General features: G+C 46.3%; 1 long non-coding RNA gene and 1 pseudogene across 3 annotated transcripts; one reads left to right on the forward strand and one right to left on the reverse strand.

Moving 5' to 3' along the window:
- The first annotated feature begins 50,451 nt into the window (after window positions 1-50,451).
- Window positions 50,452-85,153, forward strand: LOC115032940 (uncharacterized). 3 transcript variants are annotated; one of them, XR_003838592.1, is made up of 4 exons: window positions 50,452-50,779; window positions 59,854-60,229; window positions 80,984-81,043; window positions 84,836-85,153. It is a non-coding gene; the product is annotated as an uncharacterized LOC115032940 (long non-coding RNA). The 3 variants fall into 3 exon arrangements; XR_003838593.1 differs by having other exon boundaries at window positions 50,452-50,721; XR_003838594.1 differs by lacking the exon at window positions 50,452-50,779 and adding an exon at window positions 57,921-58,266.
- Window positions 63,404-63,775, reverse strand: LOC110308493 (10 kDa heat shock protein, mitochondrial pseudogene; annotated as a pseudogene).
- Window positions 85,154-144,179: the final 59,026 nt, after the last annotated feature.

Genomic DNA, 144,179 nt, shown 5'->3' on the forward strand with positions numbered 1-144,179 from the left:
ACAGAACAAGGGTCTCTAGAAATTCTGTGAGGTTAAAACCAAACCAAACCAAAACCAAACCATTTTCTGTGAAAGCCCCGCTGCTATCTCGCACTTGGAAGGTCTTGGTAAGATCTGAGGCAACTGCTCATCCTTTCTACACAGCGAAGGCATCTTATGCCACCCGGAGAGATGCCAGAAACCATCTGAAAGACGAGCTCTGGGCCCAGGCTGGGGGTGGACTGTGGAATAGAGTCAGGTGACTCAGACACCGCTGGTTTTTTGATTGATTTTATTATGGATTCATAAATCAAACAAGATGTGAACTTTAAACTGATTGCAACACTCCGAGTTATCAGTGTGTTCTTGGATTATTCAATTTCTGGGCTGATCTTATCTCCTGTTTCCCAAGACGTGTCGGAAAAGTTCTGTGCCCATGGCTTCACGGGCCTTTCTTTTCTCCTGCCAGGGTTCCATGTTCCCAGAGCCCGTGCAGATGGGGAAAGTTTTATATAGTACAAATTAGCACCTTTGGGGCCTCTCCCTTGCCTATAGCACATTCTTCATGGTTTGGAAGAAAACTCCATCCCATCATGTTGCACTTGGTCTTTGGACATATTTTAATTGCCACAAGTCATCTATCTCAAGGCTCCAGCTTTATTTTTATGTGTTGCTTATCTGCTTATTCATCTAGGATTTCATCTGATCCCATAAGTCAGTCTTAAAACTTCACTGTCATCCTCAGTGTCGACAGGGCTATTTTTCATTTCAAAAGCCCCAGAAGCATCAACCTAGCTAAGCACCTGGCTCTAGTTTTCCTTTTTTTTTTTTTTTTTTCATCTCAGGCACCCCGATATCACTCAGGATGGGTGGAAGATGAAGGCTGAACTGAAAACATTTACTGATGAGCCAAGGATGCTGAGGGACCTGGGACCAGAATCAATGCAGCTGTCACCACCCTGAGGCTTGAAGGACTGGCAGGATTGTCAGAGTCTGATAAGAAATGAGCTATGTTAGGGGGAACCTCCCACAGGATGGTGGCTTATGGGAATGGAGCAGCAACACCTGTAGACTGGGGGAGGGTGGAAGGAGCTGGTGGAATGGGTGCCTTCTTGGCTTTCCTGTCTTTTGATTTCCTGATGGTACCTCTGGTTGACCAGCATGGGTGGTCCATTTCAGAGTCTCCAAGAGTTCTGGTCCAGGGAGGAGCTGAGAGTGGATGAGGGGTTGAGACCTAGTTAAGGCACACACAGCATCTCCTCATCAGCTTCTTCACTTTAGCTGTGGGATTTCTCAGGCGATTGCCGTTCTATGAATAGTTCTTTGTTGCCTTTTAGGGGTGACTGTATGCCAATTCTATTTTTATTTTTATATGTAATTATTATGTATAATATTATACATATTATATTTGTACACACACATATATGTACCTCATATATTTTTTAAAATTTATTTTATATATATGAGTGCTCTACCTGCATGGACACCTGTGTGCCAGAAGAGGGCATCAGATCCCATTACAGATGGTTGTGAGCTATCAAATGGTTGCTGGGAATTGAACTCAGGACCTGTGAAAGAGCAGCCAGTGCTCTTCACTGCTGAGCCATTTCTCCATTCCCGCGTATATTCTTATTTTGAAGAAATTATTCTTATTGATCAGTCTGTACAGGGCAGATACATATGGTATTATTCAGATTACTATTGCTGTGACAACACTCCTGAGAAAATAAAATTAGAAGCAAGAGAGGTTTATTTTGACCCAAAATCCCAGAGGTTTCAAACCATAGGCATTTGACTCCACTGCATCGGGTCTGTAGTGAGTCAGGGCTTTAGAGTGGGGAAGCATTAGAACACGTGACAGAGAAAGGCTGTTTCCCTGTAGCAACCAGGAAGTTAGGTGTGTGTGTGTGTGGGCATTGGGCTGGAGGAGAAAGAGAGAGAGAGAGAGAGAGAGAGAGAGAGAGAGAGAGAGAGAGAGAGAGAGAGAGAGAGAGAGAGAGAGAAAGCAGAGAGAGCAGAGAAAGGAAGAGAGGCAAGAGGGAGGGAGAGAGAAGGAAAGGAGAAAGAAAAGAGAAGGGAGTACAGTCAAACAACTCCTTTAGGGTCTGTCCCATGACCTAACCTCCTCCCACTGGACCCTGCCTTTTAAAGGCCCTGCCATCTCTCAGTGGTGTTACAGGCTTGGGACCAAGCCCTTATCATGAGAGCCTTTAGGGAGCATATAAGCTGCAAACCATAAAGAATATCTTAAAAGACTTTTGTGCCCATATAGAGAACATACAAGAAAGGGCAATTCTCAGACCCTGCTCCTGCTTCCCTGAGGTGACTCTGGGGTGGGGGGCCTGGTCTGCAGCAGTATGTCTGTGGACTCAGTTTGGGGTGCCCTGGGATAGATGCTGTGGATAAGGAAGCTGATGCTTCTCTCAGGCCAGTGTTGCTGTGGAAACCAGCTGTGCACAGGTACAGCCTTACTCACACGTCCCCCTGCTGCACCAGTGTTTGTTTCTTCTCTGCTCCAGGCTCCTCTGCTCTACAGGAAGGGTGAGCTGGGAAGCCTGCCGAGCCATTCCAGGCGTGTGCAAACCTGGAGATGCTGAGGGGTTGATGAACAGCCCTGCGGCCTCCATGAACCAAGGTAAGAGTCAGTAAAGGAGAGAGCAAGCCGAGCATTCAGACGTCTCTACTTCCTGACCATGGCTAGAGTGTGACCAACTGTCTCAGGCTCTGGCCACCACGACTTCCCTTAACCACTGAGTTGTCTCCCCAGCCCTACCACGACTTCCCTGTGGTGACGATGCTGTCCCCTTTCCGCTTCTTTAACGGCTACTTGTCTCAGCAATTGTGCAAGTAACAAATGCATGTCTGAAAAGCAGAAAGAAAAAACTGGGGTTCCCGACAGAGATGGCTAATGACGTAAGCCCATCGCAGACTCCCTTGCGCCTTCTCTATGCCACTTAGGCTGAAAGTGATGACCCAGAAGGACAAGGAAGAAAAGGAGATCCATAGATCCTTTTACTTTCTTACCATTGACGTGGGAAGGGCTGTGGAATGTATGTGTGCCAATGGACAAGAGCATTTGCTTCTCTTACGGATCCAGGTTCTGTTTCAAGCATCAACATGGCAGCTCACAGCCATGGAACTCCAGTTTCAGGTGATCTGGTGCCTTCCTCTGACCTCCAAGGTACCCACATACATATACATACACTAACACACGTGTGCATGCACACACACACACACACACACACACACACTAAATAAGAATAAATCTTAAAAACCAGCAAAAAGTGTGTCTCAGGTTGTGATCAACCATATAGGAAACAGCAGGATACATAATTTTATGTTTGTATCTTTAAATATGTGAGCTACAACTACCTAGCATATTATTATGGTGATTACATGCACCAGTTGAATGTTCTTATGTTTAGATTTAAATTGCCATCATACAATATAGGGATTATTGGGAAGATTGTAATAGACCTGTGCTGGCTAATTTTATTTGTTTGTTTGTTTGGTTGGTTGGTTTTTCGAGACAGGGTTTCTCTGTGTAGCCCTGGCTGTACTTGAACTCATTCTGTAGACCAGGCTGGCCTCAAACTCAGAAATCCTCCTGCCTCTGACTCCCAAGTGCTGGGATTAAAGGCATGTGCCACCACTGCCCGGGGTTGTTTGTTTGTTTGTTTCTTTTTATTGTTAATTTTATGTCTTGATACAAGCTAGAGCCATTAGAGAGAAGGGAACCTCAACTGAGAAAAATGCTTCCATAATATTGGTCTGTGGACAAACCTATAGGGCTTTTTCTTAATTAGTGACTGATGTGGGTGGTGCTACCCCTGGGCTGGTGATCCTGGGTTCCATAAGAAAGCAGGTTGAGCAAGCCATAAGGAGCAAGTGTGTGTGCAGCACTCCTCTGTGGCCTCTGCATCACTCCTGCCTCCAGGTCCCTGCCCTGCGTGAGTTCCTGCCCTCACTGCTTTTGATGACGAACTTTTACATGGAACTGTGAGTGAAATAGACCCTTTCCTCCCCAAGCTGCTTTTGGTCATGGTGTTTCATCGCAGCAATAAAAACCCTAACTAGGATAACACTCAGACACGAAAAATCCAAGTTTAAAAAGAAATGAAAATACCAGATGTGTTGGTACGTGCCCTTAATCCCAGCACGGAGGAGGCTGAAGCAGAGGTTATGGATCTCTTTGAGTTCGATGACAGCCTGGTTCAAGTAGCAAGTTCTAGGATATCCAGGCCTACACAGAGAGACCTTATCTCAAGAGAAGGAAGGAAGGAAGGAAGGAAGGAAGGAAGGAAGGAAGGAAGGAAGGAAGGAAGGAAAGGAGGAAGGGAGAGAGAGGGAAAAGGAGAGGGAGAGGGAGAGAGGAAGAGAGGGAGGGAGGGAGGGAGGGAGGGAGGGAGGGAAGGAAGGAAGGAAGGAAGGAAGGAAGGAAGGAAGGAAGGAAGGAAGGAAGGAAGGAAAGAAAAATGACCCAGTGGGAAAGGCTCTTACACAGTCATGACAGTCTGGGGTTGACCCATGGAACCGTGTAAACACAGGAAGAGTGCTGACCCCCAGTTGTGTGCTGTGGCTTACGATGTCCTACCACCCCCATAGTAATAAATACACAAACTTAGAAATTAAAATATAAAGTAATGCACTGAGCATCCTCTGTGAGGTAAGCGTTGTGTGCACGTTGTACGCACACAACTGTATACAGCTAGCTGATAGAAAGTGCTGGAATGCATAAGCAATACCATGACCCAAGCTCCTTATCTTTCCGCTTGAAATGCACCAGTCTTTGGAAACACAAAGATAAATCGACTGTCCCTGCCAAGGACTTTACAGATTGGTGGAGGAGTTGTACCCTCCAGAAGAAAGCGTGTTGAGAACCCAGGCTGGAATTCACACGAACCACCTCTCCGCCACAGCCTGATGGCACTGGGGTAACCTTCTGACCAGCGGTCTTCTGTGGTGGTTCTTGGCGCAAAGCAGGATCTTGATGAGCAGAGCCACGGAGCAGGGAGTACGTGGGAGGAGGTGGCTTCTGATCCAAAAGTTTGATCCCTAGATTTTCACACGCTTCATTGCTCAGTTAATCTCCAGATGTGTAAATGCGATTGTGAACCAAGGGAACCACAAGAGGCCTAGGTGACACACCTCTCCTGGTGGAGCTAGTCACTCCAAGGTCACTGTAGTAAGGAGACACCAAAGCCTGCCTTTGCCTTACATGTTATTTTTATTCACAGAGGTAGTGTTTAGTTTGCCATTACATAGTTTGTAGCTTAAAACTGGAAATGCTTCTATATGTTCCTACTGTAGACGTGCTATAGTCACTCCCCTACACTGCATAAAGCCATCGAATCCACGCTCCCTGCTCTGCTGTCTCTGTGTACTTCATATGTATTTTTTCTCTCTTTTAAAAAGCAATTTTAAAATTTATGTACATGCATGTGTGTCTGTGCACATGAGTGTAAACGCCACTGGCAGCCAGAGATTACATCAGCTCCCTAAAGTTACAGGTAACTGTGAGCTACTTGATGTGGGTGCTGGGGACCAAATCGTCACCCCCTGGAAGACCAGCAGTATATGCTCCTAATGACCAAGCCAGCTTTCCATCAATGGGCTTTATATTTCTTTGCTACAAGAACCTGGGCAGCTCTCCCTTCATCTGACAAGTTTATCCACTTCTCTTGCCTTGTTTTGTGTCTCTTCCACTTGGTGCAACTGTTTCTAGTGCGTTCATTAGTTAGTTTATCTTGTGGGCCACTTGCCATTTCTGTGTCTTCCTGGGGACCTAGCACAGTGCTTATTACATGCAAGGAGCACAATAAATAGACTCCATTGAGAGAATGAGTCAATGCTATCTGTTACAGTTTGGCTAGAGTTTGCAGAGCTGATAGCATGTCCCTAGGACTTCCTGTGTTAGTTGGACCTGGAGAAATAGCTCAGCAGTTAAGAGGACTGTCTGTTTTTTTCCAAAGGACCCAGATTTGATTCTCAGCGCCCACATGGATGCTCATTTATAAGTCAAGTTCTAAAGGATCCAATGTCTTCTTTTGGCCTCTGCAGGCATTAGATGCACATGTGGTATATGGATATGCAGACAAAACACCCACAGGCATAAAGTGAAATAATTTTTAAAAGAGTGGATGTGTTGTAAGCTTGGTCCCCAGTGTGGTGATGCTGAGAGGTGACATGGAAGCTTTGAGAGCTTGGTTCAGCCCAGAACAAGGGACTCGGGTCTCTGAAGGTGCTGCTGGAGCAAGAGGTTCACGTGGTTCACAAGGGACCCTGGTTAGTCCCTCACCATGGTGTCCCCTCCCTTGTACCTCCTGTTTCACTGAGACCTTTCTGTCTCACACACTCTGTGCTACAATGTCAAGCACCATGATGCTGTGCAGGCAGGCCCTCCATATACCCAGTACTGTGCAGTTTGGACCATCTCCCCACAAAACCATGAGCTCCATACAAGTCTTTTCTTGACAAGTTTTCTGGTCTCAGGCATTTACTGTAGCAATGGGAAGCCTAATATAACATCCAGGAGACCCCAAGCTTCTTCAGGACCCCACCTCCTTGCCGTATCTCTCACTCTTTTTCTGATATAAATTAACACAGACACACACACACTCACATACACACACACTTACACACAGACACACACACTCACATACACACACACTCATACACAGACACACACACACAGACCCCCACACACACTCACACACACACAGACACACACACTCACATACACACAGATACACACACACACTCACACACAGACCCACACACATACACACACACTCACATACACTCTCATATACACACTCACACACACATATACTCTCATATATACACTCACACACACAGTCTCACACACAGTCTCTCTCTCTCTCTCTCTCTCTCTCTCTCTCTCTCTCTCTCTCTCTCACACACACACACACACACACACACACACACACACACACACAGAGACACACAGTCACACACACACACCACTAACTTTTTCCATGCTTAGCAGAAACTGAGATTTACTTGGGACGCTTCCACGCTTGCTGAAACAGTTCACCAAATGCATTTTTAAAAAGTGATTGATGGTATAGTCCACTGCCCTTCCCCCCCCCCTCCATTTCAGTGCCATTCTCCCCCCACCCCCCATTTCAGCGAGGTGCTGCTTTCTTCCTGGCTGCCCGTGCTTTTTCAGCACACCTGTAGAGCAAGTGACAGCCTAGGCTTCTGCATGGAGATAGGAAAGCTCTTATTTGTTATGAAGCTAAAATTAAACGGCAAGCTTTTACATGTCTCTTTGAGGTGGCAGCTGAGGCCCATCTTTGTCATCTCAGAACTTTTCACAGCCCGGGTTCAGCCACAGTAAGTGGATTACCATGGGGACAGATATCAGGGTTTTTTGGCATTGAAAATGAATGAACTCACATGGGGAAACTGAAAGTCAACACTTTTCCTTGCCCTTTGAGCTTAAAGTCTTTTCATTACAAATAAACAAACAAACAAACAAACACACAAACAAACAAACCAGACTCTCCTCCCCCTCTTTGCAGTGTAGCCAGGGTGTCTGAATTGAAATGAGAAACACACCACACAGGAAGGTGTTTTTCTCCTTGTTGGGGCCTGAGTTGCTACTTTCATCAAGGCCTGTGTGTGGTGTTAAACCTTACAGCCAGTGAGGCTCTGCAGCCTCCTGTCCCCCACACCACTGCCCACATGGCTTGGATGCTGGTCTATCCTTTTGTTATGTGGCGGTGACGCTCATTGCCATCTTTTAAAGGCAGATCTAAAGCACGTATTTATTATTTATTAAACTATGTAGTCTAGGCTGGGATTGAAGTCTCCATCCCCCTGCCTCCACCTCCCCAGTGCTTGGATTACAGGAACGAGATGCTGCCGTTGGTCTTCTTTAATAGGACATCCTGTACACAGTAAAAGATTCAGGATGGAGTCCCAGGAACCTCTGCTGTTTACACCATGTCCTTCCTAGTGCAACCTGAGTCTATTGTCAACAACCCCCATGCATGATGCTTCATAGAATCTATAAAAAAACAGAGTCAGGGAAGCCAGGACTCTTCGATGCATACTTTTGCAGAGGTGGCTGTGGGGGTCAGAAATAGCTTGAGAAGCAGTGTATCCGTGAGCTTTGGGCTCCATCCGTGGATCAACTGGCCCCGGTCTCTTATGGAGAAGAGGTTTGTTTGCTCACAGTTGGAAAGTTTCAAAATCTGAATGGCACAGTTCGGGCTCTGGAGAAAATGCCAGGTCGGTGACAGAGGGCAAGTTCAGGAACGTGCATTAAGACAAGTATATGATGACACAGCCGGGCGGGAGAGGAGCAGTGGAGAGCGAGCTGGCAAGTGAGAGCAAAGCACTCACTGACTCCACCAAAGGTTCTGGCACCTACCAACAGCACCACACTCCGACTCCAGCCATCACTGGCAGGAGATTCTTGGAGAAAATATAAACCATACTAGGCTGTAGGTTTACAACATCAAGGGCTCAGGGACAATGTACAGTGGGTGAGGCACTTGCTGTGCAGGTGCAAGGACCTGAGTTTGGATCCCCGGAAGTGCCACAAAGCTGTGCACATCTGTAATTCCCATGCTCTTGTTGCAGGCTGGGATGCAGATACAAGAGACCCTCTTCGAAGCTTGTGGGCCAGCTAGGCTGGCTTGTGCAGCACTGAACAAGAGGCTCCATTTCCAGCAAGATGAAAGTTGGAGACCAACATGTCTGAGGTTGCCTCTTCTGGCCTCCATACACGAGCTGAGACACAATGTGTCCCCCCACGCCCCCCCGACTCACTCATAAGGTGATACACACAGAAAAGATGAAAAATAAATAATAGGGATGATGGAGGAAGAGGGGGCCAGAAAGAATGGAAGAATCAGGATCAAAATTGTGTCTTCTGGACACAGCTAGACTGCTGCTGTCATGGACTCACTGCAGCTGTCCTTGCCTGCCACACAAGATCAAGCCAGCCAACATTCCAGGATTGAGGGGGAGGGTTTCTCGAGCTCCCCCCACCCCTCTGAGGATCTATGGGCAGTTAATAGCTTTAAGGGGAGGGACGAGTCATTTTTCTTGAAAGTTGTGTCCGCTGTCAGGTCAAGAGTGTTCCACACCCAGGAGCATATGGGGAGCACAAATTGGATCTTATTATTGTTATTATTGTTAATAAAACAGAAACCCCAACATTAACACAAACCACAGTCAGCAGTTAAGAGCACTCACTGCTCTTGGGGAGCACCTGGGTTTCAGTCTCAGCACCCGCATGGCAGTTCCCATAGGTCTGTGAATCTAGTCCCAGGGAACCCAAAGCCCCTCCATGACCTCTATGGGCACTAGGCATACCCATGATGCACACATGTACATGCAGGCAAATCACTATACATATAAAATAAATAAATAAATAAATCTAAAACAAAAATATGGGACATGAAATTTGGGGGATACGTAGGTGTGGTAGATCTAAGAGGAGTTTGGGGGTGAATATGACCAAAATACTTTGTATGAAGTTATCAAAAAACAAAAAACAAACCTAACAGCCAAATGGAGTTGGTGTGTGGCTTTAATCTCGGCCTAGGGAGGCAGAGTCAGGTGAGTCTCTGTGAGTTCGAGGACAGCCTAATATACAGAGTGGGTTTTAGGATAGCCAGGGCTACCCAAAGAAATCCTGCCTCGAACTGCCCCTCTCCCAACCCCTAAAAGTTCTAATAAAACATTTTTAAAATTAATAAGTAAAGTAAAAATTGTTGTCTCAAAAACTGAAGCTATGATGACTCTCAAGCCAAGCGCTGGATGAACTACATGCATAAAAGATGCTAGTGATGTGGAATAAAAGCTGTATGTGTGTGTGTGTCTATGTGTGTATGTGTCTGTGTGTGTGTGTCTGTGAGTCTGTGTGTATGTCTGTGTGTGAATCTGTGTGTGTGTGTGTCTGTGTGTGTCTGTGTGTCTATGTGTGTGTCTGTTTGTGTATATCTGTGTGTGAGTCTGTGTGTGAGTCTGTGTGTGTGTCTGTGTGTGTGTCTGTGTGTGTGTCTGTGTGTGTGACTGTGTGTGAGTCTGTGTGTGTGTCTGTGTGTGTGTCTGTGTGTGTGTCTGTGTGTGTGACTGTGTGTGAGTCTGTGTGTGTGTCTGTGTGTGTGTCTGTGTGTGTGTCTGTGTGTGTGTCTGTATGTATGTGAGTATATGAGTGTGTTGTGTGACTGTGTGTATGTGTGTAAGTGTGTATGTAAGAGTGTGTTTGAGTGTGTGAGTATGTGTGTGTGAGTGTGTGTGTGTTTTTTAAATGATCACAGTGTTTTAAACATTTGTTGGCATGATTTTTTTTTTTTTTTGTACAAGGTCTCTCTATGTAGCCCTGGCTGGCCTGGAACTTGCTATGTAGAAGAGGCTGACTTCAGACTCAGAGATCCACCTGCCTCTGTCTCTTTAAGTTATGGGATTAAAGGTGTGTGTCACCACATCAGGCCTTTTTTTTTAAATTTTGCTCTTATAAAACATTTTTATACTTATTTGTTTATTTACAAATTAGAACTCTGGGGCCCCTGTTCTTAGCAGGGATAAATAAAATTCTCCTGGGACCTCGGTTAGTTGGTCATAAAGAGGGGGCCTGGCCCCACATCTCTTTTGCTTCCTGTGTTGTCCTATGATTCTTCTGCAGTGCCACTTGCCATACTATGATGTCACAACAGGTTGAATCTGATGGGGGTCGGTCACAGTCCCCTAGCCCCTGGTTCTGGCCTTGCTCTCTGTCCCCTTCATTGTTATAGTGTGGGGATCCTCTGCCAAATGCTCCCATTGCCCTGAACTCTTACCATGTCTCTTATTTCACAATGAACTAGAACCAGGGGCCCAAAAAAGCCTTTTCTTCTGTTTTAGTTAGGGTTTTACTGCTATGAAGAGACACCATAACCAAAGAAAGTCTTATAAAGGACAACATTTAATTGGGGCTGGCTTACAGGTTCAGAGGTTCAGTCCATTATCATCAAGGTGGAAGCATGGCAGCATCCAGGCAGGCATGGTGCAGGAGGAGCTGAGAGTTCTACATCTTCACCTGGAGGCTACTAGTGGAAGACTGACTTCCAGACAGCTAGGATGAGGGTCTTAAAGCCCACACCCACAGTGACACACCTACTCCAACAAGACAGCACCTCTTAATAGTGCCCCTCCCTGGGCCAAGCATATACAAACCATCTCACCTCCCTTCATTTATTTCTGTCAGGTATTTTGCCAGAGTGATGCAGAAATAACGTATGCTGGAAGACTTCCACCAGAGTTCAGACACTTGCCCAATGTTCTTGAACTTTTAAGACTGTGAACAAAGTAAACTCCCCCCCCCCTTTTAAAAATATCTTGTCATAAGTGTTTTGTTATAGCAACAAAAATGTGCTAGTACGGGGGTGGGGGCGGCAGGTGAAGTTAAGGATGATGGGACATTGTCAGCACTGTCAGAGCAAAAAGACCTGGCTGAGGAGGTTGAAGAGATGGCTCAGCAGTTAAGAGCACTGGCTGCTCTTCCAGAGGTCCTGAGTTCAATTCCCAGCAACCACATGGTGGCTCACAACCATCTGTAACGGGATCTGATGTCCTCTTCTGGTGTGTCTGAAAACAGCTACAGTAGTGTATTCATATAAATAAATCTTAAAAAAAAGACCCCCACTGAGTGAAAGATACTCTGGTCACTAAGCACAGGTATTATATACCAGAGAAGATCTGGCACCAGCCTCTAATGCTGTTGTATGTATCTATATGCTGTACGTATCCGTATGTCATACATATCAAATGTATCCCATCAGATGAAACAAGCCCTTTGTGGTCTAGACAAACTCTTGGTTATAAATGTCATTGCTACCTGGCAGGTAAAGGCAGTAGTCTGATCTGGATACTAGATACTGAAAACAATTAGAAGAGTTGGTCTTTAGCTTCAATATCAGGGCCCTGGCTAACTCAGGCTCTTAGTGAGTTAGGTTAGCATGAACTGACTCTCCAGCACCAGCACCCGTTAGGTGGCAGAGTTTCCATAAGCCTAAGCACATCTGTTCAGGATTCCGAGCTGGGTCTACTAGCTTACTTTCCCTATGACTCGGTGTGCAAAAAAGCCCATGTGATCAGATAGTCCACCAGAGTTGTCTCTCCCCAGGAGCACGCTTGAAGGGTTCTCTGCAATCTCGGCTTCCACAGCTTCCCCAGACAGCAATCCTGTACTAAGTCAGAGCTGAGTGTCTGACCTCTCTGTCTGTTCTCTTTGGGATAGTTCCAGTTAGATTCATTGACCTGAAGGTTTTCTGTGTCTAAGTTCATTTCTCTAGAGCTACACAGAATGAACGGATTTTATTCACACGGGAACCTTTTGAATATGACCATTGCTGTTTACACACAAGCTGGGAGAATTCCTTATATGGGGTTATTCTTTAATCTTTAACCACTTCAGGGTCGTAGTAATTTTTATTTTCTCAGATGTTAACTGCCTCAGTCTGCTAACCTAGGTCTAATCTTGAAAGCATCTAGCCTCCCTACAATCTAATCCACCTCTGAGACTTAACCACTGAAAAAGCTCACCCCTTCCTAGCTCTTTCTGAACTCTGGCTGGCTGATCAGCTCTGCTGTTCTGCTCAAAACTCCTCTCTAAGCTGACTGATTCAAACTGGCTTCTTTCAGCGTTTGACTGAATTGTTCTGCTTGGGTTCACACTAACTACCTAACTAACGTTTGCCTATCTGACTCCTCATTCTCCGGCTCATTCTATCCTCACTTGTGTCTAGCTTGTTCTCTCTTTGCAACCTGTCTCTGAACAACTATCCTAGTAAAACTGCCTCCTTTCCCTTGTTGCTCTCTCTTAAGTAGCCTCTCTTTTCTCTCTGTCCTCATGATACTTTGACATATCCTATTCTGCCAAATCTTTCTCTGACTCATCACTTTGTCTGCCACTCAATTAGATGTTACTTTCAAACATGGTGTTTCTGTCTACAAACTAACTTTACCTTCATTGTTTGGGATTAAAGGTGTACACTAAGGGGTGTATCCATAGTCCAGCCAGAGGGATTAAAGGTATGTGCTGAGGCTGAGCCACACCACAACTAGAAATAGTTTTTCCAGTATACAACACAGTCTGAGGGTTCACAGTGGGCTCAAATGTCCTACAACATTTCAGGACTGCTCTTTGAACAGAAGAGTTTGGTCAGGCGGTGTTTTTATTATAAGCAGAGGAACTGTCTGCCTCAGATGAGAGAGGGATGCTTTCATCTTTGTGGCTACTGCCAGAGCTGCAAAGGTTCTGAGATTTTACTTCCTCAGAGGATCAACAATTCAGTCTGCGGTGCTAAATCTTGAGTGTGCTGGCTAGAGATATACAGCAGTGCCCCAGGCTAGACAGAAAAGACACTTTAAAGTGCCCACAGTAACAACCAGAAGGCTGCCGCTTTTAAATGGTGGTTCCTCAGGACCATGTGACACCTCTACACTCAGAGGGTGAGGACATGAAGGAGCTCCAGTCCTTTATTATGGACTGCCACGAAACCTGTACCCTTCGCCTAGGGGTGACATTGCTGTTATTAAACAGGGCAGCAAGCAAATCAGGCCTATGCTCTAGAGTAGTGGTTCTCAACATTCCTGATGCTGCAGTTCTAGAATACAGTTCCTCAGGTTGGGGTGACCCTCCCCTCCCAACCATAACATTATTTTGTTGCTACTTCAGTAACTAGTTTTGCTACTGTTATGAGTTGTAATGTAAATGTCTGATATGCAGGACATCTGATACGTGACCACTGTGAAAGGGTCACTCAACTCCCAAAGTGGTCGTGACCCCATGAGTTGAGAACCACTGCTCTTTTGGGCAAATATCCTTAAAGACAGTGGTTAGCCAACCCCTCTGCTCAAAAGATGTACTGAAGCATTTGAGGCTATGAAGCTCTGGTTCCCTTCCAGCTTTTCTTCTAGTCTCCATGTCACTGGAACCAGGCTGTATTTCACTCAGTCTTTTATACACCCCAAGCTCATGGCACAAGACATCCAAGTGAGGAGGAAGAGAGGGAGGGCAGTGGCGGTATCGGACCATTATTTCCCTACTTCACTTACGTCTTCCTCTACTTCATCTTTTCATTCGCACCTATGAAATGGTTTCCACTCCAAAGGATACAGATTTTCAAATCCTACTCAAGTTCGAATTGCATGAAAAGTATGCTGTGTGGCATGCAGAAGGTAGAAGTTCCAGGTGCCAAATGACAAACTTATTAAAAGTCAGGGAAAATGCTTGTCACAGTGGCACACATGGTGGTCCCAGTTACTTGGAAGGCAGAGGCAAGAGGAATTCCTGTTCCTAGGAATTCAGCGCCAGCCTGGGCAATGCATCTCATCTCACTCCTGCCAGCCATCCTGCTTCTCCCTCGGGTAGCCAGACCCCTTGGACAGGAGCTGGGCAGTAGTGAGGGAAGCTTCCCTGTGTGCTGGCAGAATCATGGTTGGCTGTGAGTGCACAGGCAAAGAACACACACACACACACACACACACACACACACACGAGAGCAACTTTGGAAAACTGGTTCAATTTGTTGGTGGGAACAAAGACCTTTTAATATTTAAACCTTTGAGGGGGCGACTATATATCATTGGCTGGAGACAAGGTGCTGGGGATGTCTCATTTGCATGAGGAAGAATTCCAGGTATTCATGACCTCTTAGGAGGAAAGGTAGTTTAACCTGGCTCCTGGGTACATGATCTCCTCTGGTGAGGAGAAGGTTAGGGACACAGGGCTATGTGCACTGGGACATGCAGGCCCAGGGCAGGGCATCCTACTCCTGCGGATCTCAGGACGAGATTTCCAGGGTTTGGACATGTGTAGATCACACTCTTGTTCCAGGCCCACAGCTCTCCAGTCCCCATGCACTCCCAAACCCAAAGTAAGAAATCATGACTTTTTGAATGAGAAGCGTATATAGGCTCAGTGGTAAAGGCCATGTGATCCATCCCAGCACTGGTGTTAATTATTACTACCACTGGAGTAAAAGAGAGGAAGAACCAGAAATTGGTGTTAAGAGGAGAACACAGCAATCCCAGGGAGGCCACTCTCCATATTAAGGAAATGCTAAATGGACCTTGGGTGACCTGAGCATTATACATCTAAAAGCAGCCCACTCAAGGAAATCTTTTGGTGGTTTTTGAAGGAGTGGTCCCTAGACTGACATCATTATTATCAGGGAACTCATTACGTATGCACATCTTGGGAGCCTGATCAGGATGTGTAGACTCGAGCCTCAGCAGCTGGGCCACCGAAGCAGTAATGGGTCCTCCAAAAAGGTTTCTGAGGTGCACTGAAATTTGATGAACCCAGGCCGGTGCACCTCAAAACTGAGCATCCCTGGAAAGGATGTGGAGCTGCACAGACAGAGTGATCAGGAACGAGTGAGGTACAGCCCAAGACTGCATTGTTTACAGGTTTCTGAGTCAAGTCCATGCTGCAACTTCTCTGGACACTTTGAGTAATTTCCTAGGGTGGGGGCTGAGTGAGCTTTCAATGAGAAGGGCTTTGTAAGGAAGGTATTAAAGAAACACAGCACACAGCACAGTGGCATCCTTTCATTGTCTCTGGTATCGTGAAGGACATGAGTGAGAAGGGTGTGATGACTCTGGCTGGCTTGTGGCCTGGTCATCTGAATGTGCTAGCTCAGATGTCCTTGCATGCCTATAACATGGTTGTTGAAAACCCCACATGCCAGCCGTGGCTCCTGATGCTTTGTGGTACATTCCTCTTCCTGGATGGAGAAGCTGAGGCTGGTCCACAGAGCTATTTGTGTCCCAAGGTCACAGAGACCTCAGATGGATTGGGCTGGCAAAGGTCTCTTGAAGCCTGGCCAGAGCTCTTTCCTCAAGGGAGGGTGGGGGGCAAAGCCGTCTTCCTCAACAGTGGGGAGTGACGGAGCTTGTAAGATTAGCACCACTGTGCCTCCCTTGTAAAAACAGGACCTGCTCAATCTCCAGGCCCAGCAGTGAATAATAGGAATCTTTATCATCCTTTCCAACAGAAAGCATTTATTTAAAACCCTTGGCTAACTCACGAGGTGAGCTGGCCTGTTACCCGCCATCACATGGCATGGAAACTGGCAATTAAATTTAGCAACCCACCTCGGTAAATTCAGACTAGGATGTTTATAGGCCAGGCCAACCCAGGAGCAGCTAGGGGCTTTGTTCCTAAATCAAAAGGTCTTCAGAAAAAAAAAATAAAAAGTGAAACGAGGCTCAAGAAAGTTATGCTGAGTTACACGAACATCTGTCCCCATCAGTAATGTGGCATCCTCAGACCGTGGAGGGCCAAGAATGCCCCTTCTGTAACACAGCCCAGGAGATGGCTGTTGGCCTGTGTGGTGCCACTGCTCAGGAATGGAGAGGCAATGGCTCCAAGGACAAGCTGTTTGTTTACTGACTCTGGGGACCACAACCAGAGGGACTGCGTGAACTAAAGAGTCATTTTCCTTATCTGGGGGAAAAAAAAAGTTGCAATCGCTACTTTCATCCGTAGCCTTGTGGGGGAGCGGATGGTAAAGGACCATCTGGCCAGTAAGCAGGACTTTGGGCATTTGAGGAGTCAAGATGCTAGGTTATAGGAGGCGGTTAGAACGATGGCCAGATGTGCAGGGAAGTTTCTGTCTGGCTCCCGGGGAGCTTTTCTGTTACATACACCTATGAAAAAGGACATCTTGTGATACCTCTGGAGTGAAAACTAAGCAAAAGTACGATTTGCGTGCGTTTTCAGAATCTGCCTGCACAGGTTGAGCTGCCCCAGCAAGAGAGGGGTTTCTAGTCATAGCCAAACCCAGCCCAAGTTCCTGTCCTACACGTGCATTTGTGTGGCTGGCGGGGAATAGAACAAGCTTTGCTTGTCTTCCCCAGCTCTGGGTGTGCCTGGGAAATGGTCTCTGTGCCATTGCAGTAAGGACTGAGGCGTTCTGCTGTGGGTGGGGAGGATGGGATGCTCGGGAGCCCCAACACAAGTTCCATTTTCTGCTAGGAGGCCACTGTGGACACTCAGGTAAATACATCCAGTGTCCATGTCGCATCTCCCTCTGCCTTGTATATCAGCGCCTCCCAGAAAAGGAAACACTGCCCGCCCAAAGCATCAGCCCCAAGAGAGGAAAGGGCTGAGAATGGGTGCTCTTCTGGCTTGGGAGAGAAGGGGAGTGGCTTTGCTCACTTAGAACCTTCAACCTCTTGGATTTCCAGGGGTAGGGGATGATAGGGGAAGGGTACCACTGCTTTTCTGGAATGGTGAACCTCAGCTGGCAAGGCTGGGCCCCTCACGCAGCATCATTCCAGGGAGTTACCATCTCCCCTGCACACCATGGGTCCCTTCTTTATTTTTGACTGCCTTTCCATCATTTCTTGTTTTTAAGCCTTTTCTAGACACAACAGCAATATCAGTAGGGACATCCCTCAACTGCACCATGCACTGTGGCTTTTGAGTCCAGTGCCACCTTGAGCCTCTGTGCTGACCCTTGTCTGTTTTCCTGCACTATGAGACAGGAATAATGGTCCTTTGCTTCCTCATTCTTGATGAGATAACAAGGTCAGAGTAGCCTGGAGGGACAGGCAGGCATAACTGTGCCTCCTGTGGCTGTTTTCTATGACATCACTTGCATCGGCCTCATCCAGTAAGGCAGGTTGTATGGAGGGCTTACGATCGGCTCAACCAGACAAGGTCAGATGCTTCCTCTGGACTTACAGTAAGAACAGTTTCATTTTTAATCTATGGTCCAGCTGGGCCCTGCTGACCTACGTAACCTCTGACTTCTGACCCTGGGAGCCCAGCTTTTGGCCCTTATCTGTTGTATCGAACTTTCTTCCTAGATTAAAACCTTCTATCTTGGAAGGAAACTTCTGAAGACAGGATGTTTACAGGGAGGTGAAATACTACAGGGAATATAGGGATACAGGAAGCAAGCAACTCAAAATAGCCTCAGGAAGTCCCTGAAACTGATGGAGATTCAGCAGGCCCCTCCCTCCCCAGTAGTAAGTAAAGGTAATGACTGATGAGAGTCACTCTCAGACAAGCCAATCTGCAAAGAGCCACCAAGCAGCTTGGGAGAAGCAGAGACCAGCTGAGCTGCCTGGAAGAGACTTAGACCAACCGAGTCATCTGGAAAGGACACTCTCTAGCCTTCTGAGCTGCCAGTCGGCTGTGCAGTGTGCATCTAGATCTCCAGCTTTTGTGAGATGCCACCTATGCTAGGGGTGGGCTTTCATGTCATAGCTGTCGTTGGGTCATTTCCGCTCCAGTAAGTAAACCCTCAACTATGTTTCTATAAATAACCCCAATAAAACTCATGGGTTCCCTAGGTTGGACTTAGATGGTCTCCATACTTTGATCCATTGTCCGGTCTCCATCTAGGGCGGGTAGATGTTTGTTTGTGTCTTGGCAGACAACGTCCACCATACAACAGTCTCTCACACAATTGTCTAGTGGGCCCATACTTGCAGAGCAAGGTATCTCCACGTAGGTGATCAGCCTAATAAAGGGAACCAGAGGTGCAAACTACTTTGGAAGTTCACAGGTAGAAGATAACCAGACACATGTAAGCCTCCTGGACTAATCGGAACACCAGGCTTAAATTCCGGGAGCCCTGTGTCTGTGGGTCTGTCACGTAAAGCAAAAATACCAGACAGATGTAAAAATAACAGAAACACTCCCCCGAGCTGGGACCATTATCAGATTTGGGGGGTTATCACTGTACCCAAGTTAGGTCTGGCCACTTATTCTCAAGAAGCCTAAGCCAATTAAAAGCACCACATTAACAGTGCAAAGCAGAAGAATGATATCTATTCAATATGGCCACAGTGGGAAGAAGGGAGAAGAGATGCAGCGAGTCCCTTCCCTAAGTCTGTCTTCAGAGACCTGGAGGGAGCTCAAAGCATACATAGAGGGCCAAGGATGGGCTGGTCAAGGTGTGGTCCTGCCCACTACTGACCTGTCTCTGGGCTTCAGTCTCGTTCTATAAGGTGGTCTCACAAGTTGTTAGAACCGTGTGGAATCTCTTTCTCAGACCATCTCCCCCTTTATTTTGCCTATTGTGAGAAACCTGGGGTAATTCCCACATCATTAGGGCCCGTTGTTCCAGTAGTCTGATACTGAGATTGAGAGACAGGGTTGGAATATCTTTTTAGAACATCTTCATTTTTAGCCAGGACAGTTACAGGGCCACCACTGCACTTGCACACATCGGACTTTGGGCCTTTTTGCCTACATACCTGAGGGACTCTGGATAGCTGATATTTGCCTATTGCAAAATGTGTTCCCCAGTGTTCATTGCCTCCGACTTTTGGCTGGTTTAGCCTCTATAGAGCCAGTGAGGATGGATGAACAGAGGAGCCGAGGCAAAAGGGAAGCCGGATGTCTCTTCCATGCTCCTCTGTGGTTGAACGGACTGCTTTGAATCTGGAGATGAATGAAGTTCCTTTACCTGGCCTGAGGACAAGCATCGGAAACTCTACCTCTACTGGGCTATTCCACTCCCACTAGGTCTTTGGTTCTTCTAATGTGTTGGCCACTGACCCTGTGATCCATCCCTTCCCTGAGCAACACTGGGCTTGTCTTTTTAACTGTTCTGTGGGTACACATAGGGAAGCCGAAGCCCACAGGAGCCCTGGGGCGTGCGTGAGCAGTGAACAGGTTTTGTTGTCGGATTGGAACTTTACAGATGCTTGAGGCTCCGCCTCTCTCTTGGGCAGGTGCTCTTGGCACTGGAAGATCATCTTGGGCCACATTTTATTGGAAAGGAGGGAACCTCAAATAAACTGTGGGAACCACAAAATCAGTCTAAATTAGCTGAGCAAGAAGGGCAATAAAAGCACTTCTTTTGACTTTAATGGGAAAAAAAGTGAAGGAAAAAAAAAAAAAAAGCCCAAATGGTAAAACCCGAGGGTGAAGATTTGCCTCTCAATCATTGTGTGGGATCCTCATGAGGGACACAAGGGGTCTAGCTCAAACACTTTATTATGACTCCTTACGAGTCATGGAGAAGGCTGGCACTTGTGACAGTATGGGCTCATGGTCCACTTGGTCAGCCCTCCTGGTACCAGCAGCCGGATTTGATTCTGGGACTCTTGGGCTCTGCATCTGTTCCCAGAGCTTACCAGTCCTCACTGACAGCAGCTCAGATTCACTGACCATTCACTCGACCTTGCCCACAGTCCCGCAAACCTAAAAGGCTCTGCCCTAGAGCCATTTGCTTTTGCCTACTTCTTCGACCATGGACAGGTTGTATCTCTTTGTATCCCTGCTTTTAATTCCTTTGTGTGAGCATTGTGCCTAAGCTCTGCCCCACAGTTACCTGGCAACAGCCAGGTGTGCCTGACTCACTATAAAAGGGGCTGCTTGCCCCCTCCTTGCTCTCTTGCTCTCTTGCTAATGCCTTCCCTTCTCCCCTCCTCTCTTCATGTGATCATGGCCGGCCTCTACTCCTCTACTTCTCTATTCTCTCCCTCTCTCTGCCTTTCTCTTCCTCTTGACTCCTCTCCCCATGCCCTGAATAAACTCTATTCTGTATGATACTGTAGTTGTCTTCATTGTGTGGCTGGGCCCATGCTGAGGCATTCCTTCCCTCCCCTCCACCACTCACCACAGCACCATAGAACATACCCCCCTCCCTTATTTCTTTATAAACACATCACTTTGGGTATATACCCAAAAGTGGAATTAATGGGTTATGTGCTACTTTTTTTCTTATTTCATTTACTTTTGATGTTTTATGTATGTGGATGTTTTGACTACATACGTATCTATGTACCACATGTGTGTCATGCCCTCAGTAGTCATGAGATGGGGTGGGATTGCTTGGAACTGGAGTTAGAGACAGTTTCGAGCCACCAAGTAGGTGCCAGGAATTGAACTCTGGTCTCCTGCAAGAGCAGCAGCTCTTCCCTGCTGAGCCATTCTCTCTGTTGAACTTTTGGAAGACACTCCGTACTGTTTTGCATGGGGTCTGCACCATTTAGATTCCCATTAATGGTACAGAGTTTCGAATTTTCAGGGACTCTTGACACGGATACTCAGATGAATCTTCCTTTCTTCCTTCTGTCGCTCACCACTTTCCTCCCTTTCTCCCTTTCTTTTTCTGCTTTCTGTCTCTCTGTCCCTCTTTGTCTCCCTGTCTTCATCCCCTCCTCTGCCCCTCTCTTTTCACGAGGTCAGTTGCCCCAGGCTAGCCTTCAACTCATAGCCAAGGCTGACCCTGAACTCCTAACCCTCTTGCCTCCAGCTTTCAAGTGTTGGGATCAAGGCCTGTGCCACCAGGCTCAGCTCCTCCCATCGTGATGGGAGTTAAACATTTATTAACCCTTTACTTTATAATCTTACAATGTGTTTAATATGTGGTGGGAGTATTCCATCGTACATGAGAAGTGCGCCAGGCAGCCTCAGTTTCCTTCTGCGTTCATCGCAGTCCCTTCTCTCCTTCTGCAGGCAACAGTGACTCCAGTGCTTCTTCCTAAGGCAGCCCACACACAGATATGTCTATGTGCCCTCTCTTGCATCCAGGAGCAGGCATTTGGAGTTGGTCCTCCGCCCCTCCCTCCTCGCTCTGCCCCTAGCTCCTCGCTCAGGTCTCTCTGCTTTGGGGTCTCCTATGATCTGAAAAGACTCCATGGCGTGTTCTCACTGCAGTAAGCTATTCTGCCATGATGGGCTGAAACTCTGAGACCAAATCCATCTTCCCTCCCAAGTTTCAGTCAGTTATTAATACAGCCAAAAAGAGATAGTTTCAGCGTTCAGATATCTGGATTCAGAATTGCAGGTAAGAAATTAGATCTGTAATATTTAGCCCGCGCCAGGCCCTGGGTGGGCATCCTTTTACACCTTTGTTTATTTAGCTTCAGGATATAAAATATGGGGCTGGAAAGACAGCTCAGTGTCTCTTTTTCCAAAGGACCAGAGTTCAATTCTCAGCACTCACATGGCAGCTCACAATGGTCTGTAACTTCAGTTCCACCCTCACACCAATGAACATAAAATAACGCTAAGTAAACTGTTAAAAATATATAAATATACTCTAGCTGTGCAGAAGTTGGTTAAGTTGCAACTTTTTGTTTCAAAATAAATAAAAAAGTAACAATGTTTAAAATAAATAAAAATACTTTAAAAGTTTTCTTTTTGTTATCAGTTTTTATGTGTCTATGTAAGTATGTATTTGTATGTGTATGTGTATGTGTATGTGTATGTGTATGTGTATGTGTATGTGTATGTGTATGTGTATGTGTGTCTATGTGTTCAAGTACCCTTGGAACCCAAGAAAAGGAGTCAGATTCCCTAGAGCTGGTGTTACAAGCACTCTGAGTCACCTGGCATCGATACTGGGAACAGAGCTAGGGTTCCCTAGAGGAGCCACAAATACTTCTAATCACGGAGCCATCTCTCCAGTCACCTGACAGAAGTCAGCACATGGTAAGGCAGACTAACAAATGTGCTAGTCTGGGTCTCTCTTCCTCTTCTTTAAGAGCCACACATGCCATCCTGGGATCCCTACTCCCACCTGCCCGCACAGCCTCCTGGAGTCCCCACCTCTGCACCGTGAGTGTGTGAAACTGGAGGTTAACTTTCCAGTCTGTGATGCTTGAAGGGCTACATTCAACCCTAGTGTGTCTGAGTCCCACACAATAGAAAGGAAGTGTTTGACTGATGAGTCAATATGAACGGCTAGATGACCCAGACATGACATTTTCTTAAGGACCTGTAGCTGTCCTAGGAGTGGAGAGGCTGCCAACCACGAAGAGCCTTGAAGTCCAAGGCCTTAACACCCCAGGGCGGCTCCACCTACATTGTCCGTGTTAATTGATGGCATGAATTAGCTGGTGGTTTGTTACATTTAATTAGAAAGTAGATGCTAGAAACTGGTCTTTCTGTCTCTCTCTCTCCCTGTCTCTCTCTCTCCCTGTCTCTCTCTCTCCCTGTCTCTCTCTCTCTCTGTGTGTTTCTGTGTGTATATTTCTCTGTGTGCATCTCTATGTTAATATCTCTGTGTGTCTATGTGTGTGCATTTCTCTTGATGTGTCGATCTCTGTGTGTCTCTCTGTAGTGTCTGTGTATCTATCTATGTATATGTGTGTGTGTGTGTGTGTGTTTGTGTGATTATCTCTTTCTCTCTGTGTCTGTGAATGTCTGTATCTCTGTGTGTGGTTATCTGTGTATGTCTCTGTGTATTTATATGTGTGTGTCTATCTGTGTGTGCATGTGTGGTGTATGTGTGTCTATCAGTGTGGTGTGTGTGTCTGTGTGTATATGTATCTATCTGTCTGTCTCTGTGGTGTGTGTATATCTGTGAGTGTCTGATCATTCCTACACCTTGAATGTTGTCCTGTCCAGGGGATAATAATCTTTCTCTAGTGTGCACTGCCCCAAGAGGACACTGTGGCTATGCTAAACTCTAAGCCTAACCAGGCTTCAAGTAGAAAAAGAAGTCTTGAGTCTGTCTCCGTCTCTTCATGTGACAGTGAGGAGAGCTGGCTCTGGCTGACTCTGTGAGTGATCTTTTGGCTTGAGGCCACCTGGACCACCGGTCCAGGGTCTCCTTCAGGTAGCTACTATCTGCTATCTCTAATCATCATGGTTCAGGTTTATCATCCTGTTTTATGTGATGGAAGAGGGAATGTGAGAGTCCTAACAAGAGGATGGGCCTGTGTGGCCCCAAGGAAGAGGATTGTTTGTGACCTGGTATGCCATCAAAGCATGGCTGGCTCATAAAGTCTAAGTCTGAGTGACTCAAGCTTACTGCCTATTATATTTAGATGCCCAGAATGGTACCCTGTCACTCCTGTCCTCACACAGCAGCTGCGTGCTGGCCTTGGGCTACGTCTTTCTCATGTAGTGTCCTGGCTGACTTAGCAGGAGTATGCTGGCTAGAGTACTTTCACAAGGCGTGCCCACCGTGCACTATCTGCAAAGTATCAGCCTGTATTGTCAAAAGATCACACTTTGATGCTGAACTTTGCTCTGAGGTCAGCCTGGTGACTTTGAAACCGTCCCATCCAATACCACTCCAGCTTTGCTGATGGTCAAACCGGTTCCCATCACCCATCACCATCTTTTTTTTTTTTTGGTTTTTTGGTTTTTCAAGACAGGGTTTCTCTGTATAGCCCTGGCTGTCCTGGAACTCACTTTGTAGACCAGGCTGGCCTCGAACTCAGAAATCCGCCTGCCTCTGCCTCCCGAGTGCTGGGATTAAAGGCATGTGCCACCATGCCCGGCTCACCCATCACCATGTTGACCATTCTGGAAGCTTCTCTCTACAAACAGGAATCATAATCCAGGTGGAAGAGAGGGAAGGGCCACAGTTCCAGGAGTTCAGTTTTCTTCCTGTTTCCTGAGTTTGGATGAGTGACCAAAAGCCAGTGGAAGGCATCTGCACTCCTTTTAATGTTATGGAAACCAGGCTAGGCACTGCCACCTCCATAGCACGTGGTGACCTACTGTGGTCAAATATTGCAGACAGAGCTCAGGGCTTGGTCCATCTAGTCCCAAACCAGTGCAGACTCAGCAGAAGCGAGTAGGAGATTAGAACTGGAGTGATCTGGGTTTGCTGGCGGCGGGGTGGGGGTAGGGAGAGGAAAGGGTAAATTTTTGAATTTTCTAAGATGCTGGGTCAGCTCCCAGCCTGTCTGGGATGTAGCCTGCAGAGAAGGCTGGGTGATGAAGGAGGCCATCTGGCTGTCAGGCTAGTATAGACATGGGGTGGCCTTGGGTCTGTCTGCTTGTCAGCCTGGAGGAAAAGGAGGGGGAAGAGGAGGAGGAAGAGGAAGAAGAGGGGAAGGCCAAAGAGCCATTGGCCAATGAGGGCTATGTGTGTAAAAAGGGGCTTTGGGGTTGAATTTGTCTGTCACGAAGGCAGGGCTCCCTTTGGTCTGTGCCATGCAGATCCAAGGTGAGCAGCCAGCCGGCCTCACTCCTCCTGTGGGTGTATTTTAAGCTCTCAGAGCGCTGGTACTCTGTACCCTTGTGGCCTTACTGTCTGCGTGGGAGCCTGGGCTCCTCTTGCTTCCCCACAAGGCAAGGTCACTCCAGGCTGGTGGTTTGTGCAATCCTGAAGTTTGACTGTGGGACAAAAGTCACAAGTCCTCTAGTAGCTCTCATGATACCTGCTCTGAAAAGTCCCTAGCTGGTGGAGGCTGGTGCCATCCTGTCCAATCCTCAGCTGTCAGCTCAGTGTGGGGGACATACACACAGAACTGTCTGTCATCTGGCCAGGCTGTGGCCACAGCTGTGGTACTGGAGGGCTCCTGAAGTAGGAACCTGTACAGAGTGGCACAAAGCACGAAGCATCGGCTCAGACCTCCTGGCAGGAGCCTGTGAGTCTCTGTGCTCACTTGCATAACACTTCCTGTGTGTGTTTCCTCAGTCTCAGCAACGGTCAGGTCAGCAAGTGACCTTTAAAACCACTGAGAAGCCGCCACTTTTGGAGGCCAGGCTGTCACAGAGCCACCCCTTCCTGCCACCCGTCTTCCTGCTAGGGCAGCTGCACACTAAAGGGCGATGAAAGAAAAAACAAAACAAAACAAAACAAAACCAAACAAAACAAAACCTAAAGTTTTAGGCCAAACATGGTGATCCTAACCTGAAATCCTGGTATCAGGGGACAGAGAGGAGGAAGAGGAAGAAGAGGAAGAGGAGGAAGAGGAAGAAGAGGAAGAAGGGGGGAGGAAGAAGAGGAGGGGAGGAAGAGGAGGAGGAGGAGGAGGCGGCATTTGAAGCCAGCCTAGGCCACAGAGGAAGCTGTCTTTAAAAAAGCAGTATTTGTGTGTGTGTGTATATGTGTGTGTGTGTGTTGTGTGTGTATGTGAATGAGCGAATGTATGTTGTATGTATATGTGAGTGTGTATGAGTGAGTGTATGTTGTGTGTGTGTGACACTCTCTATCCATTCATCCATCAGCAGGTACCTAGGCTAGCTACATCTATAGTTCAGCTCCCTTGAATTGTGCATTTGTGTGACTGCACATGTGAAAGTCAGAGGACAACCCCTGGTGTCCTTGAATTGTGCATTTGTGTGATTGCACACATGAAAGTCAGAGGACAACCCCTGGTGTCCTTGAATTGTGCATTTGTGTGATTGTACATGTGAAAGTCAGAGGACAACCCTTGGTGTCCTTGAATTGTGCATTTGTGTGATTGCACACGTGAAAGTCAGAGGACAACCCCTGGTGTCCTTGAATTGTGCATTTGTGTGACTGCACACGTGAAAGTCAGAGGACAACCCCTGGTGCCTGTCATACCTACACCTCAAGAGTTGCTTACCTTGATTCTTTGTTTTTGTTTTAGGTTTTGTTGTCGTTGTTGTTGTGTTTATTTGTTTTGTGTTTTAACACGGGGTCTTGCTATGTAGCTTTGGCTGGCTTGGAACTTGCTGTATGAACCAGGCTGGTCTAGAATTCACAGAGATCTGCCTGCAGATGCTTCCCAAGTGCTGGGATTACAGGCGTAAACCAGTATGCCTGGCTGCTTCCCTTGTGTTTAGATATAAGCTCTCCCCTGGATCCAGGGTCTTCCCTGACTCTACTGATCAGAATGGCCGGCCAGTGAGCTGCAGGCTACACCCCTCTCCTTGTGCAATGCAATGGAATTACAGGTGCATAGAGTAAGACCTGTTTTATTTTTATTTTTAAGGTTTCTTTTCTTTCTTTTCTTCTTTTTTTTTTTACTTATGAGTGTCTCTCTTGTGTCTCTCACGGTGTCCACAGATGCCAGAAGGCAGCCTTGGATCCACTGAAGCCGGAGTTACAGGCGGTAGTGAGGCCCCTGGCGTGGGTTTTGGGAACTGAACTCAGGTTCTCTGAAAGAGCAGCAGGCTCTCTAACCTCAGAGCTCTTTCTTCAGGCCCCATGCTCAGCTTTGATTAGATGTGGGTGCTGGGGATCAAATCTGGGTCGTCATGCTTAGGAGGAAACGGTTTACCGTCTGAACCATCGGCCTAGGCCCATGTGCATTTTATTTTTATTTGCTCATTTTTAATCGTTTAAAATCACATTTATTCATTCATTGCATGTGTGTATATGACTCGTGCATGTGAGAAGGGCAGAGGGAACCTGTAGGGACCAGTTCTCACCTTCTACTATGTGGGTACCAGGGCTGAGAATCAAACTTGTGTTCTCAGGCTTGCCTGCAAAGCCTTTCTACCCACTAAGCTGTATCAAGCACCACTCACTCACTCACTTTTGAATTTCACTTTCCCCTCTCTATTTTAAAATTCATTATATTATTGTTCACTTTAAAATTTTACATACATTTGAGCCTTATTTTTTTTCTATTTCAAGAAAATTATATTTATTTATTTAGAACCTACTGAGCATTTGGATGCCAACTGGACAATTTCAATTTCCACGACTTCTATGCTATTAGTTAAGATTTTATTCTGCATCATTTTAAAATTTTACTTCATTGTAGTGCGTTTATTTGAAAATAATCGTAACTTTTAAAAAATGTATCTTATAGTTCATCCCAGTGGCCATATGCCGCTTTCGGCTCCATGAAGACCTGGTGTACTGGCTATTTTTGTGTCAACTTGACACAGCTGGAGTTATCACAGAGAAAGGAGCTTCAGTTGAGGAAATGCCTCCAAGAGATCCAACTGTAAGGCATTTTCTCAATCAGTGATCAAGGGGGAAAGGCCCCTTGTGGGTGGGACCATTCCTGGGCTGGTAGTCTTGGGTTCTATAAGAGAGTAGGCTGAGCAAGCCAGAGAGGCAAGCCAGTAAAGAACATCCCTCCATGGCCTCTGCATCGGCTCCTGCTTTCTGACCTGCTTGAGTTCCAGTCCTGACTTCCTTTGGTGATGAACAGCAGTATGGAAGTGTAAGCCGAATAAACCCTTTCCTCCCCAACTTGCTTCTTGGTCATGATGTTTGTGCAGGAATAGAAACCCTGACTAAGACACCTGGGATTTCTATTTTCCAGTTTCACATCACTCATCCAGAGAAGCGAAGGCTTTGCAGCACCCACCTCACATGCCTGGCTCTGGTATTTTCTACTTTCTTTTGCAGTGGGAAGCTCTGTCTTCCCGTGCTCTCTATGACTTGGAGAAGATTCCAGTGACAGGGGAAAAGTGCAGTAACAGAAGCATGGCAGAGCAGCTGTGACTACCCAAGGAACCCCTCGAGATTGGCCCTGCTGAATTCCCTCATAGAAGGAGAGTCTGAGGAGGCACCCGAGTCTCTGACCTCAGAGTCCAGTCCTCTCTCCCTCTCCCACTCCCTTTCAGCTGCTTGTAATCTGCACTAACTGCCTACGGTCTGGTTGTAGAGAAGAAAGGTAAACAAGATGTGACTCTATTCATACAGTTACTGGGAAATGGTCACCCATGCTTAGGGGAGACTGTCTAGTGACTGTGGGACTTACAGGTGAACTGGAACTGGCTGTGGCTAGAAGCCCCAGGGCAGCCTGTCTACAAGATGGAGTGTCAGATGATGGTAACATGTACCTACAGACCAATGCACAAAGACGTGGGTAGTGTCATTCTCAAACCGAGGCCTAAAGTCTGAGAATTTGGGGGACTGTGCTGAAAGTTTTAGGATCCAAAGTCACAGAGCCTGGAATCTGCTGTATGAGGCAGCGGATTCAAACCCTAACAGCTGTAAGGGAGAGGCCAGCTCTCCTCTCTCCTGGTGGAGGCAGCCCCAGCAGAGTGAGAGTGTGCGCCCACAGTCTACCCACGTGTACACTCAGTCCCCTGACAGCAGCCTTGTCCCAAATGCTCCTTAATCCACTGAAATGAGTCCCCCAGCAGACAGTGGATCATGCTGACCCCAATTCTAAAGGCATGGTGGGTGTGTCTAGCTTGCAGAAGGCCTTAGAGTGTGTTTTACCCTCGAACGAGCAACTGCTTCTCTCAGTAGCTGGTTCTGGCTCCCAAGAGTGTCTGTCACGAGTCTTCCCATTGCTGAGCAGACCTCCAGCAGTCATTATTGATGAGAATCAGATCCCTGGTGTTCTTTTTTGGTTTTTTGTTTGTTTGTTTGTTTGTTTTTGTTTTTTGTTTTTTTTTAGCTGTTTGGTGTCACTGTAGATACAACATGCCTCCAAACTGGCATTCCATTTAGCCATGGGGCGAGCTACCTGGTTCTCTGTCACTCGGGCCGCAGGGTGCTTCATAAAGCATCACTTGGACCTGCCCTGCTCTGAGCCTGGATGGAAGGCTTAGATACAGCATAGAGTTGTGGTGAGGCGGTGGGGGATGGGCAGTTTGCTTCTGGGTGGACAAAGGGTGGCAGCCGCCATTGAGGGATGGAGCCCAAGCCCAGAGGTTCAAGGAGAGAAGAGGGGAATGCAGAGCTTGAAGACTCCTTGCCAAGGCCTGAAGATGACCTTGCGGGTGTTGACCAAGGCCTAACCCACTGAGTTATGAGACGAGAAGCAGAGACGTAGATGTGCAGAGCCAAGAAGCACCCCAACAGTGCTGGGGAGAGGGGTGTCGGGCTGTTACTGGGGCTCTCTGCACACAGTTGATCTGAATCCTGTGTCTGAGCCATCTCCAGGTGGGAACCTCTCTGAATGACAGGCTGATGGAGTGCAAACCCAGCATCCGATGCCTCTTTTCTCCAAGGGCGCAGTGGAGGGAGGAAGGCTGCACAAAGGCCTGGTGTGCTCAGGACCACTTTCCCAGCTCCTTTACAGAGCTCCATCCCACTCTGAGACAACACACACTTGTGCTGTTTACCCTTGCGGTGGATCTACCACAGGCATCCGGAGACACACAACTTTCACCTCCTTCTTAGTACCAGTAACCTATATTTTTAGCATGCCTTTCTGGAACCAGAGCCTCTTTTCCCAGACTCTCGGAACTAGGTGTGTCCACGGGGTAAAACCGTGGCCGGTGGACTAAAATTGGAAGTATCGTGTTCAGCTTCTGGGAAGCAGTATTAAAGAAAAGGGATTCTTCTACCTTCATGCTGCAGGCTGGACTATGAGTGTGATGGCTGGCACTCGGGAACCAGGATGCACCATGAGGCAGTCGCTCTGTGGTAATGGGGTGTGGTGGTTTAAATAAGGATGGTCCCCCTAAACTTGAACGATTAGTCACCAGAATGACCCTACTTGAAAAGGATTAGGAGGTGTGGCCTTGTTGGAGGAAGTGTGTCATTATGAATGGGCTTTGAAGTTTCGAAAACCCACACCAGGCCCATTCATTCATTCATTCATTCATTCTCTCTCTCTCTCTCTCTCTCTCTCTCTCTCTCTCTCTCCTTTCTGCCTGCAGATCAGGATATAGCTCTTGGCTACTTTCTTCAGTGCCACACGTACCGCTCTGATTCCCACCTAATGATAATGACCTCACCCTCTGAAACTGTAGGCAAGCCCTCGGTTAAATGCTTTCTTTTATAAAAGTTGTCTTGGTCACGGTGTCTCTTCACAGCATTAGAACAGTGACTAAGACATGGGGTCCAATCCCAATCATTGTGAAAATCATGAAGTGTTATTATTTTTCATTTATGTGAGATACAAACTTGTATTTTTGGCCAACTATACTAATTTTGGCTTTTGAAATGTATAGATGAGCCTTTTTCTAAGAAATATCTAATGGATAGCAAACACACACACACACTCATGCATGCATTTGCATGCATGCAAACACATCACCTTCTGACTTCTATATACATGTGTACCCTCATATATAACATATACACACAGACACAGAAATATAAATACATGTTTAAAAAAATCACTACTGCCTGGAGCGATGGGTTAGCAGTTAAGAGTATAGACTGCTCTTGTAAAGGACCAGTGCCCAGCACCCAGGTGGGACATAACTGCACGTAACTGTCTCCAGGGGATCTGATGCCCTCTTCTGGCCTAACTGGGTTCAAGGGCTCACCACACAAATCCTGACTCAGATACACACATTATTAAATATAAAAAGCTTTCAAAAACTAATTACTAAGAAGAACAGCATTGAAATAAAGAGTTAGACTTAAGTCAGGTTGCCTGACTTCGACTTGGCTCCACCATTAGCTGGCTGTGCATCCTTGGACAACTTTCCTAACCTCTCTCTGTCAGTTTTGACATTGATACACCAGGCATGGTAGAGGGAGCAGTGATGTGCTTTTGACTTTTTTTGGTGCCCGCTCCCAAGAATTGCTTAGTTGGGGTTATTATTTCTGTAATGAAACACCACAACCATAAGCAACTTGGGGGAGGAGAGGGTTTATTTGGCTTACACATCTCGAATCACAGTCCACTGAGGAGAACAACGGCAGAAGTACAAATCAAGTAGGAACCTGGAGGCAGGAACGGATGGCTTACTCAGCCTGCTTTCTAATAGAAACCAGGACCACTATCACCCACAATGGGCTGGTCCCTCCCACATCAATCAATCACTAATTAAGAAAATGCTGGGCTGGAGAGAGGGCTCAGCAGTTAAGAACACTGACTGCTTTTCTGAAGGTCCTGAGTTCAAATCCCAGCAACCACATGGTGGTTCACAACCATCTGTAATGCCCTCTTCTGGAGTGTCTGAAGAAAGCTACAGTGTACTTACATGTAATAAATAATAAAATCTTTGAAGAAGAAGAAGAAGAAGAAGAAGAAGAAGAAGAAGAAGAAGAAGAAGAAGAAGAAGAAGAAGAAGAGGAAGAAGAGGAAGAGGAAAAAGAGGAAGAAGAAGAAGAAGAAGAAGAGGAAGAAGAAAAAGAAAAGAAAATGCCCTATAGGCTTGTTGATGGCTTTATCTTATGGAGCCAGTTTCTTAGTTGCGTCTCCCTCTTTTCAGATGACTTTAGCTTGTGTCAAGTTAACATAAGACAACACAGAAATTAAATGAAAGAATATCACTATTTAAAGACAGAATATGGGGCAAGGGTCAAAACAAAGTACTTTGGCACGTGTGTAAGAAGATACCATGGTGAAACTCACCACTCCGTATGCTTACCAATAAATAAATAAATAAATAAATAAATAACAGCAAAAAATATGTGAAGTTCTGGCCAACACATAGTGAACATGTGATACAGGTCAGCTGTCATCATCACTTTAATTTGTCGTCTGTTAGTGTAATGGAATGCCTGAGACTGAGCATCTTAGAAAGAGGTATGAGACACATGATCAACCTGAGGCTTACTTTGGTTCACAGGTTCAGTTTTCAGCTTACAGTTGTTTGGCTCCATTGCCATGCACTTGTGGTGGGAATGTATGTGCCTGTGGTGGGCATGTGTGTGCCTGTGGTGGGCATGTGTGTGCCTGTGGCGGGCATGCATGTGTCTGTGGACCCATTATCATGGTTGTGGGAGAGCAAAGAAAGAGGCAAGGGATGAGGCTGGGGATGCAATAGAGCCTAGCATACTCAAGTTTCAACACTGCAGTCCTCCCGGGAATGCTTTTGATTCTTGCTCTGTGGATAATTCCACCAGGTGTGGTGGTATATGTTTGCAATCCCAGCATGTGGGATGCTGACATACGTTCTGGCTCATTTTCATTGCTGTTTTAGGATACCTTGACTAAAAGGAATGTAGGTGACAAGGGAGTTTAGTTCAGTTTTCAAGTCTGAGTTAAATCCCATCATTGCGGGGAAATCAAGACAGGAACTTCAAACAGCTAGTCATAGCCACTTCTACAGTCAGGACAGAAAGATGAACTCATGCGTGTTCATTTGCTTGCTTGCTTGTGCTCATCTTGATTTCTCCACTCTTACATAGTTGAGGATCCTTTGCCTAGGGAATTATGCCACCCAAAGTGGGTGGGATGGGTCTTCCTAAATCAATTGATTTAATTGAGATAATCCCTCCTAGGCTTACCCATAAACCACCCTAATGCAGACATTGGGTTGTAGACATCCGCCATTGAGATTCTTTTGCCAAGTTACTCTAGCTTGTACCAAGTTGGTAAGTAAAGCTAGCAATCAAAAGGTGGGAGAATTGTGAGTTCCAGGTAGGTCTGTGTTACATTGCATGGCTCTGTCTCAACAAAACAAAAACGTAATTGGAATAGAAGGAGAGGAAGGATCTAGAGCATAGTCCTCTGCAGGAACACACTACCTAAGGTCCTACTTCCATTCTTTAGCCCCTCCTCTAAGAGGCCCCCTCATTTTCTAACAGCACCATAGGCTGGGAACCGAGCCTTCAACATAGGGCCTTTGGGGACATTTAAGATCCAAATGATGACAGGAGAGATATTTCCTCACAGGTAGAGACTGGAAGTCTAGAACTGGAGCTTGTGTTCTGCAGAGGCCCTCGAGACAGTGGCATCTCAATGGGAGAGCTCACAGGAAGCCAGAGAGCTTCGGGGCATGCTCTCTTATAATATCATTCTTATGAGGACTAACTAGGGTCCCTCAGGAATATCATCAGTCCTTCCTGAGAGCATCAGACTCTAATCACTGAATTACTTTTTAAAGGTCCCACTTCATCTTAACATAGGCACACCCAGGGCCAAGCTTGCAGATCAGCTCATGCTGCACAAAGACATGGCGTCTTTCAGAGGATACTGTGTGCGCCTCAGTGTACCCACATAGCCTCAGTACACACTACTGGAAGGCTGTGCTCTGTTGTAGCCCCTTATTTCCTTGCTCCTTGGTGAATGCTGTTAACATCTCAGGAGACAGAAACAGATGAACCGTTAGTGTGCAGTGTGTGCAGATGTGCAAGGCTTTCCTTAAGACATGGCATGGCACTGTGTGGAGGAGGGCCCATCACTGGGATTTACCATGCGTCCTGAAACAGACAGTGCCACTCACTAGCCCTTAGGATGTACAGAGGACACACTGCTGATCACTAAGCTCAGAGAAAGCACACCTTATCCCTGCCTGTAGTGTCTGAGTCTCTTCATAAACTTAAGCCAGGTGTGGTGGAGATGCCAGGAGCTCAGGACAAAATGTGGGATGTGTAGTGACAGTCTATCTCAAAGCCCACCAACCACGCCAAACAGCAAAATAAAACCTTGAGCTCTAATTTGGTTTGTTAATAAGACGAGAGAAGCCAAAAAGGAGGGGAGAGAAGCCAAAAAGGAGGGGGTGTGCTGCTGGAGCTGGTGACTGAGCACCAGCAGGTGTGTTCCCTCATCAATCTGAACATGCCTTTTCGTAGGCCTGGTTCTTTGAGCTGTGGGTGTCACAGAGTGAGTAAGAGTTTGCAAGGAATGAAAAGGTGGGGTGGCTCTTCTGGGAACTCATCCCTGGGGGGTGTCTGTAACCAGTGATGGTAGGGATGCATACCCAGCTGCTCATGGTAGCATCATTGGTAGACAAATGATGTGGTTGTGGAAACATTCTAAGGGTCCATATTAGGAAACCGGATGAGCTGTGGACTTCCTGTGGTAGAATGTTATACGTCAGGGAAAGGAGACAAGATTACTTTCTGTGCATCTATGGAGAATGCTATACAGAACGTATACTGTTAAGCCAAAACTCAAAAGTGTGTGGGGGGGAGAAGGAGGGGAAGATACAACACATATCCATCTTTGCCTGTGCACTAGTTGCGTTTCTTCTTGCTGGAACAAAATACCAGACAAAGTAACTTGAAGAAGGAAAGGTTTTCTTGTATCCTAGTTTCAGAAGGATGTGGGTCCATCAGAGCAGGGGAGGCACAGCAGGACAGCTCCACGTTGTCGCAGGGACAGATCATCATTTGTCCCTGTCACAGGCCAGGAAACAGAGAGACCACGCTGGGATAACTTTCAAAGGCCCATCCTTGGTGATCAAATTCCTCCAGCCAGACCCCACTACCCAAGGGCTCCACAGCCTTTAAAAGAGCAAGGCAAGCTGGGGCCAAATATCCAGAGCATGAACCTGAGGGGACAGCGTAAACAGGAAAAACCTATACTTGCAGGAAGGCTAGAAAGATGATCAGGGAAGGAGGAAAAACCAACCTTCCTGTGCAGGAAGTAGTCGAGAGAGCAGGAAGGAAGTGGAGATCAGCGAAGGCCCATGGTGCTCAATGAGTCCATTATCTCCTGGGGCAGGTTAGGTATAAAATGTCCTCCAAAGGCCTTGGTAAATATTTGGTTCTCAGATTATGGCACTGTTGGCAAGTGGTGGAGCCAGATGATGTTAAGAGGTGAGGTCCAGTGGGAAGAAGTTAGCTCACTGGGGGGGGGGTATGCCCTTCAGTGGTTTGTTAAGACCCTGCCCAGCCCCTGTTTCCTGGACACCTTGACTTGAGCAAGTAAGTGTTCTTTGTCACACAGTCACACCAGGATGTACCACAATGCCACAGACCCACAGGCTGTGAATTGAAACCATGAACCAAAATAAGCCTTTCCTCTTTATACATTGACTAGGCCGGGTGTTTTATCACAGTGTCTGTGGAGACATCTGCCTATGTCAACATCAGGATGGTTTCCTCAACTGCTTGTCTACCTTTGGTTTTTGAGACAGGGTCTTTCGCTGAACCTAAGGTTTGCCATTTCAGCCCCTAGATCCATCTGTCTCTGGCCCTTACTGCTGGGATGGTGCCACCATGGCTTGCTTTCTACGTGAGGGCTAGAGATCTGAACCTGGCTCGTCACACTTGTACAGCAGGCTCTTTACCCACTAAGCCATCTCTCCAGTCTGGTTGTGAATTTTTTGAGACTGGGTATCATTATGCAACCCCAGGTTGGTCTTGAACTACCTCAGACTCTTGAGTGCAGGCATTACTAACACGTGCCACTCCTGGCTTATCTTGGTGTTTTCCACTGCTGAGTATCTGCTGAAAAACAAATTTCTTGAAAGTAGGGACCTGGCACTGAACTAAATTTCTTGAAAGTAGGGACCTGTGTCTTTGGCATGAACTGTGCGCAGACCTAATGCCAGATGGTCTGGACCATTTGAGACTGCTCCACTAGCATCTATGGAGCCATCTTTAAATGGTGGGACCCTTGTGCCTTCTGTGACCTCGTCCTGCTCCATGGCAGCTATTCCACACTCCCCCTTTCTCCACTCTTCTGTCTCAGGACTCCTTCCATTTCTCTTTAAGAAAATGAAGCCAGGGGCTGGAGGGATGGCTCATCGGTTCAGAGCACTGGCTGTTCTTGGCACGCAAATTTTGTCTCTTCTCTGGACATGCCTGTTCTTATGCCTGATTCTAGACTCAGTTCCCAGCACTCACCTGGTGGCTCACAACTGTCTATAACTCCAGTTTGGGGGAATCTGAGGCACTCTAGCTTTTGTATACACCAGTATGCATGTGGTGCACACCCTTATATACAGACAAAACACTCATAGTACATAAAATAAACATAAATAAATCTTTAAAAAGAAAAGAAAGAAACCTGTGGTTGGCTAGGGATGTGGGTCAGAGGCAGAATACCTTCAGACTGTATACCACCCTTGCTAGGCTCCATCTTCAGTGTTGCTAAAGTAAATATAAGAAGTAAATAAAGAAATAGTCTGGCTTGGCGCAAAAGATACATATTAAAATAAAAATATGTAGCACAGGATAAAATTATGAATCATCCATAGAAATCTGTGTTCACACGCACACAGGACCAAGCACAAGCTTGTACTTACCCACCCACACAACAGGCTCTGTGAGCACACAAAGAAAATCTTTCCTACTACGCCAGGGCCACGTGACTGCTCGCTCTAGAACAGCACTGTTCAAGAATGTTGTTAAGCGTGCGTGTTCCCTAAAGACATAAAAAAAAATACAACCCCCCTCCTCATGTATAACTGGACATCTGCAATCTTTTAATATCATAACTTTAAACAGTTATAAGAATGGACATCTTGTCACATGATAAAATGCTGACACTTTAAAGTAAAAATGTTATGCCGCTTTAAAATTTGGACCAAAGGATGTACTGGCTTGGAAGCCATCACACTTTAAATGGCAGGGACAAATCCTGTTGACATTTGGAAGTCTCTCATGTCTCCCTTTTTCTTCTTGGATTCCCATTTCCCTTCCATCTCCCCATTGGTCTTCATCCTGATGGAATATGTATGTTCATTCTTGACAGCCTCATGAATCTTCTGTTCATCTTTATTTGCCGTTGCAAGTTATTCAGTATTTTTTTAAAAATGTGGCTAGGAGGAAACAGAGGGGCCAAAGACACTATAAGAACATGGTCTACAGAATCAACTGGTGGGGATGAATGGAGGCTCTCAGAGATCAGGGAGTCTGTCAGGGTCTGACCAAGGTCCTTTTTCTATATGTTATGGCTAAGTAGCATGGTGTTCTTGGGGGACTCCTAACAGTGGGAGTTGGGTTGTGTCTGACTCTTTTGCCTGTCTTTGGAACCCTTTTTAACTCCTACAGGGTTGCCTCGTCCAGCCTTGATGTGATGATATGTGCCTGGTCTTTTAGATTAAGTTGTTGTTTTTGCCTGTTTGTTTTGTTTTTCAAGACAGGGTGTCTCTATGTCATCCTGACAGTCTGGGAATTCACTCTGTAGACCAGGCTGGCTTCTGCCTCCTTGGTACTGGGATTAAAGGTGTGTGCCACAACCACTGCTGGTATGCCTGGTCTTATTGTACTTGCTATGCCATGTCTGACTGATGTCTCTGGGAGGCCCGCTCTTTTCTGAGGGTATTTGGAGTAGGAGGTGGATGCAGGGAAAAAAGGAAATGGGGGGAGGGGAGGAGAAGAAGGGGGGGGGAAACTGCAATTAAATTAAGATGTAATAGATAAGAGATTAATAAATAAGTTTTGTAGCACAAAATATTTATTATAAATAGTCCCCTTCATTTATGCTTAGCATTAATGCTTAGTAGAAGTGGCAGCCTCCTTCCTCTTGCCCCAATTCTGTTCCTAAGGAACTGTTTGCCCACTTGGCTACATAACTGGGTAGATAAACAGTTCCAGCCCAGATGTTCCCTTGTCGGTAAATCAGCAAGTGCACAAAGAAGGAGCTTCCCCAAGCCAGGTGAGTTGACAGAGCCTCCGTGCATCCTCCAAGGATGCTGCCCCTTTGTGGGTTGTTCCAGCTTTATGTTTCCTCAGCACAGGGCAAAGAAGAACCCAGGAGCATGGGAGAGCCAGGAGGGGGTCTTTTGCAGAGCCAGGGGGAGGCTTTGGTGAACTCCAAGCTTGTTATCCAGCTTCACTAGGAAAGGGTGACTGGGGATGTGACCCTCGAAGTCAGTGCTCCTGATGAGGCCAGATGTGCCCCAGGAAGACTGTCCACAGTATCTTTTTTTTTTTTTTTTTGTAAAGAAGAATGTTTTACCATTACACAAAGTTTGCTTTCTGCATGGCATTGGTGACAACTGGCTGGCAAGTCCGGGAACTTGCTTTGGGGCTGTGTCCTGAAGGGCCATTGACTTGGCTTCATAGGTAAAGATAGTTCCTGGCTGATACATAGTCGCAGCCCAACACACCCACTGTAAATGGAGCGGAGGCAGAAAGATCCTGCAAGTTTCAGGCTAGCCTGGGATCCGTAGTGAGACTGTCTCAAAAATCAGCCAGCCACTAACTCAGCCAGCCAACCAGAGCCGTTCCCTTCTATGTGATCCCTCCCTGTTGCTTTCTACTGCTCACTGATGGCTTCATGGGGTCTTTGGTTCTCCTTGAAGGGCTTTCTTACAGCATGATGGTCTTGGACTTTGATGAGTCTAAGTTCTGTCATTCATACACGTTCATGCCTACCAAAGTCTACTGGTCAACTTGGACTTAAGGACAGAGGAGTTAGACCCCAAGTCTTGATGGTCAGAGAGAGAATTTTCTTTTCTCTTTTCTCTTCTTTTCTTTTCTTTTCTTTTTTTTTCTTTTCTTTTCTTTTCTTTTCTTCTTTTCTTTTCTCTTCTTTTTTTTTTCTTTCCTATTTTTTGAGACACTGTCTCAAGCACTCAGCCTAGGCTCCAAGTTACTACACAGCCAAGGATGACCTTAAACTTATGATTCTCTCATCTCTGCTTCCCAAGTACTCACATTATAGCTGCACACCATCACACTTTGTTTTGCAGTGCTGAGGATTGAACCCAGGACTCCATGCATGGTAGACAAGCACTCTACTAACTGAGCTAAAGTCCCAATCTGAGACAGTGTTCTTGACACTTCAAAAGTGTTTAGCTATAGGAGGAATAGTGCATGGGTGGAGAGAGAGAGAGAGAGAGAGAGAGAGAGAGAGAGAGAGAGAGAGAGAGAGAGAGAGAGAGCTGCTGTCAAAGCCAGAGTACCATGCTTGTCGCTAGGTGAGACATCTAGGAGTCATGTAGCCACGGAAGCCTTGTGTGCATCTTGTGTGCAGGGTGAAGGAGCCACGACACGGAAGACTTTCAGTCAGTCCCTGACTGAAACTTTGTACAACTTCCTCATTATCTGGAGACTGTCTACCTCCGGTGTGGTCTTATGTCTGAGACCAACAAACTCCTGTTCTCTTCAAACTACTCTCCTATTCAATTTACTGTCACATGAAACTCCACCAATCCTAACCGACCAACTTTCTAGCTTTCAGCCTCTCTTGAGTTGCAGCTCCCCTTCCTAGCACATAGGTTCCTACGCTTCCTACCTCCCCAAGTTTTCCATTCTTTCAGGCTTAGAGGGTGTCTTGGTTTTATCTTCTGTTGCTGTAATATCATGGGGGAAAAAAAGCAACTTAGGGGAGAACTTATTTATTTATAAATACTTATTTATAAATACTTTATAAATATATTTATTTATAAATACTTATTTACTTATTTATTCCAGGTTAGAGTCTATCTGAGTGGGGAACTCACAGAGGTGGGAGCTTACAGGTGATTTAATTTGGCTATACCTCGTCCATAATCCGTAACAGAGCGCAATGCCTATGCTCAGATCTCTCCACTCTACGTAACCCAAAATCACCTGCATAGGGAATGGCACCATTCAGAGTGGGCAAGGTTTCCCACTTCAACTGGAGCAATCAAGATAATTCCAACAGACATACTTGCAGGCCAACCTGACCTAAATAATCTTTCACTGAGACTTTCTTCTCAGATGATTCTTGTGTTGACAAGGGACATTTAACACAACAGGGAGGTAGACAGATATCTGACTCTTGGAATAAAGCATCTTAATGCATGCGTGCATGCATGTGTGTGTGTGTGTGTGTGTGTGTGTGTGTTTTCCTGTCCTATTTGGCCAAGAGGAACAAGATGGGCATAAGGGTGCTATCCAGAGACTAGGGAAATTATTCTGGGCCTGAAGCCATGCCTGGTCCATATCAGCTATTGTGGTTTCTGCAGCTAATGCAGGACAGAGTGCAGAGACCACAGTGGTGGGGCTGGAGATGGCCCAGGCATGTTGCAAAGGCCAAATTCACTCTCACACAGATTTGTGGATGAGCTGTTCGTTTGGATGTGGTCAGAAGCAGCCTGCTGCTCCTTGATGTAATGATAAGCTATGCCCTATGGAACCATCTGGAAATCATTTCTAGATTTCTGTGACAGAAAAGATTGATATATGGGGGTTCATTAGAGAAGCAGAACTTATAGAATGAATATATATGCACATATATACACATGTACATATCTATATGTGGAATTTATTAGAATGGCTTGCAGGCCATTGTCCAGCTAGTGCAACAATGGTTGTCTACCAATGAAAGGTTTCAGTGTATCCCAGAATCCTAAAGAAGTCAGCTCTAATGCCAGTGAAGGAATGGATTTGCCAGTGAGAGTGAGAGCAATCAGGTAAAGAGCAAGCTTCCTTCTTCCATGTCCTTTATATAGGCTGCCAGCAGAAGGTGTGGCCCAGATTGAACGTGGCTCTTCCTGCGTCAAAAGATCTGGGTTAAAGGTGTATCATCCAACATCACAAGATTTGAATTAAAAGTGGGTCCTTCCCACTTCAAATGATTTCAGGGGAAAAAAAATAAAACCTTACAGGTGAACTCAGCTGCTTTGGTTTGGGCTAATTCCGGTTGCATTCAAGTTGACAGCCAAGAATAGCTGTCAGGGGTGAGTCTAAGGCCATACCTGCCTTTGCTCATCTGTTTGCACGCATGTGTGGCGGGCTGGAGAGATGGCAATGACCTCTCCCTTCTCCCACCCCTCCAGTTCTGTATCTGGGTGTTATTTACGACATGTCACTTGCAGAAAGTACAGCAGGGCAGTGTGCAGAGACCAAGTGACATCAGATCATCATTCCTAGTCCTTGTGTATTATTAGTCTAGGTTGTTTTAAGTTTGTAGCTGTTTTTCCTTTCTATCATGATATACTGCTAGACATAAGGCAGGACCCTGTCTCTGACCTAGTCTTTTCTTACCCTCACCCACCAACACTCCCCGTCCTACTCCCGTGGAGGGAGGATGTGCTGGTGGCGAATCACCACGAACAGCTCATCCACAAATCTGTGTGGATAAAAACAGCGTTATTTCAAAGTTTCAGCCACTCTGGAGGCCAAGAGACCTTGAGCACTTATCACTCCTGCCTCCTCCAAAGCCAACCCTGGACAGACAGAGGTGGCACAGACGCAGAGACTGCATCATGTCGCCACTCAGTTCTGAGTTCAGAGGCTTCACTGGCTAGAAACTTATCCAGTGTGTCAGAGGTCTTCAACAGCCCATGACTCTTCCGGGTTACTTAAATATGTAGCTGACTGAATGCTGAGACCTTCTGAAGTCTGAATTACTTTGTATCTCTCTGGAGAGCATGTTGGTGAGGTTACATACTGCAGCAAAAGGACCTACAAGGGTGTTGCAGTCTGGTTCTAAGAGAAAAACTTTAGGGCAAGGCTATAGTTTAGTGGTGGAATACTTGCCTAAGAAACCTTGAATTTGATCCCTGGCACGAAGCCCCACCCAAACAGGAAAAAAAAAAAACATATGGGTGTATTTTCCTCCTTTGAGGCTTATGAGGCAAATTTGCATATCTCCCCCATAAATTTGCATCTACCTGACACTTATTTGCATTTATGCTCGGGAGGTTCTACTTCCAAATGAGGCAGTATGAGACCCCTCATATGTACTGCCATTTGTACTGCTCCTCTTGGATGCATGTCATCGGCTTATGTTACTGCTGTACTGTTTCATCAGCTTGTCCTCCGTTTCCCAGAAATGCTGACAAAAGTCACCACGGTTGTGAAACTCAGCCCTGAAGGACATCAAAAAAAGGCTTCTTGTAAACTGGCAGCTAGTGTGTTAGGTGTTGTCTGTCGACATCAGAATCCCTGTGGACCTATCACAGAGCCCTCTGAGACACCACTAGTTACTACATCATGCCTTGAATTTTATTTATGTCAAAGACGATGCTTATAATTTACAGAAAAAGATCGTATCAAAAAGTTGTAATTTTTTTAATAGAAAGGGTTTTCATCTAAGGCACGGGAATGTGCAAGGCAGTTACTCTCCAGTGTGGTGTTAGGGTGATTCATTGGGGCTTAAAAATGATGTTATCAAGCTAATGGTGCAATTATATGGGGATGTGGACAAGTTGGGTCTCCTCCATGAGCCTGGATTTTCTCTAGGAAGAGGGTCATTAAGCCAAATGGTGGTGCTCCTCACCTCAGGCATCTGGAATTACCATTTTAATATTTGCCACATCCTTTTCTCCTCTATATTATTTTCCTTACTTTCCAACAGAAGTAGTGTTTTCTGCCTTCTTGTAACCCTGAGCAAACTCTCTTATAAAGCACATATTTGATGTGATTTTTGCTTACACATCACGAATTGCCATAGTCGTCTTAAATATCTTAGAAATCTTTTATTTTTATTATGTTTGTGTGTGTGCATGTGGTGCACGAGAGTGTGCCCGCATGCGTGTTTGTGTGCACGTGACGACAAAAGGGGGGAGGGGTTAGATTGCTTGGATCTGGAGTAGCCAGCAGCTGTGAGCTTCCTGAACAACAACAAAGGGATCTCCCAGCATGCCTTGAAGCTGGGGAGAACCAGATAATTATGTTTATTTTTAATTTTTATGTGTATTGGTGTTTCACCTGCATGTATATCTATGCAACCATGTTTGTGTTGTGATCATGAAGGCCAGAAAAGAACACTGATCTCCCGGAACTGGGGTTACAGACAGTTGCTAGTCACAGTAGGTGCAAGGAATGGAACTTGAGTCCTTTGGAAGATCAGTCAGTGCTCTTAACCACTGAGCCATCTTTCCAGTCTGATCATTGTTTTTTTTACTTATATTTGTTATAGGACAAACACTCAGCTTTGGTTTGACTCTGTTTCCCAACACTCATTTGACATTTGTTTTTTATGCCATTCTGACAGTGTCAAGAGGGCTCTTTCCATTGTCACAGGAGTGGACTCCTGATAACGAGATTTTCTTCTGTCCTGAATGTGCTTGCCTGTCCTTCAGACTTGGGAAAGGCTGCACGAGGTCTTTGTCATATGTCAGCACCATGCTCTTGCACTGCCCAGACGCCAGGGACAGAAGCCAAAGAAATCTCTGTTCTTTATAAATTACCCAGTCTGTCTACTGCCACTTCAGAGCCAGAAGAGGAGGGCGGCTATCTCCCAGGGATGGCAGGAGGATGGCAGTGTTTTAGGAACTACAGGATGATCACAAGTGTCCTCAACTTGTCTGTGGTTCCCTTTTACACAGAGAGAAATGAACCATGGTGTCAAGCTACCACCCTCTGTGACTTTCTGTCACTTTAAGCTGAACGCAAGGCTAATGGTACCTTGGTGTGCAGATAGGTGCGTGAGTCATTGGCAAGGGGGAAGGGGTCTCTCCATGAGGCCAACGCTGACTGAGTTCTCATGAATTCTATTAGCAGGTGTGTGTTCTTATACTATAAAAGTCGGAAAATGCTGCATGAACAGTGGGTATCCAATCACTAAGATAACCAATCACTGGCCATTTTCCATCCTCTTGCTCGTCTCTGATGAGATTGGAGGGCTTCAGAAGTCTGATAATGTAACAAGTTGTCTGACCTTTTCGTCTGTTCTCTGTCTGTTCAAACGCCAAGAAGTGGATATACCGCAGCCCTGGCTTCCTTGTTATCTAGCTCTGAATTTGTTTTTGCCACTGAGGATTAAACCCTGGTCTTGAATCCCTTTTGCTGCAGGGATAATAAGTAGGAAAGATAGGAAGATAAGCATTCTGACTCTGGGGCTCACACACGCAGTCATTAACCTAGTAGTCAGCTTTTCTTCTTTTTGAAAGGTGGAAGCAGTTGGTGGGGCAGCAGGCATACACGTATTTAGAAATTGCTATCCATTTAGAAATTGCTATTATAAAACAGTGAGTCCACATGTTATGTATTGATTAAAGACAGTGTGAACCCTTCAAATGAGTGAGGCTATTTAATCTTTTCTGTATTTTATTTTATTTTATTTTTTTAATTAGGAGGTTTAATTTGGGGGTCGTTGGCCCCTGGCCCTCAAAGGTGGAGGGAGCAGAAGCGGGTAGCAGGGTTTGGTTGGTAGTGAGTGTGACTTCCAGGAGACAGCTTCAATGAGAAACCTCTACTTTATTGTTCCAGGGGTAGGGTATATAAGGGCTGTAGGGGGTATGGGTGGAGAGGGCTGATTGGCCGTAACACAGTACCTAATCACCATACAGGCAAGAAATCAGATTGGGACTTGTGTGCTGAGTCATGCAACCCTTGCAGAGAGCTCTGCACAAGGTCGTCCTCCAAGCGAGGTCAGGCATCTGTGCTCAGAGACACTCTCCAACCGAGGCCAGGAAGAGAAAGGGAAGCCCCGCTGAGCAAGAATCCTCCATTTTTGTACCGAGCTCCGAGAGCTGTCCCAATGTGGGTTTTACCTTAATAGCAGGGTTCTCTAACAGGCATTCATTAATCTTTTTTCTTTAGCTAATAGCTAGAGATCACAAACAGGGTAACTTTTAGCAAAAGAGGCTTATTTTGGTGCCTTTTCGGGAAGTTGAAGGCCAAGACGTCACATTTGGTGGTGGCCTTCCTGTTGACAGAGTTCTGAGGCAGCACATGCTACTGAGGCAAGAGACTACATGGGTGTCACGTCTTCCTATAAAGTTACAGATGCTGTGTGGGTGCTAGTAATCAAACCAGGATCCTCTGGAAGAGCAACCAGTGCTCGTAAGCACGGATCTGTCTTTTCTGCCCTGAGATAGGCCTTTTAAAGAGATTAAGTTAAAAATAACATCCTTAGGTTCACACCCTAGTCCGCTTCTCCAGAGTTTTGAGAAACACTGACAAAAAACAAGGCAGGGAAGGAAAGAGGGTTTGTTTTTGTTTTTGTTTTTGTTTTTGTTTTTGTTTTTTCTTACTCTTACTAGGTGGAAAAGTCAGAGAAGGAACTCAAGGCAGGAACCTGGAGGTGGGGAATCGAAGCAACGTCCATGGAGGGGTGCTGCTTACTGGCTTACTCTCCATGGCTTGCTTAACTACATTTCATATGTAGCCCTGGACCATCCGCCCAGGGATGTCACTGTCTACAGTGAGCTGAGCCCTCACACATCAATCATTGATCAAGAAAATGACCCTAGAGACTTAACCCACAGGCCAGTCTGATGGAGGCAGTTCCTCAATTGAGAGTTCCTCTTCCCCGATTGTCAAGATGACAACTGCCCGCAGCCATCACAGAGCGTGAATGAATATGACATGCATTCTTGTAAAAATGAGCAGAATGAGATACAGAGGAGACAGAGAAAAGATAGACAGGCCCTAGAGAATGACTACATGCATAGTAAACTTACCGCCAAGATCTTAGACCTCTTTCTGCTTTGAGAACAGAAAGCTCTGGTGTGTCAGCCTCTCAGTCTTTGCCACAGCAGCTCTGTACACTCATACATGACACCAGGGGTCACAGTGCTGTGCAAGAAGATCTATCTGTCATATCTCCAAGTATAGGAATTAGAGCTGATCTGCCCTGACTACTAAGCTCTGAGATCTATCATGGAACACGGGGAGAGAGATGCCAGGCTACCCTTAACCAGCCGCATGGCAGGGGATGCTGAGATGGGCCTGTTTCCTAAAGACTGGCAGTTTGGACTTGAGGGCATTGGAGTAGCCTTGCAGGATTCTGTCTGAGCATTTCTGCTTCTGTGAACAAACACTTCTGCAGGTGGGCAGTCTGTTCAAACTGTACTTATTATTGTGAAAAGTGTGTTGTTGTGGGAATGCATTTCAAAATAATACATTTATTCTCTGATTTACTCTTTTGAAAGTATGAATTGCTAATTTTATGTGTATGGGTGTTTTTGCCTGCGTGGATATCTGTTTGGGACCTTTGGAGGCCAATTGAGGCCATTTTATTCCCTAAGACTGGAGCTATAGAGGTTGTGAGCTGCCATGTAAATGCTGGGAATTGAACTGGGTCAAATGGGTGCATAGCAAGTGCCCTTAACTGCTGAGCCATTTCTCCAGTTTGATTTATCCTCTTTTTGACAGCTATTTTACTTTTAGGGCCTGTGCGTGTACGCGCATGTGTTTGTGTGTGTGTGATGTGTATGTGTGATTGTACGTGTGTGTGTGTGTGTGTGGTGTGTATATGTTGTATATGATATGTGTGTGGTGTGTGTAATGTTGTATATGATATGTGTGTGGTGTGTGTTTGTGTGGTGTGTGTGTATGTGGTATATGTTTGTGTGTGTGTATATGGTGTATGTATTTATGTGTGTGTGTGATGTGTGTGTATGTGGTATGTGTGTGGTGTGTGTTTGTGTGTGTGTGGTATGTGTTTGTGTGTGCATGGGTTTATATGTGTGTGGTATGTGTTTGTGTGTGCATGTGTGTGTATGTGTGGTATGTATATGTTGTGTGGTGTGTGTTTGTGTGTGGTGTGGTGTGGTGTGGTGTGTATGTGTGTGTGTGTGTGTGTGTGTGTGGTGTGTAACCAGACTAGCTGACCTTGAACTCATCCCTCTCAGCCTCCCGAGTGCTGAGCCGACAGGTGTGTGCCATCATCCCTGGTTTATTTTACTTCTTCATCATACTTGCTGTCGGCACTGAATGAATGACTCCAAAGTTACTGTTCTCACAACTCCCAAAGTTAGAGAGCTGAAGCAAGTGACCAGCTCTCCCCACGTGATTTGTCTTGTTGCATCATTCATTCTTCACATCTTCACAACCTTTTCCACAGTAAGAGCCTCTGAGGCCAGCTTAGAGTGCACGACTGAAGAAGTGAATTGAGAAACAATGAGTGAAGGAGACCGCTAGGTTCTGGAACCCCAGGTTGCCCCTGGATGACTTGGGACTGAAAACTTTGCCCTCTGCTCCCACCATGGCTGATTTTAGAGGAGGGGAGGAGCTGCCTAACTTGGAAGGGACTTAGCTTGGTTTTAGAGGAGGCGATGGAAAACAAGCAAGGCTGGGAGCAAAGGTTCGTGTAAATGAGTGTAAGCCAGAAGCAAGGTGGGAGCCACGTGCTCTGTGGGTGATTATCCAGCTCAAGCTCTGGGATGGGGTCAGGAGACATGATACTTAGAAGGAAGGAAGAAACGCACAGACAGGAAGGAGAGAGAGAAAATGGATGAGAACTACTGAAAAGAGCAGCACCTAGGAGCTGGAGTTGATTTGAGAGCAGAGTCTTTGTGCTGAGAGTCCTGGGTCCCAGAAGCTGGCTGCTAAGACAAAGCTAGGGAGGAGGACTGACAGGCTTCTCAAGGAACAGGGCTCAGACGTGCGGCCTCCGTGACCCCTAGCAGAGAAGCTCCAGCAAGTATGGGTCCATCCTCGAGGCTGGCGAGTTTACTGGGTAGGGGCCAAGTTTCAACCAAGCTGGGCGCCCTTGCTCTCTGCAGAGGATGGAGCAAGAAGAGGTATACCCAGAACTGTGCCAGGCAAGCAGTCCCTTCCTTACACCTTAAGGGTCATGGGTTTCCTGCTTCTCTGGCTTTCTCAACGGAGTGGGCTGGTTTAGTGTGGTGTAGAATTTGGGTTTCAAACGTTACTGAACAACTGGGCTGAGTCTGCACAGGATGTTTAGTGACACATTTACTTTGAGAAGTCAAAGTGTCACGAGTTTATGGGACTAGCTTTCAGTGGGTCCTTCGGGGACCAAGGTTACAGGAACATCACTCACCCAATTCAACCCTCAGGCTTTCTTCAATTTCTTTTTTCAAAACCCATTTCTTAGATTTCAAAGAAAGTGTATGTTAATGCTGACAGGCTTTCATGTTAGAAATGGTATATTTTTATGGAATGATTTAAAGAGAAGGAAAGGGCATCACAAATTCATGATTCATAGGAATGTCTATACAGCTTTTTAGGACGAAGCCAGCGACAACAGGTCTTCAGGAAAGCGAACGTTGAAGGAGCAGGCGAGGACTGTGTTCTTTAAGGGAATCTTCCAGCTGTCCTGTGATAGCTAGATTGTTTCCTTCCATCATGACCCACTTCTATGCACATGAGGAATGCTTTACCCAAACTGAGATGCACTGTTATTCTAACAAACTTGCAAGAGTCCAGAGACTTAGCACAAAAATGATGTGGCGATCTGGAGAAATGGCTCAGCAATTAATAGCTCCGTACTGTTCTTGGATAGACCAAGGTTTAGTTCTCAAAACTATGACAGGCAGCTCACAACCGCGTGTAACTCAAGCTCCAGGGGAGCTGATGCCTTCTTCTAGACTTTACAGTCACTGGTACTCATGCTCACAGTTCCACACACAGACACAGACACAGACACAGACACAGGCACAGGCACAGGCACAGGCACAGGCACAGGCACAGGCACAGGCACAGGCACAGGCACAGGCACAGGCACAGGCACAGGCACAGGCACAGGCACAGGCACAGGCACAGGCACAGGCACAGGTACAGACACAGACACAGGCACAGACACAGACACAGGCACAGGCACAGGCACAGGCACAGACACAGACACAGACAGAGGCACAGACACAGGCACAGGCACAGGCACAGGCACAGGCACAGGCACAGGCACAGGCACAGGCACAGACACAGGCACAGGCACAGGCACAGGCACAGGCACAGGCACAGGCACAGGCACAGGCACAGGCACAGGCACAGACACAGGCACAGGCACAGACACAGACACAGGCACAGACACAGACACAGACACAGGCACAGGCACAGACACAGACAGAGGCACAGGCACAGACACAGACACAGACACAGACACAGACACAGGCACAGGCACAGACACAGGCACAGGCACAGGCACAGGCACAGGCACAGGCACAGGCACAGGCACAGGCACAGGCACAGACACAAACTCCACACACAGACACAGATGCAAACAAAACATACATACACACAGACACAGACACAAACTCCACACACAGACACAGATACAAACAAAACATACATACACACACACACACACACACACATACAGAGAGAGAGAGAGAGAGAGAGAGAGAGAGAGAGAGAGAATCTAGTAATAAATCTTCTTTAAAAAAAGAAACTGGAAACTGCTCACTAATAACTTTTTAACATTCACTGTATGTTCAAATGACGATGTTTATGTTATGTTGGGTAAATAAAATATATTTCTAAAATTGATTTCATCTGTTACTTTTTACTTTTAATGTGGCTACCAGCAAATTTAAAATCACAAGCATATGTGACTCATACAGTTAGCCTTCTAACCTGTGGGCATCAAGAGATTCCACCACCTACTGATAAAAAAGATGCAGGGAAACAAAGTTGTCTGTTCGGGACACACCCAGACTTTTTTTGTGTGTCTTTATTCCCTCAACACAACAGGGCAGCAATTGTCTTTACATCACGTTCACTATCAAAAGGCATATTGGGATGATTTGAAGTTTAGAGGAGGCTGTGTATATCTTATATGCAAATACCACTTCGATTTATACTGCAAAACGTGGCCATAAGACTTAGTTCAGAGAAACAATTCCTTTCAGATGTGAAGACTGGCTGTGTTGGCTTTCCATTGGACTAAACTGAATATGGGCATACATTCCCATCAGCTTCTTGTGAAAACTTAAAATACACCAAATTTTTACATATTCAATGCGAACACGGCTACTCGAGCTGAGGACATTTTAAATGGCTTCTCAATTTATAGAGGTTTTTGGTGATGTTGTTATTGTTTGATTGTTTTTCTTGTAGTTTGGTTGGTTTTTTGGAAATGCTAGAATTTCTTTTGTCTCAGCAGGTGCCTATTTTATTTTATTTTATTTTATTTTATTTTATTTTATTTTATGGCTAAGATCTTGCTATGTAGCCCGAGTTGGCCAAAACCTCATAATCCTCCCACCTCAACCCTCCAGGTCCTGGTTGCAAATTTTCCCCACCATGCCAGCCTCTAAAAGTAGAAGTTTAACTGGAACCCATCTGCATGGGAACTGAAGAGGGAGGCTGTAGGGTTGTAGGCCAGATATCTCTAGAGAAGACAGATCCTGTCTTAACTCCCTTCTGCCACTTAAAGGACGAGCAGAGAAAAAGAGAAAAACCTTCTCTAAAGTGCAATGTCCTGAGACTGGTCTCTAAGGTCTGAGAAACCAAGTGCAAATGAATGTATTTTAATCCAGATTTCATTTTCTGAAAATAATGGGCCCCTAAGATCCTAAGGGTCAGGAGCTCATGGAAGTTTAGAAAGGATGCTTAGAAAAGCTGGCCATGGGCCCCAAAGGCTGCTATGTCTCTGCACAGGCTGAACTGGAACTCAAAGGACAGCCTACCTAACCTTTCCAGGAGCCCAAAGTGAGAGAGTCTTTGCTCCCTATGCAAGGGTCAGGCACATAATGACCAGGATTTGGTGCACAGGTTGGAAGGATCCCTAGGCTCTGAGCTAGGGCATCCTCCTACAGGGAAACAGCTCTGTCCCCCGTGGTTCGTTTTGCTAGACAGCAAATTATTTAAGCACATTCAACAGTCCTTGTGATCCGCTGTGACGTCTGCCACAAGGAGACTCTAAAACTGAGGAAGTCAGCAGTTGGGACGGAAACTGCGGGTCAAGCTTTAACTCTGTGTGACATTCTTTCGGGGACTTTCTTCCCAGAAGAGTTTGAGCGAGAATCCTCCCCGGGGCTTCCCTCTGGTAAGGGTGTTAAGTCAAACTGCTGCTCTGCCTCTGCTGTAACTGTGATCATACAAAGGTAACTCACCCTACTTCTTTTGTTGTTTATAACATTTCACAGGGAGAATTCTCAGCCCCTTTTCTCTCTGTTCTGACACCACATTGTAACCCCCAAGCCCTGCTTTATCGTGGATCTTGTTTATTATACTTCAATGATAATGATGATGACGAAAATTTAGGCAAATTAGCCACTACTTTTTAATTAAATTTTTATTAGTTCTTTGAGATTTTTGAGTTTCATACAGTGTGTTTTGATCAGTCATTCCCCTGTTCCACCATCCTTTGCTATCTACTCAGTTTTGTGTCCTTAAAAAAAAAAAAGGACAACCCATAAGGACCAATTTGTGTTGCCCGAGATATTCTTCAAATATGATCTTCCACTGGGGTGTGGCTGACTTACCAAGATCTGTGCTCTTAGAGACAACCATCTCTCCTCCTCCCAGCGGATAACAATTACCAGTGGCTTCATGGCTTGGGGTGGGTTGGATGCCCAGTTCCCCTCTCTGTACTAGGATTTGGTCTGGCTTAGGCTTGCATGGGTTTTGTGTGTACAGTCACAACCAGCACTGTGAGTGCATTTGTGCAGCTGTCTGCTGTGTCTGGAAGACACATGTACACACACACACACACACACACACACACACACACACACACACATATATATGTATATATATATATATATATATATATATATATATATTTCCTTTACGACTAAACATGCTGTACTTTCATATTCTGTGCACTCTAGCTAGGTGTGAGTCATTGTATTAATTATCATCTACTGCAAATAGAAGTTTCTCAGATGAGGGTTGATCTATGGGATAAGTCAATGGGATTCAATTTAGTACTGTGTCCACTTAGCATCATGATTGCAGTAGTTTTCCCTTAGGGCCTATGACCCGTCTAAGCACCATTCTTGGCCTAATAATGGTGTCAGGTAAGGGCTTCATCTTGTAGAGTGGGACTCAAATCCAAACAGGAAGTGGTTGTTTACTCCAGTGGTGTGTGTGCCACTACTCCGCCAGCAGTCATGTCTCGCTAGGCCAATCGTTAATGCAGTTGCCCCTTATCTTGGGCAGAGCAGCACCGAGAGTGTTAGGTTACTGGGTGGGAGAAGAGGAGACATGATAGAGGTTTTTTTGTTCATTTGTTTCGGGAAAGATTTTATACTAAAACGCAGAGACTTTAGATAAATGAAGGTAGTAAGACTGTTACTGTTATGATCTTGAATGCCTCGCGGCTTCAGAAGGATGACACCAGGCCAAACAGTTCTACATGAGGTTTATTGGGAGAAAGAGGGGCAAGGTGGTGGCGGAAAGAGAAGGGGAGAGAGAGAGAGCAATCAGGGGGCCTTTTTTTATATATGAGTGATGACGTAACACAGGTAAAGGTGGGAGGTGAGCCAAGTGGATTCTGGGAATATGGTGGCTGTTGTCTTGGCATCAGGCCTGCAGGCCCTGCTTACGTGATGTCACTGGTTTTGGAGGTCCTGATACCAACAGTTACACTCCTTTATGTTGTGATAGGTTTTTGTTGTTGTTGTTTTTTAAATAATAAGCTGGTAAACAACAGAATTTAAGGCAACGAAGACAAAGAACCAGGGGCAAGGTATCTGAAGATTCGATCGTGGTGATGGCATATTCCTCACAGATGGCTGTTTCTATGTGTTCTTAATGGGGGAGAGACAGACAGGCTCCTCAATTCTATTTATTTATTGTTTATGCATTTTGAGGGGCTTTAAAAGAGAAAATAAACACAAACAGAGCCTCTTGTAGTCCAGGCTGACTTCAACCTTGCTCGATGGCCAAAGATGATCTTTAACTTCTGGTCTTTCAGCCTCTATCTCCTAGTGCTGGGATTACATGTTTACGTCATTATATCCTGTGGGGTGTGTGTGTGTGTGTGTGTCCATCCTTTGAGACAGAATGTAGCCCAGCTGGCATCTAACACTTGATCTTGTTGCCTTCGTTTCCTATGTGCTGGGGTCATAGGTATTTGCTACCATGCCTTTCAGACTCCTGTTTAAAACTTAAAAATGAAATTATGTATGTGTGCACACACACACACACATGCACATACGTTTTGGTAGTCTCGGAGGCTGAATCCAGGGTTACCCTCAAGCTGGACATGTGTGTTACCTGACCCTTTAATTTTTTTCTAAGATTATTATTAGTCTGCAGACGTTGAAGGACCCTGTGATTCTACTGGATCTAGTTATGGCTGCAGGCACCTCCTTTGCCGCTGAATGTTTGGGCGCTCAGCTGTGCTAGGAAGTCCTTGATTCTTCCACTAGCTGTCACTGATAATGGACCAGAAGCAGACCTTGCCAATTCATCCCCTTGAAAATTCTCTTTATAGTTCAGGCAGTAGAGTCAGGTTGTTAGGTCAAGGATCACTCTTAAGTTATATACTTTAAGCGAGTTTTTCAGTCTTCCTACGTCTTATCTGTTTAAATACTCACAATCTAGGGCTGCGTGAGGATTAAAGAGAGATTATTCAACACAACTCCCTTAGCCTGGGGCTGGGCATTCTATAAATCATGGCTAATTTTTTTTTTCTCCTGAAAACCTCTTGTGGTTTTTCTATGGAATAGTATTCCTGAAGGGTGATCCTGGAGGGCTCTGCTTCCCTGGGAGCTGATGAGAAACATGGATCCTCCAGATCTCAGACTTACACAGCTAGACTCTTGGGCTGAAATCCACAAAGGTGTGCTGCAGGCTCTCTAGGCATCCCTGTGCAAGTAAACAGCCCAGGCTTCTGATCCCAGTTCCCTCCCATCCCCGAGATCTGCAGGCACACACCTAGCCCTCTCTTCCTGCTGCCCCACCTCATTCCTGGGACCAGTTTCTCTGAGGTGTGGGAAAAGACTGAGGTAGATTCTGAGCAAGGGCTGTTGACTCAGTACTTCCGGATGGATAGTCCCAGGGTGTGGAGGGTAGCGGGGCCCATCCCTGTCTACAGCACAACCAACAGCAAAAGGAACTGAAAGGAATCTCTGAGTATGCTTAAAGGGAGCCAAAGAGAATGTTCTGCAGGCATCTGGTTAGAGACAAGGGGCAAGCTTGAGTCCCGAATAAAGACGGGACGTCTCATCTCTTGGGATGTCAGTTCAATGGCCAGAGTGCTCCACCAGATTGCCCCTTTCTGTCCCTTAACAGTTCTTCCCATCGGACACCTGAGAGTCTCTGCAAGTCCCAGCTGTAGTCTGGCTTCCTCCAGGGCTCTGCCGGGAAAAGACACCTTCCACATCAATCCTCCTGCAAACATCCACCCTGATCACCACCCATTTTAGTCACAGCTAAAGGAGCTATGTCTTTGCCTTTCGTGGGAGCCATGAGTGCCCTGGGTCAGGACTGTATTCCTCTGTCCATTCACTGTTTACCAAGTACCCACTATAGGTTGCCATTTTGCTTAGGGGCTAGGGACAGAGGCTCACAGGCAGACAGGACAGCAGCCAGCAGCTTCTGCTCCAGGTCCGTGTCACTCTGAGGATGGTCTTACCACTGACTTCTTTACTTTTGTTCTCCCTTCTCCTGATCTGTTTCCTAGAGTTTTCCCCAGAGAGCAGTTAGAGTCACAGCTAGTCTCTGCTCAGATTTCCCTACTGTGTGGCTTGTTTAGAATAGAATCAACATCCCTTTCATGACATGCAAGCCCCTTGCCCCACACTGTGCGCATTCCAAGGGTCCCTGTTGCTCTGATCTATTCTTCTCTTTATCCCACAAATCCATTCCCACTGGAGTCTTCCTTGTGATGCTCATCCTCGCTCCCCAAGAACACCCAGACCCATCTAACTCTTTTCCCACACTCCGTTCACTTTAGTTGTGTTTAGTCTTAGTAGCGTTTATCATTTTCTAAAATTATATATTAATATATAGTATATATAATAAATATAATAAGTAACATATTTATTATATGTATATTTGAGTTGCAAATGCTTTAGTGGACTTGTTTCTAAGCTTTAGGACAGGGACCTGATTGACTCCTTCATTCCTGATCATCTAGACTAGGACTCCCATGTGAAACTCAAGGATTTGTTGAATGATGACTGCACACACTATAGACTCTCGTGAGAGTCTGGTTCCATGATCAAATCTCTCTTCTCTTGCTCCTAAATAAGGATGGACGCTTTTGAAATGTCTGATACTCCACAGATGTGAATCTCAGCCCCAATGATCCCTTAAGATCTCAGTGGCTGAGTTCTAGTGATGTTTGCCAGGTGTCAGGGAAGTCCTTCAATGTATCAGGAAAGAGTTCAGTCATAAATTTCTCTAAGGCAATTTGCTATTGAGTTTAGCCTGAGAATAATAAATATTCACAGGTAATTTTCCTTCAGTTCAGATACTATTTTAAGGGAATTTACAGGATTCACTAAAACCCTCAGAGTACACAGAACAGAGTCATTTTAGGTCTTCAGAAAGTGGTTTCCACAGAGCAGAACTTTGGAAGAAAGCAAGAGTTTGGGTAGGGAAGCTTCTTAGAACAACCTTCATAATTAAAATGAACTAAAATTGTAGTTCAAATACCAAATTTCCCACCCCACCCCTCATTTCTCTAGAGTGTTGAGACAGAATTTCACTGTGGCCTGGGCTGGCATTGATCTGCCTCAGTCTCCACATGTTGGGATTACAGACATTGGCTTAACAGGAGACTTCTCAAAGAGTTCTGGGTTCATAGGCACCCACCCCTCGTCTAACTCTCCTTGAGGGGGTCTGCAGAGAGAAGAAGAGGGGGATCTGCAGAGAGAAGAGGGGCCTCAGCCTGAAAGCAGAGCAGAAAGGGTAATCCCCAAGACTCCCCTGTCTGCTTATGACGTGGATTGGTCTTGCCTTTTTCAGGTCTTCCTCTTCCTCCCTATTATTCTTCTTTACCCGGGCCATAGAAATTTTAAAAACAAACAAACAAACAAACAAATAAACAAACAAAACTCAATTGCTGCTGCTCTGTGGTCTTGTAGGAAAGTAGTGATTTGTATGTGATTTGCACATTTTAAACCTGACAGAAATTCGCTTAAATAACCAGATAGGGGTGTGGTGGTGCACGCCTTTAATCCCAGTACTCAGGAGGCAGAGGCAGGTGGATTTCTGAGTTCAAGGATAGCCTGGTCTACTGAGTGAGTTCCAGGACAGCCAGGGCTACAGAGAGAAACCCTGTCTCGAAAAACAAAAACAACCAAAATAACCAGATATCCCTTGGGCCCATGGAGCTGGGACCTGACGTTTCGTTTCTGGCCTTGGTGTCTGCTCTTAAGAGGACACTTGGGCGAAAGTGGCAGAGGTTAGCCTTTTCACTCTGATGGGGGCCTGCTGGCTCTCTGATGAACCTGCCTGGTTTTTGTAAGAAATAGAGATATGGAACTGAAGGAGATGGAGAGCCGTTGAAACCATGTGCTCCTCTGTGACGACACGAAAGCACACCCAGAAACACTTGCATTTAGTGAGTTGCATTGGAGACCCAACTCTGCCATCAGAAGCTCTGTCAGCTTGGGCTACAATTTGTCTTGGGGTCAGAGGTGAAGAATGCTCTCTTCATCCACCTCTGCCCAGGGGGGAGTGTATATTTCACAAACACTTGGATTCTTAGGCTTTTGACTTAGTGATAGAATCCCAAGGCCCAGGGCAGTTTCTGGGATATAGAAGGTACTTTAAATAAGTGGACTTTTAGTTTTAAACTCCCATTTCTAGTGGAAGAGTAGATGACAGGCTAGAAAAGGTGCCAGTTGAGTTCGAACAGTTTGGGCAGTGGGTTTAATGTCTTTGAAGATCTTTAATTGTCCAAAGCTCTGTTCACAGCAAGTGCTTGAAACACTGTCTTAAATAAACTCAACACTCGGGGACTCAGGCAACTAGATCAAGAGAAGGAGGGGACAACATTTTCTATAAAGGACCACAGCATGTATTTTCAGCTTTGTAGACTATGCAGTTAAGAAACTACCAAGTGTCAGCCCTTGTTGCCTGAAGGTGGCCACAGATGCTACAGAAATCCACAGGCATGGCTCTATGCCAATAAAACTTTATTTATAAAGCTAGATTTTGGGGGTGGGGGGGTCTGGCTCCACAGGGTAATGGGGCACCTTGGTTGTTATTCTTCAGATTTGAGTTTTCTTAGGTCTAAGAGACGAGCTTAGGTGGAATTGAAGAACTCTCTGCCAGCTGTGTATTCTGAAGAAGGAAATACATAACAAGATTTTAAAAGGCAGCGATCCTACACAATTGTGTCCTAAACCGAAGCCACTAAGTTTGTAGTGAGTCACAAGGCAGGCGCAGCCAGCATTTAGACCTATGTAAGACAGCTGGGAGCAGAAGTGGTCCCTACAAACAAGAGCCTTTGGCTTGGTTACTGAGCAGCTGGCAGCAAATGTCACCCTATCTAGTGGCACAAAGCCTCACAATGCTATGCCTATTGCCTTTGGTGAGTTGGGATGGGGTCAGGTGCAGAATACTGGAAGCTAGGGGAAGAGCTGCTCCAATACTCCTGAATCATTTTGTCTGGATGTCATTCATTTTCCTTATGAAGCAGACTAAAGGTTCTTGCTTTCTTGGTGCTGGAGGGAGCAGACTTTTTAGAAGGACTTTGTACCCAGCACAGTCATAATTCCTTCAGTTGCAAGTGGACAAGAAATCCAACTCTAACAAGCAAATCAAAAGAGGGGATTTGCCGGCTGGTGAGCGAGCAGCAGAGGGCTGCCTGGTGTGATTCACATGTGACTTTAGTCAGGTCTAAAATTTTGTAACTCAGACCCTACTATAAAGCAAGCTTTCCGTTTGCAGGATAATTGGAATTATCTCAAGGTGAGGGGTTTCTAAGTTCAACCAAGGGGGAGGGAAAGAGGAGTTGGAGTTGGAGGAGAAGGAGGAGGAAAGGGAGGAGTGAGACTTGGAGGAGGAGGTGGTGTTGGAGGAGAAGGAGGAGGTGTGGGAGGAGGAGGAGGAAGGGGAGGAGTTGGACTTGGAGGAGGAGGTGTTGGAGAAGTAGGAGGGAGGGTCGGAGGAGGAGGGGGAGGAGGGAGAGGAGTTGGACTTGGAGGAGGAGGATGAGGAGTAAGAGGAGGAGTTGGAGAGAAACAGGAAGAGGAGGAGGAAGAAGAAGAGGAGGAGGACAGGGTGGGGAAGAAGCTATTTTGCTGAACATTTCCAGGCAAGGGCTTACTGCATTTCACCACCTTTGAGTGGATCAAGAGCGTGTCCTTGGCCAGAGGCTTATGAGATTCCAATTGGCTTACATCTGGGTCACATGCTCTTTGATTAGGTGTCAGGTCACTTTCCTCAAAGCAGATCAGCTACTCTGGTACTCTGGGTACTCTGTGTCCATTCTGTGAACAGTTAGCCAAGAGAAAGACCCTGGTCAATGCAGAGCTCTCTGCTGCCCATCTCCAATCTCATAAAGGAGCCTGGTGAGAAGAAATGATGAACATTTAAGCGAAGGAACCTTACAGACACTCCCCACTCTGCCTTCGAGGAAACAGATAGAAAGCACCAAACACAAGAGGTCTGATCATCTGATTCAGTAAGTTCAGGAGAGAGGGACCCACTGAGTGAGGTGATCTATTTTTAAGATCTATCCACCATGAATTGGAAGATCAAATGGACCAGAGAATTCTAATGGATTCCTACTGTGGTGTAGGGACAAGGCCACCTGACTGATTCTGCAGCTTGGACTCCATTGCCTACAAGACCTAGGCCAGACCACTACTCCATCTGTCATCTGCAGTCCTCTTTCCAGCGTTGCCGCCACTCTCTTTTCTGCACACACTTTCCGTTGTTCTGTCTGGAAAGCCATTTTTCCTAAAATGCTCCTCCCACTTCTGTCCTGGCTCTTCAGAAGGGCCTCTTCCCCTGTTTGTTGCCACTTAGCCAGGACCGAAGCCTCATTCTCACACCACTCCTGGTCTCCTTGAAGCCTTCACCATCTTTTCTTCTCTGCTTTTCAACCTTACATGAAGGGGCTTCTCTTTGTGCCCAGCATTCCCTCTTAAAAGTACCCACACCTTAGGTGTCAGGGACTGTGCTGTCTGTCCTCCTTGCATCTTGCTTCTCCTCAGCCTCCATCTACTACCCTGACTTACACAGATGTGTGGCTTAGTTCAGTTGCTAGGTGTGTGGATTATTCCCTACCTGATTTCCTCTTCTTGTCCTCCTCTTCCTCCCTCTCCTCTTCCTCTTCCTTCTCATTTTCCTCCACTTTTCCTCCTCCTCTTCCTCCCCTCCCCTCCCCCTTTTCCTTCTTCTTGTCTTCCTCCTCTTCTTCCTCCTTTCTCCTCTTCTTCCCCTCCCCTTTTCTTTCTCCTTGTCTTCTTCCTCCTCTTCCTCCCCTCCCCCTCTTCTCTCTCCTTGTCTCCCTCTTTCTCTTCCTCTTCCTCCTCCTCTTCCTCCCCTCTTCCTCTTTCTCCCCTCCCCCTCCCTCATCTTCTGTTTGCCCTTTTCCTCTGTCCTCTTTCCAAGCTGTCCGTCCTTGTAAAGTTCTCCTGAAGCCCAGCCCTGTTTCCTGACACAACCTTGAAGTGTTACTACTGCAGCCGGGCTGACATTTTAAGAGAGGCTGTTGGAAGACACGATGTTTTAAAGTCCTAATAGGTGGCAGGAGCCGAAGAAATGGCCCAGAGAACAGACTTCAAGGCCTCTCTGTTTCTGAGAGAGCCTTTGTTTCCTGACTTGGCTCCTCCACAGAGGGAGGAGAGAAGCAAACTGCAATAAAAAAAAGAATAGAGTAGGACTTAGGATGGGTGGAGAGTCCTTTTTAAACCAGACAGAAAATAGAAAATGTTACCAGAAAAACAAAGTGTTTGATTATCCAATAGCTACATGAGAAATATACTTTGATAGATAGCAAGGGAAAGTGGGTAATGTGTAACTATGTAGGTAAATGGTTGGACCTTGATATGAGAAAACTAACACCTATCTCAAGAAGTGGGGGGGGGGGGATAAAACTAGGTGAATTAGGGAGAAGGAAGTGCTAATAGCTAGAGGTTTGGAATGATACTGGTCCCCCAACCCCCTCCTTCCCAGGGAGTCAGATGAGCAAAAGCAAAATGAATCAGACCTTCAGATTTTCGCAGCTCAGCTTTCAAAATTTAAAACTATCCATTGCTTCCAGGTCCAGGAGGCTGGTGAGATGGGCATCTCGTCCAGAAACGTTTGGAAACAGCTACAAAACGACGTACTACACTCTTTCCTCAAAATACTAACCCCATTCCTAGAAATCTAGGCCATAGTTTAGAAAATAAACCCAGTGTGGGTATACGGCTGTAGGTTTGTTTGAGGTTGGGGACAAGATGGAAGCCCTATGAAATCCTAGGGGAATCTGCACTGATATCGTGGGCTCAGAAAGAGAAGACCCGAGCTTTGGAAAGAGAAGGGCTTTGGCCAACATTACACTGCATGCTAAAATGACTGGGAAAAAGAAAGAGGACCTGCCTGCCTCACACACGTGGACTATTCTGTCATTTATGGACACAGAGACAGGTGTGGAGGTAAGCCAATTTCTCATTAGCCAGGGGAACAGGATTACAGCGAGGGAGGTGGCCTGCTGTTGACATCCAGGCTCAGAGGACAAATGAGGTGGCCCCAGTTGCTTAGGTGCCTAGCACACATCATGCTTACACTCTGCTGCCCCCTGCACTCCCGCTTGCTCTGTCCTTGAACCTCTAGAGCAGTGGTTCTCAACCTTCCTAAAGCTGCCACCCTTTAATACAGTTCCTCATGTTGTGGTGACCCCAACCATACAATTACTTCCATTGCTACTTCATAACTGTAATTTTGCTACTGTTATGAATCATAATATACATATCTGTTTTCTGATTGTCTTAGGCGACTCCTGTGAAAGGGTCTTTTGACTCCCCAAAGGGGGTCACCACCCAGAGTTTGAGAACCACTGTTCTAGGGTTTCAAAGAGCACTCTTTCTGGTGAGGTCTGCCCTTAGGAGGACAGGATCAGACAGATGTCCACTTTGACCTTAGAAGAGAGCTTGAAGCTACTGGGAGATAGAATTTGTCAGCCTGGTACTTAGAATATGGGCTAGAAGGAGAGCCACAGAGCCCAGTGCCTTCTTGGCCTTGAAGAACCTAAGGGGTCTATCTAACAGTTGCCTCATGGTTCTTGAAATTATCTGACTCGCTCAAAAGCACTCAGATTTTTTTTAAATTAAACATTTAAACAGAAAACTAAAAATTTAGTAGGAAAAACATCCCCAGATAAATTCATCTCAAATGGGAACTATAGGCACTATAGCAAGCACACTGTAGGAGAGGAGAAAAAGAGCTGGTCATGGTTACTGTGCTCTCAAGTCTCATTCTTCCCACCCTGAACTACAGCTGTCCTCTGGAGGCAAAGGGCAAGCCAGGTGAGTGGTCAGATGTACATATTTGCATAAAGTCTGTCTGTCTGTCTGTCTGTCTCCCTGTGTGTGTGTGTATGTGTGGTGTAGTGGTAGGGGTTAAGTTTGTTTGGTTTTACACACTCGATATTTACTCCTCTGAGTCAGCAGTATACCAGATGCTGAAAACGACCTAATGCAGCAGTGGTCTTTGTTCTTGCGGAGATGGACATTAAACAAAACAAAATAAAACATGGCTGTGACTGAAAGTGCTAAGCACGAAACCAAGAAGGAGGAAAGGCCTGGGTCTGCAGTGGTATCTCGGGTGGTCAGGAAGGTCCTGAAAGGGATGGTGTCTGGCTTCCAGTCTGGGGAAATGATGGGACCCGGCTTGGATTGAGGAAGAACATTAGACGGGATAGATCACCTGCGCCATTGCCAATCAACTGAAGAACCGATCAGACACACAAGAATGTCGAGGACATTCTTAAGAACAGGGATTAGTCTGAAAAACAAAAAAGGAAAAATATCCATACCGAGTGATCCTAAGTAGATGCCATTCTAGAAAGAAGGGCAATCGGTGCCACAAGGGATGAGCAGTATGGAGCGATATACAGCTGGTCTCAGGCACACTCTCTGTGCAACCCTACAAAGATGCACCCCTGTGACTACCATTGGACAAGTGTGTACAAACGAAGAGTAAACCCTGGTGTTTACTGTGGACTATGGCTGACTGGGATGTGTCTAGAACAGGCTAACAGTTGTAGCAGGTGTCCCACCCTGGGGAAGACTGCAGGTAGGAAGTACACCTGTGCACACAGGGCAGAAGAAAGCCCATGGGAGCTGTCTGTACTTCTGTTTCACTCTAAAATGACGTTTTTATAAAAGCCATTAACTAAAACAGCAGACAGGCAGGGTGGCACATGCCTAAAAGGCCAAGGCAAGAGGGTTATTGAGTTCAAGGTGGCAGCCTGGGCTGTGTATTGAGAGTGTGTTTCAAATAAATGCATGCATGCATACATACATACATACATACATACATACATACATACATACATCTCTCCTATTGAACTCCCCACTTTCAAGTGTGGGCTGCAAGGGATAACTTCTAGGAAGTACATGGAGAAAGGGATAGAGGAGGAGTTTCATCATGAAGATGCCTTTTCTAGACAACAGCAGCATCAATAGGGCAAGCCAAGTCAGGACTAGAGTGGCACTTGACCTCAGTGGTCTCCGAACTAAGCACCATCGCCCAGATCCCTTGACATGAGGAGACCATCAACCAAGCCTGGCTTCCGAACAGTCTACAAAACCCCTTAATGCTCCTTAAAGCCGTGAAGGTCATCAAAAACAAGGAGCATCGTCTAAGGAGCTGTCACACCAGGGAGGAGGCTACGGATGTCATCGTAATGTGGTACCCAGAAAGAAGAATGAAACAAACAAACAAACAACCCAAAGAAATAAACAAAGGAAAAAAAAAACAAGTAACAAAAAACTAAGGCTGAAACTTGGGAGCTAAATAAAGCATTCATTGAATAAGAACATCAACAGTGGCTCATGGATCACAACTAACAAAACATCCTAGTCTAAGACATCCATAAAAGGAGGAGGAGCTACGTACTCTCCTCGGTTTCCCTATTAATACAAAACTTCTGAGGAGCATCCTACTAATAAAGTGTGCATTCCTCCAGTCTATGCTGCAATAATGAAATCCCCAAGCCTGGGGATTTTTATACTGAAAAGTTTTCTCTTAGCTTGCTGTTTGGGAGATCCAAAACCCGGGACTGGAGATGACAATGCATCTGCCTCTGGAGAGTGAACTTCCTTGCTGTCTCACACCGTGACAGGCACCGTGCAGGAGGGAAGAGGTCAGATGGCAAGACAAAGTGGGAGACCAGAGCCCCCCTTCTTACTAACAACTTACATTCTCGACAGTTAACTATGCTCCCAGAACTACATGAATCCCTTCCCGGGACGAGATTTATAATGTTCTAATTATTTTGTACTAATTGCCATCACTCGAAGATCATACTGGCCAGCACATCCCAGTATCGCTGTGCACAGTTGTACAAGTTGATAGAAGGGATTAATGTAGTCCTGAGAGCATAGTTAACTGTCGATAATGTAAGTTTTTAGTGAGAAGGGGGGCTCCGGTCTCCCGCTAACATATACACAACCTTGGTTAAAAAATCTATCAACTTGTACACTTTATTTTTAGTTGGAGTATCATCAGTTTAATATAAAAGAAGCCATGGGAATTATTTACATGATGAAATAGTTCACAGTGTCAGTGAAATGGGCAGTTCATGTGACACCATTTCAGTGGTGATTTCAGTCCACCTACTTTCCAAAAATATTGCCATCTGTACATAAGAGATAATCCTCGTCGTCTAGAACAACTTTGGTGCCTCCATATTCTGGGAGAACTTGTTCTCCATACTTCATACTAACTGGTTGAATCCCTTCATTTCTCACCCAATCCCACAGCTTCGACTGTTTCTTGAAACGCCTTTCCTTGAGACTTTTCTGGAAGTGTAATGCCACCTTTGGTTACAGTTTTGGCTACATCCCTTTCAACCAATTCTCTGTCAAAGAGCAGGAGAAACTTTCTGAGAGCCTGCCCAGGAGTTTTCAGAAGGTTACCCATTAGCATCATAGAAGGTGTACGTGACCAGCAGTGTGGTGCTGGAGAGACAGCCAAGAGCTACATCTTCATCTGTAACCAGACAGAGCAACTTCAGCAGTTACTAGATTGAAGAATTTGACTTTGATTTTTTTTTTCAAGTGAAATGTCTGTGATGAGATTTTAACCAACATGCATGCCATAACGATTTTAGTACTTGGTCCCTGGATCCTGGGAGTGTGAAATGGTGGGGAGATGAGGGACAGGTCCCATCTTTTGGAAGTTGAGGTATCTCAAAAGTAATGCTGGGAAACAGCTCCTTAGCACTCTAACCTTCTATACCGCACTGCTTTTTTTCTTTCTTCTTTGAGACAAAGTCTCTCTCTATGTGACCTAGACTGGCTTCAGATTACTATTCTCCTGCCTCAGTCTTCTGACCGCTGGGCTTATGGACACCCGTGCCTGGCAATACTGAAGCCAGATTTACTGAGCAGGCTCAGGTGCTGTCTTCTGCAAATAGGAGTGGGCAGTGTGCGTGGTGCAAAGAGCTCCCTGGACATGGGGTGAGTTCCGTCTCTCCTTTGTCATGTGGCTCCTTTGATCCTGGGTGCGTTTGTAAATATATCTTCCCTGGGGAATCTTAAGAGCCTGTCCCTCCAACCCATGCTAGTGGTTAAACTGTGTAGCGCAACAGCATGCAGTCTTCCAGTGTGGCTGGAGCAGTAGGCTTAAAAGATCATCATCTGGGCTGGGAAGGGTCAGGTGGATAGGAAATGCTGAGCTGAAGAATGCCCTGCAGCTCCTCAGTATAAATAAAACCTCTGCTTTAGAGGACCACCTCCTTTGTACAGATCTTTCCTTCCCAGAGCTCAGTATTTCCCATCAGCCCACCTTACCCATCGCATCCCATGCCAACCCAGGTCACGACATTCCACCCATCACTCCCATAATATTTGCGTCATTTTTAAAACTCTCACCTTGGGGCCTTCTTAGCTGTCCAGCTGAGATGTGAGTGAATGAATCACGACTCCAGACTCTGCCAGCTGATCATTCATCCTTACTTTTCTTTCTCACCCTCCCCTTAAGGCTACCCTTATATAATGTTTTGGATCTATGGCCTATTTGATAGCTACACTCTTGACTTTCTTCCCTCTTCCCTCTTCCTGATTCTTTTAAGACATTTTTTCTCTAAGTTCAAGGGGTGGGTGGTTTCGGGAACTGTCATTTTGTGGCGCAGTCTGACACAATGGGTGGAGTCAGGGGTTGGGGTGGGGCTCCAGGAGAAAAGAGAGCTGGCGCCCTCCAGGGTTGTCAGATCTGGGCTGGCAACCAGAAACCCATGAGTCCCTTTCAAAGGCCCTCCTCTCTCCACACCTGTCTTTCCCCAAGTGCTAACATGTCTCCTGTCACAGTGTGAGTTAGGTGAAGTCATGGTTTTTTGTTTTTTGGTTTTTTTTTTTTTTTAATTCCCTCCAGTAATTTCCAGACATTCCAGCCCTCCTCCTGGATGGCTAACTTCCCTTCCCTTAGGATGCTCTTAGATTAAACTAATTCCTACTTTGAAAGGGGATACTAAAAAAGTAAGGAAAACAAAGTGTAAAAGCAAAACAAACCAAAACCAAAACCAACCAACCAACTGAACAAACAAACAAACAAAAATCTGAACGTGGAGCTGGGTGTGGTGGCACACGCCTTTAATCCCAGCATTTGGGAGGCAGAGGCAAGCGGATTTCTGAGTTCGAGGCCAGTCTGGTCTACAAAGTGAGTTCTAGGACAGCCAGGGCTATACAGAGAAACCCTGTCTCGAAAAAAACAATATATATATATATATATATGTATATATATACATATAATAATAAATAAATAAATCTGAACGTAGAGAGCAAGTCCCTGTGGCCATGCGAGCCTTTCTACAGACAGTTAGGGAGAGTTAGAGAATGAGCAAGGACCAAGCCTCCCCATTACGATCCCTTCTTCATTCTTTTACACTCTCCTTCCTTCCTCCCCTCTGTTCCTCTCATTTTCCAGCTGACAGAATTGAACATTTGTTCATTCTGGCAAACTGACTTCTGAGCAAAAGCTCGGAGCAAAGCAATGTGAGATGCCTGGAATCTGGACACGCTTCCATCCAGCCTTTAAATAGGATGAGGGAGAAAGAAGGCTTTCCCTGCTCCTGGCCAGGGTCTGGGGTCTGGGGGGAATCGCTGGTCTCTCCCCTCCTCTGTCTGGCTCCTGGCCGTCTGGAATCCATTGTGTTGGGCCCCGGCACCTGGCAGCTGGCATGAGCCTGCTGTCTGCAGCCGGCACACAAGCCATACAGTTGGGGATTAGATGGAGCATACGCCTAGCCTATAAGATGCTTATGGCCTTTTCCAAGTCCGGGACCGGTCCAGCTCAAGAACAGGGCAATTAGATGAAGTCCCACGCTGGGAGGAAAGCTGTTTCCTAGCGAAGACTCTAATCCCTCCCTCCCTGCAGCCTCTCTTCTGCTCCAGTTTGTCGATTTCCCTCCTTTGCCTTTTATTTTATTGTTTTCTGTTTTTTTTCTTTTTCTTTGCAGTGTATGTTCGGGCATGTTCTTGTGCGTGCACGCACATGTGAAGGACAGACACTGAGGGATTTTCCTCAATCGCTTTTCTACCTTACCATTGGTTCCTTTTCCATGTGTGTGTGTGTGTGCGGCGTGCATGCGTGTGTAGGTATGTTTTTACATGTGCGTGGATGCACATGTACGTGACTGCATGTGCACATGTGTGTATGTGCATTCCAGGTGGAAGCCCGCGATTGAAGTTGGGAGTCATCCTCTAGGGACACTTACTGCACCTTATTCGTTGAGGCAGGCCCTCTCAATCAAACACAGAGCTCATCGATATGGCTAGCAGCTTACCCTGAGGATCCCCAGCTCCTCCTTCAGGGACTAGAATTACAGGTGGGAGGCCACACCAACCCAAATATTTATGGGTTTCTTGCAATGTGAACCATGTTCCTCGTACCATGGAGCCATCTCTCCAGCTTTCCACCTTATTGTATTTATGTATTGAGAGGTGGTCTTGCTTATAGCCATAGCTATATAGGCTCACTCACAATATAGAGCAGTCTGGCTGCAAACTCAGAGATCCACCTGCCTCTGCTTCCTGAGTGCTGGGATTCGAGGTCAGGCCACCATGCTTGCCTTTCACCTTATTTTTTGAGACGAGGTCTCCCATTGAACCTGGAGTTGGGTGGTGTGGATCGGAACTCATGTCCTTGTGTCTGCATCGTAAGCACTTCTTGACTGAGCTAAGTCCCCAGGCCCTGCTCTCATTCCTTCATCTGCTATCTGAACACTCAGTCTCCACTCCTCTCCGGAGCAGTGTGTTCCTTTCCCCCTGACAACGCTCCGCTCTCTACTCATGCCTCTCTCCCCGCTCCTGCAGTCACTTTTCCTTTCTGTGTGGTCACTTTGTGCTACCTGCATTCTTCTTCCCTTGCCTGTCAGCTTAACCGGACTGGAGCTCTCTCTCATGGAGGGAGAAAGCAAGTATCGCAGTTGCAGATCAACACGCACCTTCATATGTGTGGGGGCAGGCAGGGCAGGACTCAAAGAGCCATGGGCACTGCCATTGACTGAGGACAATTCAGACATTATGGTGGTGAGCCCAACCGGTTTCTGTCTAGCTCTGATGTGTTCCTTGCTCTTATATGTTTTAGGGTGGTGGATAAAGTAGCTGTGGGTTTAGGGTGGAAATGTATTCCTGGTTTGATTCAAGCATCTAAAACTAAGGTTCTTCCAGCTTTGACATGCACCCGGGTACCTGCCCAACGCCACCACGGTTTCCAGTGCAGTTTGGGTGGGGCCTGAGAGGATATGCCTGGCAGGTTCCCAGGTGAGGCTGATGTGAATGGCCTGACATTGACCCTGAAGCTAGTCTGAACTCTATCCCAAGTGACAGTTAAACATCTACACCTTGACGCATGTGCAGGGCGGGTGTACATGGACACGCTGAAGTAGCTAAACACTGGCTCATTTCACAAAAGGATTTGCAATTGCCTGTAAAAAACACTGTCTACCAAGGCAAAGTGTTGTGGTGTGAAAGGACTCCAACAAAGGGAACATAAAGATGGGCTTTGACCTAAATCAAAGGACTTCAGTCAGGATAGCTTGCCCTCTTTGCAGAACCATGTGGGCCTCTCTTCCATTTTCTGGCTGACTGCATCTTGTTGGTATTCTGAGTGAAGGACCGCTGAATGTTATTACTTGAATGTGAGAACTGTATTAAAGGGTTGCAGCATTAAGAAGATTGAGAACCACTGTACTAGAAGGGGGAAGGCGTGGATTTTAGCTTGAGCCTGCACTAAGACTTTCTCAGGTAGGTGGGACCAAATGGAACTGTTAGAGAGGTGGCTGAGGAAATGAAGTTCTTAGCTTCTCTTGCCCTGAGATCTCCCAGAGGAGCACAGACCCTAGGAAGAGGCAGATGCAAAAACCAGCCACAGATCAATCTTCAGTGCAGAGCAAAAACATGATGGATGCTGGGAGCTGTAGTTCCACGGGCAGCCAGAAAAGCATTTAGAGGACTATGGATACTTTAAACCCCAATCAAATAAATGGGGGGGGGGGATGGGAAGTAGCAGTGCTTTGCATAAAGCAAGTGTCATTGTGTAAAGCTTGTTTTGGTGTTTATGTTTGAGTGTGTGTGAGAGAGAGACAGAGACAGAGAAAAGACAGACAGATTCTGGATCCTGACTTATAAATGTCAAAAATGCTTAAAAGACCTAGAATGCAAAGAAAAATCAAGCAAATTGAATAATTTGTTGGTTTTGTGAGTTGTAGAGGAAAGAACGAACATTGAGGGTGTCCTGGCTGGTGTCCTGTGTGTCAACTTGACACAAGCTGGAGTTATCACAGAGAAAGGAGCCTCCCTTGAGGGAATGCCTACATGAGATCCAGCTATAAGGCATTTTCTCAATTAGTGATCCCTCAAGGAGTCAGGGCCCAGCCCATTGTGGGTGGAGCCATCCCTAAGCTGGTAGTCCTGGGTTCTATAAGAAAGCAAGCTGAGTAAGCCAGGGAAAGCAATCCAGTAAACAACAGCCCTCCATGGCCTCTGTATTAGCTCCTGCCTCTAAGTTCCTGCCCTGTGTGAGTCCCAGTTCTGACCTCCTTTGGTGATGAACAGCAATGTGGAAGTATAAGCTAAATAAATCCTTTCCTCCCCAACTTGCTGCTGCTGCTGCTTCTTCTTCTTCTTCTTCTTTAAAATTTTTATTTTATTTTATTTTATTTTATTTTATTTTATTTTGAGATAGGGTTTCTCTGTGTGACCCTGGCTGTCCTGGAACTCACTTTGTAGACCAGGCTGGCCTCAAACTCAGAAATCGGCTTGCTTCTGCCTCCCGAGTGCTGGGATTAAAGGCGTGTGCCACCACGCCCGGCTCCCAACTTGCTTCTTGATCATGATGTTTTGTGCAGGAATACAAACCTTGACTAAGACAAACTGGTCCCAGAAATGGAGTATTCATGTGACAGCCTGACCATATTTTGGGGAGGACTGTGGAAAGACTTTGGAACTTTGGGCTAGAAGAGCCATTGGATATTAAGAGCTCTGTGGGATGTTGTGTAGGAGCTTGGAAGATAATGTTGAGAACAGTGAAAACAGTGGAGGGCTGGCTTGTGAAATTTCAGAGGGAAGATTAAAGACTCTTATCATGGCCGTAGCTGTTTTGATTGTGAAGATTCTATAGTTTTGGTTAGCTGGGGCTGAAGAATCAGCTGTGATTAACAAGATACCAGAACTGCTAAAACAAAACCTTTGCATTACTGGGACGATTGATGCTGGTTAGCTGGAGCTAGGAAATTAGCGAAGAGACCAGCATCACTAAGGTGAAATCTTCTGGGAAGTGGAACCCAGAGAAGCTGTGTTCCAGAGTCAGCCACAGTTGTACCTCATGTTGGCAGCCAGACTTGGTAATGTAGAAGAGTTTGGAAACATGAAGGGTTAGCAGCTGATGCTTGACCCTGTGAGAGGCCAGAAGAGGCCATGGGTAAAGGTGTAACCTCAATGGCAGTTGAAGGCCCATGACTGAAGGGGTCATGCAGAGAAGTTGAGGCTTAAGACCATGAAAAGAGCCTATGGGAGGTTATTTGTGAAAGTGCTGTCTAGTTGCAACAGAAGACAGCAGTGTTTTGGAGATACCAGTGCCATGAGATGATCATCAAGAACAGCAGCAGCAGCTGGAGCCTAGAAGACAAGGTGTGTGCTACACAGGGCAGAGCTGGAGAAGTGACCCAAGCTCTTGGAGGAGCCCAAAAGGTCATGAGTGTGTCCCAGACATTGGACGGTAAGAGTCTAATCTTGCTTTTGATTGTGATTGGGCCCTGATATTTTTCCCTCTTGAAGTAGAAGCATTTTAGTGGAGCCCACAGTTAAGAGACTTAGAATTTCAAAAGAGATTGGATATTTTAAAAGGGTTAAAATTTTAATATGTAACAATTTGTAAAGACTGTTGGACTTTTAAAGTTATTTAGATCTTGGGGATGAATAAGAAAGTAAGGGCTAAGGCTTAATAGTGATGTGTTTGTGTGTTAAGTTGAAAGGGGTCAATTGTACTGGCTGGTTTTGTGTGTTAACTTGACACAAGCTGGAGTTATCACAGAGAAAGGAGCCTCCCTTGAGGGAATGCCTACATGAGATCCAGCTATAAGGCATTTTCTCAATTAGTGATCCCTCAAGGGATCAGGGTCCAGCCCGTTGTGGGTGGTGCCATCCCTAGGCTGGTAGTCTTGGGTTCTATAAGAAGCAAGCTGAATAAGGCAGGGAAAGCAACCCAGTAAGCAGCATCCCTCCATGGCCTCTGCATCAGCTCCTGCCTCTAGATTCCTGCCCTGTGTGAGTCCCAGTCCTGACCTCCTTTGGTGATGAACAGCAATGTGGAAGTATAAGCTGAATAAACCCTTTTCCTCCCCAACTTGGTCATGATGTTTTGTGGAGGAATAGAAACCCTGACTTAGACAGTGGATTATTAGCTCAATGGCCTTTTGGAAGCCACATTTTCTACTGTTACCCAGGTCCAGTGGCACTCGTTTAGACCTATCTCATACACTCAAGATACGCCCATTCTCACAGGGCTGCTGGTGGTGAGGGAGTTCTCAAAGATAAAAGAAACAGACTGGGTTCTCTACTCAGAGTTTCAGGTTCCCGTGGGTATTGAGGAAAACAGACAGGAGACAAAGCCAGGTTATGGAGGATGTTCATTACAGAGCAAAAAACCACATTGAAGGGCAAGTTAAGACTTCTTGACAGACAGAAATAACACTGAGTTTCTGATAGCTTGCTTTACGGACAAATTTAATTTAATGGGGGAAGGGGATGGGAAGGTAGGATGCCTGTGTAGCTGTTTCCTCGAAATCTCAACATTCCCTCCTAAGGGAGGATAGAGTCTCTTAAAGCTAAAAGGCCCACAAAACTTACAAGCCTCCTCAAACCCAGTGTTAGAAGATGCACATGGCCTGTCCTCTCCCCGAGGTCGGACAAGCAGTAAACACTTTCTGGGGGTGGGGGTGGGGGTGGGGGAGATTTTCTTCAGTGGCGCTCCCTGCAGGTTGTGCACGGTTCAGCAATGAGGTGTTCTCAGCCCTCACCCATGCTGGGTGGACTATTTAGTGAGGCAGTTCCCTTGAGTCATCTGTCCTTCCATCATAAGCCATTGCCAGGTAATCACAATCGTTCCTTCCTTCACCAAGTTAGACTGGGGTGGAGTTCTTTCTTGGACCTGCCCTGGATGCCCTATCTGAGATGAGGAGACATCTGTTCCCGCCTCTCCAGAGAAAGTCAGGCGGCACAGAGAATTCCACAAGTAGGGCTTACTAAGACTTGCTTCCCTTTCCTGTCCTTAGATGGGTTTCTCAGGGGGCACCAGGCACATAACCGGAACAGGCAATTTTGCTAGACAAACAGCATGGAGAACCGTTCCTATGGAACAAAGGAGAGCTGTGGTGGTCTCGTGGGCCATGGTGGGGTGATATGATACTGCTCCTACTTACATCCGCCTGGAACCACCTTGCAGTTTGCACCCCTTATCCCTCTGTCTATCTAGATACTTGGATAGATACCACAAAATAAAATCGACACCACAAAATAAAATTGACGGGAACAGAAAATAGAAGGAACAAGCAAGCAGCAAGCTGGTTTGGGTGTTTCCTTTCTTTTAGACCCAGCCTAACTCGCCTGGTTCTTTAAAGATATGCTTAGTCAACAGGACAGCTGCCTGCATCTAGCTGCAGAAAACACGAAGCTGAACATCGTGGAATTTTTTTTTAGAGGGGACACTGAACAATCGACTCACAACAACAGGGTCCACTCTCAGATGGATCTGTGTTGCCCTTCAGCCATCAAGTTGCTTTGGGTTTTCCCAGTACCATCATCTGAATGCTCAGAGGTAGCTAGCATTCCAGGGTCAGATCTGGACCATGCAGAAAGCATGCTTTGAGAGTTTACCTCCTGAAGCGTCGCCAGTATCCAGTATCTCTTTTTTTCATGGACTGAGCTGTTCCAAGGTTTTTCATATCAGTTGGAATGTCGTGAATTTCATTTTCATGAAAGATAAATGAAATTGTAAACTGGGTACAAATTTAATCTCCCCCCCCCCCCCCCGATATTGAAATTCCTCATTATCTGCCCTTCCCTGTTCTCCCTCCTATTTCTTTTTCCTTTTCTTTTTTTCTTGTAAGAGGCTGTCTGTGATAGAATAACTGGTTTTTCCCGGAATGGCTAATACATAATAAAAAGAACACCATTCACTAATAACAATTTGTTGATTGTTCCCTGAACCCCTGGGAGGTGTGTGGAGACTGAGATTCCTGTTCGCAGCAAAGGGAGTGTGGCTGTGTGATAGGCCTTATGTCAAGGCCAACTAGGAACTCAAAACGGAGGTATGTTGATTCTATAGAAAGCCAGTCTTCTCTCTGCCCTGCCCCCTCCAACTCAGGTGACTATAGAGTCTACCAGCATGTTAGCTCTGCTTATCCAAATATCCTATGCTAGTGTTTGTCCCTAGGCGTCAGGGAGGCCAGGAAATGGAAATGAGACTGCTGGACACCCAGGAGAGCTGATAACTTATAAAGGAAGGAGATGGGGATTGGGGGATTGGGGATTGTAGGAGGTCTGTGGGGGTAGCCAGTGGGGAAGAAACCATGTGTACTGATTAGGAGCGATTAGGAAAAAGAACTCAGCAAGCACCAAGAGGAATTAAAGAAATCAGGAAACTTCTTAAATTAGAAGTGGGATTAGAGAATGTACCAGGGAAGGGAGATTTGATCTCAGAGTATCCTGTGTGCTAAGAGGCTTTCAGGGTTGCTTGAGAGTGGGTTCAAGACCTGCTGCGTATTAGAGTGGCACCAAATCAGGTTTCCCTGAAAGAGCTGTCTCTTGAAATGGGAGTTAAATAAAGGGTCATTTGGCAGCTAACCTGGAACAGTGGTGGTTGTCACTGGCAACACAGCACATCAAGGTGGAAGCAAGAGTTGGTGTACGTACAGACACCTCCCAGCCCAGAAGCAGAGGAGTGTGAGAAGGGGTGAGGTCCCTCAGGGCCAGTTGGTGTCATGTCCTCTATGACCTAAAGACCTCCTGATGGTACAGTGGTGAAATGTCCCCCACAGGCTCCTGAGTTTGAAAAGTTGGTCTCCAGATGGTGGCCCTCTTTTGAAAATCTGTGGAACTTATGGGAAGTAGGACCCCTGGGGCATGGCACCCTCTTCTGTTTTTCTGTTGCTGTGATAAAACAATCAACAAAAACAACTTGGGGAAGGAAGGGTTTCTTTTAGCTCACATAAAGAAAATCTAAGACAGAAACCCAGAGGTAGGAACCAAAGCTTGCTTTCTTATGAAACTCAGGACTTCAAAGTCAAACAGTAGTCATGGCCCTGGAGCCTGGGTGGGGGAGATCAATGGTCATTTTCTCTCTTTACCCAAAAGGCAGTTCACCACATAGAGCCCTGTGTTGCCTGAAAATAGGTTCATGGGGGGCACACTGGGTTGTTAGTGGCCAAAAGGAGAAGCTGATTCTCTCATCTCATGGGGAGAGGATGGAGTGTAGAATGGTTATTTACTGGGAGGATACAGGAGTTGCAGAACTGAAGGAGACAGACCTCAGGCAAGCTTTGACAACCCAGGCAGAAGGAAGCCAGGTCTCTAGAACTTCACTATAGACGTGATTTAACCTGGGCTCCCTCCCACCCCCAACTCAGATATGTATAAGGAACTAGATCAGGTCTACTTCCCAGTTTGTGGGCCCTGTCCTCATAGGTCTGGGCAAAGCACATCTTGCTTTGCTTCTTTTAATTGATCCTCACATCCCTTTTCTTTCCTCCTCAAAGACAACCACTTTACAGGAATTTGATTTATGCCTTTGATTTAAGTCCATACCCATGGATAGAAAGCATGTGTTTGCATTTCACGTTTATACGCTTCTTTTCAGACTATCAAATGTGTCTAAAGTTCCCTCTGTGGTGGTGTGTGGACACTCAGTTCAGTGGCTATGAGTTACCACAGTGTTTATACCCTTGTATGCAGTTATCAACAGTGGTCTTTAGACCCGTTTCCCTAGAGATGGCCACCTTGCTGTGTCTTCAGTTCTAGCTACACAGGTCACTAAAATAACAAACCTCATGTGCATTCCTATTGTTCTGGGTGGGAATTTTCCTATAATAGGAGTCTTTCACCATCACTCTGAGGATGGGGAGGGAAGAGGAATGAGGGCTACTTATCAGGCATGCTTACCCACAGCCCTTCTGTAGATTCTAATGCATTAGACAGAAGTGAGTCCTGGGGTTGGGTAGGTTTAATGTGATGCTTCTTATGATCAAGTGTATGTGGGGGAAGAATTACCTTTCAGTGTCCATACCAGAATCAGAAGCCAGGTTAAGGGTACAGATAGATGGCCTTGGTGACATTAAACACCAAAGCTTACTTTCTGAAAGGGTAGTTTACTTATCTCTTCTCTCTCTCTCTCTCTCTCTCTCTCTCTCTCTCTCTCTCTCTCTCTCTCTCTCTCTCTCTCTCTCTGCCTTGTGGTCCTTTGGTTAGAACCTGAGGGCATCTCACCTTCTAGGCAAGTGCTGCATCACCAAGTCCGTCCTTGGCTCCCCATATTCTCTATCCACTCTTTGTTTTTTAAGTCCAATGTCAAATTGGTTTTCACTTATGGCTATCAGCTCTTTAGAGCTGAGTTCTCCTTCCTTCTTTCTTAGGTAAAGGCTGACAGTTATTTTTAAGTTCTTGTTTCCATTTTATTACGTGACTCCATCCACCAGCACCCATTCTGTTTGTTTTCCTCTGTTTTTATTCCCCACTCTGTGTTCATGATCTCTCAGGACAGCAGTTCTCAGCCTGTGGGACATGTCCCCTTTGGGGGGAGGTCGACAGATCCTTTTACAAGGATTACATATCTGATATCCTGAATATCAGATATTTATATTATGATTCATAACAGTAGCAAAATTTAAAGTAGCAACAATTCAAAAATTTATGAAGTAGCAACAGAAATAAGTTGGGGTCACCAACTACAACATGAACTATATAAAGAGTCACAGCATTAGGAAAATTGGAAACCACTGCCGTAGGCTATCAAGTACCTAGACTATGTCATGAGTCTCAGCAAAGGTCCAGTCTCTCAATCCTCAGACTGTGCCATTCTCAGAACTGAGAGACAAAGTAGGCATGGAATTTGGGGGAGAGTAGAAATGACTAGATGAAGTTGGGGGACCCACCAGGACAAGGAGAACCTCAGATGTCTTGCCTGGGAGGTCCATTTTTTATCTTCCTGAGTTAGGGCAGCCTGATGCTTGAAATGGGGTTCAGGGGTCTTGAAAGACTGATACACAGAGACAGGGAAGTTTATCTATCCTCTGCACTCTTGGGGTCCTGAGAGGGGTTGGGCAGTCAGGCTCTTTCTTTGGGCTTCATTTCCCAGACAGAGGTAGTCTGTGCACATGAGAGCTCTAAAAGTCTGGTGGAGAGCAGAGCGCATGAAGAAGACATTCTCCTTCCTGAGCCCTCCCTCTGGACTCCCTCCTCCTCCCACTCCACTTCTCTTCCTCTAACTGTACAGATTTTTGTATTGTGGTTTGATGCTTGGATCAATGGACGCATTTCACAGTCATCAAGTCAGGGTGAGGGGCAGATTCATCACCTCAAGCTTGTATCATTTCTTTTCAGAGAGGCTTTCGAGATCTTCCCTGCCAGCTACTTTGCACCACACTATGAATTACTGTTGATCATCCTCATTTCCAGCCCATTCCTGCCTTTGGTGTTGCCTCCATATGCAGTCGTCCTCCGAGTTTCCCCACTGATTCCTCAGAGTTCCTACCTGTTTCTTAGCACTTTTAGGCTGACTAAGGGATGGAAGGCAGAGGGCACATAATCTGGCTTCAACCTCCATGATTATTTTTTATACTTACAGGATTAGTCCTTATTTTAAGAGAGAGATTCTTATTTGCTGAGCCAGGGTCACATGACCACCCCTTCACCTTGGTTAGATAGCAAGAAGACCAGGAAGACAATGAGTTGGACCTCCTGGTGGCTTAGGCCGTAGACCCAGCTATTTGAGAAGTTGAGGGAGGAGTGAAAGTTCCAGGCCAGCCTGGGCTACAGAGTGAAATCAGAGCCAGCCAAGGCAGCACAGTGAGAACTTGTCTCAAAATTTAAAACCCAAAATAAAGGGGCCAAGGGATGAATAGTTTAGTGGTTAAGAATGCTTTCTACCCACAGAACTGCAAAAGCTAAAATAAAACTAAGAACCAAAAAGATCTCCCCATACAATGGCTGGGCAGGGCAGGGCAGCTCTTAGCAGTGGTTTTCTAACTGCTCAGTTACAGTCCCATCTCTAGCCCTGGTGCAACTATTCCAGGAAAACAAGAAGGGCTTCCAGCCTTGAGCCTTGCTACGATGACTTGGTTTTTCCATGCCATCACCTTTTAAAAATGGCTAACCACTCCATCACCTGTTCCAGTGGAGGCTTGATGGGGAGGGGGTGTGGGGGGACGGGGGAGGGGCTATCTCGCCCTCTGTCCTGGGGAGCTACAGTGGCTCAGATGTTGTGCAGAGAAAAAGCTTAGGCAGCGTGCACAGTGAATGTGAAACTCACTGCTGGGACCTGCTGGAGCCGCCTGCCTTCCAGCTTGGCTCTTCCCAGAGGGGCTGGCTCTCATCCCATGTAGACAAGACACATGTCTTTAAGAATTGTCTAATTTCAACTTCATCTAGTGTGAGCAGCCAGTGCCACAGTCAATGCTGCTTTTCACTCCCATGCAGTCCCATGAAAAAGAAATGATAGCCTTAGGGGCCTTTGCCGGGCCAAGTCTGGGACCATGACATTTGTATTTTATATCCGTTCATCTCTTTTGTGCGGGGCACATCAACATAGGAACAGAGTCATTTCTTCTGCCCTCTGTCAGAAAAACAAGGGCCCTCTTTGGAGAAATCCTTATGTTCTGTGCTTTTTGGGCTTTGGAAGAAGAGAGTCTCAGATCTCACAGGAGAGGATCCGCAGGTTACCTTCATTAGGTGCCCTTGGCCAGGATCTTGAGGCCTAGTGTGGGTCAGACAGTGAGCTTGATCTTATGGTCTTGGGAAAGGGTCATGACTGGCTCCATGATCTGTGGGAGGATAGCTGTGGGGAACCCTTCTGCAGCCTGTCCCAGGTCTATAAATGACACTGAGACTATCTTGGCAGAGGCACTGAGCAACCAAGAAGAAATATGAGCAGCCATCCATGTTCATTCCACTGAGTAAAAAAAGTAATACAAAGAGAGGCCATGACCGCTCCTGGATATGGTGGAGGAGAAGGTTTATACGAGGGAAAGCATAGCCAGAGGCAGGGACATCTGAGAGAGTCCAGAGTGACATGACCCTAAGCCATGTGTGTTGTGTTAGAAACACGACTCATGTCCAGACAGACCACACCAGGCCAGTACAGTTCTACCTGAGAGAGGTTTACTGTGGGAGGAAAGGGGCAAAAGGGGGCGGCGGAGACAAAGGGGGAAGGAGAAGAGAGAACAAAGGTCAGAAAAGCCTACCTTTTATTTAGGCTGTGATGTAGCTAGCCACTTGAAGGTAGAGGTGGGAGGTGGACCAGGTGGACTCTAGGGATCCATGGTGATTGCCATGGCAACAGATGCATGGGGTCCCTGTCGACTATGGATGACTTATCATCATTGCTGGATTTGGAGATGACTTGAGACCTGACTGTAAAACCAGTTCTTGATGCCAACAATGTGAGGGGAGAGGAAGACGGGTGAGGGGAGAGTCAGACCAAGAGGCCAGGAGGATAAAGGGTAGATGAAAAGCTAAGTAATCAAAATGGTTAGATTATACCATTGGGGAAAGGGCAGCCCAACCCCTGGGCTGGAGAAGTAGGGTAGGGGGCAAAGTATGCCAGTCATACCCTGTAACAGGTAGGGACTGAAGGATGCTGGGAGAACCTAGTGGCCCAGTCCACTTTGATATGCTAAATAAGCACTTTAGTCTTTTGTCCTGGGTTTGAGACCTAACATCCACATCTAAGGATTTGCCCTCCCAAGTTCAGTCAAGCACCAGATGAAAGTATTTTTAAAGGTCACATCAGGACCAAGTGTGTACAGACTTTTCTCCTTGTTCCCAGGGCATTGCAGCTTAATTTGTTATACAACATCTACCTTGTATTGGATACTATAAGTCATCAAGAAGTGTATTAAAGGATACAGGAGGATGCGTGTCAGTTCACTGCAAATAGCATCCCATCTGATATAAGGGCCATGAGCATCTGCTGATTTGGGTATTCTCTTCCAAGGGATATCTGTAGTAAGGAACCCTGGGAACATCTCCGGGCTCTGGGATAATGGGTTGTAAAGACTGTCTAGCATTGGTTGTTTTAATTAACCTTACCAAGTTGGAGCTAGAATTAGGATTGAAGTTAATTAAGAAAGTTGAGTAAGCTGCTTGTCAGACCTCAGGCATCAGGGAAAAAGAATTTGTATCATCTAGAGGTGATATCAAAGGGTACAGGAGGAGATGAGTCAATTCTATGCAAACATCCTCCCAGCCTATATATTTTTGGATGTATATAAACATCCCATCTTATGTATATTTAGAAAAACGTCAGGCTCCCAAGGGGAAGCATCCCTATGGAGGCATTGAACCCAGAGGTAATCACCGTTGCGGATGCTGCATGCTGGGAATATGTATTTCCCTCCTCTTTTATACAGGAAAGAAAAGAAAGCAAGAAGAATAGAATTGAGAAAAACTGTGTTGGTATTGGGCTGGACAGGAGTGCAGATTAAACAAAAGAAATAACCCCGGCAAAGGGAATTTAGGACATTCCCCGAACAGAAAGAAAGACTCGAGAAGAAAGCTGGAAATGAAGAGTCTATCTAAGGTCAATCGTAGTTTAGGGGGACACAGAATCCACTGGCTACTCCAACCCCACTGGATACCATCACAGTGCCACAAATGGTGTCATCATTAGGTCTACCTGTCACTTGATACAAACCTAGAGTCACAAAGGAAAAGGGAACCTCAGCTGAAGAAATGAACTGATCAGTCTGACCTGTGGCAAGTCTCTGAGGCATTTTCTTGATTGCTAGTTGATGTAGGGGAGTCCAGCCCACTGTGGGCAGGGCCATCCCTATGCGAGTGAACCTGGGCTGTATAAGAAACATAGCTGAGCAAGCTAGGTGAAGCAATCCAGTAAGCAGAGTCCTCTGTGGTCAGTTCTTGCCTCCAGGTTTTCGCCTTGGCCTCTCTCAGAGATGAACTCTTATGATCTGTAAGCTAACATAAACTCTTTCCTCTTCAAGTTGGTCTTGCCTGGGGTTTTATCACAACAATAAGAATCAAACGAATACAGGTAAAGCTAATCAGCTGCTGTGCTTTGCTTTTGTGTCATGTACCATGACCTAATGTCCATCATATTGGCCCAGACATCTTTGCTCAGTCTGGACTATGAGGCAGTGGTCACCTGGGTACTCTAGGGGAAATAGATAAGACCCACAGAAAATAGCAGATCCCTCACATATGGCAAAGGATTTCAGAATCTGAGCCATCAAAAGCCTTCTTCAGGAAGTCATCTAGATCTGCTTCATTTGCAATGACAAGTGGCCCACCCTGATATCCTTGTGACTCTGTTGAGAGCATCCATGTCCAGGGTATCTCAAAGTTTCTCTCCTTTTCCTGATACTAATCCCACCGTGCCCACAGCTCTGGAATCTTTAGCTCTTTTGTCATCTCTCCCTGTCTTCTAAGTTTCAAACTGTCGTGTTTGATCTATTAGATGACCCTTACACTACTGAACCATTATCATGTGTGATCTTTCTGTGTGTGTGTGTGTGTCTGTGTGTCTGTGTGTGTACGCGCACACGAGCATATGTACGTGCAGTTACATGCTGGTGTCTCCATTGCAGTGGCCAGAGGTCAATGTTACTTTCCTGAATCCAAAAGCCATTGTCTTTTAGAAGATTAAATATGTGGGCATCTGAGCTGGGTAGCCTGGGCTACAAGATCAGGAAGAGCCAGGAATGATGGTACAACCCACTGATCTCAGCAAGTGGGAGATTAAGGAGGAAGAACTGTTGCAGTCCAAGCCAACCAGGACAAGATGCTGAATGTCAACCAGCTTGGACAGCACAATAAGACCTTGCTTCTCACTCCCTCTCTTGTTTCACAAGGTCCAGTGCATCTGCCTACTAACTGTGTAGTCTTTATACATTACAGTCTTTCTGTGACTTAGTCTTATCATCTGTAAAATGGGGAGAGCTTACCTACCAGGACTATCATAAGGATTAAATGAGTTACCACATGGTGCTAATTCCTGGCTCACAGGAAGTACTCAACAATTGCCAGTTTTCATTGACTACCATCATTTTCCTAGTTTCTTTTGTCAGTTCTTGATTGTATGTGCTGGAAAGTTCTACAGCATACTCGAGTACATTTTATTCTCTTTCTCTTATCTGTTCCAGAGTCTGTTGATTTGGTTTCTCACCCATTTTTTTCTCCCCTTTTCAGTCCTCTCTCTCCAGACTCACTGCCTCAGCCTTAGTTTTGGCCCCATCATCCCTCATGTGTGTGACAGAAGCCACCCTCTAACTGGTTTGTCAGCTTCCACATACTTCTGGGTAATAAAAAGCCATAAAATTATCTCCTGCGATCATCAAACAGTTAACATTGTCGAGTCTTTAATAGTAAACTGGGAGATGCTCTAGTAACTTTCCGTGGTTTGCTGATGAGTTGTTGCACCTACCTCCGAACAGACACTTTTATCTTCTGCTTTTGCAGGTGGGGGAAGCAGAGCACAGAGTACAGATGGCTAGAGCCCGCACAGCAATAAATGCTCAGGTGAGATTTGAACCAAGGCTTCCCCAAAGCACACATCTGTTCATGGTGACCGCTCCACGCATGTGGTTACCACAACAGCTGTCCAGTTTTACAAATGGGAAAGTTTATAATTTTGATTTCAGTGAACTTTCTCGTTGGTTCTGGGGAGGCAACCAACGGTCTCATGGATGCTAAGCATGCGCTCTGCCGCTGAGCCACAACCCCAGCCCCCCCAGCTTTTTCAAACTAAAACTGTGGAATAATTTGAGCTTGGTTGCTATAAAATGGATGGATTAATATTGTCCTCTGTTTTTATGGATTATTTTACCATATGCTTATGAGTGTTTTGTTTGCATGTATGTATGTGTGTACACCCTGTGAGTGCCTGTGGAGGCCAGAGATAGGCATCAGATCTCCTGGAGTTGGAGTTACAGATGGCTGTGGGCTGCCATGTGGGTACTGGGAACAAAGCCTTTAAGAGCAGCAAATGCCCTTAACTACTGTATCATCTCCCTAACTCCTAGCCATTTTTTTCCTTGAAACCTTTGGAGTTCACTACTCAGTACTATAAATGCGATGTTTGTATGGTACTTTGTTTTCATTAAAATACTTTAAATTTTCCAGCTGTTTTATTTTTTTCTAGCTTTCAGGCATAAATAGGATTTCTATAACTCAATGTATGTATATTAGATATGTGTGTTTAATAGTGTATGTTTAATATGCATTTGATTTTTTTCTCTTTCTAACCCCCCCATTTCAAACTCATCATCATGTTTAGCATTATTTTTATCTTGCCTGTTTTTGTTACTGTGTCGTTGTTGTTGTTATTATGATTATATTATTGGTGGTGGTGGTAGAAGTACTTGAGACAGGATCTTGGTATGTAATGCAATCTGGCCTTGAACTTCAAATCCTCCTGCCTCAGTCTTCCCAGTGATCCACTGCAAGTGTGTGCCACCACACCCATCTCTGGTTGGCTTGCTTTTCCTTTCTTGGTTTCCCAGCCTTTCCTTTCTGTCTCTTTTTCCAGAGTAGACTCACTCATATGGCACAACAATGCAGACTTACCCACATTTCAGAATTACCCACAATGCAGTTTGTGCTCGTTTCCATGTTATCCCTCTTGGTGAGTGTTGTGCGTCTTTTTTTTTTTTTTTTTTTAATTTGATGGGAGAGAGCATAGAAAGGTAGGTAGGTAGGTAGATAGATAGATAGATAGATAGATAGATAGATAGATAGATAGATACAAAGATAGATAGATACATAGATACATAAGTAGATAGATACATAGCTACTTAGATAGATAGCTTTGGGGTAGCTCAGCACCTAGCCCAGCACCTGTTGCTAGGCAGCTGTTGGGCAGAGCCTAGCAGGATCATCTGTAAGGCAATAGTGGAGGACCTCATTTGTGGGCTTCATCTCTACTTCTGTATTAATGTCTCAGTGGCCTGATGGCTGCAGGCCTTTCTTCCTTTCTCTTTTCCTTCCTTTCTTCATTATTCCCTTTGCCTTCTGGAATCCAATCTGTTCTCCATGAAGGATCTGTGGGAAGCAGAGTTTGGAACCCAGTGTCTTGTCCTTCACTTTGGGGACAGAAATAGGATGCTCCAATTGGGTAAAGCCAGCCACACAGTGCATCCTGACCCCACCCCTGCACGCGCACACACCCCAGCAGCTACGAGGCAGGGCTCATTTTAGGGGGACCTAGGGACTTCTCATTGCAATTCTCCATTCACCTCTTCCCAAGGGCTGACAGCTACTTGCAGGGAATGTTGGGAAAAATTCAAGTGACAGGTTATGCAAGGGCTGGTAACTACCTGATGGATGAAAGACTCTGTGTGTGTGTGTGTGTGTGTGTGTGTGTGTGTGTGTGTGTGAGACGAAAGACTGTGTATGTGTGTGTGAGGGGGGGTGTTTGAACAGTCCAGGAGAGGGTACTTTGCAGGCAAGGTGCAAGTGCTGTGAGTTACAACATAAAGGGGCCTTGTTACGCCATGGTGGTGGGGGCAGAAATCAGTGTAAGCTACTTGTCCCTGGAGCTCTGCCAAAAGGCTTCATTGCCTGACCTCTAAACCCTTTGAAGTCCGAATGTCCTGCCCCCCCATCACAGTTATAAACAGCGAGGCTCCAGGGCCAGCGCCTTCCCAGCCACACCTGCTAGTATACAGATCTCTGTCCCCAGGAGGCAGCTTCCTGTACCTTGTACTGCCCAGCAGCTGCTTTGGGGGTCTAGCGTCAGGAGTGGTTAGCACATGTGTGTTACAGGAGTCCACAGTTATCCAGGGTGGAAGCTAAAATCTGGGGAGTACATGGGGAAGATAGGATGCCCCAAAGTTGCATCCTGTTGCTGTCTTTCTCTCTGCCTCTGGAACACTTACTGAAGGTTGGATTCATTGGCTCTCTCACCGCACACCTGCCTTGGTGATCTGAGTTATTCTGGGATATGGAGTAACTGCAGGGGCCCTCTGCTTTGTCTGAACAGTTAACAGATCCCAGCTCTTCTTCAGCGTCAACAAGGTTTCTCATGTGCGCCAAGGGTAGCAATGTCCCTGCCTTATCAGCCTAGCAACGAGAAGGCCAGTTTCCAGGAAAGCGGCCACCTGATCCAGCCTGGTGAAACCCATTCGCAGCCCAGACACTGCTCTGGCCTTCACATCCCAGCACTCAACAGCAGGGCCACATGACAACGTTTTCAGTTGGCTAGCCCTCCTTCTCCCCGGCAGCCAGGCTGTGGTTTGTGAATGGTAGAAATGCCTTGAGCCTTTGAATATCCCTCTAACCCTACATTGGTTAAGGACAGCAAAGCAGCAGCTTGTGGGGCCTGGGCTAGCTGGGTGGGCCCAGAAATGTCCCTCCCTCCCTGCTAAGCTCCCTGTCTTGTGAACCCAGTGGGAAACAAAGGCTGTGATGCTGACAGGCTATTGTTAGGTACTTCCCACCCTGGCTGTGGCCTTTGATTAAACAGGGGTGATGGTGATGTTTGGGGTGTACTTTGGAGAGCCTTGAATAATCTGGTTGTTGTTTGATTTGAAGAGTCTCTTTTTATAACCATATATGCCTTCCCCCTAGAGAACCAATAAATAATGTGGCTATTCTGGCAGGGCTGTCTTTCCATAGCTGCCCCAGGGAGTCTCTGGCCCCCCACCAGTGGCTTCTCCTGTTTCAATTTCCATGTCCTCTGGCTTCTGTAACCCAAGGAGCCCCTGAGCTTGGGAACAGCTGACAGCCAGACAGCTCCTAGTGGTGGTACCTGGGGAAGGAAGGGGTGGATGGGCACTGACTTGCCAGCTTGCTCTGGGGCACTCTGTCCCTAGCTACTATGAGTCATTTGAAAGGTGAGCAAGAATGTGCCCTGGGTGAACATAGGGGAGGGGGTATCTTTGGTGCCAAACCCAGGGAACAGAGCAGGGCCCTGTGGGCAAGGATGGGGTGGATATGAGCCCTGTTCAGAGGAGAATCACAGACAGCCCTGTTGTCTCTACAGATCATTACCTCAGAAGGAAGCTGGCCTTGTCTCCAGTGGGCATCACCCTAAAATCAGAGGCCATTGAAATGGATTTGGAAGCTACTGCTTTGCATAAAGGGGCACTGCGCTGGTTCAGAGGGCACCGTGTTGAGATCGGGGTGTCTCATTTCATGGCAGGCAGTTTGTGTTGTGTTGCCTGCCGGGTGTCTCATTGCATGCAGTAGGTGCAGGAGGCATCACATACTGTGTTTAGGCAGACACATGGCTAGACTGCTTACACAGTTATTACAGAGAGTTTGTGGAACCTCTTGAGTTACCTACTAAGCCCAAACTTTCTATTTTTCCAGACGAGGAACCTAAAGCCAGAGGAGAAGCAGAAGTGAAGCTTGAGACTGTCTTCTTCCATATTCTCAGGGTGCGCAGCTTCACACCCCTGCAGCTCCACACTGTCCCTGGAGTGGGGGATGGGCAGGGCGAGCATGTGCTGGGACAGGGCATGAGGGTGATGAGGAGCCTTAAAGTCCAGGAACTCTACCTCTCCAGCTCAGTCTCAGTTCCCCCCACCCTCTTGCCCTATTTACCATGCACTCATACAACATCTCTCTGGTCCCTTCCAACACTATTGGCTTATCCTTCGGGCCAGTGTAAAACCTTCACTGACTTTTACCGAGACAGGAGAGGGGGTGTGAGGGAGGGGGAGGGGGAAGGAGAGATGCTAGTTTCAGTTAGTGACTGGAAAGAACGCCACAGCCATGCCCCTGCATCCAGCTGTTGTTTTATTACTGTGTGCTTGGATAGAAGGAGCCAACCATGTCACCAGGGAGTGCCTGGTGGTGCTGACGCTCCTGGCACAGTGAGGCTGTAGCCAAGAAGTCGTCAGGCTCTGATTTATCCCATTGCCAAGTGCTGGATGGAAAGTTCTGAGAACAGTGCTGGTAGAAACGACAGCAGGCACGAAAGCAGAGCCCTGGCTCTGAGGGGCGTCTTCCCTCAGAGCTCCGGAATGACATGCATCTGTTTATCTCCTGCCTTGCCAGCCCACCAAAGCTACCCACCCTTGCCCCCTCCCCCCCCCATGACCTCAGCATGCCATGGCATTTAATAGATGTTAAAAAATAGTAACATCGGAGCCTGTGACTCTGATGCTACTGTCACAAAGGTTCCTTCTTAGTGAGGCCTGATTGGCTGAGCCAGAGACTTTAGAGAGAGAGACCAAGCCAGGTGTGGGTTAGCCCTGTATTCTCTGCCCCACCCCCCCACCCCAGATGCTGAGGTCACAGTGAAAGGGATGAGGCTGGGGTGTTTGGACACACATGTCTAGGATATTTGCCCTTTTTCAAAACAGGAGAATGGTTCTGGATGCCCCATTTTCTTGTCTTGTGAGCAAGGCAGGCTCTCTCGGTCTAGACCGTAGATATGTCTGTCCTCTGGGGGGAGGGGGTAGAGGCTGTAGAGCACATGGCTCGGGGCAGTGGGTAGGGTTCTGTCACCCTCTCTTCTTTGCAGGATGAGTTCTATGGTTGTTCAGCTCAGACTTCCCAGACTGGTGGTGAGTGTGGAGGGACTGGGGCTTTCCTGCCTGTCTGCGCTGTGGCCTTTTTTCTCTTCCTTCTTGTGGGGATGGTGGAGTGGGGGAGGTGGTGTGAGAAGCAAAGAAAAAAAAATGACCCAGGCTTGTCTTTACCCACAGGCCTGCATAGAGGCCCTCAGCAAAGGGCATCTGCTGTCATCTTTCCTCTTGACTGGAATCTCCCGATGTTCTGATAGTTAGGGGTGGAAGACAAGTTTCCTGTGCCTCATTTTACCTCGGCTCTACACCTGAATGGTAATTTGCTTTGGAAAGGTCCAGGAAGCAGCCCCTGGTCAATGGCTATAGGTCAACACGACCTGGCATTTCCAGCCCTCAGGGCTGATTCCCATAGAGAGCTCACCTTGAAAGGCAGGTGCCCTGGAAGATGCCAGACCCTTTCTAGGTTTCCTTACCATAGCCTTGTGAGAAGCCTGTTTTACCATAGAAGAAATGGAGACCCAGTAAACTTAACTCTCCCTTACATGATCATCAGCAGAAGATTATATTCTGGGGACCCTGGGCATTATAGATCTGGAATTGTTAGAGTCACCAGCTGTCAGAATTGCCCCTCAGCTTTGGCTAGACAGGAAGGGGGACCACCCCACCAAACGCTCCTCCCTCTCTTCCTCTTTCTTCATCATTGTGTATCTACTGCCTTTGATCTTCACAGCAACCACACTGTTAACTTGAGTCGTGCTCCTGGGAAAGGCAGATGGAGATCTGGGGGTCAAGAAGAGATGACAAGTCACGGGGGGGGGGGGGGAGATGACAAGTCACGGGGTGGTCAGGAGGCTGGCAGGAGAAGGCTCTGAGCACAGGGCTGGGAGACCAGGAATGCTCATTTCCTGACAGGTCTTGACGCCTATCAGCAAGGAGGATGGAGGAAGGAGGAAGCGGGGAGAACCCTCAATGATTCCAGAGTCAGGCAAGCCAGTGTGTTGGAATCTGGTACCCAGTGTGCTGCTCATAGACGCTGGTTTTAGAGCCAGCATTCCCACCAGCTCCTGTGTCCTTGTGGCTGGGACTGGGAGGGAGGATTGAAGACATGGGCCCAGGAGAATAAGTGCTTGGCCAAGCAAGGCTGGGGTGCAGCTAAGATTTGATCTCATCGTAGTGAGTGTGTTGATCAGCTTCCCCTCACTGTAACAGACACCTGAGAGGAGTTGGCTTATAAGAGACAAAGGTTTGTGTTGGTCACTGCTTTGGAGGTCCCAAAGCAATGGCTCAAATGACAATTGGTAAGCCAATACATCATGAAGGGAGTATGTAACATAGGAGACTGCCCACTTCATAGCAGCCAAAAACAGGTATGGGGTGGGGTTGGGGGAAGGTAAAGGAAGAGGAGAAGGGAGAGGAGAAGGGGCAAGGGCTGGAGTCTCAGTTGTCCCTTCAAGGCTGTTCCTCCAAAGACCCAACTTCCACCTATCAGGTTCCACCTCCCAAAGATTCCACCATCTCCCAGTAGCATTCTGGGGACCAGTTCTTAACACATGGGCCTTTACAGAGAACGCATAACCCATAGCAGCCAAACCCTGGAGCCCTGTGTTCAATCCTGAGCCAGGATGCCTCCTGACTAGAAAGGGCACAGGAAGACAAATGCAGAGGTGCTGGGTGGGAGGGAGAAGGAAACCAAGGGGGAAGTCGAGTTTCTAGGGAGGGTACAGGGGTTTCCAGCTGGAGCTTATAAGAATCTCTGGAGTATCGAACCAGTGTTCTCTGCCCTCCTGTGTGTTCTCATGCACACCCACACCTTCAAGCTTCCTCCAATGAGATCATCATCATCATCTCCTCCTCCTCCTCTTCCTCCTCCTCCTCTTCAGCCTTGCTCTCATGAGCTCTATTTTACAAAGGAGGCCAGTAAGGCCCAGAGAAGCAATGACAAGGTCACACAGCTGGGGAGTGTGCACCTGGCATGCAAACTCATCCTGGAGTTTCAGTAGGTTAAAGAGGACTCTCCTCCCACTTCTCCAGTTCCCCTTCCTGTTTTGTCTCTTAAAGTGTGTGCCTTTCCTTTATCTTCAGGGCCAAATCAGGGAAGTCTAGGGGGATGGAGTCAACAGAAACATCATAGGCGTGTGTGAGCATCTTTGTATGATGGTGATGGTGATGGTGGTAGTGGTGTGTGTGTGTGTGTGTGTGTGTGTGTGTATGTGTGTGTGGGGTGTATGTGACCTGTGTTGCATTATGTGGTATATGTGCAGACTGGTATGTGCAGTGTGTACGGTATGTAGTGTGTGAGTGATGTGTTCGTGTGTATGTGTGTGCATATGAACAGTGTGCATGTATGTGAGTGGTGTGGATCTTGTGTGGCATGTGAATGTGTTGAGATGAAAGTTGCTCCAGGAAAGCCTTTAGATCCTGTCCTTCAAAGGTCACCCTGCCCCACCCTCTCTTATTCATTCTCAAACCCTTCATGGCAAGGCTTCTATTATGGCACTGAGAAAGCCAAGCCTGACCTCACCTGAGGCACTGTGCCAACTCGCTGCTGAAGAAGCAGCTTTGTGCATCCCTTACACCTGTGTCTGATGGGAACCAGGGGTGGGAGGAGCAGAGCAGAGCGGAGCTGGTGCAGGGTGTGGGTTTCTCCGCCCTGGGCATGCTCTACCTGCCCCTCCCTCCCTCCCTCCTGACAAAAGGGAGCCCCAAGTGAGTCATGGCCTCAAGCCCGCCTCACCTGTCCAGCTCTTTCTATCTGCCCCTGACACCTCTTCCTCATCCTGTTCATTCGTCACCGGACTCAGAATGATTCTGGACTTCCTTGCTGGACTATATTGGCTGCCTCCTGTGACTGGCTCCACCGTGACTTGTTCAGTCACAAGTGGCCTACACACAAACAGATTGAACAATATCTGTCCCCGGGAGCCGAGGGCGATGACTGGGTGCTGTGCACTGGCTCTTAGAGTCGTCTACCCACAGCACATGGAAAATATTCCAAACAAAAGCTGCGTTTGTACCGATCGTGTACAGACTTCTTCTCTCTGTTATTTCCCAAAAGATATACCAGAGCAAGAATTACATAACATCTTCCCGTGTTATTTATTATGAGCCACCTAGAGGTGGATTAAAGTACTTTAGAGAACGTACAACGCTTATACACAAATAACACACTGCTTCCAGAAGAGATGGACCACCTCAGATCTTGGAGACTGTGGGAGTGCACGAACCAACCCCTAAAGCCGAGGAGGGTTCTCAACCTTCCCAAGGCTGTGACTCTTGACATTTCCTCATGTTGTGGTGACCCCAAGCATAAAACTATTGTCATTGCTACTTCATAACTGTAATTTTACTCCTGTTATGGATCATAATGTAATTATCTGATAAGCAGATATCTGATATGGGACCCCTATAAAAGGGTCATTTGAACCCCCACCAAAAGGTCATGACCCACAGGTTTAGAACCACTGCCCTAAAGTTACCAAAGAGCAAATGCATATGTGACTTAGGGTTGATGCACTTTGAGAAATTCTAAAGCAGAAAGTAATCTTTTCTTATTTACTTGAGACATCCCTTTGTAGCCCCTGCTGCCTTAAGACATATAGCCTTTGTACCACCCTTAAATCTTCCTGTCATGGACTTCCTAGTGCTGACATTACAGGCAATTGCTGAGGTTAGCCCTTACAGCCAGTAATCAGTGTGCAATAGAGGGTCACTTAATAAAAAAAGATTATGTTTTGTGTTTGAACACCAAGCAGTTGCTGACTGAGAACCCAGGAGTTCTCTGTAATCAATGTCAGTATTTGCCAAAGCAGGCTTGAAGGCTTGAAGGTGGAGCAGTTTGAGAAGCAGAATAAATCCTGAAGCTAGGATGATAAGAAAATCAGCTACAAAACAATAACTGAGATATTTATTCCTTTGCAGTAGCTGGCCAAAGGGCGGGCTGATATGTGCTATTGCACAGGCTAAACACTGCCTCGCTTCAGAAGTGTTCTTTGTAGGAACAACCTGCAGGGTAACTCTGGAGTTTCACAAAGGAATAGTGTGTTTAGTAGTCTGCCTAGTGCACAGTGAAATACGTGAGATAGAGCCTAACCCACAGAACAAAATGGTTAATATTAATAGTGCTTGTCGTTTGTCCATACATCTGTGCCTCCTACGGCTGCTGAACAAATCATTTGTACAACCTCCCTCATGGATTCAGCCAATTTTAAAATGTTTGTTATGAGATCGTTAAAGATTCACAGGAAGTTGCAGAGTGGTAGGCAAGATCTTCTAGCCTTTTACCCAGTTTCCCCAGGTAATGCGTTGCAGAATTGGAATCATGTCCAAACCTGGAAGCTGGCACCGGTGCCTTTCAGAGGCCAGTCACATCTCACAGCATCACACCAACTCATCCTTATGTGTACAAGGCATTCCTTAAAGTGGGATGGATTGATGAGCAGATGAGCCATCAGAATTTTGTGCTGAAAATGCCTTCAGCCACCTAACCCCACAGCACACCTTTGCGTGTTTCTTCTCATGGCTTGCATTCTTCCTGGAGCTGCATCCTACCGCCACTGCCCAGCGGATGGGGTAGGAGTGCGACCCAGGCTCACATTGCTTCACATAGTGGTTTCACGGGTTTCACTGAAACCTTGGCCTCACCACTTTGGAACCTGTAGTGAGGGAGCACTCACGGCGGGGCATGTGTGGTGGAGCAAACTTGTTCACTGCACGGTCCCCAGAAAACAAAAGAGGCAAGAAGAGGTGCAAGTCCCGGTATCCTTTAAGTGCACACCCCCAATGGCCTCACTTCCTCCCATGAGGCCTCACTCCTTAGAGTTTCATCATCTCCAAATAACATCTCATGGCAGGGACAAGCTTTCAACATGTGATCGTTTGGGGGACATTCTACATGAGAACTCTGTGTGTGTATGTGAGAGAGGGTGGGGAGGGAGACAGACAGAGATATAGACAGAGAGATATAGACAGAAACAGAGACACAGAGACAGAGATTGACAACCTGTGAAAATTCCAATTCCTGTTCTCAACACAGTTCTCCCACCAGCATACATCTGAGAAGTTATGGGAGCGTCCCTAGGCCTGAGAAGTTTTATCACAGGAACTGGTAATACGTTTTTTGTAGCTCAGATACAATACTTCCCATCCCCACAGGGTTGTCCATCACCTACTCCCTACCCTTTCCCTAGATGAGCCCCCATAATCTGTCCTCAAGGTCTGTAATTTTGTCATTTTTTAAAAGTGTTGTATAGATGGAAATTTATCCTTTTCTGAACGACCAGTCATTTAAAGTATGGCCCCTGTTGTTCTTTCTATTTAAGAAGACGATAGACTTCCCTTGTTCAGTCCTTCTGGATCACCTCCTTACTAGGTGTTTAGCATCCACAGATCCACAGATCACATCCTTCAGATGGGGTTAGAGGCTCTGTCATTTGTTCTTATAAGGTCATTCTTGGCCACCTTCCTCTAAGTGGCAGAAAGTCTATAGTGAAGAACTTGATAGCCTTGGGAAACAGAGAGAAGCATCAAGCCATCTGATTCTAGAACATCCCTTGTGGAAGGTTGGGATGAACTTCTTGATGGCCTTGTGCTTAGGCAAGCATCCATTGCAGCTCATGCAGCTGGTAGGCCGCCTGCGGCTACAACCCTTTTGCCTGATCACTGTTCCGTCTTTATTTCCAAAGTAAGGACCTGAGACATCTGTCAATCATTTTTATTAGTTATTTTAATATTAGGTTCTAATTTTTAAGATTTCTAAACAAGCATTCCAAAATACAGTACTTGGATTTGAGGGTGCCCAGAGGATAGATGGCAAACTGGAGAAGCTGGTGGGTGAGCCAGAAAGCCAGAGTGGTTTTTAATGAGGCCCTTGCTGTGTTCTAGATATGTGTTACCTATACCTATACCTATACCTATACCTATACCTATACCTATACCTATACCTATACCTATACGTATACAATTCTGTGTTCTACATATGCTATTTTAGAAATTCCTTCTTCCTTGGAGTTTCCTCTCCACTGCCAGCAGCATACACTATATTCTCTGCACATTGCACCAGTTACAGTAACTAGAAGCAGACTGGTACATCCTGAAGATGCTCCTTCCATTTCCCTTGATGCCCATCCTTTACCAGAAGCAAGTCCTGCCTTGTGTTGCTGAATGTGAGTTGCCTTTACCGTTGGCATCTCCTTGCCTGGCAACCAGAGCTGTGTCGGGTATTCACCATAGAAGACTTGGAGAGGAAGTAGACACAAGCCATAATCAGCCCCTTAGTATTTTCAGGAATTACAGATGAATGGAGAGGAACTCATTGTCCTCAATCCCCAGCTGGGTATGAGGTTCAGGAAATTCCCCCCTTTGAGATTAATAGGCCCAGTGATCTGGTGAGCTTAGGTCTCGGGTGACATAATATAATTGGCCTATTATCTGAGAAGTCTGGGCCGAATTGCCATGACCTGGCTCTGAAGGGCTTAAACACAGGCAGGGATGATTCAGGCACCAGTGAGCTGTTAAGTCTGCAGGTCTCGGAAAACACTCGGGAATATGATCAGTTTGATGGGTGAGGCACATTGTCACCTGTAGGAGGATATTGTGTCGGCGTGTGGCAGTGTGTCTATGGCCGCATGGGGAGAAGTTACAATCCTGATGTTTCAACTTGGCCTCAACACTAATGAATAAACCACAGCTATTTTATAAGCAAAACCCTCCAGTATTATATTACAATATACAATTATATATACTAGACTGGATAGTTACAAGTCCCACTGTGGGAGTGGGGAACCCCGGTCACTGTGTGATTAATACCATGGTCAAGTATTCTATATTGTCATGTATATATACCTTGCTCGTTAAGGCAAACTATGATTGTGTTATGAGAATTGCCCTAAAATTGTGCTGGCCCCCTTGAAAATTGGAAAGATGAAGTCTGCATTTGACTTTTTTAAGGTTAGACCTTGAAGTCTTTAAGCCTGAACTCAAACATAATGCTGTTTAAGTTCACAGACAGAGCAGAGAAACCTGCCACTGTGCCAATGTGGCTGGACTAGAGCCATGTGACTGAACTTCAATTCACACAGCACAGCAATTCACAGTGATTTGGGAAATTTGGTGGTGAGCAACGCAGTGAGCTTTTGTTCTTCTATGTTCTACTTTGGAAACTCCCTCTTTTAGGCCAGTGGGGTGAAAGATGAATTTGTCCTATATCCTTGTTGCTACATCCCAGGAACCTTGGTCCTAACCCACGTGGGGAACTAACATTGTTTGAGGTAAGAACACCTACCGTGGCATGCTGGAGATGTGATTTTTTCTCATCTTGACGGGAAGCTCTTGGATCTATCAAAGAGATTCAACTCAGTCTTTACTCATGCAGCAAACATCCTTGCTAGACGCTAAGCAAAGGCTTGCATGATCACTTCATAGCCCACACAGCTATGAGACCCTAAAGTGAATTGAGTTCTAGAGCCCACAGTGCCAGCAAAGTTCAACCTGAACTGCCTGCAAGCTATCTATAGATTTCTCTCACTTACTGTGGACATTCATGTCTCCCTACAGGAATATTTATTTACCCATGAGCTTGGGGGGGGGGAGGGGCAACACAGTCGTGGTATACACACCTCATTGTCTTTCTTTAAAGGGAAAATTTGATGATTCGCTCGTCCCAAGAGTTTGCAGAAGGGATTGTGGACCTGAAACATACAACACAAATTTATATCCCTGCTATATAAACATCACATTTCTCAGGTGGGGAGAAGTGGGGTAAGGGGTGGGTTTGGAAGATGGCTTGCAAGCAGATGGCTCAGCTTATCAGGTGATCTCAGTCCTTTATAACTGATAGTCTAAGGTACAATGTAGTGTGTGTACCTATAAACCCAACCCAGAGGATGCTGTGGCATAGGGCCAGCCTGGGCTACACAATGAAAGCCTGCCCAAGCAAACAGACAGCCACAGAACCCAGAGTAGTGAGGCCACGTTGAATCCCAGAGTTCCATGCTTCTCCTGACTGTTCTATGTCAGAGTCATAGATAGTCTATGTCATAGTCATAGAGTCATCAGCAACATAGACTTTGTGTTAAAGAGCCCGGACCCAGAGGTGAGCTTCCTGATGCCCTTATCCTACATAGTCCATGCACTTCTGGCCACACGGGAGAGGAAGCATGAGTGACAAGTGGTGGACTCATTGTGGACAAGGTTTCTATAGGAGCATGTGAGGGCTTTATGGGAAATCTGGAGCCTAAGTTCATACTCACTCCTGAGTGCCTTCATCCACCCAGTTATCACTATTGTGCACCTTTCGAGATAAAGAGACGGCAAAAGGCTTCAACTCAGTCTTCTTCTAGACAGTGTGTCAAAGAATCCAAATGATGTGAATGGATTTGAGAGGAAGATGTCTGCGATCAAGTCAGCCTAGAAAATGAAAAATTATGAAGAATTCAGTAGAGTCGAACAGGCTTCAGTCACACAGAGTCAGGCAGAGTAAGCATCCAGAGGACCATTAGCACGAGGCCCCGGATATGCGTTTTGCTTCCTTCCCAGCTCAGATGGCTTTTCTGTGAAGCTGTAACAGTTGAGGACGGAATGATGGAAGAAGAAGCGTCAAGCTGAAAGATGCTGCACAGCCACAGGGAAATTCTCCATCAGGCCTGGTCTTGTATATGCAGCAGACTCTTTCTGCTTTCTCTGATTACAATGGGGCATGGATGATTGATGTCACATGACTCAATAGCAAAGGGAGTGTGATCTGGGGGGCGATGAGGGGGGCATCTCCTACTCTTGAAATGTAACAGCCCTTAGGAACAATCTCCACTGAACCTTTGAAGTTCCTAGGTAGGCTGGCTGATTGTTTCAGACTGCACAAAGAGACCATCACTACCCTCTGACCTACTAGCATTTTGAAAGCCACAAATTCTCATGACCCAAGAATATACAGATCCCATGCCTGACTGATCTCACATTGCACTAAAGTTACTTCTAGAAAAATCAGTAAGCATGCTTGTCATGTTTTAAATCACTGTTGTCCAGTGTTGCAGCGTCAATTTTCCCATGAGGAGACAGCCCTTGAAACTCTCCACAGGGCAGCTTTGTGCTAGAGATACAACGATGTGAAGGCAGGTTCTAGGAAGATAGGATCCTCTGTGCTTTCTTTCTTACATGTGATGCTAATGTGACCTTGGCTTCTTCCTGTCACATTTGTTATCTGGAAGCCCTGGCAACAATTCTTCCTATTCTGTCAGTGACTTGGCTCTGTTCTGTATCTTTGACTTTGCTGTGCCTTGGTCTCCCCAGAGGAAGACAGAGACTTTGTAGTGATTAATGGAGAAATGTCAGTCAGAATGGGAATATTCCTGTCATGGAAATGGCAGTGATTATGAAATAACTATTCCCCCCAGCTGCCACTACAATAAATGTGTGTGTGTGTGTGTGTGTGTGTAATATATTGTCAAGCAGACAACCATTTCAGAGAGGGTGGAAACCCCTTTGTTCTACTATGCTCCCGACACTTGGGAACCTGACCAGTAGGTCATAGCACTTGTGGAATGCATGCATGATTGACTCATAGACATGGAAAGGAAGGAAGGAACAAGGGAGGGATGGAGGGAGGATGGAGAAGACTTTGAGTTGGCAGAACAGAGCGTCATCTCTGTTCTTTCCTCACCATTGAACCCATTCCTCCCAAAGTACAGCAGGTCCTGTGCACCCATGGGTTCCGTATCTAAGGACAGATCAGAAACATTTGAAAAGGAGAATTGCATTGGAACTCAACAGACTCAGACTGGTTCTTGTCATTGTTCCCTACACAGTGTGGTGTCCAATGATTTAAATGCCCTTTGTAGTGGGTATTTTGAGAACTCTAGAGATGATCTGAAGTTGGTAAAAGGATGTGAGCAAGTTCTGTGTAAATATCTGCAGTTGTATACAAAGTCTTGGGCATCTGTAGATTCTGGGTATGCATGGGGCTCTGGAAGCAGATAGTCACAGATAGGTAGGGACAGCTCTTAGGATATACCCTCCCCTATTACCTTGGCTGGTCTCTCTCTCTCTCTCTCTCTCTCTCTCTCTCTCTCTCTCTCTCTCTCTCATCTGTATGATGAACGAATCATATGATTGGTCAGGACTTTAGGAACTTGTCTAGTGATGTAGTTTGGATGCAGACTGTTCCCCCAAAAGCCCATGTGTTGAAGGCTCGGTTACCAGCCAATGGCACCACTGGGAGGTGGTGGGAACGTTAGGAGGAAGGTCCAGGTGTGATGACTTGGGTCCTTGGCGGTGTGCCCTTGAACAGGACTGTGAGCTGTGGATCTTTTCCTCCTCTCTCTGATCCTCTGCAGTGGTAGCTTCACCAAACACTCCCCGACACCATGAGTGGCTTTCACACAGGCCACAAAGCAGCAGGGACAACTTGTCAGGGGCTGAACACTCTAAAATTGCTAGGCAGACCAACCTTCTAACTCTTTTGAAACTGAATATCTCGGGTGTTTGTTATAGCAACAAAGCTAACATATTTGTGTGTGACAAACATGGTTCATTACCACCACCACCCCCCAAAAAGAACAACTATTCTCATTTTGATTTTTTAAAGATATATTTTTATTTATGCTTATGTGTCTGTGAGTGTATGTGTACATGTATACGGGTGCCTGGACAGGTCAAAAGATGGCGTCAGATCTCCAGGAGCTATAGTTACAGGCTACCATGAGCCATCTGATATGGGTCCTGGCCCTCTGCAAGAGCAACAAGTGCACTTAGCTGCTGAGCCATCCCTCTTGTTTCCCCTTTGATTCTTCATAACCCATGAGCCCATGTTTATTAGGAGTAGGATAGTCCCTTAAGTGGGCCTGGAAGTACCTGGCTAGGTCTCCTGATATTGAAATCTGATAATTCAAGACAGCCCACTAAAACCCAAGTCTCTCTGCTCATTCCTTCTGCTCCTGCCTTTACTCTTCTGCTTCCCACTTTTCCTTCCCACAAGGGCTGTGACATCCAGGAAAGGGGGATCAAAGACCAGAGTAAAGAGCACTGAGCTTGGAACCAGGTGATAAGGAAGGTCCCAACGGAGGTACACACTCATCACGTGCAAATGGCCTGGCTTTGCAGTCTTAGTGAGCCCCAGGGCCATTAACACTTCCTTCCTGGCAGGATACCATGTGAAGCTCAGGACAGAGAACTCAGTGCTGCCTCTAAACCATGGGTTTGAGAGTTGACAGCAAGCTGAGGTTTGCACTTCAGTTTACCCCTCAGTAGCATCAAGGAAATGGGTGACACATACCTCTACAACAGTGAGCTCTTTCAGGTTTGTTGTACCTAAGAGATGTGATAATTTGATAGCAAAAGAAGCTGAGACTCACAGGCCCCCTCTGGGTCAATTCAAACCTGACATCAAACCCAAGAAGGTAATGAATGAAAAAAGAAAAAAGAAAAAAGAAAAAGGAAAGAAAAGAGAAAGAGAGAGAGAAAGGGAAAGGACATGACTGACTGTTCCCAGATATGGCAGAGGAGAAAGTTTATTGTAGATAAAAGAGAGAGCATAGTCAGAGGCAGACACATCTGGGAGGGATCATGGCCCTGAACCTTGTAAGGAGAAAGGAAGAGGCTGGGATGGGGGAGGTGAGAGAGGAACAGGAACAGCATCTAAGAGGCCACAGATACAAAAGGGGCAGGTACCAAAATGGCTGGATTATGTAGGGAAGAGTCTCTGGGGGAAGGGCAACCCAGAGCCTGGGTTGAAGAGATTAGGGTAGAGGGCAGTGTATGCCAGCTACACCCTGTTAACAGATAGGGACTGAGGGATGCTGGCACAACATGGCAGCCAGGTCCACTTTGATATGTTAAATAGGCACCGTAATTGCTTGTCTTGGCTTTGAGACTCAGCAGGTAACTGGCCAATGAAGTCTCCCTCACCTTAGTGAGTCACAGAGCAGTTGAGCAGGACAGGAGATGGTCACCCAGGACAGGAGAGGACCACTCAGGACAAGAGATGACCACTCAGGACAGGAGAGGACCACTTCCCTTGGAACTCAGCCTGTGGGATGAAGGAGCAATACGAGCCCTGCTCAAGTGATTTTCAGCCCTGCTCTCTGGAAGGACTTGAGCAATCAGGTGGCAGGATGGTCTTGTTCTGCTGCGGGTCCAGGCACCTGGCTCATCATCTGCCACCGATATAAAGCACAGGATTGGGTGTGCCGGAGACAGAGAGACAGAGCAACATGCAAGGACTCAGACTTTGTAAACCATCTTCTTGGAACTCCCCAGAAGTGGTGAGAAAGATGGCCAGTGAGGCTGATAACGTCTAGGCATTTTAAACACAGACACACCCACACAACCATCTTTGCTGAGTGTTGGGAATGGGAACTGGTCCTTGGAAGCCTAGGGCTACCTTGGGTTTTCAGGATGTCCGGGGCTCCTGTTAATGACAGCATGGTACTTTTGAGGGTGGATTCTGGCTCAAAGGAAGAAATGACTACGGTAAAGAGGGTGTGTTATGCATCAACAACTGAGCCATTGTCCTGTCCCCTCAGGACACCCACTTTTCCCTGTTATTGGATCCCCAGGCTTAGCAGTCAGTGTGATAAAGCTGCACAGGGTCTGTTTCCAGCTAGAAAAGCCCCTCCCCTCCCTCCCTTGGGCCCCTCCTCTCTGATCCCTTGTTCTCTCCCTTCCCCTTACTCCGCAGTGTCCTTCTTTCTCTTTCTTTGCCGCCTCTTCCCCTCCTTTTTCAACCCCCCTTCCCTGTTTCCTCTCCCCCTTCTGTAGTCCTTATAACCTGCAGGCCCATGAGTCCTACATAGAAACCAATCCTCTCTCCACTTTGGGAGATGCCATTTCAAAAGCAACCCTGGCTGGAACAAAGCCTCAAGACGGAAGAAGCCCAGGACAGAATCATTTCCAGGGTGGAGCAGACTAAGAAAAAAACTCACTCTGACCTCACCTGTCCCTCTGGCCGCAAAGGACCGTTTAACTGGAACATTCTAAACCACACCCAGCCTCCAAACCACATGGCTCCCTCCTTGTCTTCCTCCTGGCCCAGATCCTTTTCCTAGGGGTGTTTGATTGTGGGGTTTGTTTCCAAAGCAAAGTATCTCTTCCTTAGCATTCTACCTTCCCGTGGCAAGAAAGACTGAATCACAATGGTGTGATTTTTTTTTTTTTTTTTGTTCCCCATTGAGTCATCATTGGAGCTTCCGGGTGGAAACAAAGCATGCTTGCGTTTACAATGGCCAGGTCAGGTCTCTTTGATTGGCAGGGAACAGACACATAGACACAGCCATGCATGTTCGGCACCTGGGTTAGCATCTTCTTTCTGCTATAAACCGAACCCATCAGCCTCCCTCAGAGCTGCTCTCTAGACTCATTCATTCCCTCTGGGCTACAACTATGCCAGGCATCCAGCGATGTTACCTGCATTCGACTCAAGTGGAGCCCAGGAATGTATTTCCACCCAGCTCCAGTGTGAACACCTTGCTTTCCCAGGTTGGGTTCAGTTCACGTCATGAGAGACAGACCCTGGCAGTGTGCTAGAGAGCCTGATTCAAGCTGTTGTTTCCCCTGTAAGCTCCCTGCTTCCTCCTGAGGGCTCAGGGCCTCTCACCCTCATCCCTTGGCTTCTTCCCTCTTCCTACTTCTGACCCTGAGTTTGTGGCTTCACTCTGCTGACACTCCCTCCATGATGAATGACCTCTTCAGAGCAAGGAGGCTGATTCTAGGCAGAAACCCCTTACAACTGTGAGCCAAAGAACCTTTTCTCTTTCTAAGCTGATTGCCTCCGGTATTTGTTCTAGTGACCGAATGCTGACCAACATCCCTTCAGATAAATCCTGTGCCGGTCAGTTTTTGTCAGTTTGACACAAACTGGAGTCAATTTGGAAGAGGGACCCTCAACTGAGGTATAACCTCCATCTGATTGGCTGGCTGCTTCCAGAAACCACATGGTGGCTCACAACCATCTGTAATGAGATCTGATGACCTCTTCTGGGGTGTCTGAAGACAGCTACAGCAAGCAAGTGGGGCTAGAGAGAGAAGAAAAAGTGTCTAAAGACAGCTACAGTGTATTTACATATGCTAAATAAATAAATCTTAAAAAAAGAAAAGAAAAGAAAGAAAGAAAAAGAAAACAAGAAATCATACCAGGACATATCTGGTGTCCTTTCCCCAGGAACTCAGCTACATCTAGACAGGTGGAGGGATGGCTTTCTTTAACTCCTTTTTTTTCCCCAACAAAATGCTTATTGGAAATCAGCACCCAAGAGATAGACTAGCTCAGGGGCTGATGGGATTGCATGTGGCAGCATCCCTTGGACAGTTAAGGAGAGAATAGGTGGGTACTCATGGGTCATTCATTTTTAGAATGAAACTATGTATTGTGTCCATGTTGTAAAAGCTTCTTTTTAAATAAAACAAAGCAAAACAATTTTTGAGGCTTAACCTCTCAGTTGAGTATATGGAAAAGTTTGACAGCAGGGGTCTTGGAAACACCATGATGTGACATAGACCTGGGAACCCCCAAAACAAAGTACACTCCCTGCCTTTCATCTCCTAGGATTTCAGAACCCTTGATATGAGTGCTTCAAGTAGCACAGGTACACCCCCCCCCTTCCAAAGCTCTCAGGGCTGTTGGAATTTGTGAACGTTTTTGATGGTTTAATAAAGTTAGCTTTGATATTTTGTCCCCTTTAAAAATGAATCAAAATGAGTTAGAATCTTTGAACAAGATCTACTCACTCCAAGTGTGTATCAGTCAGTTGGGGCTGGGTGATGCTGTGATAGACAAGCATCCCCATAAGCAGCCTAGGACTCAGTGATTTATAGTAGACCTTACATCTGCAGGATATGCATTCTAAAACCTCCAGCAGTTGTCTGAAATCCTAGACAGCATTTGTTATAGCTGAAGTGTCCCCTACAGGTTCACATGTTTGAATACATGACTCCATGGTTTTGGTTTGAAAGGTTATGGAACCTCTCTGGGTGGTAGGACCCAGATAAAAGGAGTGGACCTTTGCAAGGCAGGCATTGAGGTTATTGTCTGGCCCCACTTCCTGTCTCATCGATGCTTCCTGCTCTACTCAGATGAGACTAAGTAGCCACCTACTCTGGCCAGCTCTCTTGCCACCCTGTCACATCTGCAATTATGGGCTATATCCTCCAGCCATGAGCCAGAATAAGTGTATCTTTCTTTAAATTGATCCTTGTCAGGTATTTGGTCACAGCAATGAGAAGGTGACTAGTATAGGACTGAACCCTAGGTACACATGTGTTTCCCTATCTACCCTAGAGTTTTGCCACACAGTACCAGAGTTAACACTATTTAATGCCCTTGTGTCTGCTTTGTGCCACTACTCCTGTGCTTTCGGGCTGTTACTAAGAAAAATAATGTTAACAACTCAAGCACTGTGAGATCATAACCATCAGCCTGATAATCAAGATGACTACTAAGTGACTAACGGGAGGGTAGCAAATACAGCCTGGATGTACCAGGTGAAGGAGATGATGAAGATGGCTACTAAGTAACTACTGGGAGGGTAGCAAATACCGCATGGATGCAGCAGGTGAACGGCTGATTCATGTTCTAGGTGGAATGAGTAAAGCAAGATGGCACATTACTCGGGATGACAAGCAATTTAGGATTTACAAGTTGTTTGTTTTTCCTAGACTTTTCCACTTAATGTTTTGGACTGCAGTTGACCACAATTAACTACAAGTTCTAAAAAGGTACCAGTGAGTAGACAGAGCCTAGCGTACTACCTGTTTTTTGTTTTTGTTTTTTTTTTTTTTTTTTGGTTTTTCAAGACAGGGTTTCTCTGTATAGCCCTGGCTGTCCTGGAACTCACTTTGTAGACCAGGCTGGCCTCGAACTCAGAAATCCGCCTGCCTCTGCCTCCCGAGTGCTGGGATTAAAGGCGTGTTTTTAACTGCACGCCGGTATGGAGAGTGCCCTTCTCTACTTTAATCTTCATTTGGGGACCAGGATGAGCAGGCACCATTCTCAGCTCTGCCCATCCCATGATGGAGTGCCTAGGAAGAGATCTGATGACTCCCAAATTGCACAGTCTGGGTGGGTGGGGAGTGAGATGATGGTGCAATTTGGTGGAATGGACTGGAAGCCACAAGGCTGGAGGTTTTCTCTTGTTAGTGCTTGCCCACAGGCGCATCATCTAACCTACCCCAGATCCTCTTCCTTTCTCCACGGCTGCAAGTGCAGGAGGCAGGGGTGGCGAGCAGAGGGATAATTATGCCCCTTAGACTTTCCTGGGAGGAATGTTGTATGGATCCTCATACAGCCAAGCCAGGAAAAGTGAAATTGGAATGAAAGGGAAGAGAAGTATTTTAATAACAGGGTAGAGAGGGCTCTGGGACTCGAAGCCAAGAGATTTGTATCTACAGCAGGATAAGACTTCAGGTAAGAGAGCCCTAAAGAGCAGCGGCTTCAACTCAACAGCGAATATTGCTCTCTTGGAGGGAAGAAGCCCCAGGGATGGGGCTTCTTCAGCATGGGGTTCTTTCAGTTCTCCATATGTCTCCCTGTCTTAAGTTTATGGAACCGGCAGAGCTCTGAAAGCTAGTAGGAGCGTCCAGGGTGCTGGATAAAAAAGGGGATGATTACTGGGCTAGCCTCAGCTTCTCATGAGTAAAACTAATTGCTTTGCTTCATGTGAGACCACCAGAAAAAGCCCTGGGGCTTGCCACAGTAGCACAGAGAAGGAGAATTTGTCTGCCTGGTCAAGTCTTTCTCAGATTGACGTTATGATAGGCAGAGTCTGTGTGCACACTTAGTCTGCTCGCTCCTGAGAGAGGAGGCCAGACCAGGAAATAATTGCAGGGGCATCTGTGCTGTGCTCGGCCACCCACGAAGCAGCCAACCTACTTCTCTGTCCACCTGCCCATGGCCCCACAAGTCTGACCTGAACTTAGTGTACCTGCTTAGGTAGTGGGTCCCACGGCACCTTGATCTTCCACAACAGGGAAGCCCCGGGGCAGACGGTGAGAGGCCCATGATGCAAGGCACAGAGCAACGTGCTGCTGTGGGCTGTGCCTGTAAGCGACTAGAAGCAGGAACATCGGCACAATGGGCCCGGCCTAGCCAAGCGGGTAAAATGTCAGGGCACTGTAACCCCCCGCAACAAGACGGTGTGAAACTTGGTGAGACTCATTTCAACTAGATCGAAGTTCTTCCTGACCAAACACTATGGTTGTGGTCAAATGAGTCTCTCAAAGGCTCATTAGTGACTTGAAGTGATGGGGGCAGGGCCATGCAAATACCCTCGGACACATACTTTGTAGGTCAAAATGATTGCACAAGCTGCAGCCATTACGCCCACAATCCTGCTAACAGCAGCATCAAGTTTGACAACCAAACTTGGTAGAAAGGAAAGGCAGTTCTCCACTTACAGTTGTTTCTGAAAAACTGTGTATGACCTATGTGACGTTTCACTTTATTCTGGGTGCCCTCACGCCAAGCTAACAAAGTATCAGAAAGTTAGATCAGGATATAGGGGTCAACAGGTAGCTTGTCCTCCATTAGGGTGGGGAGCCCTGAGCCAGCTGCAGGGTGCACTCAACCATCAGTGTGTTCCTATTTCACAAGGACACAGGGGTTAAGGAAGGAGAATCGGGGAGGGGGTGCACATAGGCAGGGGAGGGATAAGAGGAAGCCAGGGTACAAGGAAGTATGAAAGAGAGATGAGTGTGATGCCAGAAGGAGGGGACCACAACATGGATCCACCAGCTGATTGGGTGCATCAAAACCACCCAGCCTCCATGGGCAACTGATGAGGGTGAGTGGGAGAGTGACTCTTGCCAGCAGCCTCTATCAGCTGCCGCTGACCTCATGCTCTGTTCACCCTTAACATGCCCTCCCACCCAGCCTGCAAACACTCCTGGCTTGCCCATCTTCTGCCCACCCCCGACTCCCACATGCCTGGAGGGTCTATGGTCTGAGTACACCCAATCTGCATGACTCCTCAGGACACTGATGCGATGCGGCCTTATTTGCTCCAGAAAAAGCTTCTTCGGGGGGTGGGGGGGAGTAAGGGTAGAGGAAATATAAATTAAAACCTTTCCAGTCTTCAAGACATTCGTGACCAAGGGATAGATAGCCCCTATCCTGGCTCTAAGCTTTTCCTGTGACATGTACTAGGGGCTGAAAAAGCCAGGAAGAGAGCCACCCTCTCCACCTAGTGGTAGCCTGAACTAAACAGAAACTAGCCTGTGGTTTCCCCCACCTGTGAGAGCCAAAACCACCAGTTGCCAGGGAGGGCATCTGCTCCTTGGAGGAGGAGTCTGCTCCATTGTCAGGTTCTGTGACAGAGCATTTGTCAGCCCAGACAAGTCAAGGAAATGTTACTCATTGGAAAAGGACCTACTGTGGCCAGATGTCCCTCCCCCGGGGGCAGTGGGGTTGGAAGGAAGAGAGCTAGCTGGCCTGCAGAGATGCTAGATCCCAGTGGGGCTGCCTCTGGAGGGAGGGGTGAGTGGAGGAAGGAGGTGCCTGGTGGTCTTGGGTTCAAATGCTGCCTCCCACAGTCACTGTAACCTGGTGCATGCCAGCTTTTCTGGGTCTGGGCGTTTAGATCTGGAAAATTCGGCCAAGCTGTAGCCCTGACTTGGTTATAGGGAGAATAAAGAGGGCATGCTTGAAAGATGCCCTGCTGCTTATCAGAGGTCCTGTGATTCATGCCCCCCCCCCCGCAATAGCTTGTGATTGTCCCTGGTTCCTGGAGGGCTGAGTGGCTTGCTTTCGTCTCCTCTGTGATGAGTAGCCCCTGGCAGCTGCCTTCCTCCGCTATTTGACAGCAACAAGCCTGGTGGGGCCCTGAGGTTCCTGCAGGACCCAGAGAGCAAAGGACTGTCTGAAGGGCCCTTTCTTCTTGCGGGTGTTACACTAGGTGCTGCTGGCTAGGTCAGGGCACTAACTTGGCCCACACTCCTCTCAGCTGTTCCCCATCCTCCAGCCTTCTGTATCACCTGCTCCCCAGATCCTTCAGGGAGCCTCATGGCTGTGGAGTGAAGAGAGGAAGCTTACCATATCCATAGCTCGTGATCATTTCCAGGCCACTGAAGAGCTACGGCAAGGCTGGCTCCCAGCAGATGTTCCCACACACCCCTCAGTGAATGGATGCCTTAGTCAAAATTCTCATTTCTTCTCTGCTCCTCCTCCTATATCTTAGCCTTAGTCTGAGTGTGTGTGTGTGTGTGTGTGTGTTATTTCAATTGAAGAACAACATGTTTTTCTCTAGCAAAGACCTAGTTTTACTCAAGGATGAAGGGGGCAAGGAGGCATCTTGAGCAGGCATAGAATGACAACTGCTCTGACACCAGCTCATGGGGACCTGTCAGACCCCAAGGAACACATGCCACATCTCAGTTGGTTCAGAGTGCTGTTCTCGGAGGAGTCAGCTGTCAGGATAAGGAGCCCCAACAATGTGTGAGCCCCAGCAATGGCACGCCTGAGAGCTGATGCTGTACCCATGCACACAGGGCTGATGCGATGAGGCGCTGGGGATAGGTGTGTACGTACCAAGGGAGGAAGTCTGAGGGGAGGGACAAAGAGACTCTTCCCGCCATAGTTGTACCTTGGGAGAAGCGTGGTAGGCAGAAGTTGGTTGATCCCACTGAAGCTGAGTTCATCTGCCTCCCGGTGAGTTCCAGGAGGACCAGTGAGCAGGGAGTGGGAGAAATGAAAGGTGATGTGGCCAGAGGGAGGAAGCACTGTGGGCCACTTCTGGCTTTATGTAGGCATGCATGCTAGCCACCTGGGCTGTCCTGATCACCCCAACACCCCTTTATACCCCTGGGTAGAGAATGGGTCATTTTCAGATGATAAACTGAGGCAAGAGCAAGTTGTGGATGATAACTCTTGGGTCAATCATTATACCCAAGTAAAAGTTGCCTTAGCCTCATTCTCTCTCTCTCTGGCTTTCTCTCTCTCTCTCTCTCTCTCTCTCTCTCTCTCTCTCTCTCTCTCTCTCTCTCGTGTGTGTCCACATATATCACATATATTTTTAAAGAGACTTTTTTACTGTGTAAAAAAAAGTAGGCTAATCCTAACCTCTAAACACTGGACGTCTCCCCTCCTTCCTCCTCCTCTTTCTTTCTCTCCCCCCCCCCTTCCTGTCTCGGGATACCAAGAAGCTAGAATGGCAAGCACTCACCACTGTCTGTGCCTGGTGTGCTGTGCCTGGTGTGCTTTATTTTCGGAAGTCTCCAGCAGTCTGGCTGTAGAGAGGTTGCAGTCCGATCAGGCTTCTTTCCAGTTCCCTCTCTGACCCTTCCCCATTTCTTCCACAGAGCCTGGGGCTCTGGGCTCCTCTTCCTCCCACAGTCTGTCTCCTGTGGTGTTAAATTTCCTCCACACTGGGGTCTTTGTTAAACTGACCTTCATTGTATTTCCTCGTAGCTTCGCCTGACCACAGATGCTGGCCAGAGGCAGGAAACAGAGCTGTCCTTCAGAATGGACCCCAGTGGCATCCATGTCCCATGCTGTGATCATTGTACTGAGGTATGTCTGCAGAGAGCATCCCTGGCTGGCCACTGGTGGGCACTCATATATTCAGATCTACTTCTCTGTGTGCAAGCACAGGTGTGTGTTCCTGTGCTTATGTGTTAGTGCCTGGGGAACTGAGAGTGACATTGAGCATCTTCTTCAACCACTTTCCTCATTAAAACACACACACACACACACACACATACACACATTTATTATTACATATATGGGTGTTTTGCATGCTCGAGTGTCTTTGCATCACATACATTCCTGATGACCCTGAAGGCCAGGAGAGGGCATTGGATCTCCAAGAACTAGAATTATGGATGGTTGTGAGCATCCATGTTGGATGCTGGGACTTGAACCCACATCCTCTGGATGAGCAGCTGATGCTCTAAACCTTCAGCTCCATCCTCCTTACGTTTTAGAGACAGGGCCTCTCAGTGAATCTGGAGCTCCATTTTTGACAGACTTCCTTGGGAACAAGCCCCAACGATCCCGCTGCCTCTTCATCCCCAGTCCTGGGATTACAGGTGCAGCACTGCACTTAGCTCTTATGGGGGTGCAGGGGATCGTGCAAACACTTTACATGCTGAGCTGTTTCCCCAGGTCTCTCAAGTCTGCTTCTTAAATGAAAAACCAAACCAAACTCGTTGCGCAGTGAGAGATACAAACACTGAGTGGTGCTGAAGGTGAAGGCCAGTCCTGCCCCAGCTGGCTTGGTACCCTTGTTACATGCTCTCATTGGTTAACTGAGTTAGGTGGCTGCTATTTCTCCAAGGACTCTAATTTTCAGTATTCTGTTTCCTACAGTTGCAAATACGTTCATATCAGACAATGCAGTTATAAAGCAAGACAGCAAACGCAAAGGATAACTGTGGTTCCTTTTTTGTTTGTTTTGAGATGTGATCTTGCTCTGTAGCCTTGAGGAGCCTAGAGCTCACTATGTAAACCAGGCTGGCCTCAAACTCATAGAGATTTATCGTTTCTGCCTCCCAAGTGCTAAGTTTAAAGGCATGTACCACCATGCCTGGCTTCTGATTCATTTTAATATTTAAAATTTATGATGATTATTATTTTTTTACAGTGATAAGGGTTCAGCCTAGGGTCCTGAAGGTGGTAGGCATGTACTTTCCTGGGCTACATCTCCTGTTCCTACTTCTTTTTTCTTTTTAAATTTTATTTACTTTATTTGGCTTTGTTTGTTTATGCACAAAATGGTTTGCCAGCATGTATATATGTGTATCATGGGCATACGTGGTACCTGTGGAAGTCAGAAGAGGGCATCAGATCCCCTGGAACTGGAGTTACAGATGGTTGTGAGTAGCCATGTGGGTGCTGGGACTTGAACCCAGGTCCTCTGCAAGAACAGTAAGCATAACTAACTGCTGAGCCATCTTTCTAGCTTTCTACACTGATTTTTTTTCCTTAAATGCAAAATTTATCTTCAGAAGTGACTGGGAAACTTTTAGAAATAGATCCACAATTTTTCCTTTTGCTGTAATAGAATCTGGACTGATCCAGCATATACACAGTATTTATGTTTCAGAATTAGACCCGTTGAGCTCCCTGGAAAGTGGATATCCTTTATTGGGAAGGGGGGCAAAGAGTCTCTACTGGTGTAGTAACAGTGGTGTGTGTGCCAGCTCGTGTGAGAAGCAGGAATAGAGGGAGAATTCATCTGGGTCATGTGCAGGGAACATAGGATTATGATATTATTTCTGTCTAATGAGGAACCTGCAATGCTAACAGAACAATATTATAGTGTAAAATAGGCCTGCCAGAGAAAGAGGGTGATGGGGACACCTGTCAGTCAGTTAATGCGGGCTGAAAGGGCTTATGGGAAACTATTCCGGAGGAGCTGGCATCTGGCCTGTAGATTGGCTAGTCTTACGGTGGTAACAAAGTGCCCCATGTAAAGAACTTGAGGGAAGATTTGCTAAAGCTCAGAGCTTCGGAGGCGTCAGTCTGTGGCTGCTTGGCTCCATTCTCTTGACGGAGCATCGTGACGGTGGGAGGGCGGGATGAAAAAGCTTCTTCATGGCAGAAGCTGAGAGATGGGTACAGGAAGGACCAGGTCAAGATACAACACCACAGAGTCACCCACGGCGACCTAATACTCCGGTTGGTAGCAGCCCCCTACTTTTTGTAGCATCTCCAAGCCATGCTTCCAAATTATAAATCCATCAAAGGGTTGGTTAATCCACTGATTAGCTCAGAGCCCTTGGGATCCAGTCCACTCGTCCTCATCCCCCAAGTCAGTGAAGGGACACTTCACACTCCATAACAGCATGCGCTTGCCCTTTTGGATGGTTGAATGTCTATGAGAGGACACAATAGAGGGCCTGGGTAGAGGGGACAGCAGCTGCCATGACGGGCCATAGGTCCCTATTCCACTGCCCCCTTCTTTTGCTTTGGACTCCAAGTCCAGGTCTGTCACGCTCACCTCTTCACAGATGAGTAAGGCTCTCAATGCTCCTGAGCTAGGCTGCAGTCCCCTCTGCTTTGGAGACCACACAAGAGAAGTTGCCATCCCCTGGAAGCAGTGCTTAGAGAGACTCATCTTGCTTGGCATCTTCTTGTAGGACCACAGGACTCTCTTGCAACATCTTTTAAGTACCTCGAAGTTATGTGCCTGGAAGGGAATGTCCAGGGATGGATACTGTGCAGGCCAAGATCTTCCTAACTTTCTGTCTCTCTACAGTTAGTATGAGGAGGGAGGGGAGGGAGGGAGTGCTCCTCTGTAGTCTCACTGGTTGGTAAAATACTTGCAGCAGGTTGAGGGAGTAGAACAGAGACGCCTCCATAACTATCTGTGCTTTGTATACCTGTCTCTGTTCACTCATTTTTATTTATCTTTACTGTGAGCTATGTGTGTCTGTCTAGGAGACCTGGGTTAATGTTCCCCAGAGCATTTCCCTTGCTCTCTGACACCCATAGTCCATGTGCAGTGTTTACTCAGAGGCCACGCTGTGAACCGTTGGGTAATCCTGCTTTCTGTGAGACAACCTTCGTATCTGCTAGAAGAGATTTTTTTTTTACCCCGCAGTGATAACATCAACTCTGTCTTCCTGTTCACTACAGCTAGCAGTAAACACCCTTTTCCCTTCTCACACTACAGCCAGCTTCCTCTGAGTGTTGTAAGGTCTTGATGTTGGTCTCCACTGCGGCCACATCTGCATCATCTGCTCTGGCAAGAATCCTTCAGCCTTGCTGCATTTACCTAGTAATTTTCCTGCTACTCTTCCTTCACCTGCTTCTTGGTTCCAGCTGTTTTCATTGTGGTTGGAACTGAGTCCACTTTGTTGCTCCTGCTACAACATCCCTGTTGCCACAGTCTTGCAGAAAAGTCCCCCTTCCGATTTCAGCCAGTGTTGGAGTGGTTTTTAACACTGACGTCTGAGGAAGCACACAATCATTTGTACAACCGCCACATGCAATGTGATCAGCGGCTGCCATGAGCAGGGAGCTGACATTTACCTTGGCCTAATCAGGCAGCTGTCCAGGAAGTGCTTGCCTCTTGGTCATCACGAGGTAGAGACTTCTTCTACCATGCGCTGCTAGCATGGTGTGCAGCCCCTCTCCAGACAGCAGGGCCAAGGAACCAAGGATTGTAACTCCCAAAACTGTGATGGAGAATTAACCTTTCCTCTTTTTAAATTGCTTGTCTTAGGAATTTTGTCATAGTGATGGAAAAGTAACACACTAAATTACTCCAGCACCTGGACGCTGAAATGGAGTTGAGTTAGAAACTAGCATTGTGTATTTCCAATGGGGTGGCATGGAAATAGATTTGAACAGCTCTATTCATGCTGGGCATCGTTGCATCAGAGAAAGAGATGTGGCAAAAATCAATTTTTTTCTTTTAAGATTTATTTATTATTATATCTAAGTCTACTGTAGCTGTCTTCAGTTGCACCAGGAGAGGGCGTCAGATCTCATTACAAATGGTTGTGACCCACCGGTGATTTTGCTGGCATTTGAACTCAGGACCTTAGGAAGAGCAGTCAGTGCTCTTAACCGCTAAGCCATCTCTCCAGCCCCCAAAAGTCAGTTCCTATCTACTGAGCCCCCGTACATCCAAGCATCAAGTCTTTTTTGCCATAACCTTAGGGGAAAACATTTTCCTTCTTTTTTTTCCTTGCCCAAGAAAGCAAGGGGGCCTGCAAGGTTAGACTTTCCCTTTTCAAGTGATGGGTGTATGCACTACTATACACTAGCAAGCGGATCAAAAGGAAAAACCAAAGTGACAGACTGTTTCTGCTGGGAAAAGAGCTGAGGCTTTGTGAATGATTTGTATTCTTAAATCATTGGCTCTTGGAAACCACCGTGGGTGGTCGGAAAGGCACAGTAAAGGGCTAGTGGCAGAACTTAGTGCTTAGGATCACGATATAAATGAAACTGTTTCTATAGGTGGCCCCCACAGGAGAATGGTAAGAATACAATAGATGTTTGAAAGGCTCCTATGTCAACTGTTTCTTCTCTGCCTTTTGAAGTAAACTGTCCACACTCCAGGCTCTTTGTGGCTATGTTTTATAGAGAAAGAAAAACTCACAGGGTACCCTGTACTTTGGGGGAAGATGTGAACAAGAAGCAGGTCCCTCACAGAGCCCCACCTGGGAAGGTAGCAAACCTGGGAATAGATGGGACTTCATGGTTTGAACAAATAAAGAATCACAGTCAGCTCAGCTTCCTGCCGGTGACGGTGACGAGGCATAGCTGGCTCTGCCACTGAGTCAAGAGGGTTCAGTTTTGTTGGGATTTTCTTCAATTTAGTGCAACTTTGGTTTAACGTCAACTAGTCATTTGGTGAAGGTATTCAAATAAAGGGACACATGTTAGCAGGACACAATGCCCTATACCTGAATTCCCATCACTCGGAAGACAGAAGCAAGTGGATCAGAAGCTCATGGCCAACCTCAGCTATATGAAGCCAAATCAATCAACCAATCAATCAACCAGTCAGTCAAGAAACCAGATTTGTGGTTTAAAAGAAAAAAATATAAAGATTAAAAATACAAGCTAACACATTTTACTTGACAATATCAATAAACTGAACAAATAAAAATTACTCTGTGGAACGAGAATTTAAGTGTCAATTGTACTAGTGGGTTTCTGCTGGATGTAAGAATGTTTCCTGTTTCTTACCTAGTCAGGCACCTCCATCCTTCCTCTTCTTCCTTTTCTTCAACTGATATAAGTTTGAACTCTAAGAAAACCATGACGTAACTTCATTTTGAACTCTTCTGTCTGAATGAAGTGCTAACATTCATGGTAAACTGATACCCAGCAGAAGAGAGTCTCATACTATCTTTGCAGGAATGGTGATGTTCTCTTGTGAACTTGTTATTTAATTGTTTATTTTTCAACATGTTATTTATTTTATAGCTAAATGTTTTGGAGGGAGAAAAACTTGGGTCTAAACTGGTCCAGAGGCCTTCCAGGGAAGCAGAGAAATACTTCAGTCCTGTAGTGATGGACTGGACTGGCTCAGGAGTGACAGGGAAGCGAGGCCTCTTCGGGCAACAGAACATGTGTTTGTGATCTACACCCAGGCCTAACGTCAAACACTCCACGTGCATCCTCTGATTTCATCTATGTGTGGTGGTCTGAATAAAAATGGCCTCCACAGGCTCACAGGGAGTAGCATTATTAGGTGTGGCCTTGTTGGAGGAAGTGTGTCACTAGGAGTGGGCTTTGAGGTTTCAGAAGCTCATGTCTCACCCTCTTTTCTTGCTGCCTTTGGATGTGGATGTAGAACTCTCGGCTACCTCTCCTGCACCATGGCTGCCTGCAGGCTGTCATGTTTCCCACCATGATGATAATGGACCAAACCTCTGGAATATAAGTTGCCCCAATTAAGAGTTGCCCTTTATAAGAGTTGCCACAGTCATAGTGTCTCTTCACAGCAGTAGAAACCCTAGATAAGACACTATGCAAAGGGAGCTAGGTGTCTTCGCTGTCTTTACTTTGCTGATGGAGATGTTGAGACCCATGTTTAGGTGAGGGCCAGGAGTGAATTCCAAGTAGCCTAACCCCCTAGCTTGAGACTGACCTCCATTTCCATCCATCATTATGTTGAATGCTCCTGGAAACTTGCCAGTTGCAAACTCCTCTTCAGGAAGGTCCCTTTGTTTTTGCCTTTGCTTGTTTTCTGGTGCTGGGGACTGAATGGAGGGAGTCACACACAACAGGCAAGAACCATGCCTTTGAGCCCCATCCCTCAGGAATTTCTTTCTTTCATTAATATATTTATTGTTGTTGTTGTTGTTGCTGCTGCTGGTGTGTGTGTGTGTGTGTGTGTGTGTGTGTGTGTGAGAGAGAGAGAGAGAGAGAGAGAGAGAGAGAGAGAGTCAGAGGAAAATCATGTAGAGTTGGTTCTCTCCTGCTACCTTTATGGAAGTTCTGGGAATAAAATGTTGGCAAGCCTGTGTGGAAAAAGCCTTCACTCATTCAGTCATCTTGCAGGCCCTAGGAATTTCTTGGTACCAAGGGTATAATCAAAAGAAGACAATATATATATATATATATATATATATATATATATATCAGAATATATACGTGTATGAATATATTTCTTGAAGGTAAATAGAAAAGTTAGAATCAGAAACAGACAGGGAAATGCAAAACATTTTAGTAAAACACTAAGTATTTGGTAGCTCGTGTTTATGAAGCCACCAGATTATACATGTGTTTTCTACATTTTTACATTCCCTTTGGATGGCTGGTTATGATTATAATAGAGTTGGATTATTTGCATTGTCAAAAGATTAAAAACCACAACCTTTTCTTGTAAAGATCTAAACTGGCTTTGTTTCTGATCATTGACTCTGGTAACACTTCACGCCACAGAGTAAAGTAAACAGAATAATACAAAACAGAATAGTAATACAGAATAGAAGAGCGTCAAATGGAATGATAGAGAATAAAAGAAATGTCACAAGTTGATCAGAGAAAATTGCTATTATAGGAGACTGACAAAGCAGAAACGAATCCCAAAGTCGACCCGTCAGCTAAGCAGTTCTAGTTAGATGGAAACCAGAGACCAGTAACTAATTGGTTAATGTCAGATTACTGCTTGCTACTTCTTGGTAAGGATAAAGACAGGGAGAAGGCTCATTGAGCTGATGGAAGCCAGCTGCTTGCAGGGTTTCTTCTACGTCTTGGGGCTGGAGAGTGGAGCTGAGGGAGAGCCATCCCGATTAGCATCTGTTAGAAGCCAAACACAGCAATGGACTGGAAATGCTGCTCCACCAAGGCTGATGTGTAACACAACATCCACCAAAAGTGTGTGCCCTCCGCAAATGTCCCAGTCAGACCAGCAATGGTACCACCTTTCCCGGATCTCTGGCCCACATCCCGTCCTAGAAGTGTCCTCTTTTTAAATAAAATGTTTCTGTTTACTTCCACTACATGTCTCTGGTCTAGTTCCTAGTTCCCTGACACAAGAACCTGGAAGTCCCGGCAAGTACCTTGCGGACTCCAGTATCCACCTATAACGATCTCTGTGGATTCCCAAAGGCCAGATAACAACTTGGTTTTAGCTTGGTGAGTGAAACCTCAGCTCAGAAGGCCTCATTACTCTTAGACTGGTCTTTTGGTATAGAACTTCAGTGCAGAATATTGACCTCCTATAATTCCTATTGAACAACATCATCCACTATGATATCTCTGATTCCTGGACTGGTTACACAGGGAACACTATTCTTCTCTTGGAATATTTCACTGAATTGGACTGTGTGACTTCACACATGCCCACACTATTTCAAGAGACAAGGATGGCGAAGGGACAGAATCAACAAAAAACCATTGTTGTGTTTATAAAAAGATAAAGAAAGGAGGAATATTTTTGGGTGGATGTGTAGTCAGGTATGGGGGAAGAGGGTACCTCTGCGGGCCCATGCTGAGACATCCCTTAACCCTGAGGGACCAGCCACAGGACGGTATAATATAAAATAGAGTTGATTCAGGGCATGGGGAGGGGAGTTAAGAGGGAAGTAGAGACAGAGAAAAGCAGAGAGAGTAGAGAGGAGTAGAGGCCGGCCATGAGCATGGGGAGAGAGAGAGGGATTGGGGAATGGGGAGAGAAGGGGAAGGGTGGAGAAGACAGAGTGGGAGCAAGAAGGCAAGAGCAAGAGAGAGCAGAGGGGGCAAGCAAACCCTTCTATGGTAAACCAGGCACGCCTGGCTGTTGCTAGGCAACTGTGGAGCTGTGGAGCGGAGCTTAGACAAAATGCTAACCACCATGTCAGGGCTGACAGCATCACTAGCCATTGTTCTTTTCCTAGATTTTTTTATTATTTTTTTTAACAATGTCTTCGGTGGACAATGCACTCATTCAGGTATGTCAGTGTTGGGTGAGTCAAGCACTGTGACTGCTCACAGGGCAGCCCCTGTGGTGTTCAGAGGCAAAGAAAGGAATTGAGACTCTCCACAGGGAGCTGACTGTCCACTTGTAGAGCTGTGCTCCGCATCTTAGACTTTCAAGCTCACTAGAATGAAGGGGGTGGGGGGTGTTTGACTTGAACAGATGTGTTTCAGCATCCCCGACAGGACAGCACACACCTTTGTCAGGCAGGGGTCACACTCAGCAAAGGGGTGATGCACGTTGGCTTCCCTACTCATTGATAAAATGGAACTAATAGAGGGCAAGAGTGAGACCCCCCAAACAGTTCTTACTGCTTCCCCAAGAGGAATATTCCAGATCTAGCCTTTCTAAGGGTCTGTTTCCGTTTGTTATCAGAGACAAAACTTCTGGTTGTGCTGTTAGAAGAGGTTAGTGCAGCTTCAATGAGCACCTGAAGTTCCTGGCTGCCTTCTTAACCTCTGGATCTTATTTCTAAAACCAGCAGAGGCTTCGAGCACTGGGAGTATCCCACGGCTGCTGCTGAAAGAGAAGATCAAAGCGCGGTAAATGTCTCCGTGAAGCGCTCTCGCTTGCTCCCCCTTGGAACAGTTTAGTGTGTTGAGTTGGGTGGTGGTGAAGGTAGTCTCTCACAAACTCATACACACTTCTGCAGGAGGGAAACAGAGCTGTTTGCTGGTAATGGGTACAACACAAAAGAGAGAAGGAAGGAATATTAGGAGTCAGAGCCCAAGCAGCAGTAGGGAGGAGAGTTGTTGAAAAGAAGACGGGATGGTCCTTCAATTATTTAAAAAAAAATCCGAAGAATTTGTCGACTCAGCATCTGCCTTGTGGGGCAGAGATTCAAAACTTCAGGCTAATTAGTAGTTGAGGGGCTGTTTGTTTAATGGTGTGAGTCCTCTCCCTCCCCCTCTTTTGAACTAACACATGCATTAAAATGATACTCAAGGGAATTCAAATGTGCATAACTTTAAAATACTTTGCTTTATAAACTCGAAGTTGACCCATCCTTAAATAACCACAGTTCTCTCTAGGGACAACATGGCTTAAAGAGGGCAGCTTGCCTTCAGAGCTTCATCACGACCTGGTGACTCAGCGCTGGCCACCATCCCAGGAGTCTGTTCCCACTGGGGGGAATCATCTTCCATTTCTGGGGAGTCCCCGGGAGACACCTTCACACACACACACACACACACACACACACACACACACACACCGCTCCTACTGTAATCCCCAAGCCTGTTCTCTCTGAAATTATAGAAGATAATTACCCACACACTCATCGACTTTTCAACCTTTTGCTAGAGGGCCTTTCCTAGCTCTTGATCTAGATAGCAGTAGGAGTCAGGGTTCTTGCTTCTTGTGAGTTGAATTGGAATGCACAGAATCAGAACAGTGTTCAGGATCAGGTGCCTTTACAGAGACGTGTCATTTTTTTTTTTCTTAAAAGAGGGCAAGCTGGAAAGATGGCCCAGTGGTTCAGAAAGTACTCACCGCTCTTGCATAGAACCTAGATTCGGTTTCTAGAACTCACATGGCAAGTCACAACCTTCTCTAACTCTAGTTCTGAAGGAGCCAATATCCTTGTCTGACTTTCTCGGGCACCAGGCACGCACTTGGTACTTATACATTGGCAAAGACATATCCACAGAAAATAAAGCTAAATACAAAAAAGACTTGTGTTTTTGAGATCACCTAAAGGGACTTAAACATTTGATCTGGTGATAAGTACTGATATGGATTTCACCAAAATATTTCACAAAGAACAACCTACTTTCTTAAAAGTCTGAAGAAGTGGTCTTGCCCAGAGAGGGCCCAGGTCGAACTGGTCAGGTGAATGGTTGTGTGTCTTTCAAAGCAAACCATTTTGTGCACAGTGGGGCAAACAGTTGTTTGAAAGATGTCTCTGTTGGACCCGGGTGGTCTGGTTAAATGCCTGCTGGTGGATGTATTCTATAAACTTCCCTCATGGAGAAAGCCAGACTGCCCTTAGCCAACACTGACTTCACTTTGTCTCATGGAAATTCGCTGTCCAAATGACTGGCTTTGAATGTGGCTGAACGCCACCTGATTTGTTACTGTTAAGTCCTCCTGGCCTAGGGTCAAGGGTGAAGATGAACTCCAAGTTCAGATTCCTAGGGTCACCGTAATGCAATGTATTCACTTTTTACAAAGGTGCTGGCCCTGAGCAGGAGACCGCCTGTGCTCACTGTTTCGGGCTCTTGTTCCTGAAAGGGCTCGTGATTCTGGAAGCAATGGGATGTGGAAAGGGTAGGGTCTTGACAACGATTCCAGGGCTAGCCCAGCTCTGGCTCTTTCTTCATTATTTTCCTCCATCTCTGTTTCTTCCCTCTGCCTTTCTTTCTCCCAATTAGCTCTGAGCACTTTAGAATTGGTGAGCTGTCCAAGTCATAATCGTTACCGGAGTTTATCACTCGTTTAGCACAGATCATGGGGTGGAAGGGTTTTGCGGGACAGGATGCTTATGTGCAATACATGTCTCCAAAGTTACTGATTACTGGCACGGGTAACAAGTGCCTTTAAAATGAAAAGCTCTGGCCACCACCATATGGCTAACGACACTCTGGGAAGTCATAACTCCATACCAATGGGGTACAACACCAAGAGCCCAATGTCACCTGCAAAGTGTCCTTGGTAAAATGTTTAACCTGAGTCTGATAAAGCCTCAAGGGTTAAACTAGAGACAAGTTAAATAGTGGTGGGAAGAAACCACCAGACAAAAGCAGAACATGGGAAATGTGTCCTTGTGTCCCAAACTGCCTTGGGCTCTTGAAAAATATCTAACATCAGGAGTAGAAATGTGGGCTGTGTAGAGAGATGGTTCTATGTTAAAAGACTGGAATCTAAAGAGGTTCAGCAATCAGAGCTAGTCTGTTTGGCTTCGTTAGACCCTAGTTTGAAGTTACAATAGCAAAGAAGGTGATGGGAGGTGGAGAGGTGGAGTGAGAGGGAAATGCTAGGACATTTGAAGGAACTAGGACAATTGGAATATAGACTGGACATAAGATTATGACAATGATGTCACCCCCTCCTCTTCCTCCTCTCCCTCCTCTTCATCTTCCTCCTCCTTTCTTCAGACATGGAGTTTGTTTGTTGTGTCTTATTGGTGACACACTGAATTCTTTCATTCATGAGCAAAGACTTATGGGATGCATTTTAAGTGCCAGGCATGGTTCTTGGTGTTTGTGCTGTTTTCCCAGCAAAACAGCAAAAGCCCTGCCCTGATGGAACTGACTGTCTAATAAGGGTGATGGGACAGTCGATAAACAATAGCAAGAGATGCAAGTAATATCGCAACATTTTAGTGAAATGGGAGGTAGCAGATGCTAACAGCAAAAGAAAAAGCCCAGGCATCGTGGGCAGCAGAGTGCTTGTCCCAGATCCTTCTTCAGGGAGAGGGCACTCCCATCTCTGGCTACTGGGATTATTTGCTATTGCTGGCTCACCACTGCATCTCTCACTCAGAGTGGCTGTCAAATTCCTCGCCCAGAGTAATACACTTCTAGGGCGAGGCTCATGACTAATAATGTCTGAATAACCAGCGGATACTGTTCTGCCACTTTCCTCAATTTGGGGCTTTCTGATAGCATCTCAGTCCCAGGACTCCCCATAAGTGCCTGAGGCCTCAGCGGCAGTCAGCAACATTCTTTTTCCCCCTCTGTGTCTGCAACCTTGAACTGACTCCTGAATCTCCCTGAAGGCCTCTCTGAGTCTCAGAGTCTTGGTCTAAGGAATGCAATCTCTGAGTGGAGCAAGTAGCTCAGTGTGATCCAGGAGCAAGGGGACAATGGGATCTTCACCTCGGATGCCGCGGCCAATACCAGCATCATCGGGAAGACAGAATTTGGATAAAACTTGAAGTCAGAAGAACAGCTGTCTATGAGTGGACACATAATACAAGTGTTTTTACTGAGTGTCCTAGATAGTGTTTCTATTGCTGAGATGAAACACCATGGCAACAGGCAAGCTGGGGAGGAAAGGGTTTATTTGGCTTACACGTCTACATCATTGTCCTTCACTGAAGGAAGTCAGGACAGGAACTCTGAGCAGCACTGGAGCCTGGAGGCTGGAGCTGATGCAGAGGCCCTGGAGGGGTGCCGCTTACTGGTTTGCTCATCACGGCTTCCTCAGCCTGCTTTCATTTAGAACCTAGGACCACCAGCCTCGGCAGCAACTCACAATGGGTGGGGCCCTCATCACTAATTAAGAAAATGCCTTACAGCTGGATCTTATAGAGAGCATTTTCTCAAATGAGGCTTCCGCCTTCCAGATAACCCCAGCGTGTGTCAAGTTGACTGTAAATCTAGTTACCACACTGAGTTTGCTTAGTGGAAACATTGTAGCGGCCCAAGGTAAACTGCCCTGCATCACAATCACAGCCCAAGGTTCTCATTCTTCCCTAGAGATAAGGGGTAGGGAGTGGGGGATGGGGGATAAGGGGAGGAAGGTTAAAGCAGCTGGCTGAGAGAAATGATGCCTTAGACAACCTCCCAGGGGAAATGAACTTATCGCCAATACACAGCATCAATTTCCACGACCAGAACCTGCTGTGCCATTTGGGGCTTCTTTTCACACTTGCATGACTTGATCACCATACCCAATGCTGAGCCATCTAGGGAATCTGGTGGAGAGGGGCACTGTATCTACAGAAGCCTGAGGCTCCCAAGCACCACAGCACAGCTAAATCACCAGAGACCTGCAGACCCAAGAGGCCCTCATCCTTACTATTGGAACACTGATCCTCTGTTCCCTGAGACTTGAGAATACTTATTTAATTATTCAGGATGCAGGAAGAAGACCAGAACCTAGAGCATTTAGGTAACAAAGGAAGCAGGTATATGTAGATAGGTTCCTATTTGAAGTGATAAAAACCTTTTCAGTGTCTAACTATGCATAGATACACAATAGCAAGGGCAATGGTTAAAACTGTTAAGCGCACTTTTATTGGGTGATAGGGTGAGAACATTCCTCCTTTCATCTCAAGATGCAAGTGTATTTAAGTAGAAGCTCTCTATTCATGATAATCTTCACACATGAGTTGGGTTTTGCAGCACATATCTCAGACAAAAACCTCCTTTCATTCCAACTGCCCCTTATGTAAAGCAGTCCTCCAGGGAGGAGGAAGCTCCTTTCAGAGGCCTGGCAAGGATATCAGCCCAGGCCCTGGGGCAGAGGTCTGGTTCCCAGGTCAGTCCTGAGCAGAGAAGAGGAGGTGGAGGAAGAGGAATGTTGAACTGACCCTGTTCTTATTCTAGCCTGACTGTGGTTTTCCTTAGCTAGTTTGTCTGGGGTTCAGAGAAGGGAGCAGGAGGTCCCGAGCCCTTCTCAAATGGCCTAAGTATCGGAGTCTCATTCTATAAAAACAAACTTAAAGCAATAAGCCCTCTTGTCATAACGACAAATGTGGGTAGGCACAGGGTTTTGTAGCGCCCTCCCTGATGCTTCCGCTGCCTAGCAAGTCTGTTTTTGTGTTTAAACAAATACAACGTAAGATTGACCAATCCCACCATTATTAAATACACAGCTGGATGGTGCTCTCCACATTCAACACCTTAAGGCCCCATCATCGCCCCTCTACCTTCAGAATTTCCATCTCACAAAACTCTAAGTGTGCACCTATTAACTGCGAACCCCCAATTCCACTCTCCCATTCCCAGCAACCTAGTCATTTTGTTTCAATCTTGTGAATGTGAGTTCTCAGGTCTCTTTCTTATAAGCAGAATCATAAAGCAATCTTTAGCAAATAGTTAGGGTTGATTTTTGGTTTTTTTGTTTTGTAGTGTTTTCAAGGTACTTCTCACTGTGACGAGAAAGTCAGGCTTTCTTCTTTTAGAAGGACTGATCGCCCAGAAGAGCATGGGCCAGTGTTCATTCTTAGTCTCCCTGTGGGCCCTTGGGTTGCTTCTTCTTTGGGCCAGTATGAACAGAGCTGCTGGAAATGTAGGTTCAAACACCGGTAACGGCCTTACTTAATACTTTCACCAGCATACAAAGAACTCTGTAGAGTGTGTGAAGATCTAACTTCTTCTTAAGAGCAGGTATTTTTAAGATTTTTTTTTTCCCCGCTTGAAGTTGGACTTTTGGATTGCCATATATTTTTGATTTTAGTGTACTATGCAGTCTCAGAATAAATAACTCAGACATTTTATGAGAATCAAATTCATAACCAGGGTGAGAACCATGACAAGAGGAAGGCATGGCCGCCAACAGCCAGCCTCCCAGACTGGCACCAGGAAGTCAAGAAGGGAAAAGCTGTAACTCGGCAGTGAGCAGGCAGAACACACCCACGTGGCTGTGTAAAAGTGGAAGAAGCCTGTAACTCCAGCCTCGTTGGTCTGAGTGTCTCAGGGCTTGGGTTCTGGACTGATAGGGAGACGGTGTGAAGGAGCGGCGATGAGTGTCAGGAGAATCAGCCTGACTTCCGCTTCCTCTCCCCCTTGCATAGTGACACAGCTCAGACAGGAATGTGAAGAGTCATGTAAGTCCCATCATGTGGCTGGGAATGGTTGTCTTCACAGTACAGTCTGCATGTTGGCCCAACCAATATTATACACACTTATGTCTCTACTAGCAGAGTAGATACCTAGCATCTCTGTGGCCTGGGACCCAATACCAGGGCCTGGATCAACTTGACATTGAAGCAACTGTCCTTCCCTTCTGACTCTGTGTGGCGTCCTATGTTCCTTTCCCTCAAATATCTGCACTGTTTTTCATTCAACTCACTTCCCTCTTTATTTTGACTATGACTCAATAGTGCCACAAATCTTACCAAAGGCTACCGAGTTCATTGGCGTTGGTCAGTTGTATTGGTACCTCTCCATTCACTCTTTTGGAAGATGTATTGATTGACAAGTTTTATTTGTTTGCTTTAGACAGACGCTCCAGGTGTAGCTCAAGCTGGCCTTGAACTTGTGATGCTCTTTCCGTGTTCTCACAACCGTCGTGAATGCAGCCCCGTTTCAGTGTGCTCGGCTTCTGGAAAGCTTGTGAATGTATTGCCCAATCTGAGTCACCTTGCTGCAGGGGTGTGGGTAGGAGAATAGCGGGAAAGGTGGGAGGATGGTGGTGGGAATCCCATGGAATGCTAGGTTCCCTTTTATACAGACTTCATTGGGCAGCTGATAAAGCAAGGCTGGAACAACGACTGGAGGAAAGGGCAACAGGGCTGAGATGGGAAGAGAGCAACCTCCTCCAACAGCTTACCTCCCGGGCTCTACTCCTCCGTTTTAGCTCTTCCTTGTGCAATCCGTGGCCCTCGAGACATGACTCACTCAATGGGGAGGCTGTAAAACCTCCGCAGAAGGACGGCTTTGTGAGCATGTTGTTCTTTTATGGAAGGGCCTTGGTTATATTGATTAATTAGCCAGCTAATTAACTCATCAACCTCCATATGTTTACTGAGCACTGACTGTGTGCCAAGTGCCCTGCTTTGTCCCTTCATCGTGATGTACAGAGGCTGTTGAGCCTTGTGGACATGCGCCTACTTAAGTCGGGAACTTAGAGAGAGTCCCTAAGTGAGGAAAATTTACCCACCCTCCCAGGTAGCTCTTCAATGCTACCCTTTACTACCTAAGCAGTCCTGAGTGCTAGGAACTGTTTTCCCCATTGTAGGGCTTAGATGGAAGGTTCTGGAGGGTAGATAACGTGCCTATCTAGTCAGCAGAATGGCCAGGAAGGATGCTGTCCCGGGTCGTCATTACTAAATCATGTGATCCTGTGTACCCTAAGCTGCCTTAAACAGGCGCATTAGCTCTTCCCAGTGTTCCTTGCTACACAGCCCTTTTCAAAGCTGTACATAGAGAGAGGCAGGCACAGAGGCAGCACTGGAAGAAACCAGACACTCAGTGTAGACAGATCTAACCCGGAAAGCAGTGTAACCCAGATGTGCCCGTCTGACAACGAGCTAATGAGAACTCTGTACTGTAGCGTTCTGATGATTGGTCTCTCAAATGTTTCATCTGTTTTATTTGCTTTGGTAAATAGAATCAATTTCAATTATTGACTAGAAAAAAAGTTAAAACATGCAAATGTGCCCTGAAAAAAATAATAAAATAGTATCTATCTTTTAAAATGTTTAGAAAAATTACAGTGCTTTTTAAGCAAAATCAACCTGACTTAAATGTTTGAGAATTCTCTAACTTGGTCACGGATGGATACAGTGTTAATTTCATTTGGTTTTATAATTGAATTCATCTTTGGTATCACTTCTTTATTCTTCAAGGAAGTCATGATTTCTCTAGTTTTGTCTCTGAGATTCCCTGTGATTCTAGTTTCCATCCGTCCTTATGCACTTTAACTTACTCCCTTTCATTTAAAGACCCAAAAGATTTATTATTATTATTATCGTTATTTTTATGGCGGGTTCTTTTTGTTTGTTTAACTTTTAAACCTAAAGGTAAATCTGAATCCTCAAAGAACATTACTGTTTCGGCATTTCACATCTATCATTAAGACACACTCATGGGCTGGAGAGATGGCTCAGTGGTTAAGAGTACTGACTGCTCTTCCAGAGGTCTTGAGTTCAATTTCTGAAACCACATGGTGGCTCACAACCATCTGTAATGGATCCGATTCCCTTTTCTGCTGTGTCTGAAGGCAGCTACAGCATACTCATCATATATATAAGATAAAGACATGCTCATAATGTTGCTTAATCCCAAATAGTGGTACACAAGTGTCTGAGAATTTCAATGTCCTGGCTGTGATGGACTTGATGCTCACGGGGAAGATAGTCCTCTGTTCCTCCACAAAGCTGCCCTTGTATGCAGCACCTGGGTCAGCATGAAGTACTAGGTCAACTGGAGACAACAGTACTAATTGTTTCCCCTCTGTCTGTGTAACGTCAGAGTTAACCCATTGTCTTTATAGAAGTGTTAGAGAATGCTAGTATGGAGGAGAAACAAACACCAGCAGGCAGGCGATAAGGGGAAGGTCCAGCACCATTCTGGTTCCTGCTTTAGATGGTTCTCTGTGCTACAGCCACTCACCTTGTGCTGTCTGGGGGAGCAGGCTCTGGCCAAGGTCCTCTCTCACTTCTCAGTTTGCCACAGAAATGTCTGGCACACTTTGTTCTAATATGGGCCTGGCAGACTATGATCTCTGGGGTGAGCTGGTGTGCACCTGCCTTTACATGGCCTGTGAACTGGGAGCAGAGTTTCCACTTTTAAATGCCTGAAACAAAACATTAAAAGAGAACGTTTACAAACACAAAAAAGGAGATGGAATCCAAATGTTATTGTCTGTAGATAAAACTGATTGATGCACAGTTCTGTGTGGCTGCTCTCACGAGGCTGTGGCCAGGTTGAGAACTCCCTGCTGGTGGGCTTGTCACGTGACATACCAGGAAAATCAAAGCGATCCTGGAAGATGCCCTTTCAAATGTCTCATGCCACCAATGTCTGTCTTGGGGCTTCTGGCCTTCTCTTCTTTTACTATGGGTGACATTTTTTCCCCTCATGGAAGGCTGGACCCCACTTTCTACAGATCACCCACTTCTAGATGTTTTGCCATCTCTTTCTTTTCTCTTTCCTCAACCAGATTGTAAAAATTCTTTTCTGCTTAATCAATATGACACAGTTTTAGAATGTGTTTGCAGGGCTAGTGAGATGACTCAGAGCTTAAGGGCATTAGCTGTTCTACCAAAAGTCCTGAGTTTGATTCCCAGTAACCACATGATGGCTGAGAACTATCTATAATGAGATCTGGTGCCCTCTTCTGGCATGCAGACATATATGCAGGCAGTGTGTGTGTGTGTGTGTGTGTGTGTGTGTGTGTGTGTGTGTATAATCTTAAAACAAATTTTTAAAAAGTACTTGGCAGATAATAAAAACCTGAGGCAAAACAAGTTACAAAGAAGAAAGGTCCCATTTGTCTATTCTCGATCTTACAGCACAAGCCATTGCTGTTCTATTCAGGAAGTTTTCCCCTGTGCCAATACTTCAAGGCTTTTCCCCACTTTCTCCTCTATAAGTTTTACTGTCTCGGTTTTATGTGGAGTTCCTTGATCCACTTAGATTTGACCTTAGTACAAGGAGATAGGAATGGATCAATTTACATTGTTCTACATGATTACCACCAGTTGTGCCAGCACCATTTGTTGAAAATGCTGTCTTTTTTCCATTGGGTGGATGGTTTTAGCTCCCTTGTCAAAGATCAAGTGACCATAGGTGTGTGGGTTCATTTCTGGGTCTTCAATTCTATTCCATTGGTCCACTTGTCTGTCGCTATACCAGTACCATGCAGTTTTTAATCACAATTGCTCTGTAGTACAGCTTTAGGTCGGGCATGGTGATTCCCCCAGAGGTTCTTTTATCCTTGAGAAGAGTTTTTGCTATCTTAGGTTTTTTGTTATTCCAGTTGAATTTGCAGCTTGCCCTTTCCAATTCGTTGAAGAATTGAGTTGAAATTTTGATGGGGATTGCATTGAATCTGCAGATTGCTTTTGTCAAGATAGCCATTTTTACTATATTGATCCTGCCAATCCATGAGCATGGGAGATATAAAGCAAGGCAAAAGACACCGTCAATAAGACAAAAAGGCCACCAACAGATTGGGAAAGGATCTTTACCTATCCTAAATCAGATAGGGGACTAATATCCAATATACATAAAGAACTCAAAAAGGTGGACTCCAGAAAATCAAATAACCCCATTAAAAAGTGGGGCTCAGAGCTAAACAAAGAATTCTCACCTGAGGAATACCGAATGGCTGAGAAGCACCTGAAAAATGTTCAACATCCTTAATCATCAGGGAAATGCAAATCAAAACAATCCTGAGATTCCACCTCACATCAGTCAGAATGGCTAAGATCAAAAACTCAGGTGACAGCAGATGCTGGAGAGGATGTGGAGAAAGAGGAACACTCCTCCATTGTTGGTGGGATTGCAAGCTTGTAAAACCACTCTGGAAATCAGTCTGGCGGTTCCTCAGAAAATTGGACATAGTACTACCGGAGGATCCAGCAATACCTCTCCTGGGCATATATCCAGAAGATGTCCCAACTGGTAAGAAGGACACATGCTCCACTATGTTGATAGCAGCCTTATTTATAATAGCCAGAAGCTGGGAAGAACCCAGATGTCCCTCAACAGAGGAATGGATACAGAAAATGTGGTATATTTACACAATGGAATACTACTCAGCTATTTAAAAGAATGAATTTATGAAATTCCTAGGCAAATGGATGGGCCTGGAGGGCATCATCCTGAGTGAGGTAACCCAATCACAAAAGAACTCACATGATATGTACTCATTGATAAGTGGATATTAGTCCAGAAACTTAGAATACCCAAGATACAAGATACCATCTGCAAAACACATGAAACTCAAGAAGAATGAAGACCAAAATGTGGACACTTTGCCCCTTCTTAGAATTGGGAACAAAACACCCATGGAAGGAGTTACAGAGACAAAGTTTGGAGCTGAGACGAAAGGACGGACCATCTAGAGACTGCCATACCCGGGGATCTGTCCCATAATCAGCCTCCAAATGCTGACACCATTGCATACACAAGCAAGATTTTGCTGAAAGGACCCAGATACAGCTGTCTCTTGTGAGGCTACACCGGGGCCTAGCAAACACAGAAGTGGATGCTCACAGTCAGCTATTGGATGGATCACACAGCCCCCAATGGAGAAGCTAGAGAAAGTACCCAAGGAGCTAAAGGGATCTGCAACCCTGTAGGCGCAACAACATTATGAACTAACCAGTACTCCGGAGCTCGTGTCTCTAGTTGCATATGTATCAAAAATGGCCTAGTTGGCCATCACTGGAAAAAGAGGACCATTGGTCTTGCAAACTTTATATGCCTCAGTACAGGGGAACGCCAGGGCCAAGAAGTGGGAGTGGGTGGGTAGGGGGGTGTAGGGGGGGAGGGTATGGGGGACTTTTGGGATGGCACTGGAAGTGTAAATGAAGAAAATACCTAATTAAAAGAAGAAGAAGAAGAAAGGTTTATTTCAGCTCACAGCTGCCGTGGCCTTAGCTCATAACTGCTTGATGCTGTTGATTTGGGTCTGTGTTGAGGCAGCACACCATCGTGGGAGAGCATGATAGAAGAAGACCTCTCACTACATCCACTTTGAAACAGAAAGGAAATCAGATTAACTGGAGTCCCAGCAACCCCTTTGAGGATGCTCTCCAGATAACCTAAAGACTTCTCTTTAGGCTCCACCCCTTCCTGACAGCACCACAGGCTGGATACCTACCTTTAAGAGGATAAGATCCGGGTTGCAACAGTGAAGACCTTTAAAAACCATTTCTTGGAAGAATCTTCACTTGGGCCAATCAGGCCAGCCCACATCTTTGCTCTTTTCCCAGGGACATTCATCAAGGGTTCTGTGGTCACAGCCCCTCATTACCTCCATCGCATCCTCACCATTGATCTACTCTTACATGGTAAGTACTGGCCACCTGGTGGCCAAAATTGGTAGTGATTTCCTTCTACTAAAGAGTGGCCTTTGGTTGCTCTTAGTAAGGTTTAGTAAACCACTTAGTTCCTTCTGTCTTAAACCTGGTGTCGTGCATTGTATTCTCTTATCTTTCCTTCTGTTCCGATGTCTCATCCTGAGCATGCCCTGTAATGCTGTCCTGAGATGTCTTTCCTCTCTCTGTGTGGTTTCTCTAGATTATTTCCTTACAGGCTGAATGCCATTGCTGTACTTTAAGTGTATCCTGCAGAACTTTAGTGTTGGGAGCTAACCTCCAGCACACGCATTGAGATGTAGACTTTTTTTTTAAAAAAAACACTTTTAAAAATCTGTTGGGCTGGTGAGATGGCTCAGTGGGTAAGAGCACCCGACTGCTCTTCCGAAGGTCCAGAGTTCAAATCCCAGCAACCACATGGTGGCTCACAACCATCCGCAATGAGATCTGGCGCCCTCTTCTGGAGTGTCTGAAGACAGCTACAGTGTACTTACATATAATAAATAAATCTTTAAAAAAAATCTGTTTATTTTCGTGCATGTATTCGCATAAAATGCATGAAAATAGATGTGTGGAGATTGAGGACAACTGGCAAGAGTGGATTCTCTTTATCCATCATGTGGGCCCTTACCTACTGAGCCATCTTGCCTGCCTGTGATGTGGGACTTCTAAGAGGCCATTAGCTTACAATGGCTTTGCCCTTACGAATGGATGACTATTGATATTAAGGGAGGCTCATTAGTGATGGCTTGGCTCCTTCAGTCTTTCTTACAGTCTTGCCCTTTGCCCTCTATGTTAGGGTGGTGCAGCAGGTGACTCTTAGTAGGTCCGGTCCTTTTTCTGTTGGACTTCCTAGCCTCTGGAGACATAGAAATAATTAAATTACCCAGTCTCAGGTTTTTTGTTACAGTGGGGTGAAATGAACTATGACAATCTTCAATATGCTAATCACTCCTGATTCTAGAGCACCAATTCCTCCCTGAGATCCTGACTCCAGAGCTACAAACCTGATGTCCCCACGGTGATAGAAGGTAGATATATCAAATGGACAGTTTCCCACCATGAACTCCCTTTGCCAGGCATTTCCAACTCAATAAGTGGAACTTCAAAGGGATTCGTTTATTACAGTCCCAAATCCAAGACTTACATAAGTGTGTGTGTGTGTGTGTGTGCGCGCGCACGCGCGAGCACGTGTTTCAGTCTTCCCACCCCCAGTGAGGTTCATTTATGCCAGTTCCTCCATCCACCTATATGCCTTCCTCCTGTATCCTAACCCTCTTATGTCACCGAGTCCTCTCTAACTGCTATCTCCCTTGATGCTCTTCCACCCTATCTCCAACCTCAGCTCCTAACCTCCTTTCTCTTCCTGCTCCCTCCTGCCTGTTTTTTAGCCATACCAAGCCCACTTCCATCTACAGCTTTCTCTGGTGCTTCTCATTGCTTAATTTCCATCTGAGTTTAAGCAGAGTCCCTGGTTCCTCCTACCTGCAAATCCTTTGTAAGATCATCTTTTCTTAGGACCATCCCTAACACTACACCTTTCTTAATAAGTTACTAGATTTTCTCTCTTTCCTCCGAAACGCAAGCTTCATGAGAACATAAACTAGTAACACATCTCTGGAGCTTAGAATTGTCCTTGGTTTTAGTCAATATATTATTTTAAATTTTTATTCCTATTTTAATTTATATTATTATTATTATATTTTGGAGGTATGTGTGTATGCACATGGGTCTCGGGGCCCACGTGTGGGTGGAGGTCAGAGGAATCTATCTGGCATCCTGAGCTGTCTATCACCCTCCCTCTTATCTCCCAGGCAGGGTCTCTCACTGAACCTGGAGCCGGACTGGTGGCCAGTAAGTCCCAGCAATCCTCCTGTCTGTGCCTGCCATAACTCTGAGGTCATACATACCACACAGTCACAGGCACCTTTACATGGGTGCTGAGAATTTGAACTCGGATCCTGGCTTTTTTGTAGCAAATGCTCCCACCCTTGAGCCATCCCCCTTAGTCAAGACTTTAAATTGATAGCTTAAATATTGATTTTTAGTTTCAAAACTACTCCGCGCATCTGCACTCCCCCACCCCCCACCTGTCTCTGTTGGAGATGAAATTCGGGATTTCTCTCACTTGCTAGACAATACATCCTCCAGGGACCTATGGCTCAGCCCATTTTCTTTTTCTGTTCATATTTGTAATAGTAATAGTTTTGCACACTGCTTTTCCCACTCAACAAAAGCAAGTATTTTCACTTATTTAATCATATTCATTAACATCCTTATAGTAGTTGCATAATACAACATTCAATGGCTGTTTACCTTGGACGTTGATATTTGGGTCATATCAAAGTTTTTATAGTGATGACCAACGTGTGCAGGTGTGCTCATGCATTCGTGTGCTTGCGCATGTGTGCGTGCCCGTGCACTACCCTGTTTTATCTGGTCACTGGAAATGAATCCATGGAGACCCATGGCCCAGTAGCTGCCGCTCCCAGAGCTGCACACCTGGTCTGGCTTGAGACTAAGCCCAGAGTCTAGAGTGCAATTAGCATTTGAATTAGAGACATGGGGATAAACAGGTGATTATCCCATTTAACAGCTGTTGGATGGTGTTAAATAGACACTGTCTGACAGCTTGAGCTTCAGATGTAGGGTTTATTAACAAATGATTAAAAAAAAATGAAGGAAAGAATTGCTCGTTTAAAAAAAAATGAAAGCAGGGTTTAAAAAAAAATAAGTCCTTTCAAACTGCTTTTGACCAAACTAAACTGATTCCAACTCCTGAATCAAGCTGCTTGTTGGAGAAGTGAATAGCACAAATAATCTCATTTCATACTTCCCTGCCCTCTGTCTGAGCAGCTCTGTGTGGTTTACAGATGTGCTTACAACACCCCTCAGCTGGGGCAAGGAATGCTGAACAGTTCACAGGATGCACCCAGCAGGCTCAACTCCATTCGCAGCGAAACTGCAGGGCTGGCGGGCTTTGACAGGATCAGGCAGATGAAATTCGAACCCACAGCCCCAGTTTCTAAAACAACACTCCTTATTTTCTTGGTGAAAAAAGAAATCTATTGACACTTTTAGAGCTAGTTTCGGGTGGGAATGTTTGGATTGTACATGATGTTTATCTTGACAGTTTCTCTTTAATTACCAGCCTTGCATTAGAGCTGTGAGAGAACCTATACAGTAAGAGTTCGCTGTGGGTGGGGTGGACGGAACTGGGGGTGGGGGTGGGGGTGCTTATAGGATAGATTACTGCGGCTTCTCCTGTACCTTTCTTGATTTCTGGTTTTTGGGGGGTTGGGTTTTTTTTTGTTTGTTTTGTTTTGTTTTGTTTTGTTTTGTTGTTTTTATCTAGGTGCCAAGGTCTGAGCCCAAGCCTTGCATGTGCTAAGCTTACACTCTTGCCCTGAGATGGGCTCCCAGCCCACATTTGGATTTATTTGCCTTAATTGTGTGGATGTAGGGTCAAAACTGATGCATAGTGCTACAGCAGGTTACTGCACTGCAGCTGATGATTTAGTTACTACAATTTTTTTTAAATCTTCACTAAGCCAGTCTTGGTGAAGAAGCAGGCAGCGTTTCTTAGCTTCTCTCTCTCTGTATATATCTCTTAGCTTCTTCTCTCTCTGTATAGAGAGAAGGCAAGCCTGGCGAGGCAGAAGCAGATCATGAGTTTAAGGCTAGCCTGGGCTACATAGTCAGTTTCAAGGCCAGCCTGTGCTACATAGTGAAATCCTGTCTCTCTCAGAAACAAACAAACCAAACCAAAAATAAACTCGAAGAACAGGGAAAGGCAAGTTGGAGAGACGCTCTGAGTTTGAGAGCTCTTACTGCTCTTTCACAGGACCAGAGTTCAGTTCCCAGCACCCGGGTCAGGCAGATGACAGCCTCCTTACAAGTCCAGCTCCGGGAGTCAGATGCTCTCTCTGGCCTTCAATAGGTGACCATACCCACGTGCACATATACGCACATAGACATACACAACAACAGAATAAAAAAATCTTTAAAAGGGGATAGAAGTAAGGGAGGAAGGGAAGGAGGGAGAGAGGGAGGAAAGGAGAGAGAGAGGGAAGGAAGGAGGGAGGGAGGGGAGGAGGGAGAGAGGGAAGGAGAGAGGGAGGGAAGGAGAGAGAGAGAGGGAAGGAAGGAGGGAGGAAGGGGAGGAGGGCCTGGGAAGAGTGTGAGTTTAGAAGGTGCTAATGTCGTTTTCTATATTGTATGGACATATATGCTTGGATGTCACAAAGGAACTGAGCGGCTACAGACACTGCCAGCTCTCCAGGGCCCTGTTCTTCACTCAGACTTTCCCAGTCGGATGCTCAGCAAGACTTTTATTGCTTAGCACATGCTCATAAAATGCTTTTCCTGCCAAGAAAGTAAAATCCATTGTCATTTAGAAAAGATGATTTTTTTAAACTATTAATGAAAAAGTAGGAGCAGTCCCTCAGAAAATGCAGCGCCAAACACTTTTAATCAATTTTTGTGTGGTGTTTGCAAAGATCTGAGGAAAGATTAGTGATGCCGTCTATCTTCGACAGGTTTGTGATTTGCATATATGCAAATCATGTCCGTCCATTTTGTTCCCAGCCAATGCGATGATGCAAGAGTTTGGAATACTCCAAAAGGTGATCTGTGTTTTCCTTGCTTGGAACAAAGATCTCTTGTGTTCCTGACATTTTATGGTTATAAAGAAGAAAGACTAGAGTCCAAAGTTGACTAGCCTTGGCATACGTATATCCCTAATGTTATAAAGAATACATACAAAGATATATTCATTTTTCTTATGTGTTATATGTAACTCGTGGTGTTAAATTCATAAGTTTGGCCCTAAATCTGATTCCATTCTTTTTTTTTTTTTTTAAGATTTATTTATTTATTACATGTAAGTACACTGTAGCTGTCTTCCAGAAGAGGGCGCCGGATCTCGTTACGGATGGTTGTGAGCCACCATGTGGTTGCTGGGATTAGAACTCTGGACCTTCGGAAGAGCAGTCGGGTGCTCTTACCCACTGAGCCATCTCTCCAGCCCCCCTGATTCCATTCTTAAATGTTAAAATTTGGCCCAAGACGATCTCCATATATGGTGAACTGAAACCTAGGTTGATATGAAAGCAAGCCGTAACCTAAGAGCGTTTTCTGATAACCAAATAATGCAGTGGAGCCAATCAGAGGCTCCGCACTGCCAAACTCAACCGCGTGGGTCCACGCTGACTCTAACTAAGCAACCTGTTTCTGTAGGTCACTTCCTTTTCTCTGGCTATGAACGCAGTCTGTGCAAACTGTTGAAGACATTCTGAATTGGCTTCCCACTAGAGAGCTGCCTGTATCTAGAACCTTCTGTCTGGCCAAATTAACTGTTGAAACGAACTCCACTCAGATTTTCTCTTATCACTTGTCTCTGAAAATCATATTTAGTTGGTCCTCTTAATCTGCTAAGTCTGGTCAGCTAAGCAAGTTGGTGCTAAAACTTCTCCGCTGTGTGGGCATCCTGAGACCTTCTCCCCAGCGTGTTCTAAACAGAGACTTGGTTAAGGCCAAGGTTGGACCTTGACACCATTTGTGGTTCCAGTGAGTTGGTGCCTCTGTCTCTACGAGAAAGATGAACGGAACAGCATTTGTAGCCTCTGGTTTTCAGTTAACGCGCAGTTGCTTGCCAGAGAGTTCACTCACAGATGCTCTTAGGCCATTAAGCCAAAGGGCAGAAGGAGAAGGAAAGAGAGTAATCTGGAGAATGCAAGGGTGAGGCTTTCTTGCTGCCACTAGCTGTTCTGGAATGGTCTTTCTGCAGGGAAGAAATGCGGCAGTGGATCGTGACTCTTCAGGCCCAGCGCGATGCTTGGACTGGTAGAAAGCTTTTCCCGCGTGTTTCCTCCGGGGTATTTGGGCTTTTGTTTTCTGCTGTGCTTTGCACAGAAGCTGGAAATCTGCCTCCCCCAAAGCGGACTTCCTCCCCCTTTATAAACTGACCCCTGATGGTTGCTATAGCAACCACAAAGAGCGACTGCTGAGCTGCATAAACAAGTCCAATACTCAGTGCTGGGGCAAAGCAAGCCCTCAGAGAAGAGTGAGTGCGGAGGATGAATATGATGTGCTGGAGAAGCGGCTCCTAGGAAGATCTGTAAAGCACCCGCCCAGCCCTTCCTTTCTCTTCTCCTCCCATCTCTTGTATCCCATCAGCCCCGGGCGAAGACAGAGGATCTAGGAGGGCAGCATGCAGGGGCCTGCCTTTGATGCTGGGGAAAGGAACGCCAGATGACTGAAAATGAAATTTAAACATTTGCTCGGAGCTCTAGGCTAGAAATATGCCAACCTGACCTGGAAAAACAAATAATCCGAGCGGCTGCCACACCTGCTGCAGGCCGAGACGCCCTGCCTGATGCCAGAAAGCTGGGCCCGCTCCGCTCAGCCCTCAGCTATGCTTGCTTTCATAAATTACGCTAAACTGAGACAAAGGCTGGAGATTTCTGAGATCCGTGCTACTTGAAATATGACTGCTGCGTTTTTTGGAAGGAAGAATGGGTAGAAAAAGCCCAACCTAAGATATGAGGTCCTGAGAATTTGTAACACACACACACACAGAGTTATCTCCAGGAACTTGGCTCCTGGTTGCAGGAAACTTTCTGAATACAATCACATTGACCCGAAGATCAGTGATATATTCTGTCTCTCCCCTCCCCTCCCTCTCCCCTCCCCTCCCCTCCCCTCCCTCTCTCCTCCTCTCTCTCCCCTCCCTCTCCTCTCCCTCTCCCTCTCCCCTCTCTCCCTCCTTCTCCCCTCTCTCCCTCCCTCTCCCCTCTCTCCCTCTTCCCTCTCTCCCTCTCCCCTCCCTTCCCCTCTCTCTCTCCTCCCCCTCTCCCTCTCTCCCTCTCCCTCCCTCCCTCCCTCCCTTCTCCTTCCCTCCCCTCCCCTCCCCTCCCCTCCCCTCCCCTCCCCTCCCCTGCCCTCCCCTGCCCTCCCCTCCTTCCCTAGTTAATTTGTTCCACCCTCATTTAGCTTTTTTTCTTTAAGTGTTTGTGAGGCCCCTAAAAGTGAAAGTCAGCTAGAGATTCTGCAGAAACCTTGTGTTTCTTTTGTCCTTGATGTGGCCAAGACAGATTCTGCGATCATTTCTGAAAGCCAAGGTTGCCTCATTCACTCTGATAGGGAATCTAGCCTAAGCAACTGCATTTACAGTCAGGGTACTCATTTTTAAATTTACTTAGCTATTAAACAACAACAAAAAAACATATGAAGACACTCTGAGGGTCATTATTCCAAAATAATGATTAACAGTGTAACAACTATTTGTTGTGTTTTATAAGACAGCAGTGGTGATGGTGTGGCTGAAGGAAGTGCCAGGGTGGGCCCACGCCAAAGCGTTCCCTCTGAGAAATCAAGTCATGAGACAGACCTAATATAAAGAAGGTTTATCATCAAGAAGGGAAGCGGGGTGCAGAGGGGGAGGGGAGAGGGCAAATATTTTATTATTCCATTTGTGTTAGATATTAGAATACTCAGATTCAGAGACAGACAGCTGAAAGGCAGTTGGCAAGGGTAAGAAGGGAGGGTGAAAGGTTGGGCTGGAGGTATAGAGCTCAGTTGGTAGATGCTCACTTAGTATGAATGAGGTCGTGGATTCAATCCCCAGTACCGTGTGAATGGTGCGTGCTAGTGTGTTTGGTGTAGAGGAATTGGGAGTTCCAGGTAATTCTCAGCTCCATAGTGAGTTTGAGGTCAGCCTGGGCTGAGAAAAACCCTGTCTCAGTATTTAAAATAATGAGGAAAAAGGGATATGTGTGTGTGTGTGTGTGTGTGTGTGTGTGTGTATGTGCATGTGTGTGTCTCTGTCTGATTCTCTCTGTGTCTGTGTGCATGAAAGACAGACAGACAGGCAGACAGACTTGTTGTTTATTTGGGTTCAGAGATTTGGTTTGGGAAGTTCTGTGGCTGGATGGTAGTGGTGGTAGCATACCAGTAGGGATGTCTGGAACAATATGGCTCTATACTCTTGAAGGCTTGGAGACTGGAGAGATGGCTCAGTGGCAGAGCAGGTAGTGCTCTTGCAGAGGTTTTGAGTTCAGTTCCCAGTACCCTTGTCAGGTGTCCTACAGCCACCTGTAACTCCAGGGGATCCGAGGCCCTTTCCTGGGCTCCATAGGCACTTGTACTAATAGACGCTTCCTAGCCACCCCCATAATTAAAAATGAAACACATCTTTAAAAAGATGATAAGCTTACACCATATGTACTTTACAATAAGAATAATGTAAACAATATATTTAACTAGTAAAAGAAGAATATTACAAGTTTAGCATACTCGATGTTAAAACAATTATTACGGAGCTGCTTTGAATGCTTCATTCCACATGTCCTTCAAAGCATGTGCACTTTTTACATTTTAGCACATCCAGTGGCCATGTGTCAAGTGATTGCCAGCTGGTGGCTTCTGTATTGGACTTACTGTTTTAGAGACTCTTTGATGGAATGCAGCTTCAAGGTCTCTGGACAGATGTTGCTCCCTCACAGGTCTCTAGAGAGCACTAGCCTAGTGTCTGAGAGGTAAGAGACCCCATGCCTGTTTCTGTTCCCTGGGCTTCCCAACACAGGATTCTTTTGTGGCCAGATGTAGATTCTTCACATTCATCAATCTTCTGTGGCCAGCTGGGTGTCCCACAATGCAATTCAGGTCTGACAGCATCAACTGGTGATAGCATCAGATCCCACAAGTGTAAATCTTGGCTTTGCCAAGTAGAATGGGCCATACCTGTGTTCTAAGCACTTGGGAAACGGCATCAAGGATATCTATACCTCTATAATGAGTTCAAAGTCAACCTTGGCCACCTAACCAATTCAAAGCCAGCCTAGACCACTTGAGACCTTATCTCAAAAACAACAGTAACAAAAATAAAAATAAAAATAAAATAAAATAAAATGATGCAAAGAAACAAGAAGGCTCTCAGTCTTGCCAGACTTCCTTAGATTTGGGAAGAAACTGTGTTTCCAGGCTGCTCTTCCCCTCTGTCTGATTTGGCTGCAAATCCAAGGCTCTCACAATCCTTTTGGGATCCATCCTTTACTTCACAGAGGTCACAGAGACGCTTTCCTGACTCACCCAACCTATTATGAAAGGATACAACTCAGGAAGAGCCTGAGTATACAAGGCAAGGTATGAGGGAAGGGGTGGGAAGGTCCCATGCCCCGTTAAGCGTAACACCCTCCCAGCATGCACGGAAGCACCCCAAGCCCCATTATTGAGGGGATATTGTTTTAGAGAGGCTCTACCATGAAGATGCGATCAACTATGATGCCAGTCTCCAGTCCCCTTCACTTGCTGGAAGATGTGGGTTGAGGCTGAATGTTCTCACGTGGTGATCAGCCTCAACAACAGACCAGCAAAAACAAACAAACAAACAAAAACAAAAACAAAAAACAAAACAAAACCAAAAAAAAAAAAAAAAAACGGTCCCTAGGACAAAAGATGCTCTATAGCCCAGGGCATCCCAAGGGATTCAGAAGTTCTGTACCAGGGACTGGGTCAAAGGTGACATGTTCGGGCAGAAGAGGCTTCTCTATTGTTCTGGAATTATGAGCTTGGGGATTCCATGCCAGGAATCGAGGACAATGACTCCCGTAGCTACTTGTTATTAGTTACAGCATGACCTCCTCATGTGCTCTGTGCTGTGTCTGCTCCAAGGGGAGGGGGCTGCCTAACTGAAGTTCAAGCACCCCTCCTCTACAGGCCAAGAGGCAGAAGTTCCGGAGCCATTGCTGGGTGGGTGACACAGATGGCTCCAGGATGCCCATCCTCGGCCATAACATGGTACCACAGTAGGGCTGAGAACATACCTCATGAGGCTCACTGGTCGTTGAGCAGAAAAAAGCAATGTCCTTGAGAACTGGTAAATATGGAAGGCAAATGACTTAAGGATGAACGAGGACTTCGGGGCTAGTTCCAAGGCAAGCTGGCATTCTTATCACTGTGGAAACTGCTTTTGATCCTTGTATAGCCAATTATTAATAAATGACTCTTTCCTATCTCCGTCCTTCCTTCCTCCTACCCTCCTTCCTCCTTTCCTGTTGTCTAGAAAGTCTGTTTCTTGTGTAAGGTTGGTAGTAACTTGGTGGACAGTCTTTCCTGACACTGCATTGAGGAAACTTAACCCTTCACTGAACCAGCTACAATAGGAAGCTCACTGGTGAATTTCTGAAAGGATCTTGCTTGGGATCTTTAGCGTCTTCCTAGACCTCGCTGTTCCTCCTCTGGGGAGGGAAGGGGTCAGAGTGTCCGTGCTGCAGTTAAATTCACTGCTAGGAATCCCTTCGCCTCCAAAACCACTCTCTCACCTGCCCGAAACCCGTTGTATCAGCCTCAGGGAAGAAAAGATGAAGTGACGTTCGGCTCCAGCTGGAAAGACTTCCATTTTGTGGGACCGTCAGCTCTGAGGAAGGGGAACACTGGATGGTTTAAATGTGGGTTTTCTGGATCACTACCCTGTCCACCAGCCAGCTACGGTGTATGCAGAACGCTTATCTCTTAACGGGACTCAGCCACATTCATCCTCTCTCTGCATCTGCTGTGTGTGCGCTAGAGTGTGTGAACATTGGTGTATAAACAGGAAAGGGGTCCAGGGAGGAAAGATCTCCTGTTAGTTTCTATCATCGTTTTACAGACCCAGGGTCAGTTTCCTCTCTGGAAAGGCGAGTGAGCAGCTGTCACCAGCAGTCACAGCCCTGTTATCTCTGAGGACAGCAGGCTTTGTAGACAGATGCCAGGCTTGTTTCTTAAGGCAGGGAAGAAGGGGCGTGTCTACTGCCCAACCAGCTGCTTCTTCTAAGATTCTGCCTTCCTCTTCTCCCGCCCTCTTCCCCGCCACAGGGGAGCTTCCTGGAACTGTGAAATGCACCCATTCGGGGCTCTCTGGTACCTTACCCTCTTCACACGTTGCCTTAGAAAGAATGCTGGTTGAGGTGATTCTCATTTTCAAAGCCACAGATTTGGCTGCACGGGCTCTGGAGGTTGCCAAGATTGGGTAAAACCAGTAAAACTACCATATTTGGAGGGGCGCTGTGGACCCCATTCCAGACCCAGCTGGGGAAGCTGGCTTTGCGAGGCATCCTGATACTCTGCCAAGATCTGACCTCACCCATAGTGTGCTTCAGGCTTCCTCCTGGGCAGGCTGTGGATCTGAGGCGAGGCTGAGTCCCTTCTGTCTGCTCTTCACCTGTCTCAACCTCACGCCAGTGCTTTGTGGACACTGAAGGCTTCAGGGGAGCCCGGGAGGCCCAGGATCCAAGGCTGACAAGGACATTGGCATGCACGCCCAGCTTTGTTTCCCCTGGGGATTCACACCCCAAAAAATAAACATCCAACAAGGCCCGGATTCATAGAAATGCTTAGGGTGTGGGACTGGAGCCACGTGGGGCTGGGGGACAGCCTGGAACAAGGGATCTGGCCAGGAAGCTGGCTCCAGGGCGAGAGAAGGCTGCTTTATTGGAGGATTCCAAGGCTGCTGCACTTGGGCAGTGGTGAGCCCTGGAGGGAGGAGCCTAGGATTGCAGAGCCACGGATCTGAGCTCAAAGGGAAGCAGGTTTCAGGCTCCCAGATCCAAGGTCTTACAATCACGCAGGGGTGCACGGTTAGAGAACTAGGAATCGAGAAGGCTTATGAAGAAAAGAAAGGCATTTCCAAGCATGAGAGTGGGCTGGCAAGCTGAGGAAAGAGTCCCCAGAGTGCTGGCGCATGTGGCACGTGACCCAAAGAAACTTATATGCTTGTCCCCTGGGCTTCTCAGAAACCCAGGTCAGAAAGTCCTCAGGACTGAAAGTCCTCCTCTTCAGCTGGTGCCTGTCAAACATCAATCCCGATGCCTCAGTTCAGCCCGTTCTCCTGCTACAGTAAGGAGAAGCATCACTACTCCGAACTGAGGTCCAGACCAGAACCTGCTGCTCTCGGCATCCAGAACTGCCTTCACCCCTGAGCCGCAAGCCCCACTTATGAGCTACAGCTCTGTTGGGTGCTTAGATGAAGTACTTTTTCCCCCAGAGTAAACATTCTGAAGTATATATAGCAAACTGTAGTTTTGCATCTTTATGTAAGTTTTAAAAATACACTTTGAGGAGCTGGGGAGATGACTCAGTGGTTAAGGGCACGTATAGTCCTTCCAGAAGACCTGGGTTTTATTCCCAGCACCCACATGGTGGCTAACAACTGTCTGTAAGTATAGTTCTAGGAAATCTTGACTCCCTATTCTGGTTTCCCTGGGCATCAGGCATACCCATAGGATACAGATATGCAGGCAAAACATTCACACACATAAAATAAACATAAGTAAATATAAATTTATTTTACATAATATAAATAATAATAATAATAATATACATGCATATCATTTCAGTTCATGAGCGATGAGCCTGGTGAGTCTACCTCCTAGTCCTCTCTCCCCTTGCAGGGCTATAGAGCCACAGCTTACTCCAGCTTTGGGTCAGTGTGACATTAGGGTACAGGCCTTGTGGCATCCTTCCTTCTCCCTGGCTAATTCCAAGCTGACAGTGAAGGGAATCATGAAAAACAAAAAACAAAAAACCAAAACCTCTGCTGGTGCCTGCTTATCAACAGCAAGCTGGAATCACAGGGCCAGTGACATTCACTCCCCCTTTCTGTCTGGGGAAGGACAAGCAACAGGGTAGCTGCTGTAGCAACAGGGGGTTGATATCTAACCTGGAGAAAAAATTCCAGCTGGGCTTTCAGGCCTGAGGCTCCTAGGCTGGAGAGGTGAAAGGTTGGGGAGGAAGGGGCTTGGCTTTCTTGCAGAGGGCCTGTGTTAACTGAGGGTGTTTCTCTGCAGCCCTGGCCAGGTTATGGCTTCTTTGTGCAACGTGGTCTCCCAGGCCAGGACTGTAGGGTGGAACTCCAGCACCCAACTAGGCAGTTCCCTCAAGGCCACTCCCAGGTAAGGGGCTGGAGATTCAGGCATTCAGAAAAGATGGCTGGCTGCCTAGGAACTGGTAAGACAGGTTTGTAGGCTGGCAGCTGCCAAGAGAGACCAGGAGGCCATGGTTAGGAGAAATGTTCAGAGTGGGCAGAAGGCAGTGTCTGTACCTGGAGTCCCCAGCTCTACATTGGGCCACCTCCTGTGGGTATGCTGTGACTGGCAATCTCTTTGCTGATTGGGAATCAGTTAACCCCGAATAAAAGCTGAACCTCTGGGATTCTCCCAAGGCCCAGTTCTCCTATAAACACTTGATACCATCTGCAAAAAGGTTCAGACCCAAAATGTTTTCAAGCCAGGAGTATGGTTCAGAGGGTGTGCGTGGTGGTGGTGGTTGTTTATGAAGGAATAATCTTTCCGTTGTTGAGGTACGGTCATCATGTCACTGTCCCCAGATGCTGTGTCTGTTGCATTCCTGGAAGCCAATTCTGTCCTTCAGCGTTGCCATAGCGCCTAACAACCCTGCCTTCACCAGCGCACTTGAGGATTGAGTCTTATTTGTTGATCTAAAATAATTTTTCGAAGAGAGATGAGGATTCCTCAGCCTGTTCTATTTATGGATTCTGCAGCTGAAGAAATACCTGTTTTAGAACGTTTGTCTCACTTGCAAGATCCTAAATAAGATGGGCGTGATGGCTCACGCCTGTAATCCTAGCACTTGGGAGACTGAGGCTGGAGGAGAGTTCGAGGCCAGCCTAGACTATATAACAAGAAAAAAAAGAAAGCGTGACTGTTCCAGAGCAGCTTTTGGTTCTGGGGAAACAAGTTAATGTTTGTGAGAGAAACTCTAAATCAAATGCTCTAGCCAGAATCTGCCGAGCAGCAGAGCTTGCCGGCTGCCTCCCTATCCCGTTTTCCCAGAACCTCTGGTGGGCAGAGCTGCGGCAGCTTGTTTGGGGGTATTCCTCGCTCCAGGCTTCCTTCCTCTACAGAGTTCAGCTGACCTGCACCAGGCCAAACATTGTTAGCTCCTTCCTCGCTGGAGGAAAGTCCCTATGGCCCATTTTCTGAGCAGTGCTTTTCCATCCTTTCGTAATCTCTCACTGTGACCTTGAGGGGCAGGGAGAGAAGGCTTTGGCCAGGGCGCCTTTCACATGGAGCCCAAGGCCTGGTGTCTGTGTCCTGGTGTCATATACTAGCTGTGCTAACATCCTACATCCTTCTGTGCTGGCACTTACCTGCATCCGGTATGAGTAGCTAGCTCTGTGTGTGTGTGTGTGTGTTACTAGAGAAAGGCCCTGAAACAAGAGACAGAGTAAGAGAAAGCACAAAGAGTCAGTTGACTTTATAATCCGAGAGGAGAAAGAGCAGGAAGAAGGAGGAGCAGGCAGAGAGGGACCCTCGCAGCCAGGTCACATGGCTGGCTCTTCTCTCTCTGCAGCCTTCATCTCCCCTCACCCTGGACAGGGTGGCAGAGACTTCGCCAGCGTACCTCATCAGATGAAATGAAGGGGAAATCTGATTTGCCTCTAATTGGACTTACTGCAGGCAATTAGGGTTAAGCTGGCATGAGGGGGCTGCCAGAGAGGGGGATTTTCTGGGCTGCTTTATCACAGGCCTGGGAAAGTCAGCTGGAGCTCAAAGTGGTTGTAAATCAGGATATTGACCTATAGTATCATCTTTAAATCAGACCATTTTGCCTGAAAATAACCAGTGTATGAACTGACACATTATATACATATATGTATATCATATACATTTATATATAATAGATTCCACATGGCATACAGCTTGTGCTGTGTTCACTTGGAAGGTAAGATACACATACATTTATATATTCTGCACATAAACTGTATATAGGACTGGAGAGATAGCACAGTACAGAATACTTGATTAGCATATGAAAGGTCCTGAGTTCAAGTTCCAGAATTGAAAAAAAAAGACCTCATGTATATGTATGTATGTGTATATAGATAGATAGATATAGATATAGATATGCAATCTGGTATATATTATATGATATAGAATATTTTTTAAAGATAGGGTTTCTTGCTGGGTGGTGATGGCACATACCTTTATCCCAGCACTGGGGAGGCAGAGACAGGAGGATCTCTGAGTCCAGCCTGGTCTACAGAATTAATTCCAGGACAGCCAGGGATACACAGAAAAACCCTGTCTCAACAAACAAACAAACAAACAAACAAACAAACAAACAAACAAGATAGGGTCTCTCATTAAACCCAGAGCTTACTGATTTAGCTGGGCTGGCTGGCCATCAGGCTTCAGGGATAAGCCTGTCTTCCCACTGTCACTGGGGTTAGAGGCATGTGCTCCCACGCTAAGTCTTTCACTCAGGTCCCGGTGCTTTTACAGTGATGACTTTACAGACTGAGCCATCCCTCCAGTCCCAGGGCCACCACCTTCATTCAGCATTGCACAAGTTCTCATTTGTTATCGGGACAGTAGTATGAATGCTTCAAATGCTGTAACTATGTGCATGCGTGTGTGTGTGTGTGTGTGTGTGTGTGTGTGCACGCGCTCGCACGTGTGTCCTAGTAACACCCGCAGCTCATAGCATTGTTGTTCTTAGGCCACCTAAATCTTCCCCTCCCCCAGGGACAGAGCCTGCCACCTGCTTTCGTTATAGCAACTGCCATTTCTGTTTCCATTTCTGGTGCCCAGTGACCTCGAAGAGAGCTGTTAAGGAGAAACACACAGACACATGGTCTTTATCAGCTGGTGGGAAGCTGCTTAGACACAATGTGGCCCCAGTGTTCCTGGCGACAAATGCAGCCTCCTCAGAGACAACATTTTCCTCTGGGTGTATTAAGAAGAACATATTTTCTACTATAGACCTTTTTATTTTTTTGGCACTCATCCACTCCAGCAGATGTTATTAGACCCGCTGTTCTGCATGTTCAGGGCAGGGCTGGTTTTGTAACCTGGGTCCTTCATTGCTATTCTCCCTCAATAGGCCGACTGACTGCCGTAACTCCAAGGTGTGCAGACCTTCCTGAAGGAGTCAGAGACATGGGGGACATGGCCCCAACCCCTTTAATTCTGAAGAAGACTGTTATCCAGAGCCTGGTAGCATTTGTTCTGGGGTTACCTGCAAAGAATTACACAAGATCAAACCAACCAAACTTCTGCCATTAGATGGGAGGGAAGAGGTACTCTGCCGGCCCCACCCTTACGAAAGAGTAGTTAGTATCTGCTAAAGGAGGAAGAATTTTTTTTTTTTTTTTTGAGGATGTAGCCATTAGCTACATAGGCTTTCTATGCTCCTGTGGATGGCTTCATGCCTGTGCACTACTGGACTTACTGGGTTATCAAAAGACAAAAACAAAAATAAAAAGCAAACAATGTTGGGAGGACTTGTAGAAGCGATATGGAGGGTGTGGTCATATTACATTGGAAACATGTACGAAATTCTCAAGAAAAAAAGAAAACCATGTGTGGATATATAATAGATCCAACTATAAGTTAGAAAAAAAGAGAATTGTCCTATAACAAGTTCATTCCCCTGATAGCTACCCCTCCCACATGGTGACAACACTAAGCTACAGACCTCTAACTAGGTAGGCTCCATCTTCCAGGGCTATACTGGGATGGTTTCCAATACCTGAATCTGGGAACACAGTCAAACTGTGGCAACACTGCCCTTCCGTCATTGGCTTCAAGACTCACCAGCAAAGCCACTGATGGCTCCTAGTCTTTGGCTCTCAGCTGGCCAACGTTGCCACTCTGTGGCAGCTCAGTCCTGTTACCTCCAATAGCAGTGAGTGGTGCCCTTCTACCTGCTTCCCACGTGTTCACTCATCCCCTAACCTAGCTTATGGGTATGGAGCAATGTTCATTTCTCATTTTTTGCTCTACTGCTAACACAGTTATTGGTCTATATTCACAGGGGATTGGTTCCATGAGTCCCAGGGATACCCAAATCTATAAGCTCTCAAGTACCATGTCTAAAACATGGTGTACTCGCACAGACGC

Source organism: Mus caroli, unplaced genomic scaffold, assembly GCF_978045245.1.
Source record: "Mus caroli unplaced genomic scaffold, Mus_caroli_1 scaffold_15, whole genome shotgun sequence".
NCBI lineage: Eukaryota > Metazoa > Chordata > Mammalia > Rodentia > Muridae > Mus > Mus caroli.